The sequence below is a fragment of the Crinia signifera genome, chromosome 4 (genome assembly GCF_055691185.1).
Source record: "Crinia signifera chromosome 4, ASM5569118v1, whole genome shotgun sequence".
NCBI lineage: Eukaryota > Metazoa > Chordata > Amphibia > Anura > Myobatrachidae > Crinia > Crinia signifera.
This window is the reverse complement of record NC_139220.1, coordinates 74171564-74315742: the sequence shown is the minus strand read 5'-3', so window position 1 is coordinate 74315742 and position 144179 is coordinate 74171564.

Below are 144179 nucleotides of genomic sequence, written 5' to 3'. Positions count from 1 at the left end.
TGATTGTCTTGCTGGTTGAAGACTATCACATGATGGTCCCAGCTAAAGTAGTAAAATAGAAAACTGTTGACTGACAGTGCATAAACCAATCGGAATGGATTGTTTTGAATGAGTGTTAGTGATGGCCATTGTTGCCTTTGCCATCGATGTTGTTACCTATAGGTGGTCATCCATTGTATTTGACTGACTGGACCGTGGGCCAATCAGAACACGGGGGCGGGGCTTCACATGTTTCAGGGGGTGGAGCTATATTCCATGTCCCAGGAGATAGCACAACAAATCTTTTCGTTTTAGCTTGACATTGATGGTGGGAAACCATCTGGTTCTCCCCCAACAATGTAAAAACTATGAACATCGACCATAATATATCGATGTTTTATAAACATCGATGGTCATCCCTAATGAGAATTGCATCAACCAATCACATGGTCTAATTTCCAAACTAATTTGCATAAGGAATTTATTTGCTCTCCATAACTTATTTAGGTCCTTCCTCACCATAGTCTAATTGAAAACCTACAAAACCAGCCAAAGATGGTTGATAACAAGAATGTTCTTGACCAATTGGTTTGTTGGTTGAAGACTGTTGTATGATGGTCCCATCAAAAGTAGTAAAATAGAAAACTGTTGACTTGCCATTGATGTTGTTACATATCGGTGGTCATCCATTGTATTTGATGGACTGGCCTGTGGGCCAATCAGGATGTGGGGGCGGGGCGTCGTGGGTGGAGCTATGCTCAGTGTCCCAGGAAATAGCAAAACAAAACTAGTAGTTTGAGCTTGACATTGATGGTGTGAAACCATCTGGTTCTCCCCCATCGATGTCAAAACTATTGAACATCGACCATAACCTATAGATGTTTTATAAACATCGATGGCCGATGGCCATCCCTAATGAGTATTGCATCAACCAATCAGATGGTCTAATTTCTAAACTAATTTGCATAAGGGCTTTCTTTGCTCTCCATAACTTACTTAGGTCTTTCCTCACCCTAGTCTTATTGAAAACCTACAAAACTAGCCAAAGATAAGGGTGACAAGAACATTCACGACTGATTGTCTTGCTGGTTGAAGACTATCACATGATGGTCCCAGCTAAAGTAGTAAAATAGAAAACTGTTGACTGACAGTGCATAAACCAATCGAAATGGATTGTTTTGAATGAGTGTTAGTGATGGCCATTGTTGCCTTTGCCATCGATGTTGTTACCTATAGGCGGTCATCCATTGTATTTGACTGACTGGACCGTGGGCCAATCAGAACACGGGGGCGGGGCTTCACATGTTTCAGGGGGTGGAGCTATATTCCATGTCCCAGGAGATAGCACAACAAATCTTTTCGTTTTAGCTTGACATTGATGGTGGGAAACCATCTGGTTCTCCCCCATCGATGTAAAAACTATGAACATCGACCATAATCTATCGATGTTTTATAATCATCGATGGTCATCCCTAATGAGAATTGCATCAACCAATCACATGGTCTAATTTCCAAACTAATTTGCATAAGGAATTTATTTGCTCTCCATAACTTATTTAGGTCCTTCCTCACCATAGTCTAATTGAAAACCTACAAAACCAGCCATAGATGGTTGATAACAAGAATGTTCTTGACCAATTGGTTTGTTGGTTGAAGACTGTTGTATGATGGTCCCATCAAAAGTAGTAAAATAGAAAACTGTTGACTTGCCATTGATGTTGTTACATATCGGTGGTCATCCATTGTATTTGATGGACTGGCCTGTGGGCCAATCAGAATATGGGGGCGGGGCTTCACTGGTGTCGTGGGTGGAGCTATGCTCAGTGTCCCAGGAAATAGCAAAACAAAACTAGTAGTTTGAGCTTGACATTGATGGTGTGAAACCATCTGGTTCTCCCCCATCGATGTCAAAACTATTGAACATCGACCAAAACCTATAGATGTTTTATAAACATCGATGGCCGATGGCCATCCCTAATGAGTATTGCATCAACCAATCAGATGGTCTAATTTCTAAACTAATTTGCATAAGGGCTTTCTTTGCTCTCCATAACTTACTTAGGTCTTTCCTCACCCTAGTCTTATTGAAAACCTACAAAACTAGCCAAAGATGGTGGGTGACAAGAACATTCACGACTGATTGTCTTGCTGGTTGAAGACTATCACATGATGGTCCCAGCTAAAGTAGTAAAATAGAAAACTGTTGACTGACAGTGCATAAACCAATCGGAATGGATTGTTTTGAATGAGTGTTAGTGATGGCCATTGTTGCCTTTGCCATCGATGTTGTTACCTATAGGCGGTCATCCATTGTATTTGACTGACTGGACCGTGGGCTAATCAGAACACGGGGGCGGGGCTTTACATGTTTCAGGGGGTGGAGCTATATTCCATGTCCCAGGAGATAGCACAACAAATCTTTTCGTTTTAGCTTGACATTGATGGTGGGAAACCATCTGGTTCTCCCCAATCGAATGTAAAAACTATGAACATCGACCATAATCTATCGATGTTTTATAAACATCGATGGTCATCCCTAATGAGTATTGCATCAACCAATCACATGGTCTAATTTCCAAACTAATTTGCATAAGGAATTTATTTGCTCTCCATAACTTATTTAGGTCCTTCCTCACCATAGTCTAATTGAAAATCTACAAAACCAGTCAGAGATGGTTGATAACAAGAATGTTCTTGACCATTTGGTTTGTTGGTTGAAGACTGTTGTATGATGTTCCCATCAAAAGTAGTAAAATAGAAAACTGTTGACTTGCCATTGATGTTGTTACATATCGGTGGTCATCCATTGTATTTGATGGACTGGCCTGTGGGCCAATCAGAATATGGGGGCGGGGCTTCACTGGTGTCGTGGGTGGAGCTATGCTCAGTGTCCCAGGAAATAGCAAAACAAAACTAGTAGTTTGAGCTTGACATTGATGGTGTGAAACCATCTGGTTCTCCCCCATCGATGTCAAAACTAATGAACATCGACCGAAACCTATAGATTTTTTATAAACATCGATGGCCGATGGCCGATGGCCATCCCTAATGAGTATTGCATCAACCAATCAGATGGACTAATTTCTAAACTAATTTGCATAAGGGCTTTCTTTGCTCTCCATAACTTACTTAGGTCTTTCCTCACCCTAGTCTTATTGAAAACCTACAAAACTAGCCAAAGATGGTGGGTGACAAGAACATTAACGACTGATAGTCTTGCTGGTTGAAGAATATCATATGATGGTCCCAACTAAAGTAGTAAAATAGAAAACTGTTGACTGACAGTGCATAAACCAATCGGAATGGATTGTTTTGAATGAGTGTTAGTGATGGCCATTGTTGCCTTTGCCATCGATGTTGTTACCTATAGGTGGTCATCCATTGTATTTGACTGACTGGACCGTGGGCCAATCAGACCACGGGGGCGGGGCTTCACATGTTTCAGAGGGTGGAGCTATATTCCATGTCCCAGGAGATAGCACAACAAATCTTTTCATTTTAGCTTGACAATGATGGTCCGAAACCATCTGGTTCTCCCCCATCGATGTAAAAACTATGAACATCGACCATAATCTATCGATGTTTTATAAACATAGATGGTCATCCCTAATGAGTATTGCATCAACCAATCACATGGTCTAATTTCCAAACTAATTTGCATAAGGAATTTATTTGCTCTCCATAACTTATTTAGGTCCTTCCTCACCATAGTCTAATTGAAAACCTACAAAACCAGCCAAAGATGGTTGATAACAAGAATGTTCTTGACCAACTGGTTTGTTGGTTGAAGACTGTTGTATGATGGTCCCATCAAAAGTAGTAAAATAGAAAACTGTTGACTTGCCATTGATGTTGTTACATATCGGTGGTCATCCATTGTATTTGATGGACTGGCCTGTGGGCCAATCAGAATATGGGGCGGGGCTTCACTGGTGTCGTGGGTGGAGCTATGCTCAGTGTCCAAGGAAATAGCAAAACAAAACTAGTAGTTTGAGCTTGACATTGATGGTGTGAAACCATCTGGTTCTCCCCCATCGATGTCAAAACTATTTAACATCGACCAAAACCTATAGATGTTTTATAAACATCGATGGCCGAAGGTCATCCCTAATGAGTATTGCATCAACCAATCAGATGGTCTAATTTCTAAACTAATTTGCATAAGGGCTTTCTTTGCTCTCCATAACTTACTTAGGTCTTTCCTCACCCTAGTCTTATTGAAAACCTACAAAAATAGCCAAAGATAGTGGGTGACAAGAACATCCACGACTGATTGTCTTGCTGGTTGAAGACTATCACATGATGGTCGCAGCTAAAGTAGTAAAATAGAAAACTGTTGACTGACAGTGCATAAAGCAATCGGAATGGATTTTTTTCAATTAGTGTTAGTGATGGCCATTGTTGCCTTTGCCATCGATGTTGTTACCTATAGGTGGTCATCCATTGTATTTGACTGACTGGACCGTGGGCCAATCAGAACACGGGGTGGGGCTATATTCCATGTCCCAGGAGATAGCACAACAAATCTTTTCGTTTTAGCTTGACATTGATGGTGGGAAACCATCTGGTTCTCCCCCATCGATGTAAAAACTATGAACATCGACCATAATCTATCGATGTTTTATAAACATCGATGGCCATCCCTAATGAGAATTGCATCAACCAATCACATGGTCTAATTTCCAAACTAATTTGCATAAGGAATTTATTTGCTCTCCATAACTTATTTATGTCCTTCCACACCATAGTCTAATTGAAAACCTACAAAACCAGACAAAGATGGTTGATAACAAGAATGTTCTTGACCAATTGGTTTGTTGGTTGAAGACTGTTGTATGATGGTCCCATCAAAAGTAGTAAAATAGAAAACTGTTGACTTGCCATTGATGTTGTTACATATCGGTGGTCATCCATTGTATTTGATGGACTGGCCTGTGGGCCAATCAGAATATGGGGGCGGGGCTTCACTGGTGTCGTGGGTGGAGCTATGCTCAGTGTTCCAGGAAATAGCAAAACAAAACTAGTAGTTTGAGCTTGACATTGATGGTGTGAAACCATCTGGTTCTCCCCCATCGATGTCAAAACTATGAACATCGACCATAATCTATCGATGTTTTATAAACATAGATGGTCATCCCTAATGAGTATTGCATCAACCAATCACATGGTCTAATTTCCAAACTAATTTGCATAAGGAATTTATTTGCTCTCCATAACTTATTTAGGTCCTTCCTCACCATAGTCTAATTGAAAACCTACAAAACCAGCCAAAGATGGTTGATAACAAGAATGTTCTTGACCAACTGGTTTGTTGGTTGAAGACTGTTGTATGATGGTCCCATCAAAAGTAGTAAAATAGAAAACTGTTGACTTGCCATTGATGTTGTTACATATCGGTGGTCATCCATTGTATTTGATGGACTGGCCTGTGGGCCAATCAGAATATGGGGCGGGGCTTCACTGGTGTCGTGGGTGGAGCTATGCTCAGTGTCCAAGGAAATAGCAAAACAAAACTAGTAGTTTGAGCTTGACATTGATGGTGTGAAACCATCTGGTTCTCCCCCATCGATGTCAAAACTATTTAACATCGACCAAAACCTATAGATGTTTTATAAACATCGATGGCCGATGGCCATCCCTAATGAGTATTGCATCAACCAATCAGATGGTCTAATTTCTAAACTAATTTGCATAAGGGCTTTCTTTGCTCTCCATAACTTACTTAGGTCTTTCCTCACCCTAGTCTTATTGAAAACCTACAAAAATAGCCAAAGATGGTGGGTGACAAGAACATCCACGACTGATTGTCTTGCTGGTTGAAGACTATCACATGATGGTCGCAGCTAAAGTAGTAAAATAGAAAACTGTTGACTGACAGTGCATAAAGCAATCGGAATGGATTTTTTTCAATTAGTGTTAGTGATGGCCATTGTTGCCTTTGCCATCGATGTTGTTACCTATAGGTGGTCATCCATTGTATTTGACTGACTGGACCGTGGGCCAATCAGAACACGGGGTGGGGCTATATTCCATGTCCCAGGAGATAGCACAACAAATCTTTTCGTTTTAGCTTGACATTGATGGTGGGAAACCATCTGGTTCTCCCCCATCGATGTAAAAACTATGAACATCGACCATAATCTATCGATGTTTTATAAACATCGATGGCCATCCCTAATGAGAATTGCATCAACCAATCACATGGTCTAATTTCCAAACTAATTTGCATAAGGAATTTATTTGCTCTCCATAACTTATTTATGTCCTTCCACACCATAGTCTAATTGAAAACCTACAAAACCAGACAAAGATGGTTGATAACAAGAATGTTCTTGACCAATTGGTTTGTTGGTTGAAGACTGTTGTATGATGGTCCCATCAAAAGTAGTAAAATAGAAAACTGTTGACTTGCCATTGATGTTGTTACATATCGGTGGTCATCCATTGTATTTGATGGACTGGCCTGTGGGCCAATCAGAATATGGGGGCGGGGCTTCACTGGTGTCGTGGGTGGAGCTATGCTCAGTGTTCCAGGAAATAGCAAAACAAAACTAGTAGTTTGAGCTTGACATTGATGGTGTGAAACCATCTGGTTCTCCCCCATCGATGTCAAAACTATTGAACATCGACCATAACCTATAGATGTTTTATAAACATCGATGGCCGATGGCCATCCCTAATGAGTATTGCATCAACCAATCAGATGGTCTAATTTCTAAACTAATTTGCATAAGGGCTTTCTTTGCTCTCCATAACTTACTTAGGTCTTTCCTCACCCTAGTCTTATTGAAAACCTACAAAACTAGCCAAAGATGGTGGGTGACAAGAACATTCACGACTGATTGTCTTGCTGGTTGAAGACTATCACATGATGGTCCCAGCTAAAATAGAAAACTGTTGACTGACAGTGCATAAACCAATCGGAATGGATTGTTTTGAATGAGTGTTAGTGATGGCCATTGTTGCCTTTGCCATCGATGTTGTTACCTATAGGTGGTCATCCATTGTATTTGACTGACTGGACCGTGGGCCAATCAGAAAACGGGGGCGGGGCTTCACATGTTTCAGGGGGTGGAGCTATACTCCATGTCCCAGGAGATAGCACAACAAATCTTTTCGTTTTAGCTTGACATTGATGGTGGGAAACCATCTGGTTCTCCCCCATCGATGTAAAAACTATGAACATCGACCATAATCTATCGATGTTTTATAAACATCGATGGTCATCCCTAATGAGAATTGCATCAACCAATCACAAGGTCTAATTTCCAAACTTATTTGCATAAGTAATTTATTTGCTCTCCATAACTTATTTAGGTCCTTCCTCACCATAGTCTAATTGAAAACCTACAAAACCAGCCAAAGATGGTTGATAACAAGAATGTTCTTGACCAATTGGTTTGTTGGTTGAAGACTGTTGTATGATGGTCCCATCAAAAGTAGTAAAATAGAAAACTGTTGACTTGCCATTGATGTTGTTACATATCGGTGGTCATCCATTGTATTTGATGGACTGGCCTGTGGGCCAATCAGAATATGGGGGTGGGGCTATGCTCAGTGTCCTAAGAAATAGCAAAACAAAACTAGTAGTTTGAGCTTGACATTGATGGTGTGAAACCATCTGGTTCTCCCCCATCGATGTCAAAACTATTGAACATCGACCATAACCTATAGATGTTTTATAAACATCGATGGCCATCCCTAATGAGTATTGCATCAACCAATCAGATGGTCTAATTTCTAAACTAATTTGCATAAGGGCTTTCTTTGCTCTCCATAACTTACTTAGGTCTTTCCTCACCCTAGTCTTATTGAAAACCTACAAAACTAGCCAAAGATGGTGGGTGACAAGAACATTCACGACTGATTGTTTTGCTGGTTGAAGACTATCCCGTGATGGTCCCAGCTAAAATAGTAAAATAGAAAACTGTTGACTGACAGTGCATAAACCAATCGGAATGGATTGTTTTGAATGAGTGTTAGTGATGGCCATTGTTGCCTTTGCCATCGATGTTGTTACCTATAGGTGGTCATCCATTGTATTTGACTGACTGGACCGTGGGCCAATCAGAACACGGGGGCGGGGCTATATTCCATGTCCCAGAAGATAGCACAAAAAATCTTTTCGTTTTAGCTTGACATTGATGGTGGGAAACCATCTGGTTCTCCCCCATCGATGTAAAAACTATGAACATCGACCATAATCTATCGATGTTTTATAAACATCGATGGTCATCCCTAATGAGAATTGCATCAACCAATCACACGGTCTAATTTCCAAACTAATTTGCATAAGGAATTTATTTGCTCTCCATAATTTATTTAGGTCCTTCCTCACCATAGTCTAATTGAAAACCTACAAAACCAGCTAAAGATGGTTGATAACAAGAATGTTCTTGAACAATTGGTTTGTTGGTCGAAGACTGTTGTATGATGGTCCCATCAAAAGTAGTAAAATAGAAAACTGTTGACTTGCCATTGATATTGTTACATATCGGTGGTCATCCATTGTATTTGATGGACTGGCCTGTGGACCAATCAGAATATGGGGGCGGGGCTTCACTGGTGTCGTGGGTGGAGCTATGCTCAGTGTCCCAGGAAATAGCAAAACAAAACTAGTAGTTTGAGCTTGACATTGATGGTGTGAAACCATCTGGTTCTCCCCCATCGATGTCAAAACTATTGAACATCGACCATAACCTATAGATGTTTTATTAACATCGATGGCCGATGGCCATCCCTAATGAGTATTGCATCAACCAATCAGATGGTCTAATTTCTAAACTAATTTGCATTAGGACTTTCTTTGCTCTCCATAACTTACTTAGGTCTTTCCTCACCCTAGTCTTATTGAAAACCTACAAAATTAGCCAAAGATGGTGGGTGACAAGAACATTCACTACTGATTGTCTTGCTGGTTGAAGACTATCACATGATGGTCCCAGCTAAAGTAGTAAAATAGAAAACTGTTGACTGACAGTGTATAAATCAATCGGAATGGATTGTTTTGAATGAGTGTTAGTGATGGCTATTGTTGCCTTTGCCATCGATGTTGTTACCTATAGGTGGTCATCCATTGTATTTGACTGACTGGACCGTGGGCCAATCAGAACACGGGGGCGGGGCTATATTCCATGTCCCAGGAGATAGCACAAAAAATCTTTTCGTTTTAGCTTGACATTGATGGTGGGAAACCATCTGGTTCTCCCCCATCGATGTAAAAACTATGAACATCGACCATAATCTATCGATGTTTTATAAACATCGATGGTCATCCCTAATGAGAATTGCATCAACCAATCACACGGTCTAATTTCCAAACTAATTTGCATAAGGAATTTATTTGCTCTCTATAACTTATTTAGGTCCTTCCTCACCATAGTCTAATTGAAAACCTACAAAACCAGCCAAAGATGGTTGATAACAAGAATGTTTTTGAACAATTGGTTTGTTGGTCGAAGACTGTTGTATGATGGTCCCATCAAAAGTAGTAAAATAGAAAACTGTTGACTTGCCATTGATGTTGTTACATATCGGTGGTCATCCATTGTATTTGATGGACTGGCCTGTGGGCCAATCAGAATATGGGGGCGGGGCTTCACTGGTGTCGTGGGTGGAGCTATGCTCAGTGTCCCAGGAAATAGCAAAACAAAACTAGTAGTTTGAGCTTGACATTGATGGTGTGAAACCATCTGGTTCTCCCCCATCGATGTCAAAACTATTGAACATCGACCATAACCTATAGATGTTTTATAAACATCGATGGCCGATGGCCATCCCTAATGAGTATTGCATCAACCAATCAGATGGTCTAATTTCTAAACTAATTTGCATAAGGGCTTTCTTTGCTCTCCATAACTTACTTAGGTCTTTCCTCACCCTAGTCTTATTGAAAACCTACAAAACTAGCCAAAGATGGTGGGTGACAAGAACATTCATGACTGATTGTCTTGCTGGTTGAAGACTATCACATGATGGTCCCAGCTAAAGTAGTAAAATAGAAAACTGTTGACTGACAGTGCATAAACCAATCGGAATGGATTGTTTTGAATGAGTGTTAGTGATGGCTATTGTTGCCTTTGCCATCGATGTTGTTACCTATAGGTGGTCATCCATTATATTTGACTGACTGGACCGTGGGCCAATCAGAACACGGGGCGGGGCGGGGCTTCACATGTTTCAGGGGGTGGAGCTATATTCCATGTCCCAGGAGATAGCACAACAAATCTTTTCGTTTTAGCTTGACATTGATGGTGGGAAACCATCTGGTTCTCCCCCATCGATGTAAAAACTATGAACATCGACCATAATCTATCGATGTTTTATAAACATCGATGGCCATCCCTAATGAGAATTGCATCAACCAATCACATGGTCTAATTTCCAAACTAATTTGCATAAGGAATTTATTTGCTCTCCATAACTTATTTATGTCCTTCCTCACCATAGTCTAATTGAAAACCTACAAAACCAGCCAAAGATGGTTGATAACAAGAATGTTCTTGACCAATTGGTTTGTTGGTTGAAGACTGTTGTATGATGGTCCCATCAAAAGTAGTAAATAAGAAAACTGTTGACTTGCCATTGATGTTGTTACATATCGGTGGTCATCCATTGTATTTGATGGACTGGCCTGTGGGCCAATCACAATATGGGGCAGGGCTTCACTGGTGTCGTGGGTGGAGCTATGCTCAGTGTCCCAGGAAATAGCAAAACAAAACTAGTAGTTTGAGCTTGACATTGATGGTGTGAAACCATCTGGTTCTCCCCCATCGATGTCAAAACTATTGAACATCGACCATAACCTATAGATGTTTTATAAACATTGATGGCCGATGGCCATCCCTAATGAGTATTGCATCAACCAATCAGATGGTCTAATTTCTAAACTAATTTGCATAAGGGCTTTATTTGCTCTCCATAACTTACTTAGGTCTTTCCTCACCCTAGTCTTATTGAAAACCTACAAAACTAGCCAAAGATGGTGGGTGACAAGAACATTCATGACTGATTGTCTTGCTGGTTGAAGACTATCACATGATGGTCCCAGCTAAAGTAGTAAAATAGAAAACTGTTGACTGACAGTGCATAAACCAATCGGAATGGATTGTTTTGAATGAGTGTTAGTGATGGCCATTGTTGCCTTTGCCATTGATGTTGTTACCTATAGGTGGTCATCCATTGTATTTGACTGACTGGACCGTGGGCCAATCAGAACATGGGGGCGGGGCTTCACATGTTTCAGGGGGTGGAGCTATAGTCCATGTCCCAGGAGATAGCACAACAAATCTTTTCGTTTTAGCTTGACATTGATGGTGGGAAACCATCTGGTTCTCCCCCATCGATGTAAAAACTATGAACATCGACCATAATCTATCGATGTTTTATAAACATCGATGGCCATCCCTAATGAGAATTGCATCAACCAATCACATGGTCTAATTTCCAAACTAATTTGCATAAGGAATTTATTTGCTCTCCATAACTTATTTATGTCCTTCCTCACCATAGTCTAATTGAAAACCTACAAAACCAGACAAAGATGGTTGATAACAAGAATGTTCTTGACCAATTGGTTTGTTGGTTGAAGACTGTTGTATGATGGTCCCATCAAAAGTAGTAAAATAGAAAACTGTTGACTTGCCATTGATGTTGTTACATATCGGTGGTCATCCATTGTATTTGATGGACTGGCCTGTGGGCCAATCAGAATATGGGGGCGGGGCTTCACTGGTGTCTTGGGTGGAGCTATGCTCAGTGTTCCAGGAAATAGCAAAACAAAACTAGTAGTTTGAGCTTTACATTGATGGTGTGAAACCATCTGGTTCTCCCCCATCGATGTCAAAACTATTGAACATCGACCATAACCTATAGATGTTTTATAAACATCGATGGCCGATGGCCATCCCTAATGAGTATTGCATCAACCAATCAGATGGTCTAATTTCTAAACTAATTTGCATAAGGGCTTTATTTGCTCTCCATAACTTACTTAGGTCTTTCCTCACCCTAGTCTTATTGAAAACCTACAAAACTAGCCAAAGATGGTGGGTGACAAGAACATTCACGACTGATTGTCTTGCTGGTTGAAGACTATCACATGATGGTCCCAGCTAAAGTAGTAAAATAGAAAACTGTTGACTGACAGTGCATAAACCAATCGGAATGGATTGTTTTGAATGAGTGTTAGTGATGGCCATTGTTGCCTTTGCCATCGATGTTGTTACCTATAGGTGGTCATCCATTGTATTTGACTGACTGGACCGTGGGCCAATCAGAACATGGGGGCGGGGCTTCACATGTTTCAGGGGGTGGAGATATACTCCATGTCCCAGGAGATAGCACAACAAATCTTTTCGTTTTAGCTTGACATTGATGGTGGGAAACCATCTGGTTCTCCCCCATCGATGTAAAAACTATGAACATCGACCATAATCTATCGATGTTTTATAAACATCGATGGTCATCCCTAATGAGTATTGCATCAACCAATCACATGGTCTAATTTCCAAACTAATTTGCATAAGGAATTTATTTGCTCTCCATAACTTATTTAGGTCCTTCCTCATCATAGTCTAATTGAAAACCTACACAACTAGTCTAAGATGGTGGGTGACAAGAACATTCACGACTGATTGTCTTGCTGGTTGATATACTCCATGTCCCAGGAGATAGCACAACAAATCTTTTCGTTTTAGCTTGACATTGATGGTGGGAAACCATCTGGTTCTCCCCCATCGATGTAAAAACTATGAACATCGACCATAATCTATCGATGTTTTATAAACATCGATGGTCATCCCTAATGAGAATTGCATCAACCAATCACACGGTCTAATTTCCAAACTTATTTGCATAAGTAATTTATTTGCTCTCCATAACTTATTTAGGTCCTTCCTCACCATAGTCTAATTGAAAACCTACAAAACCAGCCAAAGATGATTGATAACAAGAATGTTCTTGACCAATTAATTTGTTGGTTGAAGACTGTTGTATGATGGTCCCATCAAAAGTAGTAAAATAGAAAACTGTTGACTTCCCATTGATGTTGTTACATATCGGTGGTCATCCATTGTATTTGATGGACTGGCCTGTGGGCCAATCAGAATATGGGGGCGGGGCTTCACTGGTGTCGTGGGTGGAGCAATGCTCAGTGTCCCAGGAAATAGCAAAACAAAACTAGTAGTTTGAGCTTGACATTGATGGTGTGAAACCATCTGGTTCTCCCCCATCGATGTCAAAACTATTGAACATCGACCATAACCTATAGATGTTTTATAAACATCGATGGCCGATGGCCATCCCTAATGAGTATTGCATCAACCAATCAGATGGTCTAATTTCTAAACTAATTTGCATAAGGGCTTTATTTGCTCTCCATAACTTACTTAGGTCTTTCCTCACCCTAGTCTTATTGAAAACCTACACAACTAGCCTAAGATGGTGGGTGACAAGAACATTCACGACTGATTGTCTTGCTGGTTGAAGACTATCACATAATGGTCCCAGCTAAAGTAGTAAAATAGAAAACTGTTGATTGACAGTGCATAAACCAATCGGAATGGATTGTTTTGAATGAGTGTTAGTGATGGCCATTGTTGCCTTTGCCATCGATGTTGTTACCTATAGGTGGTCATCCATTGTATTTGACTGACTGGACCGTGGGCCAATCAGAACACGGGGGCGGGGCTTCACATGTTTCAGGGGGTGGAGCTATATTCCATGTCCCAGGAGATAGCACAACAAATCTTTTCGTTTTAGCTTGACATTGATGGTGGGAAACCATCTGGTTCTCCCCCATCGATGTAAAAACTATGAACATCGACCATAACCTATAGATGTTTTATAAACATCGATGGTCATCCCTAATGAGTATTGCATCAACCAATCACATGGTCTAATTTCCAAACTAATTTGCATAAGGAATTTATTTGCTCTCCATAACTTATTTAGGTCCTTCCTCATCATAGTCTAATTGAAAACCTACAAAACCAGCCAAAGATGGTTAATAACAAGAATGTTCTTGACCAATTGGTTTGTTGGTTGAAGACTGTTGTATGATGGTCCCATCAAAAGTAGTAAAATAGAAAACTGTTGACTTGCCATTTATGTTGTTACATATCGGTGGTCATCTATTGTATTTGATGGACTGGCCTGTGGGCCAATCAGAATATGGGGCAGGGCTTCACTGGTGTCGTGGGTGGAGCTATGCTCAGTGTCCCAGGAAATAGCAAAACAAAACTAGTAGTTTGAGCTTGACATTGATGGTGTGAAACCATCTGGTTCTCCCCCATCGATGTCAAAACTATTGAACATCGACCATAACCTATAGATGTTTTATAAACATCGATGGCCGATGGCCATCCCTAAGAGTATTGCATCAACCAATCAGATGGTCTAATTTCTAAACTAATTTGCATAAGGGCTTTCTTTGCTCTCCATAACTTACTTAGGTCTTTCCTCACCCTAGTCTTATTGAAAACCTACAAAACTAGCCAAAGATGGTGGGTGACAAGAACATTCACGACTGATTATCTTGCTGGTTGAAGACTATCACATGATGGTCCCAGCTAAAGTAGTAAAATAGAAAACTGTTGACTGACAGTGCATAAACCAATCGGAATGGATTGTTTTGAATGAGTGTTAGTGATGGCCATTGTTGCCTTTGCCATTGATGTTGTTACCTATAGGTGGTCATCCATTGTATTTAACTGACTGGACCGTGGGCCAATCAGAACACGGGGGCGGGGCTTCACATGTTTCAGGGGGTGGAGCTATATTCCATGTCCCAGGAGATAGCACAACAAATCTTTTCGTTTTAGCTTGACATTGATGGTGGGAAACCATCTGGTTCTCCCCCATCGATGTAAAAACTATGAACATCGACCATAATCTATTGATGTTTTATAAACATCGATGGTCATCCCTAATGAGTATTGCATCAACCAATCACATGGTCTAATTTCCAAACTAATTTGCATAAGGAATTTATTTGCTCTCCATAACTTATTTAGGTCCTTCCTCATCATAGTCTAATTGAAAACCTACAAATCCAGCCAAAGATGGTTAATAACAAGAATGTTCTTGACCAATTGGTTTGTTGGTTGAAGACTGTTGTATGATGGTCCCATCAAAAGTAGTAAAATAGAAAACTGTTGACTTGCCATTGATGTTGTTACATATCGGTGGTCATCCATTGTATTTGATGGACTGGCCTGTGGGCCAATCAGAATATGGGGGCGGGGCTTCACTGGTGTCGTGGGTGGAGCAATGCTCAGTGTCCCAGGAAATAGCAAAACAAAACTAGTAGTTTGAGCTTGACATTGATGGTGTGAAACCATCTGGTTCTCCCCCATCGATGTCAAAACTATTGAACATCGACCATAACCTATAGATGTTTTATAAACATCGATGGCCGATGGCCATCCCTAATGAGTATTGCATCAACCAATCAGATGGTCTAATTTCTAAACTAATTTGCATAAGGGCTTTATTTGCTCTCCATAACTTACTTAGGTCTTTCCTCACCCTAGTCTTATTGTAAACCTTCACAACTAGCCTAAGATGGTGGGTGACAAGAACATTCACGACTGATTGTCTTGCTGGTTGAAGACTATCACATAATGGTCCCAGCTAAAGTAGTAAAATAGAAAACTGTTGACTGACAGTGCATAAACCAATCGGAATGGATTGTTTTGAATGAGTGTTAGTGATGGCCATTGTTGCCTTTGCCATCGATGTTGTTACCTATAGGTGGTCATCCATTGTATTTGACTGACTGGACCGTGGGCCAATCAGAACACGGGGGCGGGGCTTCACATGTTTCAGGGGGTGGAGCTATATTCCATGTCCCAGGAGATAGCACAACAAATCTTTTCGTTTTAGCTTGACATTGATGGTGGGAAACCATCTGGTTCTCCCCCATCGATGTAAAAACTATGAACATCGACCATAATCGATTGATGTTTTATAAACATCGATGGTCATCCCTAATGAGTATTGCATCAACCAATCACATGGTCTAATTTCCAAATTAATTTGCATAAGGAACTTATTTGCTCTCCATAACTTATTTAGGTCCTTCCTCATCATAGTCTAATTGAAAACCTACAAAACCAGCCAAAGATGGTTGATAACAAGAATGTTCTTGACCAATTGGTTTGTTGGTTGAAGACTGTTGTATGATGGTCCCATCAAAAGTAGTAAAATAGAAAACTGTTGACTTGCCATTGATGTTGTTACATATCGGTGGTCATATATTGTATTTGATGGACTGGCCTGTGGGCCAATCAGAATATGGGGCAGGGCTTCACTGGTGTTGTGGGTGGAGCTATGCTCAGTGTCCCAGGAAATAGCAAAACAAAACTAGTAGTTTGAGCTTGACATTGATGGTGTGAAACCATCTGGTTCTCCCCCATCGATGTCAAAACTATTGAACATCGACCATAACCTATAGATGTTTTATAAACATCGATGGCCGATGGCCATCCCTAAGAGTATTGCATCAACCAATCAGATGGTCTAATTTCTAAACTAATTTGCATAAGGGCTTTCTTTGCTCTCCATAACTTACTTAGGTCTTTCCTCACCCTAGTCTTATTGAAAACCTACAAAACTAGCCAAAGATGGTGGGTGACAAGAACATTCACGACTGATTGTCTTGCTGGTTGAAGACTATCACATGATGGTCCCAGCTAAAGTAGTAAAATAGAAAACTGTTGACTGACAGTGCTTAAACTAATCGGAATGGATTGTTTTGAAAGTGTGTTAGTGATGGCCATTGTTGCCTTTGCCATTGATGTTGTTACCTATAGGTGGTCATCCATTGTATTTGACTGACTGGACCGTGGGCCAATCAGAACATGGGGGCGGGGCTTCACATGTTTCAGGGGGTGGAGCTATATTCCATGTCCCAGGAGATAGCACAACAAATCTTTTCGTTTTAGCTTGACATTGATGGTGGGAAACCATCTGGTTCTCCCCCATCGATGTAAAAACTATGAACATCGACCATAATCTATCGATGTTTTATAAACATCGATGGTCATCCCTAATGAGAAATGCATCAACCAATCACATGGTCTAATTTCCAAACTAATTTGCATAAGGAATTTATTTGCTCTCCATAACTTATTTAGGTCCTTCCTCACCATAGTCTAATTGAAAACCTACAAAACCAGCCAAAGATGGTTGATAACAAGAATGTTATTGACCAATTGGTTTGTTGGATGAAGACTGTTGTATGATGGTCCCATCAAAAGTAGTAAAATAGAAAACTGTTGACTTGCCATTGATGTTGTTTCATATCGGTGGTCATCCATTGTATTTGATGGACTGTCCTGTGGGCCAATCAGAATATGGGGGCGGGGCTTCACTGGTGTCGTGGGTGGAGCTATGCTCAGTGTCCCAGGAAATAGCAAAACAAAACTAGTAGTTTGAGCTTGACATTGATGGTGTGAAACCATCTGGTTCTCCCCCATCGATGTCAAAACTATTGAACATCGACCATAACCTATAGATGTTTTATAAACATCGATGGCCGAAGGTCATCCCTAATGAGTATTGCATCAACCAATCAGATGGTCTAATTTCTAAACTAATTTGCTTAAGGGCTTTATTTGCTCTCCATAACTTACTTGGGTCTTTCCTCACCCTAGTCTAATTGAAAACCTACAAAACCAGCCAAAGATGGTTGATAACAAGAATGTTCGTGACCAATTGGTTTGTTGGTTGAAGACTTGTATGATGGTCCCATCAAAAGTAGTAAAATAGAAAACTGTTGACTTGCCATTGATGTTGTTACATATTGGTGGTCATCCATTGTATTTGATGGACTGGCCTGTGGGCCAATCAGAATATGGGGGCGGGGCTTCACTGGTGTCGTGGGTGGAGCTATGCTCAGTGTCCCAGGAAATAGCAAAACAAAACTAGTAGTTTGAGCTTGACATTGATGGTGTGAAACCATCTGGTTCTTCCCCATCGATGTCAAAACTATTGAACATCGACCATAACCTATAGATGTTTTATAAACATCGATGGCCGATGGCCATCCCTAATGAGTATTGCATCAACCAATCAGATGGTCTAATTTCTAAACTAATTAGCATAAGGGCTTTCTTTGCTCTCCATAACTTACTTAGGTCTTTCCTCACCCTAGTCTTATTGAAAACCTACAAAACTAGCCAAAGATGGTGGGTGACAAGAACATTCACGACTGATTGTCTTGCTGGTTGAAGACTATCACATGATGGTCCCAGCTAAAGTAGTAAAATAGAAAACTGTTGACTGACAGTGCATAAACCAATCGGAATGTATTGTTTTAAATGAGTGTTAGCGATGGCCACTGTTGCCTTTGCCATCGATGTTGTTGCCTATAGGTGGTCATCCATTGTATTTGACTGACTGGACCGTGGGCCAATCAGAACACGGGGCCGGGGCTTCACATGTTTCAGGGGGTGGAGCTATATTCCATGTCCCAGGAGATAGCACAACAAATCTTTTCGTTTTAGCTTGACATTGATGGTGGGAAACCATCTGGTTCTCCCCCATCGATGTAAAAACTATGAACATCGACCATAATCTATCGATGTTTTATAAACATCGATGGTCATCCCTAATGAGAATTGCATCAACCAATCACACGGTCTAATTTCCAAACTAATTTGCATAAGGAATTTATTTGCTCTCCATAACTTATTTAGGTCCTTCCTCACCATAGTCTAATTGAAAACCTACAAAACCAGCCAAAGATGGTTGATAACAAGAATGTTCTTGACCAATTGGTTTGTTGGTCGAAGACTGTTGCATGATGGTCCCATCAAAAGTAGTAAAATAGAAAACTGTTGACTTGCTATTGATGTTGTTACATATCGGTGGTCATCCATTGTATTTGATGGACTGGCCTGTGGTCCAATCAGAATATGAGGGCGGGGCTTCACTGGTGTCGTGGGTGGAGCTATGCTCAGTGTCCCAGGAAATAGCAAAACAAAACTAGTAGTTTGAGCTTGACATTGATGGTGTGAAACCATCTGGTTCTCCCCCATCGATGTCAAAACTATTGAACATCGACCATAACCTATAGATGTTTTATAAACATCGATGTCCGAAGGTCATCCCTAATGAGTATTGCATCAACCAATCAGATGGTCTAATTTCTAAACTAATTTGCTTAAGGGCTTTATTTGCTCTCCATAACTTACTTGGGTCTTTCCTCACCCTAGTCTAATTGAAAACCTACAAAACCAGCCAAAGATGGTTGATAACAAGAATGTTCGTGACCAATTGGTTTGTTGGTTGAAGACTTGTATGACGGTCCCATCAAAAGTAGTAAAATAGAAAACTGTTGACTTGCCATTGATGTTGTTACATATTGGTGGTCATCCATTGTATTTGATGGACTGGCCTGTGGGCCAATCAGAATATGGGGGCGGGGCTTCACTGGTGTCGTGGGTGGAGCTATGCTCAGTGTCCCAGGAAATAGCAAAACAAAACTAGTAGTTTGAGCTTGACATTGATGGTGTGAAACCATCTGGTTCTCCCCCATCGATGTCAAAACTATTGAACATCGACCATAACCTATAGATGTTTTATAAACATCGATGGCCGATGGCCATCCCTAATGAGTATTGCATCAACCAATCAGATGGTCTAATTTCTAAACTAATTAGCATAAGGGCTTTCTTTGCTCTCCATAACTTACTTAGGTCTTTCCTCACCCTAGTCTTATTGAAAACCTACAAAACTAGCCAAAGATGGTGGGTGACAAGAACATTCACGACGGATTGTCTTGCTGGTTGAAGACTATCACATGATGGTCCCAGCTAAAGTAGTAAAATAGAAAACTGTTGACTGACAGTGCATAAACCAATCGGAATGTATTGTTTTAAATGAGTGTTAGTGATGGCCACTGTTGCCTTTGCCATCGATGTTGTTACCTATAGGTGGTCATCCATTGTATTTGACTGACTGGACCGTGGGCCAATCAGAACACGGGGGCGGGGCTTTACATGTTTCAGGGGGTGGAGCTATATTCCATGTCCCAGGAGATAGCACAACAAATCTTTTCGTTTTAGCTTGACATTGATGGTGGGAAACCATCTGGTTCTCCCCCATCGATGTAAAAACTATGAACATCGACCATAATCTATCGATGTTTTATAAACATCGATGGTCATCCCTAATGAGAATTGCATCAACCAATCACACGGTCTAATTTCCAAACTAATTTGCATAAGGAATTTATTTGCTCTCCATAACTTATTTAGGTCCTTCCTCACCATAGTCTAATTGAAAACCTACAAAACCAGCCAAAGATGGTTGATAACAAGAATGTTCTTGACCAATTGGTTTGTTGGTCGAAGACTGTTGTATGATGGTCCCATCAAAAGTAGTAAAATAGAAAACTGTTGACTTGCTATTGATGTTGTTACATATCGGTGGTCATCCATTGTATTTGATGGACTGGCCTGTGGTCCAATCAGAATATGAGGGCGGGGCTTCACTGGTGTCGTGGGTGGAGCTATGCTCAGTGTCCCAGGAAATAGCAAAACAAAACTAGTAGTTTGAGCTTGACATTGATGGTGTGAAACCATCTGGTTCTCCCCCATCGATGTCAAAACTATTGAACATCGACCATAACCTATAGATGTTTTATAAACATCGATGTCCGAAGGTCATCCCTAATGAGTATTGCATCAACCAATCAGATGGTCTAATTTCTAAACTAATTTGCTTAAGGGCTTTATTTGCTCTCCATAACTTACTTGGGTCTTTCCTCACCCTAGTCTAATTGAAAACCTACAAAACCAGCCAAAGATGGTTGATAACAAGAATGTTCGTGACCAATTGGTTTGTTGGTTGAAGACTTGTATGACGGTCCCATCAAAAGTAGTAAAATAGAAAACTGTTGACTTGCCATTGATGTTGTTACATATTGGTGGTCATCCATTGTATTTGATGGACTGGCCTGTGGGCCAATCAGAATATGGGGGCGGGGCTTCACTGGTGTCGTGGGTGGAGCTATGCTCAGTGTCCCAGGAAATAGCAAAACAAAACTAGTAGTTTGAGCTTGACATTGATGGTGTGAAACCATCTGGTTCTCCCCCATCGATGTCAAAACTATTGAACATCGACCATAACCTATAGATGTTTTATAAACATCGATGGCCGATGGCCATCCCTAATGAGTATTGCATCAACCAATCAGATGGTCTAATTTCTAAACTAATTAGCATAAGGGCTTTCTTTGCTCTCCATAACTTACTTAGGTCTTTCCTCACCCTAGTCTTATTGAAAACCTACAAAACTAGCCAAAGATGGTGGGTGACAAGAACATTCACGACGGATTGTCTTGCTGGTTGAAGACTATCACATGATGGTCCCAGCTAAAGTAGTAAAATAGAAAACTGTTGACTGACAGTGCATAAACCAATCGGAATGTATTGTTTTAAATGAGTGTTAGTGATGGCCACTGTTGCCTTTGCCATCGATGTTGTTACCTATAGGTGGTCATCCATTGTATTTGACTGACTGGACCGTGGGCCAATCAGAACACGGGGGCGGGGCTTTACATGTTTCAGGGGGTGGAGCTATATTCCATGTCCCAGGAGATAGCACAACAAATCTTTTCGTTTTAGCTTGACATTGATGGTGGGAAACCATCTGGTTCTCCCCCATCGATGTAAAAACTATGAACATCGACCATAATCTATCGATGTTTTATAAACATCGATGGTCATCCCTAATGAGAATTGCATCAACCAATCACACGGTCTAATTTCCAAACTAATTTGCATAAGGAATTTATTTGCTCTCCATAACTTATTTATGTCCTTCCTCACCATAGTCTAATTGAAAACCTACAAAACCAGCCAAAGATGGTTGATAACAAGAATGTTCTTGAACAATTGGTTTGTTGGTCGAAGACTGTTGTATGATGGTCCCATCAAAAGTAGTAAAATAGAAAACTGTTGACTTGCCATTGATGTTGTTACATATCGGTGGTCATCCATTGTATTTGATGGACTGGCCTGTGGGCCAATCAGAATATGAGGGCGGGGCTTCACTGGTGTCGTGGGTGGAGCTATGCTCAGTGTCCCAGGAAATAGCAAAACAAAACTAGTAGTTTGAGCTTGACATTGATGGTGTGAAACCATCTGGTTCTCCCCCATCGATGTCAAAACTATTGAACATCGACCATAACCTATAGATGTTTTATAAACATCGATGGCCGATGGCCATCCCTAATGAGTATTGCATCAACCAATCAGATGGTCTAATTTCTAAACTAATTTGCATAAGGGCTTTATTTGCTCTCCATAACTTACTTAGGTCTTTCCTCACCCTAGTCTTATTGAAAACCTACACAACTAGCCAAAGATGGTGGGTGACAAGAACATTCATGACTGATTGTCTTGCTGGTTGAAGACTATCACATAATGGTCCCAGCTAAAGTAGTAAAATAGAAAACTGTTGACTGACAGTGCATAAACCAATCGGAATGGATTGTTTTGAATGAGTGTTAGTGATGGCCATTGTTGCCTTTGCCATCGATGTTGTTACCTATAGGTGGTCATCCATTGTATTTGACTGACTGGACCGTGGGCCAATCAGAACATGGGGGCGGGGCTTCACATGTTTCAGGGGGTGGAGCTATAGTCCATGTCCCAGGAGATAGCACAACAAATCTTTTCGTTTTAGCTTGACATTGATGGTGGGAAACCATCTGGTTCTCCCCCATCGATGTAAAAACTATGAACATCGACCATAATCTATCGATGTTTTATAAACATCGATGGTCATCCCTAATGAGTATTGCATCAACCAATCACATGGTCTAATTTCCAAACTAATTTGCATAAGGAATTTATTTGCTCTCCATAACTTATTTAGGTCCTTCCTCATCATAGTCTAATTGAAAACCTACACAACTAGTCTAAGATGGTGGGTGACAAGAACATTCACGACTGATTGTCTTGCTGGTTGATATACTCCATGTCCCAGGAGATAGCACAACAAATCTTTTCGTTTTAGCTTGACATTGATGGTGGGAAACCATCTGGTTCTCCCCCATCGATGTAAAAACTATGAACATCGACCATAATCTATCGATGTTTTATAAACATCGATGGTCATCCCTAATGAGTATTGCATCAACCAATCACATGGTCTAATTTCCAAACTAATTTGCATAAGGAATTTATTTGCTCTCCATAACTTATTTAGGTCCTTCCTCATCATAGTCTAATTGAAAACCTACAAAACCAGCCAAAGATGGTTAATAACAAGAATGTTCTTGACCAATTGGTTTGTTGGTTGAAGACTGTTGTATGATGGTCCCATCAAAAGTAGTAAAATAGAAAACTGTTGACTTGCCATTTATGTTGTTACATATCGGTGGTCATCTATTGTATTTGATGGACTGGCCTGTGGGCCAATCAAAATATGGGGCAGGGCTTCACTGGTGTCGTGGGTGGAGCTATGCTCAGTGTCCCAGGAAATAGCAAAACAAAACTAGTAGTTTGAGCTTGACATTGATGGTGTGAAACCATCTGGTTCTCCCCCATCGATGTCAAAACTATTGAACATCGACCATAACCTATAGATGTTTTATAAACATCGATGGCCGATGGCCATCCCTAAGAGTATTGCATCAACCAATCAGATGGTCTAATTTCTAAACTAATTTGCATAAGGGCTTTCTTTGCTCTCCATAACTTACTTAGGTCTTTCCTCACCCTAGTCTTATTGAAAACCTACAAAACTAGCCAAAGATGGTGGGTGACAAGAACATTCACGACTGATTATCTTGCTGGTTGAAGACTATCACATGATGGTCCCAGCTAAAGTAGTAAAATAGAAAACTGTTGACTGACAGTGCATAAACCAATCGGAATGGATTGTTTTGAATGAGTGTTAGTGATGGCCATTGTTGCCTTTGCCATTGATGTTGTTACCTATAGGTGGTCATCCATTGTATTTAACTGACTGGACCGTGGGCCAATCAGAACACGGGGGCGGGGCTTCACATGTTTCAGGGGGTGGAGCTATATTCCATGTCCCAGGAGATAGCACAACAAATCTTTTCGTTTTAGCTTGACATTGATGGTGGGAAACCATCTGGTTCTCCCCCATCGATGTAAAAACTATGAACATCGACCATAATCTATTGATGTTTTATAAACATCGATGGTCATCCCTAATGAGTATTGCATCAACCAATCACATGGTCTAATTTCCAAACTAATTTGCATAAGGAATTTATTTGCTCTCCATAACTTATTTAGGTCCTTCCTCATCATAGTCTAATTGAAAACCTACAAATCCAGCCAAAGATGGTTAATAACAAGAATGTTCTTGACCAATTGGTTTGTTGGTTGAAGACTGTTGTATGATGGTCCCATCAAAAGTAGTAAAATAGAAAACTGTTGACTTGCCATTGATGTTGTTACATATCGGTGGTCATCCATTGTATTTGATGGACTGGCCTGTGGGCCAATCAGAATATGGGGGCGGGGCTTCACTGGTGTCGTGGGTGGAGCAATGCTCAGTGTCCCAGGAAATAGCAAAACAAAACTAGTAGTTTGAGCTTGACATTGATGGTGTGAAACCATCTGGTTCTCCCCCATCGATGTCAAAACTATTGAACATCGACCATAACCTATAGATGTTTTATAAACATCGATGGCCGATGGCCATCCCTAATGAGTATTGCATCAACCAATCAGATGGTCTAATTTCTAAACTAATTTGCATAAGGGCTTTATTTGCTCTCCATAACTTACTTAGGTCTTTCCTCACCCTAGTCTTATTGTAAACCTTCACAACTAGCCTAAGATGGTGGGTGACAAGAACATTCACGACTGATTGTCTTGCTGGTTGAAGACTATCACATAATGGTCCCAGCTAAAGTAGTAAAATAGAAAACTGTTGACTGACAGTGCATAAACCAATCGGAATGGATTGTTTTGAAAGAGTGTTAGTGATGGCCATTGTTGCCTTTGCCATCGATGTTGTTACCTATAGGTGGTCATCCATTGTATTTGACTGACTGGACCGTGGGCCAATCAGAACACGGGGGCGGGGCTTCACATGTTTCAGGGGGTGGAGCTATATTCCATGTCCCAGGAGATAGCACAACAAATCTTTTCGTTTTAGCTTGACATTGATGGTGGGAAACCATCTGGTTCTCCCCCATCGATGTAAAAACTATGAACATCGACCATAATCGATTGATGTTTTATAAACATCGATGGTCATCCCTAATGAGTATTGCATCAACCAATCACATGGTCTAATTTCCAAATTAATTTGCATAAGGAACTTATTTGCTCTCCATAACTTATTTAGGTCCTTCCTCATCATAGTCTAATTGAAAACCTACAAAACCAGCCAAAGATGGTTGATAACAAGAATGTTCTTGACCAATTGGTTTGTTGGTTGAAGACTGTTGTATGATGGTCCCATCAAAAGTAGTAAAATAGAAAACTGTTGACTTGCCATTGATGTTGTTACATATCGGTGGTCATATATTGTATTTGATGGACTGGCCTGTGGGCCAATCAGAATATGGGGCAGGGCTTCACTGGTGTTGTGGGTGGAGCTATGCTCAGTGTCCCAGGAAATAGCAAAACAAAACTAGTAGTTTGAGCTTGACATTGATGGTGTGAAACCATCTGGTTCTCCCCCATCGATGTCAAAACTATTGAACATCGACCATAACCTATAGATGTTTTATAAACATCGATGGCCGATGGCCATCCCTAAGAGTATTGCATCAACCAATCAGATGGTCTAATTTCTAAACTAATTTGCATAAGGGCTTTCTTTGCTCTCCATAACTTACTTAGGTCTTTCCTCACCCTAGTCTTATTGAAAACCTACAAAACTAGCCAAAGATGGTGGGTGACAAGAACATTCACGACTGATTGTCTTGCTGGTTGAAGACTATCACATGATGGTCCCAGCTAAAGTAGTAAAATAGAAAACTGTTGACTGACAGTGCTTAAACTAATCGGAATGGATTGTTTTGAAAGTGTGTTAGTGATGGCCATTGTTGCCTTTGCCATTGATGTTGTTACCTATAGGTGGTCATCCATTGTATTTGACTGACTGGACCGTGGGCCAATCAGAACATGGGGGCGGGGCTTCACATGTTTCAGGGGGTGGAGCTATATTCCATGTCCCAGGAGATAGCACAACAAATCTTTTCGTTTTAGCTTGACATTGATGGTGGGAAACCATCTGGTTCTCCCCCATCGATGTAAAAACTATGAACATCGACCATAATCTATCGATGTTTTATAAACATCGATGGTCATCCCTAATGAGAAATGCATCAACCAATCACATGGTCTAATTTCCAAACTAATTTGCATAAGGAATTTATTTGCTCTCCATAACTTATTTAGGTCCTTCCTCACCATAGTCTAATTGAAAACCTACAAAACCAGCCAAAGATGGTTGATAACAAGAATGTTATTGACCAATTGGTTTGTTGGATGAAGACTGTTGTATGATGGTCCCATCAAAAGTAGTAAAATAGAAAACTGTTGACTTGCCATTGATGTTGTTTCATATCGGTGGTCATCCATTGTATTTGATGGACTGTCCTGTGGGCCAATCAGAATATGGGGGCGGGGCTTCACTGGTGTCGTGGGTGGAGCTATGCTCAGTGTCCCAGGAAATAGCAAAACAAAACTAGTAGTTTGAGCTTGACATTGATGGTGTGAAACCATCTGGTTCTCCCCCATCGATGTCAAAACTATTGAACATCGACCATAACCTATAGATGTTTTATAAACATCGATGGCCGAAGGTCATCCCTAATGAGTATTGCATCAACCAATCAGATGGTCTAATTTCTAAACTAATTTGCTTAAGGGCTTTATTTGCTCTCCATAACTTACTTGGGTCTTTCCTCACCCTAGTCTAATTGAAAACCTACAAAACCAGCCAAAGATGGTTGATAACAAGAATGTTCGTGACCAATTGGTTTGTTGGTTGAAGACTTGTATGATGGTCCCATCAAAAGTAGTAAAATAGAAAACTGTTGACTTGCCATTGATGTTGTTACATATTGGTGGTCATCCATTGTATTTGATGGACTGGCCTGTGGGCCAATCAGAATATGGGGGCGGGGCTTCACTGGTGTCGTGGGTGGAGCTATGCTCAGTGTCCCAGGAAATAGCAAAACAAAACTAGTAGTTTGAGCTTGACATTGATGGTGTGAAACCATCTGGTTCTTCCCCATCGATGTCAAAACTATTGAACATCGACCATAACCTATAGATGTTTTATAAACATCGATGGCCGATGGCCATCCCTAATGAGTATTGCATCAACCAATCAGATGGTCTAATTTCTAAACTAATTAGCATAAGGGCTTTCTTTGCTCTCCATAACTTACTTAGGTCTTTCCTCACCCTAGTCTTATTGAAAACCTACAAAACTAGCCAAAGATGGTGGGTGACAAGAACATTCATGACTGATTGTCTTGCTGGTTGAAGACTATCACATGATGGTCCCAGCTAAAGTAGTAAAATAGAAAACTGTTGACTGACAGTGCATAAACCAATCGGAATGTATTGTTTTAAATGAGTGTTAGCGATGGCCACTGTTGCCTTTGCCATCGATGTTGTTACCTATAGGTGGTCATCCATTGTATTTGACTGACTGGACCGTGGGCCAATCAGAACACGGGGCCGGGGCTTCACATGTTTCAGGGGGTGGAGCTATATTCCATGTCCCAGGAGATAGCACAACAAATCTTTTCGTTTTAGCTTGACATTGATGGTGGGAAACCATCTGGTTCTCCCCCATCGATGTAAAAACTATGAACATCGACCATAATCTATCGATGTTTTATAAACATCGATGGTCATCCCTAATGAGAATTGCATCAACCAATCACACGGTCTAATTTCCAAACTAATTTGCATAAGGAATTTATTTGCTCTCCATAACTTATTTAGGTCCTTCCTCACCATAGTCTAATTGAAAACCTACAAAACCAGCCAAAGATGGTTGATAACAAGAATGTTCTTGACCAATTGGTTTGTTGGTCGAAGACTGTTGTATGATGGTCCCATCAAAAGTAGTAAAATAGAAAACTGTTGACTTGCTATTGATGTTGTTACATATCGGTGGTCATCCATTGTATTTGATGGACTGGCCTGTGGTCCAATCAGAATATGAGGGCGGGGCTTCACTGGTGTCGTGGGTGGAGCTATGCTCAGTGTCCCAGGAAATAGCAAAACAAAACTAGTAGTTTGAGCTTGACATTGATGGTGTGAAACCATCTGGTTCTCCCCCATCGATGTCAAAACTATTGAACATCGACCATAACCTATAGATGTTTTATAAACATCGATGTCCGAAGGTCATCCCTAATGAGTATTGCATCAACCAATCAGATGGTCTAATTTCTAAACTAATTTGCTTAAGGGCTTTATTTGCTCTCCATAACTTACTTGGGTCTTTCCTCACCCTAGTCTAATTGAAAACCTACAAAACCAGCCAAAGATGGTTGATAACAAGAATGTTCGTGACCAATTGGTTTGTTGGTTGAAGACTTGTATGACGGTCCCATCAAAAGTAGTAAAATAGAAAACTGTTGACTTGCCATTGATGTTGTTACATATTGGTGGTCATCCATTGTATTTGATGGACTGGCCTGTGGGCCAATCAGAATATGGGGGCGGGGCTTCACTGGTGTCGTGGGTGGAGCTATGCTCAGTGTCCCAGGAAATAGCAAAACAAAACTAGTAGTTTGAGCTTGACATTGATGGTGTGAAACCATCTGGTTCTCCCCCATCGATGTCAAAACTATTGAACATCGACCATAACCTATAGATGTTTTATAAACATCGATGGCCGATGGCCATCCCTAATGAGTATTGCATCAACCAATCAGATGGTCTAATTTCTAAACTAATTAGCATAAGGGCTTTCTTTGCTCTCCATAACTTACTTAGGTCTTTCCTCACCCTAGTCTTATTGAAAACCTACAAAACTAGCCAAAGATGGTGGGTGACAAGAACATTCACGACGGATTGTCTTGCTGGTTGAAGACTATCACATGATGGTCCCAGCTAAAGTAGTAAAATAGAAAACTGTTGACTGACAGTGCATAAACCAATCGGAATGTATTGTTTTAAATGAGTGTTAGTGATGGCCACTGTTGCCTTTGCCATCGATGTTGTTACCTATAGGTGGTCATCCATTGTATTTGACTGACTGGACCGTGGGCCAATCAGAACACGGGGGCGGGGCTTTACATGTTTCAGGGGGTGGAGCTATATTCCATGTCCCAGGAGATAGCACAACAAATCTTTTCGTTTTAGCTTGACATTGATGGTGGGAAACCATCTGGTTCTCCCCCATCGATGTAAAAACTATGAACATCGACCATAATCTATCGATGTTTTATAAACATCGATGGTCATCCCTAATGAGAATTGCATCAACCAATCACACGGTCTAATTTCCAAACTAATTTGCATAAGGAATTTATTTGCTCTCCATAACTTATTTATGTCCTTCCTCACCATAGTCTAATTGAAAACCTACAAAACCAGCCAAAGATGGTTGATAACAAGAATGTTCTTGAACAATTGGTTTGTTGGTCGAAGACTGTTGTATGATGGTCCCATCAAAAGTAGTAAAATAGAAAACTGTTGACTTGCCATTGATGTTGTTACATATCGGTGGTCATCCATTGTATTTGATGGACTGGCCTGTGGGCCAATCAGAATATGAGGGCGGGGCTTCACTGGTGTCGTGGGTGGAGCTATGCTCAGTGTCCCAGGAAATAGCAAAACAAAACTAGTAGTTTGAGCTTGACATTGATGGTGTGAAACCATCTGGTTCTCCCCCATCGATGTCAAAACTATTGAACATCGACCATAACCTATAGATGTTTTATAAACATCGATGGCCGATGGCCATCCCTAATGAGTATTGCATCAACCAATCAGATGGTCTAATTTCTAAACTAATTTGCATAAGGGCTTTATTTGCTCTCCATAACTTACTTAGGTCTTTCCTCACCCTAGTCTTATTGAAAACCTACACAACTAGCCAAAGATGGTGGGTGACAAGAACATTCATGACTGATTGTCTTGCTGGTTGAAGACTATCACATAATGGTCCCAGCTAAAGTAGTAAAATAGAAAACTGTTGACTGACAGTGCATAAACCAATCGGAATGGATTGTTTTGAATGAGTGTTAGTGATGGCCATTGTTGCCTTTGCCATCGATGTTGTTACCTATAGGTGGTCATCCATTGTATTTGACTGACTGGACCGTGGGCCAATCAGAACACGGGGGCGGGGCTTCACATGTTTCAGGGGGTGGAGCTATATTCCATGTCCCAGGAGATAGCACAACAAATCTTTTCGTTTTAGCTTGACATTGATGGTGGGAAACCATCTGGTTCTCCCCCATCGATGTAAAAACTATGAACATCGACCATAATCTATCGATGTTTTATAAACATCGATGGTCATCCCTAATGAGAAATGCATCAACCAATCACATGGTCTAATTTCCAAACTAATTTGCATAAGGAATTTATTTGCTCTCCATAACTTATTTAGGTCCTTCCTCACCATAGTCTAATTGAAAACCTACAAAACCAGCCAAAGATGGTTGATAACAAGAATGTTCTTGACCAATTGGTTTGTTGGATGAAGACTGTTGTATGATGGTCCCATCAAAAGTAGTAAAATAGAAAACTGTTGACTTGCCATTGATGTTGTTTCTTATCGGTGGTCATCCATTGTATTTGATGGACTGTCCTGTGGGCCAATCAGAATATGGGGACGGGGCTTCACTGGTGTCGTGGGTGGAGCTATGCTCAGTGTCCCAGGAAATAGCAAAACAAAACTAGTAGTTTGAGCTTGACATTGATGGTGTGAAACCATCTGGTTCTCCCCCATCGATGTCAAAACTATTGAACATCGACCATAACCTATAGATGTTTTATAAACATCGATGGCCGAAGGTCATCCCTAATGAGTATTGCATCAACCAATCAGATGGTCTAATTTCTAAACTAATTTGCATAAGGGCTTTATTTGCTCTCCATAACTTACTTAGGTCTTTCCTCACCCTAGTCTTATTGAAAACCTACAAACTAGCCAAAGATGGTGAGTGACAAGAACATTCATGACTGATTGTCTTGCTGGTTGAAGACTATCACATGATGGTCCCAGCTAAAGTAGTAAAATAGAAAACTGTTGACTGACAGTGCATAAACCAATCGGAATGGATTGTTTTGAATGAGTGTTAGTGATGGCCATTGTTGCCTTTGCCATCGATGTTGTTACCTATAGGTGGTCATCCATTGTATTTGACTGACTGGACCGTGGGCCAATCAGAACACGGGGGCGGGGCTTCACATGTTTCAGGGGGTGGAGCTATATTCCATGTCCCAGGAGATAGCACAACAAATCTTTTCGTTTTAGCTTGACATTGATGGTGGGAAACCATCTGGTTCTCCCCCATCGATGTAAAAACTATGAACATCGACCATAATATGTCGATGTTTTATAAACATCGATGGTCATCCCTAATGAGAATTGCATCAACCAATCACATGGTCTAATTTCCAAACTAATTTGCATAAGGAATTTATTTGCTCTCCATAACTTATTTCGGTCCTTCCTCACCATAGTCTAATTGAAAACCTACAAAACCAGCCAAAGATGGTTGATAACAAGAGTGTTCTTGACCAATTGGTTTGTTGGTTGAAGACTTGTATGATGGTCCCATCAAAAGTAGTAAAATAGAAAACTGTTGACTTGCCATTGATGTTGTAACATATCGGTGGTCATCCATTGTATTTGATGGACTGGCCTGTGGGCCAATCAGAATATGGGGGCGGGGCTTCACTGGTGTCATGGGTGGAGCTATGCTCAGTGTCCCAGGAAATAGCAAAACAAAACTAGTAGTTTGAGCTTGACATTGATGGTGTGAAACCATCTGGTTCTCCCCCATTGATGTCAAAACTATTGAACATCGACCATAACCTATAGATGTTTTATAAACATCGATGGCCGATGGCCATCCCTAATGAGTATTGCATCAACCAATCAGATGGTCTAATTTCTAAACTAATTAGCATAAGGGCTTTCTTTGCTCTCCATAACTTACTTAGGTCTTTCCTCACCCTAGTCTTATTGAAAACCTACAAAACTAGCCAAAGATGGTGGGTGACAAGAACATTCACGACTGATTGTCTTGCTGGTTGAAGATTATCACATGATGGTCCCAGCTAAAGTAGTAAAATAGAAAACTGTTGACTGACAGTGCATAAACCAATCGGAATGGATTGTTTTGAATGAGTGTTACTGATGGCCATTGTTGCCTTTGCCATTGATGTTGTTACCTATAGGTGGTCATCCATTTTATTTGACTGACTGGACCGTGGTCCAATCAGAACACGGGGGCGGGGCTTCACATGTTTCAGGGGGTGGAGCTATATTCCATGTCCCAGGAGATAGCACAACAAATATTTTCGTTTTAGCTTGACATTGATGGTGGGAAACCATCTGGTTCTCCCCCATCGATGTAAAAACTATGAACATCGACCATAATCTATCGATGTTTTATAAACATCGATGGTCATCCCTAATGAGAAATGCATCAACCAATCACGTGGTCTAATTTCCAAACTAATTTGCATAAGGAATTTATTTGCTCTCCATAACTTATTTCGGTCCTTCCTCACCATAGTCTAATTGAAAACCTACAAAACCAGCCAAAGATGGTTGATAACAAGAATGTTCTTGACCAATTGGTTTGTTGGTTGAAGATTTGTATGATGGTCCCATCAAAAGTAGTATAATAGAAAACTGTTGACTTGCCATTGATGTTGTTACATATCGGTGGTCATCCATTGTATTTGATGGACTGGCCTGTGGGCCAATCAGAATATGGGGGCGGGGCTTCACTGGTGTCGTGGGTGGAGCTATGCTCAGTGTCCCAGGAAATAGCAAAACAAAACTAGTAGTTTGAGCTTGACATTGATGGTGTGAAACCATCTGGTTCTCCCCCATCGATGTCAAAACTATTGAACATCGACCATAACCTATAGATGTTTTATAAACATCGATGGCCGATGGCCATCCCTAATGAGTATTGCATCAACCAATCAGATGGTCTAATTTCTAAACTAATTTGCATAAGGGCTTTATTTGCTCTCCATAACTTACTTAGGTCTTTCCTCACCCTAGTCTTATTGAAAACCTACACAACTAGCCAAAGATGGTGGGTGACAAGAACATTCATGACCGATTGTCTTGCTGGTTGAAGACTATCACATAATGGTCCCAGCTAAAGTAGTAAAATAGAAAACTGTTGACTGACAGTGCATAAACCAATCGGAATGGATTGTTTTGAATGAGTGTTAGTGATGGCCATTGTTGCCTTTGCCATCGATGTTGTTACCTATAGGTGGTCATCCATTGTATTTGACTGACTGGACCGTGGGCCAATCAGAACACGGGGGCGGGGCTTCACATGTTTCAGGGGGTGGAGCTATATTCCATGTCCCAGGAGATAGCACAACAAATCTTTTCGTTTTAGCTTGACATTGATGGTGGGAAACCATCTGGTTCTCCCCCATCGATGTAAAAACTATGAACATCGACCATAACCTATAGATGTTTTATAAACATCGATGGTCATCCCTAATGAGTTTTGCATCAACCAATCACATGGTCTAATTTCCAAACTAATTTGCATAAGGAATTTATTTGCTCTCCATAACTTATTTAGGTCCTTCCTCATCATAGTCTAATTGAAAACCTACAAAACCAGCCAAAGATGGTTGATAACAAGAATGTTCTTGACCAATTGGTTTGTTGGTTGAAGACTGTTGTATGATGGTCCCATCAAAAGTAGTAAAATAGAAAACTGTTGACTTGCCATTGATGTTGTTACATATCAGTGGTCATCTATTGTATTTGATGGACTGGCCTGTGGGCCAATCACAATATGGGGCAGGGCTTCACTGGTGTCGTGGGTGGAGCTATGCTCAGTGTCCCAGGAAATAGCAAAACAAAACTAGTAGTTTGAGCTTGACATTGATGGTGTGAAACCATCTGGTTCTCCCCCATCGATGTCAAAACTATTGAACATCGACCATAACCTATAGATGTTTTATAAACATCGATGGCCGATGGCCATCCCTAATGAGTATTGCATCAACCAATCAGATGGTCTAATTTCTAAACTAATTTGCATAAGGGCTTTCTTTGCTCTCCATAACTTACTTAGGTCTTTCCTCACCCTAGTCTTATTGAAAACCTACAAAACTAGCCAAAGATGGTGGGTGACAAGAACATTCATGACTGATTGTCTTGCTGGTTGAAGACTATCACATGATGGTCCCAGCTAAAGTAGTAAAATAGAAAACTGTTGACTGACAGTGCATAAACCAATCGGAATGGATTGTTTTGAATGAGTGTTAGTGATGGCCATTGTTGCCTTTGCCATTGATGTTGTTACCTATAGGTGGTCATCCATTGTATTTGACTGACTGGACCGTGGGCCAATCAGAACACGGGGGCGGGGCTTCACATGTTTCAGGGGGTGGAGCTATATTCCATGTCCCAGGAGATAGCACAACAAATCTTTTCGTTTTAGCTTGACATTGATGGTGGGAAACCATCTGGTTCTCCCCCATCGATGTAAAAACTATGAACATCGACCATAATCTATCGATGTTTTATAAACATCGATGGTCATCCCTAATGAGAAATGCATCAACCAATCACATGGTCTAATTTCCAAACTAATTTGAATAAGGAATTTATTTGCTCTCCATAACTTATTTCGGTCCTTCCTCACCATAGTCTAATTGAAAACCTACAAAACCAGCCAAAGATGGTTGATAACAAGAGTGTTCTTGACCAATTGGTTTGTTGGTTGAAGACTTGTATGATGGTCCCATCAAAAGTAGTAAAATAGAAAACTGTTGACTTGCCATTGATGTTGTAACATATCGGTGGTCATCCATTGTATTTGATGGACTGGCCTGTGGGCCAATCAGAATATGGGGGCGGGGCTTCACTGGTGTCGTGGGTGGAGCTATGCTCAGTGTCCCAGGAAATAGCAAAACAAAACTAGTAGTTTGAGCTTGACATTGATGGTGTGAAACCATCTGGTTCTCCCCCATCGATGTCAAAACTATTGAACATCGACCATAACCTATAGATGTTTTATAAACATCGATGTCCGATGGCCATCCCTAATGAGTATTGCATCAACCAATCAGATGGTCTAATTTCTAAACTAATTAGCATAAGGGCTTTCTTTGCTCTCCATAACTTACTTAGGTCTTTCCTCACCCTAGTCTTATTGAAAACCTACAAAACTAGCCAAAGATGGTGGGTGACAAGAACATTCACGACTGATTGTCTTGCTAGTTGAAGACTATCACATGATGGTCCCAGCTAAAGTAGTAAAATAGAAAACTGTTGACTGACAGTGCATAAACCAATCGGAATGGATTGTTTTGAATGAGTGTTAGTGATGGCCATTGTTGCCTTTGCCATCGATGTTGTTACCTATAGGTGGTCATCCATTGTATTTGACTGACTGGACCGTGGGCCAATCAGAACACGGGGGCGGGGCTTCACATGTTTCAGGGGGTGGAGCTATATTCCATGTCCCAGGAGATAGCACAACAAATCTTTTCGTTTTAGCTTGACATTGATGGTGGGAAACCATCTGGTTCTCCCCCATCGATGTAAAAACTATGAACATCGACCATAATATGTCGGTGTTTTATAAACATCGATGGTCATCCCTAATGAGAATTGCATCAACCAATCACATGGTCTAATTTACAAACTAATTTGCATAAGGAATTTATTTGCTCTCCATAACTTATTTCGGTCCTTCCTCACCATAGTCTAATTGAAAACCTACAAAACCAGCCAAAGATGGTTGATAACAAGAGTGTTCTTGACCAATTGGTTTGTTGGTTGAAGACTTGTATGATGGTCCCATCAAAAGTAGTAAAATAGAAAACTGTTGACTTGCCATTGATGTTGTAACATATCGGTGGTCATCCATTGTATTTGATGGACTGGCCTGTGGGCCAATCAGAATATGGGGGCGGGGCTTCACTGGTGTCGTGGGTGGAGCTATGCTCAGTGTCCCAGGAAATAGCAAAACAAAACTAGTAGTTTGAGCTTGACATTGATGGTGTGAAACCATCTGGTTCTCCCCCATCGATGTCAAAACTATTGAACATCGACCATAACCTATAGATGTTTTATAAACATTGATGGCCGATGGCCATCCCTAATGAGTATTGCATCAACCAATCAGATGGTCTAATTTCTAAACTAATTAGCATAAGGGCTTTCTTTGCTCTCCATAACTTACTTAGGTCTTTCCTCACCCTAGTCTTATTGAAAACCTACAAAACTAGCCAAAGATGGTGGGTGACAAGAACATTCACAACTGATTGTCTTGCTAGTTGAAGACTATCACATGATGGTCCCAGCTAAAGTAGTAAAATAGAAAACTGTTGACTGATAGTGCATAAACCAATCGGAATGGATTGTTTTGAATGAGTGTTAGTGATGGCCATTGTTGCCTTTGCCATCGATGTTGTTACCTATAGGTGGTCATCCATTGTATTTGACTGACTGGACCGTGGGCCAATCAGAACACGGGGGCGGGGCTTCACATGTTTCAGGGGGTGGAGCTATATTCCATGTCCCAGGAGATAGCACAACAAATCTTTTCGTTTTAGCTTGACATTGATGGTGGGAAACCATCTGGTTCTCCCCCATTGATGTAAGAACTATGAACATCGACCATAATCTATCGATGTTTTATAAACATCGATGGTCATCCCTAATGAGAATTGCATCAACCATTCACATGGTCTAATTTCCAAACTAATTTGCATAAGGAATTTATTTGCTCTACATAACTTATTTAGGTCCTTCCTCACCATAGTCTAATTGAAAACCTACAAAACCAGCTAAAGATGGTTGATAACAAGAATGTTCTTGACCAATTGGTTTGTTGGATGAAGACTGTTGTATGATGGTCCCATCAAAAGTAGTAAAATAGAAAACTGTTGACTTGCCATTGATGTTGTTTCATATCGGTGGTCATCCATTGTATTTGATGGACTGTCCTGTGGGCCAATCAGAATATGGGGGCGGGGCTTCACTGGTGTCGTGGGTGGAGCTATGCTCAGTGTCCCAGGAAATAGCAAAACAAAACTAGTAGTTTGAGCTTGACATTGATGGTGTGAAACCATCTGGTTCTCCCCCATCGATGTCAAAACTATTGAACATCGACCATAACCTATAGATGTTTTATAAACATCGATGGCCGATGGCCATCCCTAATGAGTATTGCATCAACCAATCAGATGGTCTAATTTCTAAACTAATTTGCATAAGGGCTTTATTTGCTCTCCATAACTTACTTAGGTCTTTCCTCACCCTAGTCTTATTGAAAACCTACAAAACTAGCCAAAGATGGTGAGTGACAAGAACATTCATGACTGATTGTCTTGCTGGTTGAAGACTATCACATGATGGTCCCAGCTAAAGTAGTAAAATAGAAAACTGTTGACTGACAGTGCATAAACCAATCGGAATGGATTGTTTTGAATGAGTGTTAGTGATGGCCATTGTTGCCTTTGCCATCGATGTTGTTACCTATAGGTGGTCATCCATTGTATTTGACTGACTGGACCGTGGGCCAATCAGAACACGGGGGCGGGGCTTCACATGTTTCAGGGGGTGGAGCTATATTCCATGTCCCAGGAGATAGCACAACAAATCTTTTCGTTTTAGCTTGACATTGATGGTGGGAAACCATCTGGTTCTCCCCCATCGATGTAAAAACTATGAACATCGACCATAATCTATCGATGTTTTATAAACATCGATGATCATCCCTAATGAGAAATGCATCAACCAATCACATGGTCTAATTTCCAAACTAATTTGCATAAGGAATTTATTTGCTCTCCATAACTTATTTAGGTCCTTCCTCACCATAGTCTAATTGAAAACCTACAAAACCAGCCAAAGATGGTTGATAACAAGAATGTTCTTGACCATATGGTTTGTTGGTTGAAGACTGTTGTATGATGGTCCCATCAAAAGTAGTAAAATAGAAAACTGTTGACTTGCCATTGATGTTGTTACATATCGGTGGTCATCCATTGTATTTGATGGACTGGCCTGTGGGCCAATCAGAATATGGGGGTGGGGCTTCACTGGTGTCGTGGGTGGAGCTATGCTCAGTGTCCCAGGAAATAGCAAAACAAAACTAGTAGTTTGAGCTTGACATTGATGGTGTGAAACCATCTGGTTCTCCCCCATCGATGTCAAAACTATTGAACATCGACCATAACCTATAGATGTTTTATAAACATCGATGGCCGATGGCCATCCCTAATGAGTATTGCATCAACCAATCAGATGGTCCAATTTCTAAACTAATTTGCATAAAGGCTTTCATTGCTCTCCATAACTTACTTAGGTCTTTCCTCACCCTAGTCTTATTGAAAACCTACAAAACTAGCCAAGGATGGTGGGTGACAAGAACATTCATGACTGATTGTCTTGCTGGTTGAAGACTATCACATGATGGTCCCAGCTAAAGTAGTAAAATAGAAAACTGTTGACTGACAGTGCATAAACCAATCGGAATGGATTGTTTTGAATGAGTGTTAGTGATGGCCATTGTTGCCTTTGCCATTGATGTTGTTACCTATAGGTGGTCATCCATTGTATTTGACTGACTGGACCGTGGGCCAATCAGAACACGGGGGCGGGGCTTCACATGTTTCAGGGGGTGGAGCTATATTCCATGTCCCAGGAGATAGCACAACAAATCTTTTCGTTTTAGCTTGACATTGATGGTGGGAAACCATCTGGTTCTCCCCCATCGGTGTAAAAACTATGAACATCGACCATAACCTATAGATGTTTTATAAACATCGATGGTCATCCCTAATGAGTTTTGCATCAACCAATCACATGGTCTAATTTCCAAACTAATTTGCATAAGGAATTTATTTGCTCTCCATAACTTATTTAGGTCCTTCCTCATCATAGTCTAATTGAAAACCTACAAAACCAGCCAAAGATGGTTGATAACAAGAATGTTCTTGACCAATTGGTTTGTTGGTTGAAGACTGTTGTATGATGGTCCCATCAAAAGTAGTAAAATAGAAAACTGTTGACTTGCCATTGATGTTGTTACATATCGGTGGTCATCCATTGTATTTGATGGACTGGCCTGTGGGCCAATCACAATATGGGGCAGGGCTTCACTGGTGTCGTGGGTGGAGCTATGCTCAGTGTCCCAGGAAATAGCAAAACAAAACTAGTAGTTTGAGCTTGACATTGATGGTGTGAAACCATCTGGTTCTCCCCCATCGATGTCAAAACTATTGAACATCGACCATAACCTATAGATGTTTTATAAACATCGATGGCCGATGGCCATCCCTAAGAGTATTGCATCAACCAATCAGATGGTCTAATTTCTAAACTAATTTGCATAAGGGCTTTCTTTGCTCTCCATAACTTACTTAGGTCTTTCCTCACCCTAGTCTTATTGAAAACCTACAAAACTAGCCAAAGATGGTGAGTGACAAGAACATCCACGACTGTTTGTCTTGCTGGTTGAAGACTATCACATGATGGTCCCAGCTAAAGTAGTAAAATAGAAAACTGTTGACTGACAGTGCATAAACCAATCGGAATGGATTGTTTTGAATGAGTGTTAGTGATGGCCATTGTTGCCTTTGCCATCGATGTTGTTACCTATAGGTGGTCATCCATTGTATTTGACTGACTGGACCGTGGGCCAATCAGAACACGGGGGCGGGGCTTCACATGTTTCAGGGGGTGGAGCTATATTCCATGTCCCAGGAGATAGCACAACAAATCTTTTCGTTTTAGCTTGACATTGATGGTGGGAAACCATCTGGTTCTCCCCCATCGATGTAAAAACTATGAACATCGACCATAATATGTCGATGTTTTATAAACATCGATGGTCATCCCTAATGAGAATTGCATCAACCAATCACATGGTCTAATTTCCAAACTAATTTGCATAAGGAATTTATTTGCTCTCCATAACTTATTTCGGTCCTTCCTCACCATAGTCTAATTGAAAACCTACAAAACCAGCCAAAGATGGTTGATAACAAGAATGTTCTTGACCAATTGGTTTGTTGGTTGAAGACTTGTATGATGGTCCCATCAAAAGTAGTAAAATAGAAAACTGTTGACTTGCCATTGATGTTGTAACATATCGGTGGTCATCCATTGTATTTGATGGACTGGCCTGTGGGCCAATCAGAATATGGGGGCGGGGCTTCACTGGTGTCGTGGGTGGAGCTATGCTCAGTGTCCCAGGAAATAGCAAAACAAAACTAGTAGTTTGAGCTTGACATTGATGGTGTGAAACCATCTGGTTCTCCCCCATCGATGTCAAAACTATTGAACATCGACCATAACCTATAGATGTTTTATAAACATCGATGGCCGATGGCCATCCCTAATGAGTATTGCATCAACCAATCAGATGGTCTAATTTCTAAACTAATTTGCATAAGGGCTTTCTTTGCTCTCCATAACTTACTTAGGTCTTTCCTCACCCTAGTCTTATTGAAAACCTACAAAACTAGCCAAAGATGGTGGGTGACAAGAACATTAATGACTGATTGTCTTGCTGGTTGGAGACTATCACATGATGGTCCCAGCTAAAGTAGTAAAATAGAAAACTGTTGACTGACAGTGCATAAACCAATCGGAATGGATTGTTTTGAATGAGTTTTAGTGATGGCCATTGTTGCCTTTGCCATCGATGTTGTTACCTATAGGTGGTCATCCATTGTATTTGACTGACTGGACCGTGGGCCAATCAGAACACGGGGGCGGGGCTTCACATGTTTCAGGGGGTGGAGCTATATTCCATGTCCCAGGAGATAGCACAACAAATCTTTTCGTTTTAGCTTGACATTGATGGTGGGAAACCATCTGGTTCTCCCCCATCGATGTAAAAACTATGAACATCGACCATAATCTATCGATGTTTTATAAACATCGATAGTCATCCCTAATGAGAATTGCATCAACCAATCACATGGTCTAATTTCCAAACTAATTTGCATAAGGAATTTATTTGCTCTCCATAACTTATTTAGGTCGTTCCTCACCATAGTCTAATTGAAAACCTACAAAACCAGCCAAAGATGGTTGATAACAAGAATGTTCTTGACCAATTGGTTTGTTGGTTGAAGACTGTTGTATGATGGTCCCATCAAAAGTATTAAAATAGAAAACTGTTGATTTGCCATTGATGTTGTTACATATCGGTGGTCATCCATTGTATTTGATGGACTGGCCTGTGGGCCAATCAGAATATGGGGGCGGGGCTTCACTGGTGTCGTGGGTGGAGCTATGCTCAGTGTCCCAGGAAATAGCAAAACAAAACTAGTAGTTTGAGCTTGACATTGATGGTATGAAACCATCTGGTTCTCCCCCATCGATGTCAAAACTATTGAACATCGACCATAACCTATAGATGTTTTATAAACAGCGATGGCCGATGGCCATCCCTAATGAGTATTGCATCAACCAATCAGATGGTCTAATTTCTAAACTAATTTGCATAAGGGCTTTCTTTGCTCTCCATAACTTACTTAGGTCTTTCCTCACCCTAGTCTTATTGAAAACCTACAAAACTAGCCAAAGATGGTGGGTGACAAGAACATTCACGACTGATTGTCTTGCTGGTTGAAGACTATCACATGATGGTCCCAGCTTAAGTAGTAAAATAGAAAACTGTTGACTGACAGTGCATAAACCAATCGGAATGGATTGTTTTGAATGAGTGTTAGTGATGGCCATTGTTGCCTTTGCCATCGATGTTGTTACCTATAGGTGGTCATCCATTGTATTTGACTGACTGGACCGTGGGCCAATCAGAACACGGGGGCGGGGCTTCACATGTTTCAGGGGGTGGAGCTATATTCCATGTCCCAGGAGATAGCACAACAAATCTTTTCGTTTTAGCTTGACATTGATGGTGGGAAACCATCTGGTTCTCCCCCATCGATGTAAAAACTATGAACATCGACCGTAATCTATCGATGTTTTATAAACATCGATGGTCATCCCTAATGAGAATTGCATCAACCAATCACATGGTCTAATTTCCAAACTAATTTGCATAAGGAATTTATTTGCTCTCCATAACTTATTTCGGTCCTTCCTCACCATAGTCTAATTGAAAACCTACAAAACCAGCCAAAGATGGTTGATAACAAGAATGTTCTTGACCAATTGGTTTGTTGGTTGAAGACTTGTATGATGGTCCCATCAAAAGTAGTAAAATAGAAAACTGTTGACTTGCCATTGATGTTGTAACATATCGGTGGTCATCCATTGTATTTGATGGACTGGCCTGTGGGCCAATCAGAATATGGGGGCGGGGCTTCACTGGTGTCGTGGGTGGAGCTATGCTCAGTGTCCCAGGAAATAGCAAAACAAAACTAGTAGTTTGAGCTTGACATTGATGGTGTGAAACCATCTGGTTCTCCCCCATCGATGTCAAAACTATTGAACATCGACCATAACCTATAGATGTTTTATAAACATCGATGGCCGATGGCCATCCCTAATGAGTATTGCATCAACCAATCAGATGGTCTAATTTCTAAACTAATTAGCATAAGGGCTTTCTTTGCTCTCCATAACTTACTTAGGTCTTTCCTCACCCTAGTCTTATTGAAAACCTACAAAACTAGCCAAAAATGGTGGGTGACAAGAACATTCACGACTGATTGTCTTGCTGGTTGAAGACTATCACATGATGGTCCCAGCTAAAGTAGTAAAATAGAAAACTGTTGACTGACAGTGCATAAACCAATCGGAATGGATTGTTTTGAATGAGTGTTAGTGATGGCCATTGTTGCCTTTGCCATCGATGTTGTTACCTATAGGTGGTCATCCATTGTATTTGACTGACCGGACCGTGGGCCAATCAGAACACGGGGGCGGGGCTTCACATGTTTCAGGGGGTGGAGCTATATTCCATGTCCCAGGAGATAGCACAACAAATCTTTTCGTTTTAGCTTGACATTGATGGTGGGAAACCATCTGGTTCTCCCCCATCGATGTAAAAACTATGAACATCGACCATAATCTATCGATGTTTTATAAACATCGATGGCCATCCCTAATGAGAATTGCATCAACCAATCACATGGTCTAATTTCCATACTAATTTGCATAAGGAATTTATTTGCTCTCCATAACTTATTTCGGTCCTTCCTCACCATAGTCTAATTGAAAACCTACAAAACCAGCCAAAGATGGTTGATAACAAGAATGTTCTTGACCAATTGGTTTGTTGGTTGAAGACTGTTGTATGATGGTCCCATCAAAAGTAGTAAAATAGAAAACTGTTGACTTGCCATTGATGTTGTTACATATCGGTGGTCATCTATTGTATTTGATGGACTGGCCTGTGGGCCAATCAGAATATGGGGGCGGGGCTTCACTGGTGTCGTGGGTGGAGCTATGCTCAGTGTCCCAGGAAATAGCAAAACAAAACTAGTAGTTTGAGCTTGACATTGATGGTGTGAAACCATCTGGTTCTCCCCCATCGATGTCAAAACTATTGAACATCGACCATAACCTATAGATGTTTTATAAACATCGATGGCCGATGGCCATCCCTAATGAGTATTGCATCAACCAATCAGATGGTCTAATTTCTAAACTAATTTGCATAAGGGCTTTCTTTGCTCTCCATAACTTACTTAGGTCTTTCCTCACCCTAGTCTTATTGAAAACCTACAAAACTAGCCAAAGATGGTGGGTGACAAGAACATTAATGACTGATTGTCTTGCTGGTTGGAGACTATCACATGATGGTCCCAGCTAAAGTAGTAAAATAGAAAACTGTTGACTGACAGTGCATAAACCAATCGGAATGGATTGTTTTGAATGAGTGTTAGTGATGGCCATTGTTGCCTTTGCCATCGATGTTGTTACCTATAGGTGGTCATCCATTGTATTTGACTGACTGGACCGTGGGCCAATCAGAACACGGGGGCGGGGCTTCACATGTTTCAGGGGGTGGAGCTATATTCCATGTCCCAGGAGATAGCACAACAAATCTTTTCGTTTTAGCTTGACATTGATGGTGGGAAACCATCTGGTTCTCCCCCATCGATGTAAAAACTATGAACATCGACCATAATCTATCGATGTTTTATAAACATCGATAGTCATCCCTAATGAGAATTGCATCAACCAATCACATGGTCTAATTTCCAAACTAATTTGCATAAGGAATTTATTTGCTCTCCATAACTTATTTAGGTCGTTCCTCACCATAGTCTAATTGAAAACCTACAAAACCAGCCAAAGATGGTTGATAACAAGAATGTTCTTGACCAATTGGTTTGTTGGTTGAAGACTGTTGTATGATGGTCCCATCAAAAGTATTAAAATAGAAAACTGTTGATTTGCCATTGATGTTGTTACATATCGGTGGTCATCCATTGTATTTGATGGACTGGCCTGTGGGCCAATCAGAATATGGGGGCGGGGCTTCACTGGTGTCGTGGGTGGAGCTATGCTCAGTTTCCCAGGAAATAGCAAAACAAAACTAGTAGTTTGAGCTTGACATTGATGGTGTGAAACCATCTGGTTCTCCCCCATCGATGTCAAAACTATTGAACATCGACCATAACCTATAGATGTTTTATAAACAGCGATGGCCGATGGCCATCCCTAATGAGTATTGCATCAACCAATCAGATGGTCTAATTTCTAAACTAATTTGCATAAGGGCTTTCTTTGCTCTCCATAACTTACTTAGGTCTTTCCTCACCCTAGTCTTATTGAAAACCTACAAAACTAGCCAAAGATGGTGGGTGACAAAAACATTCACGACTGATTGTCTTGCTGGTTGAAGACTATCACATGATGGTCCCAGCTTAAGTAGTAAAATAGAAAACTGTTGACTGACAGTGCATAAACCAATCGGAATGGATTGTTTTGAATGAGTGTTAGTGATGGCCATTGTTGCCTTTGCCATTGATGTTGTTACCTATAGGTGGTCATCCATTGTATTTGACTGACTGGACCGTGGGCCAATCAGAACACGGGGGCGGGGCTTCACATGTTTCAGGGGGTGGAGCTATATTCCATGTCCCAGGAGATAGCACAACAAATCTTTTCGTTTTAGCTTGACATTGATGGTGGGAAACCATCTGGTTCTCCCCCATCGATGTAAAAACTATGAACATCGACCGTAATCTATCGATGTTTTATAAACATCGATGGTCATCCCTAATGAGAATTGCATCAACCAATCACATGGTCTAATTTCCAAACTAATTTGCATAAGGAATTTATTTGCTCTCCATAACTTATTTAGGTCCTTCCTCACCATAGTCTAATTGAAAACCTACAAAACCAGCCAAAGATGGTTGATACCAAGAATGTTCTTGACCAATTGGTTTGTTGGTTGAAGACTGTTGTATGATGGTCCCATCAAAAGTATTAAAATAGAAAACTGTTGACTTGCCATTGATGTTGTTACATATCGGTGGTCATCCATTGTATTTGATGGACTGGCCTGTGGGCCAATCAGAATATGGGGGCGGGGCTTCACTGGTGTCGTGGGTGGAGCTATGCTCAGTGTCCCAGGAAATAGCAAAACAAAACTAGTAGTTTGAGCTTGACATTGATGGTGTGAAACCATCTGGTTCTCCCCCATCGATGTCAAAACTATTGAACATCGACCATAACCTATAGATGTTTTATAAACATCGATGGCCATCCCTAATGAGTATTGCATCAACCAATCAGATGATCTAATTTCTAAACTAATTTGCATAAGGGCTTTCTTTGCTCTCCATAACTTACTTAGGTCTTTCCTCACCCTAGTCTTATTGAAAACCTACAAAACTAGCCAAAGATGGTGGGTGACAAGAACATTCACGACTGATTGTCTTGCTGGTTGAAGACTATCACATGATGGTCCCAGCTAAAGTAGTAAAATAGAAAACTGTTGACTGACAGTGCATAAACCAATCGGAATGGATTGTTTTGAATGAGTGTTAGTGATGGCCATTGTTGCCTTTGCCATCGATGTTGTTACCTATAGGTGGTCATCCATTGTATTTGACTGACTGGACCGTGGGCCAATCAGAACACGGGGGCGGGGCTTCACATGTTTCAGGGGGTGGAGCTATATTCCATGTCCCAGGAGATAGCACAACAAATCTTTTCGTTTTAGCTTGACATTGATGGTGGGAAACCATCTGGTTCTCCCCCATCGATGTAAAAACTATGAACATCGACCGTAATCTATCGATGTTTTATAAACATCGATGGTAATACCTAATGAGAATTGCATCAACCAATCACATCGTCTAATTTCCAAACTAATTTGCATAAGGAATTTATTTGCTCTCCATAACTTATTTAGGTCCTTCCTCACCATAGTTTAATTGAAAACCTACAAAACCAGCCAAAGATGGTTGATAACAAGAATGTTCTTGACCAATTGGTTTGTTGGTTGAAGACTGTTGTATGATGGTCCCATCAAAAGTAGTAAAATAGAAAACTGTTGACTTGCCGTTGATGTTGTTACATATCGGTGGTCATCCATTGTATTTGATGGACTGGCCTGTGGGTCAATCAGAATATGGGGGCGGGGCTTCACTGGTGTCGTGGGTGGAGCTATGCTCAGTGTCCTAGGAAATAGCAAAACAAAACTAGTAGTTTGAGCTTGACATTGATGGTGTGAAACCATCTGGTTCTCCCCCATCGATGTCAAAACTATTGAACATCGACCATAACCTATAGATGTTTTATAAACATCGATGGCCATCCCTAATGAGTATTGCATCAACCAATCAGATGATCTAATTTCTAAACTAATTTGCATAAGGGCTTTCTTTGCTCTCCATAACTTACTTAGGTCTTTCCTCACCCTAGTCTTATTGAAAACCTACAAAACTAGCCAAAGATGGTGGGTGACAAGAACATTCACGACTGATTGTCTTGCTGGTTGAAGACTATCACATGATGGTCCCAGCTAAAGTAGTAAAATAGAAAACTGTTGACTGACAGTGCATAAACCAATCGGAATGGATTGTTTTGAATGAGTGTTAGTGATGGCCATTGTTGCCTTTGCCATCGATGTTGTTACCTATAGGTGGTCATCCATTGTATTTGACTGACTGGACCGTGGGCCAATCAGAACACGGGTGCGGGGCTTCACATGTTTCAGGGGGTGGAGCTATATTCCATGTCCCAGGAGATAGCACAACAAATCTTCTCGTTTTAGCTTGACATTGATGGTGGGAAACCATCTGGTTCTCCCCCATCGATGTAAAAACTATGAACATCGACCATAATCTATCGATGTTTTATAAACATCGATGGTCATCCCTAATGAGTATTGCATCAACCAATCACATGGTCTAATTTCCAAACTAATTTGCATAAGGAATTTATTTGCTCTCCATAACTTATTTAGGTCCTTCCTCACCATAGTCTAATTGAAAACCTACGAAACCAGCCAAAGATGGTTGATAACAAGAATGTTCTTGACCAATTGGTTTGTTGGTTGAAGACTGTTGTATGATGGTCCCATCAAAAGTAGTAAAATAGAAAACTGTTGACTTGCCATTGATGTTGTTACATATCGGTGGTCATCCATTGTATTTGATGGACTGGCCTGTGGGCCAATTAGAATATGGGGGCGGGGCGTCGTGGGTGGAGCTATGCTCAGTGTCCCAGGAAATAGCAAAACAAAACTAGTAGTTTGAGCTTGACATTGATGGTGTGAAACCATCTGGTTCTCCCCCATCGATGTCAAAACTATTGAACATCGACCATAACCTATAGATGTTTTATAAACATCGATGGCCGATGGCCGATGGCCATCTCTAATGAGTATTGCATCAACCAATCAGATGGTCTAATTTCTAAACTAATTTGCATAAGGGCTTTCTTTGCTCTCCATAACTTACTTAGGTCTTTCCTCACCCTAGTCTTATTGAAAACCTACAAAACTACCCAAAGATGGTGGGTGACAAGAACATTCACGACTGATTGTCTTGCTGGTTGAAGACTATCACATGATGGTCCCAGCTAAAGTAGTAAAATAGAAAACTGTTGACTGACAGTGCATAAACCAATCGGAATGGATTGTTTTGAATGAGTGTTAGTGATGGCCATTGTTGGCTTTTTCCATCGATGTTGTTACCTATAGGTGGTCATCCATTGTATTTGACTGACTGGACCGTGGGCCAATCAGAACACGGGGGCGGGGCTTCACATGTTTCAGGGGGCGGGGCTATATTCCATGTCCCAGGAGATAGCACAACAAATCTTTTCGTTTTAGCTTGACATTGATGGTGGGAAACCATCTGGTTCTCCCCCATCGATGTAAAAACTATGAACATCGACCATAATCTATCGATGTTTTATAAACATCGATGGTCATCCCTAATGAGTATTGCATCAACCAATCACATGGTCTAATTTCCAAACTAATTTGCATAAGGAATTTATTTGCTCTCCATAACTTATTTAGGTCCTTCCTCACCATAGTTTAATTGAAAACCTACAAAACCAGCCAAAGATGGTTGATAACAAGAATGTTCTTGACCAATTGGTTTGTTGGTTGAAGACTGTTGTATGATGGTCCCATCAAAAGTAGTAAAATAGAAAACTGTTGACTTGCCGTTGATGTTGTTACATATCGGTGGTCATCCATTGTATTTGATGGACTGGCCTGTGGGTCAATCAGAATATGGGGGCGGGGCTTCACTGGTGTCGTGGGTGGAGCTATGCTCAGTGTCCTAGGAAATAGCAAAACAAAACTAGTAGTTTGAGCTTGACATTGATGGTGTGAAACCATCTGGTTCTCCCCCATCGATGTCAAAACTATTGAACATCGACCATAACCTATAGATGTTTTATAAACATCGATGGCCATCCCTAATGAGTATTGCATCAACCAATCAGATGATCTAATTTCTAAACTAATTTGCATAAGGGCTTTCTTTGCTCTCCATAACTTACTTAGGTCTTTCCTCACCCTAGTCTTATTGAAAACCTACAAAACTAGCCAAAGATGGTGGGTGACAAGAACATTCACGACTGATTGTCTTGCTGGTTGAAGACTATCACATGATGGTCCCAGCTAAAGTAGTAAAATAGAAAACTGTTGACTGACAGTGCATAAACCAATCGGAATGGATTGTTTTGAATGAGTGTTAGTGATGGCCATTGTTGCCTTTGCCATCGATGTTGTTACCTATAGGTGGTCATCCATTGTATTTGACTGACTGGACCGTGGGCCAATCAGAACACGGGGGCGGGGCTTCACATGTTTCAGGGGGTGGAGCTATATTCCATGTCCCAGGAGATAGCACAACAAATCTTCTCGTTTTAGCTTGACATTGATGGTGGGAAACCATCTGGTTCTCCCCCATCGATGTAAAAACTATGAACATCGACCATAATCTATCGATGTTTTATAAACATCGATGGTCATCCCTAATGAGTATTGCATCAACCAATCACATGGTCTAATTTCCAAACTAATTTGCATAAGGAATTTATTTGCTCTCCATAACTTATTTAGGTCCTTCCTCACCATAGTCTAATTGAAAACCTACGAAACCAGCCAAAGATGGTTGATAACAAGAATGTTCTTGACCAATTGGTTTGTTGGTTGAAGACTGTTGTATGATGGTCCCATCAAAAGTAGTAAAATAGAAAACTGTTGACTTGCCATTGATGTTGTTACATATCGGTGGTCATCCATTGTATTTGATGGACTGGCCTGTGGGCCAATTAGAATATGGGGGCGGGGCGTCGTGGGTGGAGCTATGCTCAGTGTCCCAGGAAATAGCAAAACAAAACTAGTAGTTTGAGCTTGACATTGATGGTGTGAAACCATCTGGTTCTCCCCCATCGATGTCAAAACTATTGAACATCGACCATAACCTATAGATGTTTTATAAACATCGATGGCCGATGGCCGATGGCCATCTCTAATGAGTATTGCATCAACCAATCAGATGGTCTAATTTCTAAACTAATTTGCATAAGGGCTTTCTTTGCTCTCCATAACTTACTTAGGTCTTTCCTCACCCTAGTCTTATTGAAAACCTACAAAACTAGCCAAAGATGGTGGGTGACAAGAACATTCACGACTGATTGTCTTGCTGGTTGAAGACTATCACATGATGGTCCCAGCTAAAGTAGTAAAATAGAAAACTGTTGACTGACAGTGCATAAACCAATCGGAATGGATTGTTTTGAATGAGTGTTAGTGATGGCCATTGTTGGCTTTTTCCATCGATGTTGTTACCTATAGGTGGTCATCCATTGTATTTGACTGACTGGACCGTGGGCCAATCAGAACACGGGGGCGGGGCTATATTCCATGTCCCAGGAGATAGCACAACAAATCTTTTCGTTTTAGCTTGACATTGATGGTGGGAAACCATCTGGTTCTCCCCCATCGATGTAAAAACTATGAACATCGACCATAATCTATCGATGTTTTATAAACATCGATGGTCATCCCTAATGAGTATTGCATCAACCAATCACATGGTCTAATTTCCAAACTAATTTGCATAAGGAATTTATTTGCTCTCCATAACTTATTTAGGTCCTTCCTCACCATAGTCTAATTGAAAACCTACAAAACCAGCCAAAGATGGTTGATAACAAGAATGTTCTTGACCAATTGGTTTGTTGGTTGAAGACTGTTGTATGATGGTCCCATCAAAAGTAGTAAAATAGAAAACTGTAGACTTGCCATTGATGTTGTTACATATCGGTGGTCATCCATTGTATTTGATGGACTGGCCTGTGGGCCAATCAGAATATGGGGGCGGGGCTTCACTGGTGTCGTGGGTGGAGCTATGCTCAGTGTTCCAGGAAATAGCAAAACAAAACTAGTAGTTTGAGCTTGACATTGATGGTGTGAAACCATCTGGTTCTCCCCCATCGATGTCAAAACTATTGAACATCGACCATAACCTATAGATGTTTTATAAACATCGATGGCCATCCCTAATGAGTATTGCATCAACCAATCAGATGGTCTAATTTCTAAACTAATTTGCATAAGGACTTTCTTTGCTCTCCATAACTTACTTAGGTCTTTCCTCACCCTAGTCTTATTGAAAACCTACAAAACTAGCCAAAGATGGTGGGTGACAAGAACATTCACTACTGATTGTCTTGCTGGTTGAAGACTATCACATGATGGTCCCAGCTAAAGTAGTAAAATAGAAAACTGTTGACTGACAGTGTATAAACCAATCGGAATGGATTGTTTTGAATGAGTGTTAGTGATGGCTATTGTTGCCTTTGCCATCGATGTTGTTACCTATAGGTGGTCATCCATTGTATTTGACTGACTGGACCGTGGGCCAATCAGAACACGGGGGCGGGGCTATATTCCATGTCCCAGGAGATAGCACAAAAAATCTTTTCGTTTTAGCTTGACATTGATGGTGGGAAACCATCTGGTTCTCCCCCATCGATGTAAAAACTATGAACATCGACCATAATCTATCGATGTTTTATAAACATCGATGGTCATCCCTAATGAGAATTGCATCAACCAATCACATGGTCTAATTTCCAAACTTATTTGCATAAGTAATTTATTTGCTCTCCATAACTTATTTAGGTCCTTCCTCACCATAGTCTAATTGAAAACCTACTAAACCAGCCAAAGATGGTTGATAAAAAGAATGTTCTTGACCAATTGGTTTGTTGGTTGAAGACTGTTGAATGATGGTCCCATCAAAAGTAGTAAAATAGAAAACTGTTGACTTGCCATTGATGTTTTTACATATCGGTGGTCATCCATTGTATTTGATGGACTGGCCTGTGGGCCAATCAGAATATGGGGGCAGGGCTTCACTGGTGTCGTGGGTGGAGCTATGCTCAGTGTCCCAGGAAATAGCAAAACAAAACTAGTAGTTTAAACTTGACATTGATGGTGTGAAACCATCTGGTTCTCCCCCATCGATGTCAAAACTATTGAACATCGACCATAACCTATAGATGTTTTATAAACATCGATGGCCGATGGCCATCCCTAATGAGTATTGCATCAACCAATCAGATGGTCTAATTTCTAAACTAATTTGCATAAGGGCTTTATTTGCTCTCCATAACTTACTTAGGTCTTTCCTCACCCTAGTCTTATTGAAAACCTACAAAACTAGCCAAAGATGGTGGGTGACAAGAACATTCACGACTGATTGTCTTGCTGGTTGAAGACTATCACATGATGGTCCCAGCTAAAGTAGTAAAATAGAAAACTGTTGACTGACAGTGCATAAACCAATCGGAATGGATTGTTTTGAATGAGTGTTAGTGATGGCCATTGTTGCCTTTGCCATCGATGTTGTTACCTATAGGTGGTCATCCATTGTATTTGACTGACTGGACCGTGGGCCAATCAGAACACGGGGCGGGGCTTCACATGTTTCAGGGGGTGGAGCTATATTCCATGTCCCAGGAGATAGCACAACAAATCTTTTCGTTTTAGCTTGACATTGATGGTGGGAAACCATCTGGTTCTCCCCCATCGATGTAAAAACTATGAACATCGACCATAATCTATCGATGTTTTATAAACATCGATGGTCATCCCTAATGAGAATTGCATCAACCAATCACACGGTCTAATTTCCAAACTAATTTGCATAAGGAATTTATTTGCTCTCCATAACTTATTTCGGTCCTTCCTCACCATAGTCTAATTGAAAACCTACAAAACCAGCCAAAGATGGTTGATAACAAGAATGTTCTTGACCAATTGGTTTGTTGGTCGAAGACTGTTGTATGATGGTCCCATCAAAAGTAGTAAAATAGAAAACTGTTGACTTGCTATTGATGTTGTTACATATCGGTGGTCATCCATTGTATTTGATGGACTGGCCTGTGGGCCAATCAGAATATGAGGGCGGGGCTTCACTGGTGTCGTGGGTGGAGCTATGCTCAGTGTCCCAGGAAATAGCAAAACAAAACTAGTAGTTTGAGCTTGACATTGATGGTGTGAAACCATCTGGTTCTCCCCCATCGATGTCAAAACTATTGAACATCGACCATAACCTATAGATGTTTTATAAACATCGATGTCCGAAGGTCATCCCTAATGAGTATTGCATCAACCAATCAGATGGTCTAATTTCTAAACTAATTTGCTTAAGGGCTTTATTTGCTCTCCATAACTTACTTGGGTCTTTCCTCACCCTAGTCTAATTGAAAACCTACAAAACCAGCCAAAGATGGTTGATAACAAGAATGTTCGTGACCAATTGGTTTGTTGGTTGAAGACTTGTATGACGGTCCCATCAAAAGTAGTAAAATAGAAAACTGTTGACTTGCCATTGATGTTGTTACATATTGGTGGTCATCCATTGTATTTGATGGACTGGCCTGTGGGCCAATCAGAATATGGGGGCGGGGCTTCACTGGTGTCGTGGGTGGAGCTATGCTCAGTGTCCCAGGAAATAGCAAAACAAAACTAGTAGTTTGAGCTTGACATTGATGGTGTGAAACCATCTGGTTCTCCCCCATCGATGTCAAAACTATTGAACATCGACCATAACCTATAGATGTTTTATAAACATCGATGGCCGATGGCCATCCCTAATGAGTATTGCATCAACCAATCAGATGGTCTAATTTCTAAACTAATTAGTATAAGGGCTTTCTTTGCTCTCCATAACTTACTTAGGTCTTTCCTCACCCTAGTCTTATTGAAAACCTACAAAACTAGCCAAAGATGGTGGGTGACAAGAACATTCACGACTGATTGTCTTGCTGGTTGAAGACTATCACATGATGGTCCCAGCTAAAGTAGTAAAATAGAAAACTGTTGACTGACAGTGCATAAACCAATCGGAATGTATTGTTTTGAATAAGTGTTAGTGATGGCCACTGTTGCCTTTGCCATCGATGTTGTTACCTATAGGTGGTCATCCATTGTATTTGACTGACTGGACCGTGGGCCAATCAGAACACGGGGGCGGGGCTTCACATGTTTCAGGGGGTGGAGCTATATTCCATGTCCCAGGAGATAGCACAACAAATCTTTTCGTTTTAGCTTGACATTGATGGTGGGAAACCATCTGGTTCTCCCCCATCGATGTAAAAACTATGAACATCGACCATAATCTATCGATGTTTTATAAACATCGATGACCATCCCTAATGAGAATTGCATAAACCAATCACATGGTCTAATTTCCAAACTAATTTGCATAAGGAATCTATTTGCTCTCCATAACTTATTTATGTCCTTCCTCACCATAGTCTAATTGAAAACCTACAAAACCAGCCAAAGATGGTTTATAACAAGAATGTTCTTGACCAATTGGTTTGTTGGTTGAAGACTGTTGTTTGATGGTCCCATCAAAAGTAGTAAAATAGAAAACTGTTGACTTGCCATTGATGTTGTTACATATCGGTGGTCATCCATTGTATTTGACTGACTGGACCGTGGGCCAATCAGAACACGGGGGCGGGGCTTCACATGTTTCAGGGGGTGGAGCTATATTCCATGTCCCAGGAGATAGCACAACAAATCTTTTCGTTTTAGCTTGACATTGATGGTGGGAAACCATCTGGTTCTCCCCCATCGATGTAAAAACTATGAACATCGACCATAATCTATCGATGTTTTATAAACATCGATGGTCATCCCTAATGAGAAATGCATCAACCAATCACGTGGTCTAATTTCCAAACTAATTTGCATAAGGAATTTATTTGCTCTCCATAACTTATTTCGGTCCTTCCTCACCATAGTCTAATTGAAAACCTACAAAACCAGCCAAAGATGGTTGATAACAAGAATGTTCTTGACCAATTGGTTTGTTGGTTGAAGATTTGTATGATGGTCCCATCAAAAGTAGTAAAATAGAAAACTGTTGACTTGCCATTGATGTTGTTACATATCGGTGGTCATCCATTGTATTTGATGGACTGGCCTGTGGGCCAATCAGAATATGGGGGCGGGGCTTCACTGGTGTCGTGGGTGGAGCTATGCTCAGTGTCCCAGGAAATAGCAAAACAAAACTAGTAGTTTGAGCTTGACATTGATGGTGTGAAACCATCTGGTTCTCCCCCATCGATGTCAAAACTATTGAACATCGACCATAACCTATAGATGTTTTATAAACATCGATGGCCGATGGCCATCCCTAATGAGTATTGCATCAACCAATCAGATGGTCTAATTTCTAAACTAATTTGCATAAGGGCTTTATTTGCTCTCCATAACTTACTTAGGTCTTTCCTCACCCTAGTCTTATTGAAAACCTACACAACTAGCCAAAGATGGTGGGTGACAAGAACATTCATGACTGATTGTCTTGCTGGTTGAAGACTATCACATAATGGTCCCAGCTAAAGTAGTAAAATAGAAAACTGTTGACTGACAGTGCATAAACCAATCGGAATGGATTGTTTTGAATGAGTGTTAGTGATAGCCATTGTTGCCTTTGCCATCGATGTTGTTACCTATAGGTGGTCATCCATTGTATTTGACTGACTGGACCGTGGGCCAATCAGAACACGGGGGCGGGGCTATATTCCATGTCCCAGGAGATAGCACAAAAAATCTTTTCGTTTTAACTTGACATTGATGGTGGGAAACCATCTGGTTCTCCCCCATCGATGTAAAAACTATGAACATCGACCATAACCTATAGATGTTTTATAAACATCGATGGTCATCCCTAATGAGTTTTGCATCAACCAATCACATGGTCTAATTTCCAAACTAATTTGCATAAGGAATTTATTTGCTCTCCATAACTTATTTAGGTCCTTCCTCATCATAGTCTAATTGAAAACCTACAAAACCAGCCAAAGATGGTTGATAACAAGAATGTTCTTGACCAATTGGTTTGTTGGTCGAAGACTGTTGTATGATGGTCCCATCAAAAGTAGTAAAATAGAAAACTGTTGACTTGCTATTGATGTTGTTACATATCGGTGGTCATCCATTGTATTTGATGGACTGGCCTGTGGGCCAATCAGAATATGAGGGCGGGGCTTCACTGGTGTCGTGGGTGGAGCTATGCTCAGTGTCCCAGGAAATAGCAAAACAAAACTAGTAGTTTGAGCTTGACATTGATGGTGTGAAACCATCTGGTTCTCCCCCATCGATGTCAAAACTATTGAACATCGACCATAACCTATAGATGTTTTATAAACATCGATGTCCGAAGGTCATCCCTAATGAGTATTGCATCAACCAATCAGATGGTCTAATTTCTAAACTAATTTGCTTAAGGGCTTTATTTGCTCTCCATAACTTACTTGGGTCTTTCCTCACCCTAGTCTAATTGAAAACCTACAAAACCAGCCAAAGATGGTTGATAACAAGAATGTTCGTGACTAATTGGTTTGTTGGTTGAAGACTTGTATGACGGTCCCATCAAAAGTAGTAAAATAGAAAACTGTTGACTTGCCATTGATGTTGTTACATATTGGTGGTCATCCATTGTATTTGATGGACTGGCCTGTGGGCCAATCAGAATATGGGGGCGGGGCTTCACTGGTGTCGTGGGTGGAGCTATGCTCAGTGTCCCAGGAAATAGCAAAACAAAACTAGTAGTTTGAGCTTGACATTGATGGTGTGAAACCATCTGGTTCTCCCCCATCGATGTCAAAACTATTGAACATCGACCATAACCTATAGATGTTTTATAAACATCGATGGCCGATGGCCATCCCTAATGAGTATTGCATCAACCAATCAGATGGTCTAATTTCTAAACTAATTAGCATAAGGGCTTTCTTTGCTCTCCATAACTTACTTAGGTCTTTCCTCACCCTAGTCTTATTGAAAACCTACAAAACTAGCCAAAGATGGTGGGTGACAAGAACATTCACGACTGATTGTCTTGCTGGTTGAAGACTATCACATGATGGTCCCAGCTAAAGTAGTAAAATAGAAAACTGTTGACTGACAGTGCATAAACCAATCGGAATGTATTGTTTTAAATGAGTGTTAGTGATGGCCACTGTTGCCTTTGCCATCGATGTTGTTACCTATAGGTGGTCATCCATTGTATTTGACTGACTGGACCGTGGGCCAATCAGAACACGGGGGCGGGGCTTCACATGTTTCAGGGGGTGGAGCTATATTCTATGTCCCAGGAGATAGCACAACAAATCTTTTCGTTTTAGCTTGACATTGATGGTGGGAAACCATCTGGTTCTCCCCCATCGATGTAAAAACTATGAACATCGACCATAATCTATCGATGTTTTATAAACATCGATGGTCATCCCTAATGAGAATTGCATCAACCAATCACACGGTCTAATTTCCAAACTAATTTGCATAAGGAATTTATTTGCTCTCCATAACTTATTTAGGTCCTTCCTCACCATAGTCTAATTGAAAACCTACAAAACCAGCCAAAGATGGTTGATAACAAGAATGTTCTTGACCAATTGGTTTGTTGGTCGAAGACTGTTGTATGATGGTCCCATCAAAAGTAGTAAAATAGAAAACTGTTGACTTGCTATTGATGTTGTTACATATCGGTGGTCATCCATTGTATTTGATGGACTGGCCTGTGGGCCAATCAGAATATGAGGGCGGGGCTTCACTGGTGTCGTGGGTGGAGCTATGCTCAGTGTCCCAGGAAATAGCAAAACAAAACTAGTAGTTTGAGCTTGACATTGATGGTGTGAAACCATCTGGTTCTCCCCCATCGATGTCAAAACTATTGAACATCGACCATAACCTATAGATGTTTTATAAACATCGATGTCCGAAGGTCATCCCTAATGAGTATTGCATCAACCAATCAGATGGTCTAATTTCTAAACTAATTTGCTTAAGGGCTTTATTTGCTCTCCATAACTTACTTGGGTCTTTCCTCACCCTAGTCTAATTGAAAACCTACAAAACCAGCCAAAGATGGTTGATAACAAGAATGTTCGTGACCAATTGGTTTGTTGGTTGAAGACTTGTATGACGGTCCCATCAAAAGTAGTAAAATAGAAAACTGTTGACTTGCCATTGATGTTGTTACATATTGGTGGTCATCCATTGTATTTGATGGACTGGCCTGTGGGCCAATCAGAATATGGGGGCGGGGCTTCACTGGTGTCGTGGGTGGAGCTATGCTCAGTGTCCCAGGAAATAGCAAAACAAAACTAGTAGTTTGAGCTTGACATTGATGGTGTGAAACCATCTGGTTCTCCCCCATCGATGTCAAAACTATTGAACATCGACCATAACCTATAGATGTTTTATAAACATCGATGGCCGATGGCCATCCCTAATGAGTATTGCATCAACCAATCAGATGGTCTAATTTCTAAACTAATTAGTATAAGGGCTTTCTTTGCTCTCCATAACTTACTTAGGTCTTTCCTCACCCTAGTCTTATTGAAAACCTACAAAACTAGCCAAAGATGGTGGGTGACAAGAACATTCACGACTGATTGTCTTGCTGGTTGAAGACTATCACATGATGGTCCCAGCTAAAGTAGTAAAATAGAAAACTGTTGACTGACAGTGCATAAACCAATCGGAATGTATTGTTTTGAATGAGTGTTAGTGATGGCCACTGTTGCCTTTGCCATCGATGTTGTTACCTATAGGTGGTCATCCATTGTATTTGACTGACTGGACCGTGGGCCAATCAGAACACGGGGGCGGGGCTTCACATGTTTCAGGGGGTGGAGCTATATTCCATGTCCCAGGAGATAGCACAACAAATCTTTTCGTTTTAGCTTGACATTGATGGTGGGAAACCATCTGGTTCTCCCCCATCGATGTAAAAACTATGAACATCGACCATAACCTATAGATGTTTTATAAACATCGATGGTCATCCCTAATGAGTTTTGCATCAACCAATCACATGGTCTAATTTCCAAACTAATTTGCATAAGGAATTTATTTGCTCTCCATAACTTATTTAGGTCCTTCCTCATCATAGTCTAATTGAAAACCTACAAAACCAGCCAAAGATGGTTGATAACAAGAATGTTCTTGACCAATTGGTTTGTTGGTTGAAGACTGTTGTATGATGGTCCCATCAAAAGTAGTAAAATAGAAAACTGTTGACTTGCCATTGATGTTGTTACATATCGGTGGTCATCTATTGTATTTGATGGACTGGCCTGTGGGCCAATCACAATATGGGGCAGGGCTTCACTGGTGTCGTGGGTGGAGCTATGCTCAGTGTCCCAGGAAATAGCAAAACAAAACTAGTAGTTTGAGCTTGACATTGATGGTGTGAAACCATCTGGTTCTCCCCCATCGATGTCAAAACTATTGAACATCGACCATAACCTATAGATGTTTTATAAACATCGATGGCCGATGGCCATCCCTAAGAGTATTGCATCAACCAATCAGATGGTCTAATTTCTAAACTAATTTGCATAAGGGCTTTCTTTGCTCTCCATAACTTACTTAGGTCTTTCCTCACCCTAGTCTTATTGAAAACCTACAAAACTAGCCAAAGATGGTGGGTGACAAGAACATTCACGACTGATTGTCTTGCTGGTTGAAGACTATCACATGATGGTCCCAGCTAAAGTAGTAAAATAGAAAACTGTTGACTGACAGTGCATAAACCAATCGGAATGGATTGTTTTGAATATGTGTTAGTGATGGCCATTGTTGCCTTTGCCATCGATGTTGTTACCTATAGGTGGTCATCCATTGTATTTGACTGACTGGACCGTGGGCCAATCAGAACACGGGGGTGGGGCTATATTCCATTTCCCAGGAGATAGCACAACAAATCTTTTCGTTTTAGCTTGACATTGATGGTGGGAAACCATCTGGTTCTCCCCCATCGATGTCAAAACTATTGAACATCGACCATATCCTATAGATGTTTTATAAACATCGATGGCCGATGGCCATCCCTAATGAGTATTGCATCAACCAATCAGATGGTCTAATTTCTAAACTAATTAGCATAAGGGCTTTCTTTGCTCTCCATAACTTACTTAGGTCTTTCCTCACCCTAGTCTTATTGAAAACCTACAAAACTAGCCAAAGATGGTGGGTGACAAGAACATTCACGACTGATTGTCTTGCTGGTTGAAGACTATCACATGATGGTCCCAGCTAAAGTAGTAAAATAGAAAACTGTTGACTGACAGTGCATAAACCAATCGGAATGGATTGTTTTGAATGAGTGTTAGTGCCCAGCTAAAGTAGTAAAATAGAAAACTGTTGACTGACAGTGCATAAACCAATCGGAATGGATTGTTTTGAATGAGTGTTAGTGATGGCCATTTTTGCCTTTGCCATCGATGTTGTTACCTATAGGTGGTCATCCATTGTATTTGACTGACTGGACCGTGGGCCAATCAGAACACGGGGGCGGGGCTTCACATGTTTCAGGGGGTGGAGCTATATTCCATGTCCCAGGAGATAGCACAACAAATCTTTTCGTTTTAGCTTGACATTGATGGTGGGAAACCATCTGGTTCTCCCCCATCAATGTAAAAACTATGAACATCGACCATAATCTATCGATGTTTTATAAACATCGATGGCCATCCCTAATGAGAATTGCATCAACCAATCACATGGTCTAATTTCCAAACTAATTTGCATAAGGAATTTATTTGCTCTAAATAACTTATTTCGGTCCTTCCTCACCATAGTCTAATTGAAAACCTACAAAACCAGCCAAAGATGGTTGATAACAAGAATGTTCTTGACCAATTGGTTTGTTGGTTGAAGACTGTTGTATGATGGTCCCATCAAAAGTAGTAAAATCGAAAACTGTTGACTTGCCATTGATGTTGTTACATATCGGTGGTCATCCATTGTATTTGATGGACTGGCCTGTGGGCCAATCAGAATATGGGGGCGGGGCTTCACTGGTGTCGTGGGTGGAGCTATGCTCAGTGTCCCAGGAAATAGCAAAACAAAACTAGTAGTTTGAGCTTGACATTGATGGTGTGAAACCATCTGGTTCTCCCCCATCGATGTCAAAACTATTGAACATAGACCATAACCTATAGATGTTTTATAAACATCGATGGCCGATGGCCATCCCTAATGAGTATTGCATCAACCAATCAGATGGTCTAATTTCTAAACTAATTTGCATAAGGGCTTTCTTTGCTCTCCATAACTTACTTAGGTCTTTCCTCACCCTAGTCTTATTGAAAACCTACAAAACTAGCCAAAGATGGTGGGTGACAAGAACATTCACGACTGATTGTCTTGCTGGTTGAAGACTATCACATGATGGTCCCAGCTAAAGTAGTAAAATAGAAAACTGTTCACTGACAGTGCATAAACCAATCGGAATGGATTGTTTTGAATGAGTGTTAGTGATGGCCATTGTTGCCTTTGCCATCGATGTTGTTACCTATAGGTGGTCATCCATTGTATTTGACTGACCGGACCGTGGGCCAATCAGAACACGGGGGCGGGGCTTCACATGTTTCAGGGGGTGGAGCTATATTCCATGTCCCAGGAGTTAGCACAACAAATCTTTTCGTTTTAGCTTGACATTGATGGTGGGAAACCATCTGGTTCTCCCCCATCGATGTAAAAACTATGAACATCGACCATAATCTATCGATGTTTTATAAACATCGATGACCATCCCTAATGAGAATTGCATCAACCAATCACATGGTCTAATTTCCAAACTAATTTGCATAAGGAATTTATTTGCTCTCCATAACTTATTTCGGTCCTTCCTCACCATAGTCTAATTGAAAACCTACAAAACCAGCTAAAGATGGTTGATAACAAGAATGTTCTTGACCAATTGGTTTGTTGGTTGAAGACTTGTATGATGGTCCCATCAAAAGTAGTAAAATAGAAAACTGTTGACTTGCCATTGATGTTGTAACATATCGGTGGTCATCCATTGTATTTGATGGACTGGCCTGTGGGCCAATCAGAATATGGGGGCGGGGCTTCACTGGTGTCGTGGGTGGAGCTATGCTCAGTGTCCCAGGAAATAGCAAAACAAAACTAGTAGTTTGAGCTTGACATTGATGGTGTGAAACCATCTGGTTCTCCCCCATCAATGTCAAAACTATTGAACATCGACCATAACCTATAGATGTTTTATAAACATCGATGGCCGATGGCCATCCCTAATGAGTATTGCATCAACCAATCAGATGGTCTAATTTCTAAACTAATTTGCATAAGGGCTTTCTTTGCTCTCCATAACTTACTTAGGTCTTTCCTCACCCTAGTCTTATTGAAAACCTACAAAACTAGCCAAAGATGGTGGGTGACAAGATCATTCACGACTGATTGTCTTGCTGGTTGAAGACTATCACATGATGGTCCCAGCTAAAGTAGTAAAATAGAAAACTGTTGACTGACAGTGCATAAACCAATCGGAATGGATTGTTTTGAATGAGTGTTAGTGATGGCCATTGTTGCCTTTGCCATCGATGTTGTTACCTATAGGTGGTCATCCATTGTATTTGACTGACTGGACCGTGGGCCAATCAGAACACGGGGGCGGGGCTTCACATGTTTCAGGGGGTGGAGCTATATTCCATGTCCCAGGAGATAGCACAACAAATCTTTTCGTTTTAGCTTGACATTGATGGTGGGAAACCATCTGGTTCTCCCCCATCGATGTAAAAACTATGAACATCAACCATAATCTATCGATGTTTTATAAACATCGATGGTCATCCCTAATGAGAATTGCATCAACCAATCACATGGTCTAATTTCCAAACTAATTTGCATAAGGAATTTATTTGCTCTCCATAACTTATTTAGGTCCTTCCTCACCATAGTCTAATTGAAAACCTACAAAACCAGCCAAAGATGGTTGATAACAAGAATGTTCTTGACCAATTGGTTTGTTGGATGAAGACTGTTGTATGATGGTCCCATCAAAAGTAGTAAAATAGAAAACTGTTGACTTGCCATTGATGTTGTTTCATATCGGTGGTCATCCATTGTATTTGATGGACTGTCCTGTGGGCCAATCAGAATATGGGGGCGGGGCTTCACTGGTGTCGTGGGTGGAGCTATGCTCAGTGTCCCAGGAAATAGCAAAACAAAACTAGTAGTTTAAACTTGACATTGATGGTGTGAAACCATCTGGTTCTCCCCCATCGATGTCAAAACTATTGAACATCGACCATAACCTATAGATGTTTTATAATCGGAATGGATTGTTTTGAATGAGTGTTAGTGATGGCCATTGTTGCCTTTGCCATCGATGTTGTTACCTATAGGTGGTCATCCATTGTATTTGACTGACTGGACCGTGGGCCAATCAGAACATGGGGGCGGGGCTTCACATGTTTCAGGGGGTGGAGCTATAGTCCATGTCCCAGGAGATAGCACAACAAATCTTTTCGTTTTAGCTTGACATTGATGGTGGGAAACCATCTGGTTCTCCCCCATCGATGTAAAAACTATGAACATCGACCATAATCTATCGATGTTTTATAAACATCGATGGCCATCCCTAATGAGAATTGCATCAACCAATCATATGGTCTAATTTCCAAACTAATTTGCATAAGGAATTTATTTGCTCTCCATAACTTATTTATGTCCTTCCTCACCATAGTCTAATTGAAAACCTACAAATCCAGACAAAGATGGTTGATAACAAGAATGTTCTTGACTAATTGGTTTGTTGGTTGAAGACTGTTGTATGATGGTCCCATCAAAAGTAGTAAAATAGAAAACTGTTGACTTGCCATTGATGTTGTTACATATCGGTGGTCATCCATTGTATTTGATGGATTGGCCTGTGGGCCAATCAGAATATGGGGGCGGGGCTTCACTGGTGTCGTGGGTGGAGCAATGCTCAGTGTCCCAGGAAATAGCAAAACAAAACTAGTAGTTTGAGCTTGACATTGATGGTGTGAAACCATCTGGTTCTCCCCCATCGATGTCAAAACTATTGAACATCGACCATAACCTATAGATGTTTTATAAACATCGATGGCCGATGGCCATCCCTAATGAGTATTGCATCAACCAATCAGATGGTCTAATTTCTAAACTAATTTGCATAAGGGCTTTATTTGCTCTCCATAACTTACTTAGGTCTTTCCTCACCCTAGTCTTATTGAAAACCTACACAACTAGCCTAAGATGGTGGGTGACAAGAACATTCACGACTGATTGTCTTGCTGGTTGAAGACTATCACATGATGGTCCCAGCTAAAGTAGTAAAATAGAAAACTGTTGACTGACAGTGCATAAACCAATCGGAATGGATTGTTTTGAATGAGTGTTAGTGATGGCCATTGTTGCCTTTGCCATTGATGTTGTTACCTATAGGTGGTCATCCATTGTATTTAACTGACTGGACCGTGGGCCAATCAGAACACGGGTGCGGGGCTTCACATGTTTCAGGGGGTGGAGCTATATTCCATGTCCCAGGAGATAGCACAACAAATCTTTTCGTTTTAGCTTGACATTGATGGTGGGAAACCATCTGGTTCTCCCCCATCGATGTAAAAACTATGAACATCGACCATAATCTATTGATGTTTTATAAACATCGATGGTCATCCCTAATGAGTATTGCATCAACCAATCACATGGTCTAATTTCCAAACTAATTTGCATAAGGAATTTATTTGCTCTCCATAACTTATTTAGGTCCTTCCTCATCATAGTCTAATTGAAAACCTACAAAACCAGCCAAAGATGGTTGATAACAAGAATGTTCTTGACCAATTGGTTTGTTGGTTGAAGACTGTTGTATGATGGTCCCATCAAAAGTAGTAAAATAGAAAACTGTTGACTTGCCATTGATGTTGTTACATATCGGTGGTCATCCATTGTATTTGATGGACTGGCCTGTGGGCCAATCAGAATATGGGGGCGGGGCTTCACTGGTGTCGTGGGTGGAGCAATGCTCAGTGTCCCAGGAAATAGCAAAACAAAACTAGTAGTTTGAGCTTGACATTGATGGTGTGAAACCATCTGGTTCTCCCCCATCGATGTCAAAACTATTGAACATCGACCATAACCTATAGATGTTTTATAAACATCGATGGCCGATGGCCATCCCTAATGAGTATTGCATCAACCAATCAGATGGTCTAATTTCTAAACTAATTTGCATAAGGGCTTTATTTGCTCTCCATAACTTACTTAGGTCTTTCCTCACCCTAGTCTTATTGAAAACCTACACAACTAGCCTAAGATGGTGGGTGACAAGAACATTCACGACTGATTGTCTTGCTGGTTGAAGACTATCACATAATGGTCCCAGCTAAAGTAGTAAAATAGAAAACTGTTGATTGACAGTGCATAAACCAATCGGAATGGATTGTTTTGAAAGAGTGTTAGTGATGGCCATTGTTGCCTTTGCCATCGATGTTGTTACCTATAGGTGGTCATCCATTGTATTTGACTGACTGGACCGTGGGCCAATCAGAACACAGGGGCGGGGCTTCACATGTTTCAGGGGGTGGAGCTATATTCCATGTCCCAGGAGATAGCACAACAAATCTTTTCGTTTTAGCTTGACATTGATGGTGGGAAACCATCTGGTTCTCCCCCATCGATGTAAAAACTATGAACATCGACCATAATCTATTGATGTTTTATAAACATCGATGGTCATCCCTAATGAGTATTGCATCAACCAATCACATGGTCTAATTTCCAAACTAATTTGCATAAGGAATTTATTTGCTCTCCATAACTTATTTAGGTCCTTCCTCTTCATAGTCTAATTGAAAACCTACAAAACCAGCCAAAGATGGTTGATAACAAGAATGTTCTTGACCAATTGGTTTGTTGGTTAAAGACTGTTGTATGATGGTCCCATCAAAAGTAGTAAAATAGAAAACTGTTGACTTGCCATTGATGTTGTTACATATCGGTGGTCATCTATTGTATTTGATGGACTGGCCTGTGGGCCAATCAGAATATGGGGCAGGGCTTCACTGGTGTCGTGGGTGGAGCTATGCTCTGTGTCCCAGGAAATAGCAAAACAAAACTAGTAGTTTGAGCTTGACATTGATGGTGTGAAACCATCTGGTTCTCCCCCATCGATGTCAAAACTATTGAACATCGACCATAACCTATAGATGTTTTATAAACATCGATGGCCGATGGCCATCCCTAAGAGTATTGCATCAACCAATCAGATGGTCTAATTTCTAAACTAATTTGCATAAGGGCTTTCTTTGCTCTCCATAACTTACTTAGGTCTTTCCTCACCCTAGTCTTATTGAAAACCTACAAAACTAGCCAAAGATGGTGGGTGACAAGAACATTCACGACTGATTGTCTTGCTGGTTGAAGACTATCACATGATGGTCCCAGCTAAAGTAGTAAAATAGAAAACTGTTGACTGACAGTGCATAAACCAATCGGAATGGATTGTTTTGAATGAGTGTTAGTGATGGCCATTGTTGCCTTTGCCATTGATGTTGTTACCTATAGGTGGTCATCCATTGTATTTGACTGACTGGACCGTGGGCCAATCAGAACATGGGGGCGGGGCTTCACATGTTTCAGGGGGTGGAGCTATATTCCATGTCCCAGGAGATAGCACAACAAATCTTTTCGTTTTAGCTTGACATTGATGGTGGGAAACCATCTGGTTCTCCCCCATCGATGTAAAAACTATGAACATCGACCATAATCTATTGATGTTTTATAAACATCGATGGTCATCCCTAATGAGAAATGCATCAACCAATCACATGGTCTAATTTCCAAACTAATTTGCATAAGGAATTTATTTGCTCTCCATAACTTATTTAGGTCCTTCCTCACCATAGTCTAATTGAAAACCTACAAAACCAGCCAAAGATGGTTGATAACAAGAATGTTATTGACCAATTGGTTTGTTGGATGAAGACTGTTGTATGATGGTCCCATCAAAAGTAGTAAAATAGAAAACTGTTGACTTGCCATTGATGTTGTTTCATATCGGTGGTCATCCATTGTATTTGATGGACTGTCCTGTGGGCAAATCAGAATATGGGGGCGGGGCTTCACTGGTGTCGTGGGTGGAGCTATGCTCAGTGTCCCAGGAAATAGCAAAAAAAAACTAGTAGTTTGAGCTTGACATTGATGGTGTGAAACCATCTGGTTCTTCCCCATCGATGTCAAAACTATTGAACATCGACCATAACCTATAGATGTTTTATAAACATCGATGGCCGAAGGTCATCCCTAATGAGTATTGCATCAACCAATCAGATGGTCTAATTTCTAAACTAATTTGCTTAAGGGCTTTATTTGCTCTCCATAACTTACTTGGGTCTTTCCTCACCCTAGTCTAATTGAAAACCTACAAAACCAGCCAAAGATGGTTGATAACAAGAATGTTTGTGACCAATTGGTTTGTTGGTTGAAGACTTGTATGATGGTCCCATCAAAAGTAGTAAAATAGAAAACTGTTGACTTGCCATTGATGTTGTTACATATTGGTGGTCATCCATTGTATTTGATGGACTGGCCTGTGGGCCAATCAGAATATGGGGGCGGGGCTTCACTGGTGTCGTGGGTGGAGCTATGCTCAGTGTCCCAGGAAATAGCAAAACAAAACTAGTAGTTTGAGCTTGACATTGATGGTGTGAAACCATCTGGTTCTCCCCCATCGATGTCAAAACTATTGAACATCGACCATAACCTATAGATGTTTTATAAACATCGATGGCCGATGGCCATCCCTAATGAGTATTGCATCAACCAATCAGATGGTCTAATTTCTAAACTAATTAGCATAAGGGCTTTCTTTGCTCTCCTTAACTTACTTAGGTCTTTTCTCACCCTAGTCTTATTAAAAACCTACAAAACTAGCCAAAGATGGTGGGTGACAAGAACATTCACGACTGATTGTCTTGGTGGTTGAATACTATCACATGATGGTCCCAGCTAAAGTAGTAAAATAGAAAACTGTTGACTGACAGTGCATAAACCAATCGGAATGTATTGTTTTAAATGAGTGTTAGTGATGGCCACTGTTGCCTTTGCCATTGATGTTGTTACCTATAGGTGGTCATCCATTGTATTTAAATGACTGGACCGTGGGCCAATCAGAACACGGGGGCGGAGCTTCACATGTTTCAGGGGGTGGAGCTATATTCTATGTCCCAGGAGATAGCACAACAAATCTTTTCGTTTTAGCTTGACATTGATGGTGGGAAACCATCTGGTTCTCCCCCATCGATGTAAAAACTATGAACATCGACCATAATCTATCGATGTTTTATAAACATCGATGGTCATCCCTAATGAGAAATGCATCAACCAATCACACGGTCTAATTTCCAAACTAATTTGCATAAGGAATTTATTTGCTCTCCATAACTTATTTAGGTCCTTCCTCACCATAGTCTAATTGAAAACCTACAAAACCAGCCAAAGATGGTTGATAACAAGAATGTTCTTGACCAATTGGTTTGTTGGTCGAAGACTGTTGTATGATGGTCCCATCAAAAGTAGTAAAATAGAAAACTGTTGACTTGCTATTGATGTTGTTACATATCGGTGGTCATCCATTGTATTTGATGGACTGGCCTGTGGGCCAATCAGAATATGAGGGCGGGGCTTCACTGGTGTCGTGGGTGGAGCTATGCTCAGTGTCCCAGGAAATAGCAAAACAAAACTAGTAGTTTGAGCTTGACATTGATGGTGTGAAACCATCTGGTTCTCCCCCATCGATGTCAAAACTATTGAACATCGACCATAACCTATAGATGTTTTATAAACATCAATGTCCGAAGGTCATCCCTAATGAGTATTGCATCAACCAATCAGATGGTCTAATTTCTAAACTAATTTGCTTAAGGGCTTTATTTGCTCTCCATAACTTACTTGGGTCTTTCCTCACCCTAGTCTAATTGAAAACCTACAAAACCAGCCAAAGATGGTTGATAACAAGAATGTTCGTGACCAATTGGTTTGTTGGTTGAAGACTTGTATGATGGTCCCATCAAAAGTAGTAAAATAGAAAACTGTTGGCTTGCCATTGATGTTGTTACATATTGGTGGTCATCCATTGTATTTGATGGACTGGCCTGTGGGCCAATCAGAATATGGGGGCGGGGCTTCACTGGTGTCGTGGGTGGAGCTATGCTCAGTGTCCCAGGAAATAGCAAAACAAAACTAGTAGTTTGAGCTTGACATTGATGGTGTGAAACCATCTGGTTCTCCCCCATCGATGTCAAAACTATTGAACATCGACCATAACCTATAGATGTTTTATAAACATCGATGGCCGATGGCCATCCCTAATGTGTATTGCATCAACCAATCAGATGGTCTAATTTCTAAACTAATTTGCATAAGGGCTTTCTTTGCTCTCCATAACTTACTTAGGTCTTTCCTCACCCTAGTCTTATTGAAAACCTACACAACTAGCCAAAGATGGTTGGTGACAAGAACATTCACGACTGATTGTCTTGCTGGTTGAAGACTATCACATGATGGTCCCAGCTAAAGTAGTAAAACAGAAAACTGTTGACTGACAGTGCATAAACCAATTGGAATGGATTGTTTTGAATAAGTGTTAGTGATGGCCATTGTTGCCTTTGCCATCGATGTTGTTACCTATAGGTGGTCATCCATTGTATTTGACTGACTGGACCGTGGGCCAATCAGAACACGGGGGTGGGGCTATATTCCATTTCCCAGGAGATAGCACAACAAATCTTTTCGTTTTAGCTTGACATTGATGGTGGGAAACCATCTGGTTCTCCCCCATCGATGTAAAAACTATGAACATCGACCATAATCTATCGATGTTTTTATAAACATCGATGGCCATCCTTAATGAGAATTGCATCAACCAATCACATGGTCTAATTTCCAAACTAATTTGCATAAGGAATTTATTTGCTCTCCATAACTTATTTAGGTCCATCCTCACCATAGTCTAATTGAAAACCTACAAAACCAGCCAAAGATGGTTGATAACAAGAATGTTCTTGACCAATTGGTTTGTTGGTTGAAGACTGTTGTATGATGGTCCCATCAAAAGTAGTAAAATAGAAAACTGTTGACTTGCCATTGATGTTGTTACATATCGGTGGTCATCCATTGTATTTGATGGACTGGCCTGTGGGCCAATCAGAATATGGGGGTGGGGCTTCACTGGTGTCGTGGGTGGAGCTATGCTCAGTGTCCCAGGAAATAGCAAAACAAAACTAGTAGTTTGAGCTTGACATTGATGGTGTGAAACCATCTGGTTCTCCCCCATCGATGTCAAAACTATTGAACATCGACCATATCCTATAGATGTTTTATAAACATCAATGGCCGATGGCCATCCCTAATGAGTATTGCATCAACCAATCAGATGGTCTAATTTCTAAACTAATTTGCATAAGGGCTTTCTTTGCTCTCCATAACTTACTTAGGTCTTTCCTCACCCTAGTCTTATTGAAAACCTACAAAACTAGCCAAAGATGGTGGGTGACAAGAACATTCACGACTGATTGTCTTGCTGGTTGAAGACTATCACATGATGGTCCCAGCTAAAGTAGTAAAATAGAAAACTGTTGACTGACAGTGCATAAACCAATCGGAATGGATTGTTTTGAATGAGTGTTAGTGCCCAGCTAAAGTAGTAAAATAGAAAACTGTTGACTGACAGTGCATAAACCAATCGGAATGGATTGTTTTGAATGAGTGTTAGTGATGGCCATTTTTGCCTTTGCCATCGATGTTGTTACCTATAGGTGGTCATCCATTGTATTTGACTGACTGGACCGTGGGCCAATCAGAACACGGGGGCGGGGCTTCACATGTTTCAGGGGGTGGAGCTATATTCCATGTCCCAGGAGATAGCACAACAAATCTTTTCGTTTTAGCTTGACATTGATGGTGGGAAACCATCTGGTTCTCCCCCATCGATGTAAAAACTATGAACATCGACCATAATCTATCGATGTTTTATAAACATCGATGGCCATCCCTAATGAGAATTGCATCAACCAATCACATGGTCTAATTTCCAAACTAATTTGCATAAGGAATTTATTTGCTCTCCATAACTTATTTCGGTCCTTCCTCACCATAGTCTAATTGAAAACCTACAAAACCAGCCAAAGATGGTTGATAACAAGAATGTTCTTGACCAATTGGTTTGTTGGTTGAAGACTGTTGTATGATGGTCCCATCAAAAGTAGTAAAATCGAAAACTGTTGACTTGCCATTGATGTTGTTACATATCGGTGGTCATCCATTGTATTTGATGGACTGGCCTGTGGGCCAATCAGAATATGGGGGCGGGGCTTCACTGGTGTCGTGGGTGGAGCTATGCTCAGTGTCCCAGGAAATAGCAAAACAAAACTAGTAGTTTGAGCTTGACATTGATGGTGTGAAACCATCTGGTTCTCCCCCATCGATGTCAAAACTATTGAACATAGACCATAACCTATAGATGTTTTATAAACATCGATGGCCGATGGCCATCCCTAATGAGTATTGCATCAACCAATCAGATGGTCTAATTTCTAAACTAATTTGCATAAGGGCTTTCTTTGCTCTCCATAACTTACTTAGGTCTTTCCTCACCCTAGTCTTATTGAAAACCTACAAAACTAGCCAAAGATGGTGGGTGACAAGAACATTCACGACTGATTGTCTTGCTGGTTGAAGACTATCACATGATGGTCCCAGCTAAAGTAGTAAAATAGAAAACTGTTGACTGACAGTGCATAAACCAATCGGAATGGATTGTTTTGAATGAGTGTTAGTGATGGCCATTGTTGCCTTTGCCATCGATGTTGTTACCTATAGGTGGTTATCCATTGTATTTGATTGACCGGACCGTGGGCCAATCAGAACACGGGGGCGGGGCTTCACATGTTTCAGGGGGTGGAGCTATATTCCATGTCCCAGGAGATAGCACAACAAATCTTTTCGTTTTAGCTTGACATTGATGGTGGGAAACCATCTGGTTCTCCCCCATCGATGTAAAAACTATGAACATCGACCATAATCTATCGATGTTTTATAAACATCGATGGCCATCCCTAATGAGAATTGCATCAACCAATCACATGGTCTAATTTCCAAACTAATTTGCATAAGGAATTTATTTGCTCTCCATAACTTATTTCGGTCCTTCCTCACCATAGTCTAATTGAAAACCTACAAAACCAGCCAAAGATGGTTGATAACAAGAATGTTCTTGACCAATTGGTTTGTTGGTTGAAGACTTGTATGATGGTCCCATCAAAAGTAGTAAAATAGAAAACTGTTGACTTGCCATTGATGTTGTAACATATCGGTGGTCATCCATTGTATTTGATTGACTGGCCTGTGGGCCAATCAGAATATGGGGGCGGGGCTTCACTGGTGTCGTGGGTGGAGCTATGCTCAGTGTCCCAGGAAATAGCAAAACAAAACTAGTAGTTTGAGCTTGACATTGATGGTGTGAAACCATCTGGTTCTCCCCCATCGATGTCAAAACTATTGAACATCGACCATAACCTATAGATGTTTTATAAACATCGATGGCCGATGGCCATCCCTAATGAGTATTGCATCAACCAATCAGATAGTCTAATTTCTAAACTAATTTGCATAAGGGCTTTCTTTGCTCTCCATAACTTACTTAGGTCTTTCCTCACCCTAGTCTTATTGAAAACCTACAAAACTAGCCAAAGATGGTGGGTGACAAGATCATTCACGACTGATTGTCTTGCTGGTTGAAGACTATCACATGATGGTCCCAGCTAAAGTAGTAAAATAGAAAACTGTTGACTGACAGTGCATAAACCAATCGGAATGGATTGTTTTGAATGAGTGTTAGTGATGGCCATTGTTGCCTTTGCCATCGATGTTGTTACCTATAGGTGGTCATCCATTGTATTTGACTGACTGGACCGTGGGCCAATCAGAACACGGGGGCGGGGCTTCACATGTTTCAGGGGGTGGAGCTATATTCCATGTCCCAGGAGATAGCACAACAAATCTTTTCGTTTTAGCTTGACATTGATGGTGGGAAACCATCTGGTTCTCCCCCATCGATGTAAAAACTATGAACATCGACCATAATCTATCGATGTTTTAATAGAAAACTGTTGACTTGCCATTGATGTTGCTACATATCGGTGGTCATCCATTGTATTTGATGGACTGGCCTGTGGGCCAATCAGAATATGGGGGCGGGGCTTCACTGGTGTCGTGGGTGGAGCTATGCTCAGTGTTCCAGGAAATAGCAAAACAAAACTAGTAGTTTGAGCTTGACATTGATGGTGTGAAACCATCTGGTTCTCCCCCATCGATGTCAAAACTATTGAACATCGACCATAACCTATAGATGTTTTATAAACATCGATGGCCATCCGTAATGAGTATTGCATCAACCAATCAGATGGTCTAATTTCTAAACTAATTTGCATAAGGACTTTCTTTGCTCTCCATAACTTACTTAGGTCTTTCCTCACCCTAGTCTTATTGAAAACCTACAAAACTAGCCAAAGATGGTGGGTGACAAGAACATTCACTACTGATTGTCTTGCTGGTTGAAGACTATCACATGATGGTCCCAGCTAAAGTAGTAAAATAGAAAACTGTTGACTGACAGTGTATAAACCAATCGGAATGGATTGTTTTGAATGAGTGTTAGTGATGGCTATTGTTGCCTTTGCCATCGATGTTGTTACCTATAGGTGGTCATCCATTGTATTTGACTGACTGGACCGTGGGCCAATCAGAACACGGGGGCGGGGCTATATTCCATGTCCCAGGAGATAGCACAAAAAATCTTTTCGTTTTAGCTTGACATTGATGGTGGGAAACCATCTGGTTCTCCCCCATCGATGTAAAAACTATGAACATCGACCATAATCTATCGATGTTTTATAAACATCGATGGTCATCCCTAATGAGAATTGCATCAACCAATCACACGGTCTAATTTCCAAACTAATTTGCATAAGGAATTTATTTGCTCTCTATAACTTATTTAGGTCCTTCCTCACCATAGTCTAATTGAAAACCTACAAAACCAGCCAAAGATGGTTGATAACAAGAATGTTCTTGAACAATTGGTTTGTTGGTCGAAGACTGTTGTATGATGGTCCCATCAAAAGTAGTAAAATAGAAAACTGTTGACTTGCCATTGATGTTGTTACATATCGGTGGTCATCCATTGTATTTGATGGACTGGCCTGTGGGCCAATCAGAATATGGGGGCGGGGCTTCACTGGTGTCGTGGGTGGAGCTATGCTCAGTGTCCCAGGAAATAGCAAAACAAAACTAGTAGTTTGAGCTTGACATTGATGGTGTGAAACCATCTGGTTCTCCCCCATCGATGTCAAAACTATTGAACATCGACCATAACCTATAGATGTTTTATAAACATCGATGGCTGATGGCCATCCCTAATGAGTATTGCATCAACCAATCAGATGGTCTAATTTCTAAACTAATTTGCATAAGGGCTTTATTTGCTCTCCATAACTTACTTAGGTCTTTCCTCACCCTAGTCTTATTGAAAACCTACAAAACTAGCCAAAGATGGTCGGTGACAAGAACATTCACGACTGATTGTCTTGCTGGTTGAAGACTATCACATGATGGTCCCAGCTAAAGTAGTAAAATAGAAAACTGTTGACTGACAGTGCATAAACCAATCGGAATGGATTGTTTTGAATGAGTGTTAGTGATGGCCATTGTTGCCTTTGCCATCGATGTTGTTACCTATAGGTGGTCATCCATTGTATTTGACTGACTGGACCGTGGGCCAATCAGAACATGGGGGCGGGGCTTCACATGTTTCAGGGGGTGGAGCTATAGTCCATGTCCCAGGAGATAGCACAACAAATCTTTTCGTTTTAGCTTGACATTGATGGTGGGAAACCATCTGGTTCTCCCCCATCGATGTAAAAACTATGAACATCGACCATAATCTATCGATGTTTTATAAACATCGATGGCCATCCCTAATGAGAATTGCATCAACCAATCATATGGTCTAATTTCCAAACTAATTTGCATAAGGAATTTATTTGCTCTCCATAACTTATTTATGTCCTTCCTCACCATAGTCTAATTGAAAACCTACAAAACCAGACAAAGATGGTTGATAACAAGAATGTTCTTGACCAATTGGTTTGTTGGTTGAAGACTGTTGTATGATGGTCCCATCAAAAGTAGTAAAATAGAAAACTGTTGACTTGCCATTGATGTTGTTACATATCGGTGGTCATCCATTGTATTTGATGGATTGGCCTGTGGGCCAATCAGAATATGGGGGCGGGGCTTCACTGGTGTCGTGGGTGGAGCAATGCTCAGTGTCCCAGGAAATAGCAAAACAAAACTAGTAGTTTGAGCTTGACATTGATGGTGTGAAACCATCTGGTTCTCCCCCATCGATGTCAAAACTATTGAACATCGACCATAACCTATAGATGTTTTATAAACATCGATGGCCGATGGCCATCCCTAATGAGTATTGCATCAACCAATCAGATGGTCTAATTTCTAAACTAATTTGCATAAGGGCTTTATTTGCTCTCCATAACTTACTTAGGTCTTTCCTCACCCTTGTCTTATTGAAAACCTACACAACTAGCCTAAGATGGTGGGTGACAAGAACATTCACGACTGATTGTCTTGCTGGTTGAAGACTATCACATAATGGTCCCAGCTAAAGTAGTAAAATAGAAAACTGTTGATTGACAGTGCATAAACCAATCGGAATGGATTGTTTTGAATGAGTGTTAGTGATGGCCATTGTTGCCTTTGCCATCGATGTTGTTACCTATAGGTGGTCATCCATTGTATTTGACTGACTGGACCGTGGGCCAATCAGAACACGGAGGCGGGTCTTCACATGTTTCAGGGGGTGGAGCTATATTCCATGTCCCAGGAGATAGCACAACAAATCTTTTCGTTTTAGCTTGACATTGATGGTGGGAAACCATATGGTTCTCCCCCATCGATGTAAAAACTATGAACATCGACCATAACCTATAGATGTTTTATAAACATCGATGGTCATCCCTAATGAGTATTGCATCAACCAATCACATGGTCTAATTTCCAAACTAATTTGCATAAGGAATTTATTTGCTCTCCATAACTTATTTAGGTCCTTCCTCATCATAGTCTAATTGAAAACCTACAAAACCAGCCAAAGATGGTTGATAACAAGAATGTTCTTGACCAATTGGTTTGTTGGTTGAAGACTGTTGTATGATGGTCCCATCAAAAGTAGTAAAATAGAAAACTGTTGACTTGCCATTGATGTTGTTACATATCGGTGGTCATCTATTGTATTTGATGGACTGGCCTGTGGGCCAATCAGAATATGGGGCAGGGCTTCACTGGTGTCGTGGGTGGAGCTATGCTCAGTGTCCCAGGAAATAGCAAAACAAAACTAGTAGTTTGAGCTTGACATTGATGGTGTGAAACCATCTGGTTCTCCCCCATCGATGTCAAAACTATTGAACATCGACCATAACCTATATATGTTTTATAAACATCGATGGCCGATGGCCATCCCTAAGAGTATTGCATCAACCAATCAGATGGTCTAATTTCTAAACTAATTTGCATAAGGGCTTTCTTTGCTCTCCATAACTTACTTAGGTCTTTCCTCACCCTAGTCTTATTGAAAACCTACAAAACTAGCCAAAGATGGTGGGTGACAAGAACATTCACGACTGAGTGTCTTGCTGGTTGAAGACTATCACATGATGGTCCCAGCTAAAGTAGTAAAATAGAAAACTGTTGACTGACAGTGCATAAACCAATCGGAATGGATTGTTTTGAATGAGTGTTAGTGATGGCCATTGTTGCCTTTGCCATTGATGTTGTTACCTATAGGTGGTCATCCATTGTATTTGACTGACTGGACCGTGGGCCAATCAGAACATGGGGGCGGGGCTTCACATGTTTCAGGGGGTGGAGCTATATTCCATGTCCCAGGAGATAGCACAACAAATCTTTTCGTTTTAGCTTGACATTGATGGTGGGAAACCATCTGGTTCTCCCCCATCGATGTAAAAACTATGAACATCGACCATAATCTATCGATGTTTTATAAACATCGATGGCCATCCCTAATGAGAATTGCATCAACCAATCATATGGTCTAATTTCCAAACTAATTTGCATAAGGAATTTATTTGCTCTCCATAACTTATTTATGTCCTTCCTCACCATAGTCTAATTGAAAACCTACAAAACCAGACAAAGATGGTTGATAACAAGAATGTTCTTGACCAATTGGTTTGTTGGTTGAAGACTGTTGTATGATGGTCCCATCAAAAGTAGTAAAATAGAAAACTGTTGACTTGCCATTGATGTTGTTACATATCGGTGGTCATCCATTGTATTTGATGGATTGGCCTGTGGGCCAATCAGAATATGGGGGCGGGGCTTCACTGGTGTCGTGGGTGGAGCAATGCTCAGTGTCCCAGGAAATAGCAAAACAAAACTAGTAGTTTGAGACCAAAGATGGTGGGTGACAAGAACATTCACTACTGATTGTCTTGCTGGTTGAAGACTATCACATGATGGTCCCAGCTAAAGTAGTAAAATAGAAAACTGTTGACTGACAGTGTATAAACCAATCGGAATGGATTGTTTTGAATGAGTGTTAGTGATGGCTATTGTTGCCTTTGCCATCGATGTTGTTACCTATAGGTGGTCATCCATTGTATTTGACTGACTGGACCGTGGGCCAATCAGAACACGGGGGCGGGGCTATATTCCATGTCCCAGGAGATAGCACAAAAAATCTTTTCGTTTTAGCTTGACATTGATGGTGGGAAACCATCTGGTTCTCCCCCATCGATGTAAAAACTATGAACATCGACCATAATCTATCGATGTTTTATAAACATCGATGGTCATCCCTAATGAGAATTGCATCAACCAATCACACGGTCTAATTTCCAAACTAATTTGCATAAGGAATTTATTTGCTCTCTATAACTTATTTAGGTCCTTCCTCACCATAGTCTAATTGAAAACCTACAAAACCAGCCAAAGATGGTTGATAACAAGAATGTTCTTGAACAATTGGTTTGTTGGTCGAAGACTGTTGTATGATGGTCCCATCAAAAGTAGTAAAATAGAAAACTGTTGACTTGCCATTGATGTTGTTACATATCGGTGGTCATCCATTGTATTTGATGGACTGGCCTGTGGGCCAATCAGAATATGGGGGCGGGGCTTCACTGGTGTCGTGGGTGGAGCTATGCTCAGTGTCCCAGGAAATAGCAAAACAAAACTAGTAGTTTGAGCTTGACATTGATGGTGTGAAACCATCTGGTTCTCCCCCATCGATGTCAAAACTATTGAACATCGACCATAACCTATAGATGTTTTATAAACATCGATGGCTGATGGCCATCCCTAATGAGTATTGCATCAACCAATCAGATGGTCTAATTTCTAAACTAATTTGCATAAGGGCTTTATTTGCTCTCCATAACTTACTTACGTCTTTCCTCACCCTAGTCTTATTGAAAACCTACAAAACTAGCCAAAGATGGTGGGTGACAAGAACATTCACGACTGATTGTCTTGCTGGTTGAAGACTATCACATGATGGTCCCAGCTAAAGTAGTAAAATAGAAAACTGTTGACTGACAGTGCATAAACCAATCGGAATGGATTGTTTTGAATGAGTGTTAGTGATGGCCATTGTTGCCTTTGCCATCGATGTTGTTACCTATAGGTGGTCATCCATTGTATTTGACTGACTGGACCGTGGGCCAATCTGAACATGGGGGCGGGGCTTCACATGTTTCAGGGGGTGGAGCTATAGTCCATGTCCCAGGAGATAGCACAACAAATCTTTTCGTTTTAGCTTGACATTGATGGTGGGAAACCATCTGGTTCTCCCCCATCGATGTAAAAACTATGAACATCGACCATAATCTATCGATGTTTTATAAACATCGATGGCCATCCCTAATGAGAATTGCATCAACCAATCATATGGTCTAATTTCCAAACTAATTTGCATAAGGAATTTATTTGCTCTCCATAACTTATTTATGTCCTTCCTCACCATAGTCTAATTGAAAACCTACAAAACCAGACAAAGATGGTTGATAACAAGAATGTTCTTGACCAATTGGTTTGTTGGTTGAAGACTGTTGTATGATGGTCCCATCAAAAGTAGTAAAATAGAAAACTGTTGACTTGCCATTGATGTTGTTACATATCGGTGGTCATCCATTGTATTTGATGGATTGGCCTGTGGGCCAATCAGAATATGGGGGTGGGGCTTCACTGGTGTCGTGGGTGGAGCAATGCTCAGTGTCCCAGGAAATAGCAAAACAAAACTAGTAGTTTGAGCTTGACATTGATGGTGTGAAACCATCTGGTTCTCCCCCATCGATGTCAAAACTATTGAACATCGACCATAACCTATAGATGTTTTATAAACATCGATGGCCGATGGCCATCCCTAATGAGTATTGCATCAACCAATCAGATGGTCTAATTTCTAAACTAATTTGCATAAGGGCTTTATTTGCTCTCCATAACTTACTTAGGTCTTTCCTCACCCTTGTCTTATTGAAAACCTACACAACTAGCCTAAGATGGTGGGTGACAAGAACATTCACGACTGATTGTCTTGCTGGTTGAAGACTATCACATAATGGTCCCAGCTAAAGTAGTAAAATAGAAAACTGTTGATTGACAGTGCATAAACCAATCGGAATGGATTGTTTTGAATGAGTGTTAGTGATGGCCATTGTTGCCTTTGCCATCGATGTTGTTACCTATAGGTGGTCATCCATTGTATTTGACTGACTGGACCGTGGGCCAATCAGAACACGGAGGCGGGTCTTCACATGTTTCAGGGGGTGGAGCTATATTCCATGTCCCAGGAGATAGCACAACAAATCTTTTCGTTTTAGCTTGACATTGATGGTGGGAAACCATCTGGTTCTCCCCCATCGATGTAAAAACTATGAACATCGACCATAACCTATAGATGTTTTATAAACATCGATGGTCATCCCTAATGAGTATTGCATCAACCAATCACATGGTCTAATTTCCAAACTAATTTGCATAAGGAATTTATTTGCTCTCCATAACTTATTTAGGTCCTTCCTCATCATAGTCTAATTGAAAACCTACAAAACCAGCCAAAGATGGTTGATAACAAGAATGTTCTTGACCAATTGGTTTGTTGGTTGAAGACTGTTGTATGATGGTCCCATCAAAAGTAGTAAAATAGAAAACTGTTGACTTGCCATTGATGTTGTTACATATCGGTGGTCATCTATTGTATTTGATGGACTGGCCTGTGGGCCAATCAGAATATGGGGCAGGGCTTCACTGGTGTCGTGGGTGGAGCTATGCTCAGTGTCCCAGGAAATAGCAAAACAAAACTAGTAGTTTGAGCTTGACATTGATGGTGTGAAACCATCTGGTTCTCCCCCATCGATGTCAAAACTATTGAACATCGACCATAACCTATATATGTTTTATAAACATCGATGGCCGATGGCCATCCCTAAGAGTATTGCATCAACCAATCAGATGGTCTAATTTCTAAACTAATTTGCATAAGGGCTTTCTTTGCTCTCCATAACTTACTTAGGTCTTTCCTCACCCTAGTCTTATTAAAAAACCTACAAAACTAGCCAAAGATGGTGGGTGACAAGAACATTCACGACTGAGTGTCTTGCTGGTTAAAGACTATCACATGATGGTCCCAGCTAAAGTAGTAAAATAGAAAACTGTTGACTGACAGTGCATAAACCAATCGGAATGGATTGTTTTGAATGAGTGTTAGTGATGGCCATTGTTGCCTTTGCCATTGATGTTGTTACCTATAGGTGGTCATCCATTGTATTTGACTGACTGGACCGTGGGCCAATCAGAACATGGGGGCGGGGCTTCACATGTTTCAGGGGGTGGAGCTATATTCCATGTCCCAGGAGATAGCACAACAAATCTTTTCGTTTTAGCTTGACATTGATGGTGGGAAACCATCTGGTTCTCCCCCATCGATGTAAAAACTATGAACATCGACCATAATCTATCGATGTTTTATAAACATCGATGGCCATCCCTAATGAGAATTGCATCAACCAATCATATGGTCTAATTTCCAAACTAATTTGCATAAGGAATTTATTTGCTCTCCATAACTTATTTATGTCCTTCCTCACCATAGTCTAATTGAAAACCTACAAAACCAGACAAAGATGGTTGATAACAAGAATGTTCTTGACCAATTGGTTTGTTGGTTGAAGACTGTTGTATGATGGTCCCATCAAAAGTAGTAAAATAGAAAACTGTTGACTTGCCATTGATGTTGTTACATATCGGTGGTCATCCATTGTATTTGATGGATTGGCCTGTGGGCCAATCAGAATATGGGGGCGGGGCTTCACTGGTGTCGTGGGTGGAGCAATGCTCAGTGTCCCAGGAAATAGCAAAACAAAACTAGTAGTTTGAGACCAAAGATGGTGGGTGACAAGAACATTCACTACTGATTGTCTTGCTGGTTGAAGACTATCACATGATGGTCCCAGCTAAAGTAGTAAAATAGAAAACTGTTGACTGACAGTGTATAAACCAATCGGAATGGATTGTTTTGAATGAGTGTTAGTGATGGCTATTGTTGCCTTTGCCATCGATGTTGTTACCTATAGGTGGTCATCCATTGTATTTGACTGACTGGACCGTGGGCCAATCAGAACACGGGGGCGGGGCTATATTCCATGTCCCAGGAGATAGCACAAAAAATCTTTTCGTTTTAGCTTGACATTGATGGTGGGAAACCATCTGGTTCTCCCCCATCGATGTAAAAACTATGAACATCGACCATAATCTATCGATGTTTTATAAACATCGATGGTCATCCCTAATGAGAATTGCATCAACCAATCACACGGTCTAATTTCCAAACTAATTTGCATAAGGAATTTATTTGCTCTCTATAACTTATTTAGGTCCTTCCTCACCATAGTCTAATTGAAAACCTACAAAACCAGCCAAAGATGGTTGATAACAAGAATGTTCTTGAACAATTGGTTTGTTGGTCGAAGACTGTTGTATGATGGTCCCATCAAAAGTAGTAAAATAGAAAACTGTTGACTTGCCATTGATGTTGTTACATATCGGTGGTCATCCATTGTATTTGATGGACTGGCCTGTGGGCCAATCAGAATATGGGGGCGGGGCTTCACTGGTGTCGTGGGTGGAGCTATGCTCAGTGTCCCAGGAAATAGCAAAACAAAACTAGTAGTTTGAGCTTGACATTGATGGTGTGAAACCATCTGGTTCTCCCCCATCGATGTCAAAACTATTGAACATCGACCATAACCTATAGATGTTTTATAAACATCGATGGCTGATGGCCATCCCTAATGAGTATTGCATCAACCAATCAGATGGTCTAATTTCTAAACTAATTTGCATAAGGGCTTTATTTGCTCTCCATAACTTACTTAGGTCTTTCCTCACCCTAGTCTTATTGAAAACCTACAAAACTAGCCAAAGATGGTGGGTGACAAGAACATTCACGACTGATTGTCTTGCTGGTTGAAGACTATCACATGATGGTCCCAGCTAAAGTAGTAAAATAGAAAACTGTTGACTGACAGTGCATAAACCAATCGGAATGGATTGTTTTGAAAGAGTGTTAGTGATGGCCATTGTTGCCTTTGCCATCGATGTTGTTACCTATAGGTGGTCATCCATTGTATTTGACTGACTGGACCGTGGGCCAATCTGAACATGGGGGCGGGGCTTCACATGTTTCAGGGGGTGGAGCTATAGTCCATGTCCCAGGAGATAGCACAACAAATCTTTTCGTTTTAGCTTGACATTGATGGTGGGAAACCATCTGGTTCTCCCCCATCGATGTAAAAACTATGAACATCGACCATAATCTATCGATGTTTTATAAACATCGATGGCCATCCCTAATGAGAATTGCATCAACCAATCATATGGTCTAATTTCCAAACTAATTTGCATAAGGAATTTATTTGCTCTCCATAACTTATTTATGTCCTTCCTCACCATAGTCTAATTGAAAACCTACAAAACCAGACAAAGATGGTTGATAACAAGAATGTTCTTGACCAATTGGTTTGTTGGTTGAAGACTGTTGTATGATGGTCCCATCAAAAGTAGTAAAATAGAAAACTGTTGACTTGCCATTGATGTTGTTACATATCGGTGGTCATCCATTGTATTTGATGGATTGGCCTGTGGGCCAATCAGAATATGGGGGTGGGGCTTCACTGGTGTCGTGGGTGGAGCAATGCTCAGTGTCCCAGGAAATAGCAAAACAAAACTAGTAGTTTGAGCTTGACATTGATGGTGTGAAACCATCTGGTTCTCCCCCATCGATGTCAAAACTATTGAACATCGACCATAACCTATAGATGTTTTATAAACATCGATGGCCGATGGCCATCCCTAATGAGTATTGCATCAACCAATCAGATGGTCTAATTTCTAAACTAATTTGCATAAGGGCTTTATTTGCTCTCCATAACTTACTTAGGTCTTTCCTCACCCTTGTCTTATTGAAAACCTACACAACTAGCCTAAGATGGTGGGTGACAAGAACATTCACGACTGATTGTCTTGCTGGTTGAAGACTATCACATAATGGTCCCAGCTAAAGTAGTAAAATAGAAAACTGTTGATTGACAGTGCATAAACCAATCGGAATGGATTGTTTTGAATGAGTGTTAGTGATGGCCATTGTTGCCTTTGCCATCGATGTTGTTACCTATAGGTGGTCATCCATTGTATTTGACTGACTGGACCGTGGGCCAATCAGAACACGGGGGCAGGTCTTCACATGTTTCAGGGGGTGGAGCTATATTCCATGTCCCAGGAGATAGCACAACAAATCTTTTCGTTTTAGCTTGACATTGATGGTGGGAAACCATCTGGTTCTCCCCCATCGATGTAAAAACTATGAACATCGACCATAACCTATAGATGTTTTATAAACATCGATGGTCATCCCTAATGAGTATTGCATCAACCAATCACATGGTCTAATTTCCAAACTAATTTGCATAAGGAATTTATTTGCTCTCCATAACTTATTTAGGTCCTTCCTCATCATAGTCTAATTGAAAACCTACAAAACCAGCCAAAGATGGTTGATAACAAGAATGTTCTTGACCAATTGGTTTGTTGGTTGAAGACTGTTGTATGATGGTCCCATCAAAAGTAGTAAAATAGAAAACTGTTTACTTGCCATTGATGTTGTTACATATCGGTGGTCATCTATTGTATTTGATTGACTGGCCTGTGGGCCAATCAGAATATGGGGCAGGGCTTCACTGGTGTCGTGGGTGGAGCTATGCTCAGTGTCCCAGGAAATAGCAAAACAAAACTAGTAGTTTGAGCTTGACATTGATGGTGTGAAACCATCTGGTTCTCCCCATCGATGTCAAAACTATTGAACATCGACCATAACCTATAGATGTTTTATAAACATCGATGGCCGATGGCCATCCCTAATGAGTATTGCATCAACCAATCAGATGGTCTAATTTCTAAACTAATTTGCATAAGGGCTTTATTTGCTCTCCATAACTTACTTAGGTCTTTCCTCACCCTAGTCTTATTGAAAACCTACACAACTAGCCTTAGATGGTGGGTGACAAGAACATTCACGACTGATTGTCTTGCTGGTTGAAGACTATCACATGATGGTCCCAGCTAAAGTAGTAAAATAGAAAACTGTTGACTGACAGTGCATAAACCAATCGGAATGGATTGTTTTGAATGAGTGTTAGTGATGGCCATTGTTGCCTTTGCCATCGATGTTGTTACCTATAGGTGGTCATCCATTGTATTTGACTGACTGGACCGTGGGCCAATCAGAACATGGGGGCGGGGCTTCACATGTTTCAGGGGGTGGAGCTATAGTCCATGTCCCAGGAGATAGCACAACAAATCTTTTCGTTTTAGCTTGACATTGATGGTGGGAAACCATCTGGTTCTCCCCCATCGATGTAAAAACTATGAACATCGACCATAATCTATCGATGTTTTATAAACATCGATGGCCATCCCTAATGAGAATTGCATCAACCAATCATATGGTCTAATTTCCAAACTAATTTGCATAAGGAATTTATTTGCTCTCCATAACTTATTTATGTCCTTCCTCACCATAGTCTAATTGAAAACCTACAAAACCAGACAAAGATGGTTGATAACAAGAATGTTCTTGACCAATTGGTTTGTTGGTTGAAGACTGTTGTATGATGGTCCCATCAAAAGTAGTAAAATAGAAAACTGTTGACTTGCCATTGATGTTGTTACATATCGGTGGTCATCCATTGTATTTGATGGATTGGCCTGTGGGCCAATCAGAATATGGGGGCGGGGCTTCACTGGTGTCGTGGGTGGAGCAATGCTCAGTGTCCCAGGAAATAGCAAAACAAAACTAGTAGTTTGAGCTTGACATTGATGGTGTGAAACCATCTGGTTCTCCCCCATCGATGTCAAAACTATTGAACATCGACCATAACCTATAGATGTTTTATAAACATCGATGGCCGATGGCCATCCCTAATGAGTATTGCATCAACCAATCAGATGGTCTAATTTCTAAACTAATTTGCATAAGGGCTTTATTTGCTCTCCATAACTTACTTAGGTCTTTCCTCACCCTTGTCTTATTGAAAACCTACACAACTAGCCTAAGATGGTGGGTGACAAGAACATTCACGACTGATTGTCCTGCTGGTTGAAGACTATCACATAATGGTCCCAGCTAAAGTAGTAAAATAGAAAACTGTTGATTGACAGTGCATAAACCAATCGGAATGGATTGTTTTGAATGAGTGTTAGTGATGGCCATTGTTGCCTTTGCCATCGATGTTGTTACCTATAGGTGGTCATCCATTGTATTTGACTGACTGGACCGTGGGCCAATCAGAACACGGGGGCGGGTCTTCACATGTTTCAGGGGGTGGAGCTATATTCCATGTCCCAGGAGATAGCACAACAAATCTTTTCGTTTTAGCTTGACATTGATGGTGGGAAACCATCTGGTTCTCCCCCATCGATGTAAAAACTATGAACATCGACCATAACCTATAGATGTTTTATAAACATCGATGGTCATCCCTAATGAGTATTGCATCAACCAATCACATGGTCTAATTTCCAAACTAATTTGCATAAGGAATTTATTTGCTCTCCATAACTTATTTAGGTCCTTCCTCATCATAGTCTAATTGAAAACCTACAAAACCAGCCAAAGATGGTTGATAACAAGAATGTTCTTGACCAATTGGTTTGTTGGTCGAAGACTGTTGTATGATGGTCCCATCAAAAGTAGTAAAATAGAAAACTGTTGACTTGCTATTGATGTTGTTACATATCGGTGGTCATCCATTGTATTTGATGGACTGGCCTGTGGGCCAATCAGAATATGAGGGCGGGGCTTCACTGGTGTCGTGGGTGGAGCTATGCTCAGTGTCCCAGGAAATAGCAAAACAAAACTAGTAGTTTGAGCTTGACATTGATGGTGTGAAACCATCTGGTTCTCCCCCATCGATGTCAAAACTATTGAACATCGACCATAACCTATAGATGTTTTATAAACATCGATGTCCGAAGGTCATCCCTAATGAGTATTGCATCAACCAATCAGATGGTCTAATTTCTAAACTAATTTGCTTAAGGGCTTTATTTGCTCTCCATAACTTACTTGGGTCTTTCCTCACCCTAGTCTAATTGAAAACCTACAAAACCAGCCAAAGATGGTTGATAACAAGAATGTTCGTGACCAATCGGTTTGTTGGTTGAAGACTTGTATGACGGTCCCATCAAAAGTAGTAAAATAGAAAACTGTTGACTTGCCATTGATGTTGTTACATATTGGTGGTCATCCATTGTATTTGATGGACTGGCCTGTGGGCCAATCAGAATATGGGGGCGGGGCTTCACTGGTGTCGTGGGTGGAGCTATGCTCAGTGTCCCAGGAAATAGCAAAACAAAACTAGTAGTTTGAGCTTGACATTGATGGTGTGAAAACATCTGGTTCTCCCCCATCGATGTCAAAACTATTGAACATCGACCATAAGCTATAGATGTTTTATAAACATCGATGGCCGATGGCCATCCCTAATGAGTATTGCATCAACCAATCAGATGGTCTAATTTCTAAACTAATTAGCATAAGGGCTTTCTTTGCTCTCCATAACTTACTTAGGTCTTTCCTCACCCTAGTCTTATTGAAAACCTACAAAACTAGCCATAGATGGTGGGTGACAAGAACATTCACGACTGATTGTCTTGCTGGTTGAAGACTATCACATGATGGTCCCAGCTAAAGTAGTAAAATAGAAAACTGTTGACTGACAGTGCATAAACCAATCGGAATGTATTGTTTTGAATGAGTGTTAGTGATGGCCACTGTTGCCTTTGCCATCGATGTTGTTACCTATAGGTGGTCATCCATTGTATTTGACTGACTGGACCGTGGGCCAATCAGAACACGGGGGCGGGGCTTCACATGTTTCAGGGGGTGGAGCTATATTCCATGTCCCAGGAGATAGCACAACAAATCTTTTCGTTTTAGCTTGACATTGATGGTGGGAAACCATCTGGTTCTCCCCCATCGATGTAAAAACTATGAACATCGACCATAATCTATCGATGTTTTATAAACATCGATGACCATCCCTAATGAGAATTACATCAACCAATCACATGGTCTAATTTCCAAACTAATTTGCATAAGGAATCTATTTGCTCTCCATAACTTATTTATGTCCTTCCTCACCATAGTCTAATTGAAAACCTACAAAACCAGCCAAAGATGGTTGATAACAAGAATGTTCTTGAACAATTGGTTTGTTGGTCGAAGACTGTTGTATGATGGTCCCATCAAAAGTAGTAAAATAGAAAACTGTTGACTTGCCATTGATGTTGTTACATATCGGTGGTCATCCATTGTATTTGACTGACTGGACCGTGGGCCAATCAGAACACGGGGGCGGGGCTTCACATGTTTCAGGGGGTGGAGCTATATTCCATGTCCCAGGAGATAGCACAAAAAATCTTTTCGTTTTAGCTTGACATTGATGGTGGGAAACCCCCCATCGATGTAAAAACTATGAACATCGACCATAATCTATCGATGTTTTATAAACATCGATGGTCATCCCTAATGAGAATGGCATCAACCAATCACACGGTCTAATTTCCAAACTAATTTGCATAAGGAATTTATTTGCTCTCCATAACTTATTTAGGTCCTTCCTCACCATAGTCTAATTGAAAACCTACAAAACCAGCCAAAGATGGTTGATAACAAGAATGTTCTTGACCAATTGGTTTGATGGTCGAAGACTGTTGTATGATGGTCCCATCAAAAGTAGTAAAATAGAAAACTGTTGACTTGCCATTGATGTTGTTACATATCGGTGGTCATCCATTGTATTTGATGGACTGGCCTGTGGGCCAATCAGAATATGAGGTCGGGGCTTCACTGGTGTCGTGGGTGGAGCTATGCTCAGTGTCCCAGGAAATAGCAAAACAAAACTAGTAGTTTGAGCTTGACATTGATGGTGTGAAACCATCTGGTTCTCCCCCATTGATGTCAAAACTATTGAACATCGACCATAACCTATAGATGTTTTATAAACATCGATGGCCATCCCTAATGAGTATTGCATCAACCAATCAGATGGTCTAATTTCTAAACTAATTTGCATAAGGGCTTTCTTTGCTCTCCATAACTTACTTAGGTCTTTCCTCACCCTAGTCTTATTGAAAACCTACAAAACTAGCCAAAGATGGTGGGTGACAAGAACATTCACGACTGATTGTCTTGCTGGTTGAAGACTATCACATGATGGTCCCAGCTAAAGTAGTAAAATAGAAAACTGTTGACTGACAGTGCATAAACCAATCGGAATGGATTGTTTTAAATGAGTGTTAGTGATGGCCATTGTTGCCTCTGCCATCGATGTTGTTACCTATAGGTGGTCATCCATTGTATTTGACTGACTGGACCGTGGGCCAATCAGAACACGGGGGCGGGGCTTCACATGTTTCAGGGGGTGGAGCTATATTCCATGTCCCAGGAGATAGCACAACAAATCTTTTCGTTTTAACTTGACATTGATGGTGGGAAACCATCTGGTTCTCCCCCATCGATGTAAAAACTATGAACATCGACCATAACCTATAGATGTTTTATAAACATCGATGGTCATCCCTAATGAGTTTTGCATCAACCAATCACATGGTCTAATTTCCAAACTAATTTGCATAAGGAATTTATTTGCTCTCCATAACTTATTTAGGTCCTTCCTCATCATAGTCTAATTGAAAACCTACAAAACCAGCCAAAGATGGTTGATAACAAGAATGTTCTTGACCAATTGGTTTGTTGGTTGAAGACTGTTGTATGATGGTCCCATCAAAAGTAGTAAAATAGAAAACTGTTGACTTGCCATTGATGTTGTTACATATCGGTGGTCATCTATTGTATTTGATGGACTGGCCTGTGGGCCAATCACAATATGGGGCAGGGCTTCACTGGTGTCGTGGGTGGAGCTATGCTCAGTGTCCCAGGAAATAGCAAAACAAAACTAGTAGTTTGAGCTTGACATTGATGGTGTGAAACCATCTGGTTCTCCCCCATCGATGTCAAAACTATTGAACATCGACCATAACCTATAGATGTTTTATAAACATCGATGGCCGATGGCCATCCCTAAGAGTATTGCATCAACCAATCAGATGGTCTAATTTCTAAACTAATTTGCATAAGGGCTTTCTTTGCTCTCCATAACTTACTTAGGTCTTTCCTCACCCTAGTCTTATTGAAAACCTACAAAACTAGCCAAAGATGGTGAGTGACAAGAACATTCACGACTGATTGTCTTGCTGGTTGAAGACTATCACATGATGGTCCCAGCTAAAGTAGTAAAATAGAAAACTGTTGACTGACAGTGTATAAACCAATCGGAATGGATTGTTTTGAATGAGTGTTAGTGATGGCCATTGTTGCCTTTGCCATCGATGTTGTTACCTATAGGTGGTCATCCATTGTATTTGACTGACTGGACCGTGGGCCAATCAGAACACAGGGGCGGGGCTTCACATGTTTCAGGGGGTGGAGCTATATTCCATGTCCCAGGAGATAGCACAACAAATCTTTTCGTTTTAGCTTGACATTGATGGTGGGAAACCATCTGGTTCTCCCCCATCGATGTAAAAACTATGAACATCGACCATAATATATCGATGTTTTATAAACATCGATGGTCATCCCTAATGAGAAATGCATCAACCAATCACGTGGTCTAATTTCCTAACTAATTTGCATAAGGAATTTATTTGCTCTCCATAACTTATTTCAGTCCTTCCTCACCATAGTCTAATTGAAAACCTACAAAACCAGCCAAAGATGGTTGATAACAAGAATGTTCTTGACCAATTGGTTTGTTGGTTGAAGATTTGTATGATGGTCCCATCAAAAGTAGTAAAATAGAAAACTGTTGACTTGCCATTGATGTTGTTACATATCGGTGGTCATCCATTGTATTTGATGGACTGGCCTGTGGGCCAATCAGAATATGGGGGCGGGGCTTCACTGGTGTCGTGGGTGGAGCTATGCTCAGTGTCCCAGGAAATAGCAAAACAAAACTAGTAGTTTGAGCTTGACATTGATGGTGTGAAACCATCTGGTTCTCCCCCATCGATGTCAAAACTATTGAACATCGACCATAACCTATAGATGTTTTATAAACATCGATGGCCGATGGCCATCCCTAATGAGTATTGCATCAACCAATCAGATGGTCTAATTTCTAAACTAATTTGCATAAGGGCTTTATTTGCTCTGCATAACTTACTTAGGTCTTTCCTCACCCTAGTCTTATTGAAAACCTACACAACTAGCCAAAGATGGTGGGTGACAAGAACATTCATGACTGATTGTCTTGCTGGTTGAAGACTATCACATAATGGTCCCAGCTAAAGTAGTAAAATAGAAAACTGTTGACTGACAGTGCATAAACCAATCGGAATGGATTGTTTTGAATGAGTGTTAGTGATGGCCATTGTTGCCTCTGCCATCGATGTTGTTACCTATAGGTGGTCATCCATTGTATTTGACTGACTGGACCGTGGGCCAATCAGAACACGGGGGTGGGGCTATATTCTATTTCCCAGGAGATAGCACAACAAATCTTTTCGTTTTAGCTTGACATTGATGGTGGGAAACCATCTGGTTCTCCCCCATCGATGTAAAAACTATGAACATCGACCATAATCTATCGATGTTTTATAAACATCGATGGCCATCCCTAATGAGAATTGCATCAACCAATCACATGGTCTAATTTCCAAACTAATTTGCATAAGGAATTTATTTGCTCTCCATAACTTATTTCGGTCCTTCCTCACCATAGTCTAATTGAAAACCTACAAAACCAGCCAAAGATGGTTGATAACAAGAATGTTCTTGACCAATTGGTTTGTTGGTTGAAGACTGTTGTATGATGGTCCCATCAAAAGTAGTAAAATCGAAAACTGTTGACTTGCCATTGATGTTGTTACATATCGGTGGTCATCCATTGTATTTGATGGACTGGCCTGTGGGCCAATCAGAATATGGGGGCGGGGCTTCACTGGTGTCGTGGGTGGAGCTATGCTCAGTGTCCCAGGAAATAGCAAAACAAAACTAGTAGTTTGAGCTTGACATTGATGGTGTGAAACCATCTGGTTCTCCCCCATCGATGTCAAAACTATTGAACATAGACCATAACCTATAGATGTTTTATAAACATCGATGGCCGATGGCCATCCCTAATGAGTATTGCATCAACCAATCAGATGGTCTAATTTCTAAACTAATTTGCATAAGGGCTTTCTTTGCTCTCCATAACTTACTTAGGTCTTTCCTCACCCTAGTCTTATTGAAAACCTACAAAACTAGCCAAAGATGGTGGGTGACAAGAACATTCACGACTGATTGTCTTGCTGGTTGAAGACTATCACATGATGGTCCCAGCTAAAGTAGTAAAATAGAAAACTGTTGACTGACAGTGCATAAACCAATCGGAATGGATTGTTTTGAATGAGTGTTAGTGATGGCCATTGTTGCCTTTGCCATCGATGTTGTTACCTATAGGTGGTCATCCATTGTATTTGACTGACCGGACCGTGGGCCAATCAGAACACGGGGGCGGGGCTTCACATGTTTCAGGGGGTGGAGCTATATTCCATGTCCCAGGAGATAGCACAACAAATCTTTTCGTTTTAGCTTGACATTGATGGTGGGAAACCATCTGGTTCTCCCCCATCGATGTAAAAACTATGAACATCGACCATAATCTATCGATGTTTTATAAACATCGATGGCCATCCCTAATGAGAATTGCATCAACCAATCACATGGTCTAATTTCCAAACTAATTTGCATAAGGAATTTATTTGCTCTCCATAACTTATTTCGGTCCTTCCTCACCATAGTCTAATTGAAAACCTACAAAACCAGCCAAAGATGGTTGATAACAAGAATGTTCTTGACCAATTGGTTTGTTGGTTGAAGACTTGTATGATGGTCCCATCAAAAGTAGTAAAATAGAAAACTGTTGACTTGCCATTGATGGTGTAACATATCGGTGGTCATCCATTGTATTTGATGGACTGGCCTGTGGGCCAATCAGAATATGGGGGCGGGGCTTCACTGGTGTCGTGGGTGGAGCTATGCTCAGTGTCCCAGGAAATAGCAAAACAAAACTAGTAGTTTGAGCTTGACATTGATGGTGTGAAACCATCTGGTTCTCCCCCATCGATGTCAAAACTATTGAACATCGACCATAACCTATAGATGTTTTATAAACATCGATGGCCGATGGCCATCCCTAATGAGTATTGCATCAACCAATCAGATGGTCTAATTTCTAAACTAATTTGCATAAGGGCTTTCTTTGCTCTCCATAACTTACTTAGGTCTTTCCTCACCCTAGTCTTATTGAAAACCTACAAAACTAGCCAAAGATGGTGGGTGACAAGATCATTCACGACTGATTGTCTTGCTGGTTGAAGACTATCACATGATGGTCCCAGCTAAAGTAGTAAAATAGAAAACTGTTGACTGACAGTGCATAAACCAATCGGAATGGATTGTTTTGAATGAGTGTTAGTGATGGCCATTGTTGTCTTTGCCATCGATGTTGTTACCTATAGGTGGTCATCCATTGTATTTGACTGACTGGACCGTGGGCCAATCAGAACACGGGGGCGGGGCTTCACATGTTTCAGGGGGTGGAGCTATATTCCATGTCCCAGGAGATAGCACAACAAATCTTTTCGTTTTAGCTTGACATTGATGGTGGGAAACCATCTGGTTCTCCCCCATCGATGTAAAAACTATGAACATCGACCATAATCTATCGATGTTTTATAAACATCGATGGCCATCCCTAATGAGAATTGCATCAACCAATCACATGGTCTAATTTCCAAACTAATTTGCATAAGGAATTTATTTGCTCTCCATAACTTATTTCGGTCCTTCCTCACCATAGTCTAATTGAAAACCTACAAAACCAGCCAAAGATGGTTGATAACAAGAATGTTCTTGACCAATTGGTTTGTTGGTTGAAGACTTGTATGATGGTCCCATCAAAAGTAGTAAAATAGAAAACTGTTGACTTGCCATTGATGGTGTAACATATCGGTGGTCATCCATTGTATTTGATGGACTGGCCTGTGGGCCAATCAGAATATGGGGGCGGGGCTTCACTGGTGTCGTGGGTGGAGCTATGCTCAGTGTCCCAGGAAATAGCAAAACAAAACTAGTAGTTTAAGCTTGACATTGATGGTGTGAAACCATCTGGTTCTCCCCCATCGATGTCAAAACTATTGAACATCGACCATAACCTATAGATGTTTTATAAACATCGATGGCCGATGGCCATCCCTAATGAGTATTGCATCAACCAATCAGATGGTCTAATTTCTAAACTAATTTGCATAAGGGCTTTCTTTGCTCTCCATAACTTACTTAGGTCTTTCCTCACCCTAGTCTTATTGAAAACCTACAAAACTAGCCAAAGATGGTGGGTGACAAGATCATTCACGACTGATTGTCTTGCTGGTTGAAGACTATCACATGATGGTCCCAGCTAAAGTAGTAAAATAGAAAACTGTTGACTGACAGTGCATAAACCAATCGGAATGGATTGTTTTGAATGAGTGTTAGTGATGGCCATTGTTGCCTTTGCCATCGATGTTGTTACCTATAGGTGGTCATCCATTGTATTTGACTGACTGGACCGTGGGCCAATCAGAACACGGGGGCGGGGCTTCACATGTTTCAGGGGGTGGAGCTATATTCCATGTCCCAGGAGATAGCACAACAAATCTTTTCGTTTTAGCTTGACATTGATGGTGGGAAACCATCTGGTTCTCCCCCATCGATGTAAAAACTATGAACATCAACCATAATCTATCGATGTTTTATAAACATCGATGGTCATCCCTAATGAGAATTGCATCAACCAATCACATGGTCTAATTTCCAAACTAATTTGCATAAGGAATTTATTTGCTCTCCATAACCTATTTAGGTCCTTCCTCACCATAGTCTAATTGAAAACCTACAAAACCAGCCAAAGATGGTTGATAACAAGAATGTTCTTGACCAATTGGTTTGTTGGATGAAGACTGTTGTATGATGGTCCCATCAAAAGTAGTAAAATAGAAAACTGTTGACTTGCCATTGATGTTGTTTCATATCTGTGGTCATCCATTGTATTTGATGGACTGTCCTGTGGGCCAATCAGAATATGGGGGCGGGACTTCACTGGTGTCGTGGGTGGAGCTATGCTCAGTGTCCCAGGAAATAGCAAAACAAAACTAGTAGTTTGAGCTTGACATTGATGGTGTGAAACCATCTGGTTCTCCCCCATCGATGTCAAAACTATTGAACATCGACCATAACCTATAGATGTTTTATAAACATCGATGGCCGATGGCCATCCCTAATGAGTATTGCATCAACCAATCAGATGGTCTAATTTCTAAACTAATTTGCATAAGGGCTTTCTTTGCTCTCCATAACTTACTTAGGTCTTTCCTCACCCTAGTCTTATTGAAAACCTACAAAACTAGCCAAAGATGGTGGGTGACAAGATCATTCACGACTGATTGTCTTGCTGGTTGAAGACTATCACATGATGGTCCCAGCTAAAGTAGTAAAATAGAAAACTGTTGACTGACAGTGCATAAACCAATCGGAATGGATTGTTTTGAATGAGTGTTAGTGATGGCCATTGTTGCCTTTGCCATCGATGTTGTTACCTATAGGTGGTCATCCATTGTATTTGACTGACTGGACCGTGGGCCAATCAGAACACGGGGGCGGGGCTTCACATGTTTCAGGGGGTGGAGCTATATTCCATGTCCCAGGAGATAGCACAACAAATCTTTTCGTTTTAGCTTGACATTGATGGTGGGAAACCATCTGGTTCTCCCCCATCGATGTAAAAACTATGAACATCAACCATAATCTATCGATGTTTTATAAACATCGATGGTCATCCCTAATGAGAATTGCATCAACCAATCACATGGTCTAATTTCCAAACTAATTTGCATAAGGAATTTATTTGCTCTCCATAACTTATTTAGGTCCTTCCTCACCATAGTCTAATTGAAAACCTACAAAACCAGCCAAAGATGGTTGATAACAAGAATGTTCTTGACCAATTGGTTTGTTGGATGAAGACTGTTGTATGATGGTCCCATCAAAAGTAGTAAAATAGAAAACTGTTGACTTGCCATTGATGTTGTTTCATATCTGTGGTCATCCATTGTATTTGATGGACTGTCCTGTAAGCCAATCAGAATATGGGGGCGGGACTTCACTGGTGTCGTGGGTGGAGCTATGCTCAGTGTCCCAGGAAATAGCAAAACAAAACTAGTAGTTTGAGCTTGACATTGATGGTGTGAAACCATCTGGTTCTCCCTCATCGATGTCAAAACTATTGAACATCGACCATAACCTATAGATGTTTTATAAACATCGATGGCCGAAGGTCATCCCTAATGAGTATTGCATCAACCAATCAGATGGTCTAATTTCTAAACTAATTTGCATAAGGGCTTTATTTGCTCTCCATAACTTACTTAGGTCTTTCCTCACCCTAGTCTTATTGAAAACCTACAAAACTAGCCAAAGATGGTGAGTGACAAGAACATTCACGACTGATTGTCTTGCTGGTTGAAGACTATCACATGATGGTCCCAGCTAAAGTAGTAAAATAGAAAACTGTTGACTGACAGTGTATAAACCAATCGGAATGGATTGTTTTGAATGAGTGTTAGTGATGGCCATTGTTGCCTTTGCCATCGATGTTGTTACCTATAGGTGGTCATCCATTGTATTTGACTGACTGGACCGTGGGCCAATCAGAACACGGGGGCGGGGCTTCACATGTTTCAGGGGGTGGAGCTATATTCCATGTCCCAGGAGATAGCACAACAAATCTTTTCGTTTTAGCTTGACATTGATGGTGGGAAACCATCTGGTTCTCCCCCATCGATGTAAAAACTATGAACATCGACCATAATCTATCGATGTTTTATAAACATCGATGGTCATCCCTAATGAGAAATGCATCAACCAATCACGTGGTCTAATTTCCAAACTAATTTGCATAAGGAATTTATTTGCTCTCCATAACTTATTTCGGTCCTTCCTCACCATAGTCTAATTGAAAACCTACAAAACCAGCCAAAGATGGTTGATAACAAGAATGTTCTTGACCAATTGGTTTGTTGGTTGAAGATTTGTATGATGGTCCCATCAAAAGTAGTAAAATAGAAAACTGTTGACTTGCCATTGATGTTGTTACATATCGGTGGTCATCCATTGTATTTGATGGACTGGCCTGTGGGCCAATCAGAATATGGGGGCGGGGCTTCACTGGTGTCGTGGGTGGAGCTATGCTCAGTGTCCCAGGAAATAGCAAAACAAAACTTGTAGTTTGAGCTTGACATTGATGGTGTGAAACCATCTGGTTCTCCCCCATTGATGTCAAAACTATTGAACATCGACCATAACCTATAGATGTTTTATAAACATCGATGGCCGATGGCCATCCCTAATGAGTATTGCATCAACCAATCAGATGGTCTAATTTCTAAACTAATTTGCATAAGGGCTTTCTTTGCTCTCCATAACTTACTTAGGTCTTTCCTCACCCTAGTCTTATTGAAAACCTACAAAACTAGCCAAAGATGGTGGGTGACAAGAACATTCACGACTGATTGTCTTGCTGGTTGAAGACTATCACATGATGGTCCCAGCTAAAGTAGTAAAATAGAAAACTGTTGACTGACAGTGCATAAACCAATCGGAATGGATTGTTTTGAATGAGTGTTAGTGATGGCCATTGTTGCCTTTGCCATCGATGTTGTTACCTATAGGTGGTCATCCATTGTATTTGACTGACTGGACCGTGGGCCAATCAGAACACGGGGGCGGGGCTTCACATGTTTCAGGGGGTGGAGCTATATTCCATGTCCCAGGAGATAGCACAACAAATCTTTTCGTTTTAGCTTGACATTGATGGTGGGAAACCATCTGGTTCTCCCCCATCGATGTAAAAACTATGAACATCAACCATAATCTATCGATGTTTTATAAACATCGATGGTCATCCCTAATGAGAATTGCATCAACCAATCACATGGTCTAATTTCCAAACTAATTTGCATAAGGAATTTATTTGCTCTCCATAACTTATTTAGGTCCTTCCTCACCATAGTCTAATTGAAAACCTACAAAACCAGCCAAAGATGGTTGATAACAAGAATGTTCTTGACCAATTGGTTTGTTGGATGAAGACTGTTGTATGATGGTCCCATCAAAAGTAGTAAAATCGAAAACTGTTGACTTGCCATTGATGTTGTTTCATATCGGTGGTCATCCATTGTATTTGATGGACTGTCCTGTGGGCCAATCAGAATATGGGGGCGGGGCTTCACTGGTGTCGTGGGTGGAGCTATGCTCAGTGTCCCAGGAAATAGCAAAACAAAACTAGTAGTTTGAGCTTGACATTGATGGTGTGAAACCATCTGGTTCTCCCCCATCGATGTCAAAACTATTGAACATCGACCATAACCTATAGATGTTTTATAAACATCGATGGCCGAAGGTCATCCCTAATGAGTATTGCATCAACCAATCAGATGGTCTAATTTCTAAACTAATTTGCATAAGGGCTTTATTTGCTCTCCATAACTTACTTAGGTCTTTCCTCACCCTAGTCTTATTTAAAACCTACAAAACTAGCCAAAGATGGTGAGTGACAAGAACATTCACGACTGATTGTCTTGCTGGTTGAAGACTATCACATGATGGTCCCAGCTAAAGTAGTAAAATAGAAAACTGTTGACTGACAGTGTATAAACCAATCGGAATGGATTGTTTTGAATGAGTGTTAGTGATGGCCATTGTTGCCTTTGCCATCGATGTTGTTACCTATAGGTGGTCATCCATTGTATTTGACTGACTGGACCGTGGGCCAATCAGAACACGGGGGCGGGGCTTCACATGTTTCAGGGGGTGGAGCTATATTCCATGTCCCAGGAGATAGCACAACAAATCTTTTCGTTTTAGCTTGACATTGATGGTGGGAAACCATCTGGTTCTCCCCCATCGATGTAAAAACTATGAACATCGACCATAATCTATCGATGTTTTATAAACATCGATGGTCATCCCTAATGAGAAATGCATCAACCAATCACGTGGTCTAATTTCCAAACTAATTTGCATAAGGAATTTATTTGCTCTCCATAACTTATTTCGGTCCTTCCTCACCATAGTCTAATTGAAAACCTACAAAACCAGCCAAAGATGGTTGATAACAAGAATGTTCTTGACCAATTGGTTTGTTGGTTGAAGATTTGTATGATGGTCCCATCAAAAGTAGTAAAATAGAAAACTGTTGACTTGCCATTGATGTTGTTACATATCGGTGGTCATCCATTGTATTTGATGGACTGGCCTGTGGGCCAATCAGAATATGGGGGCGGGGCTTCACTGGTGTCGTGGGTGGAGCTATGCTCAGTGTCCCAGGAAATAGCAAAACAAAACTTGTAGTTTGAGCTTGACATTGATGGTGTGAAACCATCTGGTTCTCCCCCATTGATGTCAAAACTATTGAACATCGACCATAACCTATAGATGTTTTATAAACATCGATGGCCGATGGCCATCCCTAATGAGTATTGCATCAACCAATCAGATGGTCTAATTTCTAAACTAATTTGCATAAGGGCTTTCTTTGCTCTCCATAACTTACTTAGGTCTTTCCTCACCCTAGTCTTATTGAAAACCTACAAAACTAGCCAAAGATGGTGGGTGACAAGAACATTCACGACTGATTGTCTTGCTGGTTGAAGACTATCACATGATGGTCCCAGCTAAAGTAGTAAAATAGAAAACTGTTGACTGACAGTGCATAAACCAATCGGAATGGATTGTTTTGAATGAGTGTTAGTGATGGCCATTGTTGCCTTTGCCATCGATGTTGTTACCTATAGGTGGTCATCCATTGTATTTGACTGACTGGACCGTGGGCCAATCAGAACACGGGGGCGGGGCTTCACATGTTTCAGGGGGTGGAGCTATATTCCATGTCCCAGGAGATAGCACAACAAATCTTTTCGTTTTAGCTTGACATTGATGGTGGGAAACCATCTGGTTCTCCCCCATCGATGTAAAAACTATGAACATCAACCATAATCTATCGATGTTTTATAAACATCGATGGTCATCCCTAATGAGAATTGCATCAACCAATCACATGGTCTAATTTCCAAACTAATTTGCATAAGGAATTTATTTGCTCTCCATAACTTATTTAGGTCCTTCCTCACCATAGTCTAATTGAAAACCTACAAAACCAGCCAAAGATGGTTGATAACAAGAATGTTCTTGACCAATTGGTTTGTTGGATGAAGACTGTTGTATGATGGTCCCATCAAAAGTAGTAAAATCGAAAACTGTTGACTTGCCATTGATGTTGTTTCATATCGGTGGTCATCCATTGTATTTGATGGACTGTCCTGTGGGCCAATCAGAATATGGGGGCGGGGCTTCACTGGTGTCGTGGGTGGAGCTATGCTCAGTGTCCCAGGAAATAGCAAAACAAAACTAGTAGTTTGAGCTTGACATTGATGGTGTGAAACCATCTGGTTCTCCCCCATCGATGTCAAAACTATTGAACATCGACCATAACCTATAGATGTTTTATAAACATCGATGGCCGAAGGTCATCCCTAATGAGTATTGCATCAACCAATCAGATGGTCTAATTTCTAAACTAATTTGCATAAGGGCTTTATTTGCTCTCCATAACTTACTTAGGTCTTTCCTCACCCTAGTCTTATTGAAAACCTACAAAACTAGCCAAAGATGGTGAGTGACAAGAACATTCACGACTGATTGTCTTGCTGGTTGAAGACTATCACATGATGGTCCCAGCTAAAGTAGTAAAATAGAAAACTGTTGACTGACAGTGTATAAACCAATCGGAATGGATTGTTTTGAATGAGTGTTAGTGATGGCCATTGTTGCCTTTGCCATCGATGTTGTTACCTATAGGTGGTCATCCATTGTATTTGACTGACTGGACCGTGGGCCAATCAGAACACGGGGGCGGGGCTTCACATGTTTCAGGGGGTGGAGCTATATTCCATGTCCCAGGAGATAGCACAACAAATCTTTTCGTTTTAGCTTGACATTGATGGTGGGAAACCATCTGGTTCTCCCCCATCGATGTAAAAACTATGAACATCGACCATAATCTATCGATGTTTTATAAACATCGATGGTCATCACTAATGAGTTTTGCATCAACCAATCACGTGGTCTAATTTCCAAACTAATTTGCATAAGGAATTTATTTGCTCTCCATAACTTATTTCGGTCCTTCCTCACCATAGTCTAATTGAAAACCTACAAAACCAGCCAAAGATGGTTGATAACAAGAATGTTCTTGACCAATTGGTTTGTTGGTTGAAGATTTGTATGATGGTCCCATCAAAAGTAGTAAAATAGAAAACTGTTGACTTGCCATTGATGTTGTTACATATCGGTGGTCATCCATTGTATTTGATGGACTGGCCTGTGGGCCAATCAGAATATGGGGGCGGGGCTTCACTGGTGTCGTGGGTGGAGCTATGCTCAGTGTCCCAGGAAATAGCAAAACAAAACTAGTAGTTTGAGCTTGACATTGATGGTGTGAAACCATCTGGTTCTCCCCCATCGATGTCAAAACTATTGAACATCGACCATAACCTATAGATGTTTTATAAACATCGATGGCCGATGGCCATCCCTAATGAGTATTGCATCAACCAATCAGATGGTCTAATTTCTAAACTAATTTGCATAAGGGCTTTATTTGCTCTCCATAACTTACTTAGGTCTTTCCTCACCCTAGTCTTATTGAAAACCTACACAACTAGCCAAAGATGGTGGGTGACAAGAACATTCATGACTGATTGTCTTGCTGGTTGAAGACTATCACATAATGGTCCCAGCTAAAGTAGTAAAATAGAAAACTGTTGACTGACAGTGCATAAACCAATCGGAATGGATTGTTTTGAATGAGTGTTAGTGATGGCCATTGTTGCCTTTGCCATCGATGTTGTTACCTATAGGTGGTCATCCATTGTATTTGACTGACTGGACCGTGGGCCAATCAGAACACGGGGGCGGGGCTTCACATGTTTCAGGGGGTGGAGCTATATTCCATGTCCCAGGAGATAGCACAACAAATCTTTTCGTTTTAGCTTGACATTGATGGTGGGAAACCATCTGGTACTCCCCCATCGATGTAAAAACTATGAACATCGACCATAATCTATCGATGTTTTATAAACATCGATGGCCATCCCTAATGAGAATTGCATCAACCAATCACATGGTCTAATTTCCAAACTAATTTGCATAAGGAATTTATTTGCTCTCCATAACTTATTTAGGTCCATCCTCACCATAGTCTAATTGAAAACCTACAAAACCAGCCAAAGATGGTTGATAACAAGAATGTTCTTGACCAATTGGTTTGTTGGTTGAAGACTGTTGTATGATGGTCCCATCAAAAGTAGTAAAATAGAAAACTGTTGACTTGCCATTGATGTTGTTACATATCGGTGGTCATCCATTGTATTTGATGGACTGGCCTGTGGGCCAATCAGAATATGGGGGTGGGGCTTCACTGGTGTCGTGGGTGGAGCTATGCTCAGTGTCCCAGGAAATAGCAAAACAAAACTAGTAGTTTGAGCTTGACATTGATGGTGTGAAACCATCTGGTTCTCCCCCATCGATGTCAAAACTATTGAACATCGACCATATCCTATAGATGTTTTATAAACATCGATGGCCGATGGCCATCCCTAATGAGTATTGCATCAACCAATCAGATGGTCTAATTTCTAAACTAATTTGCATAAGGGCTTTCTTTGCTCTCCATAACTTACTTAGGTCTTTCCTCACCCTAGTCTTATTGAAAACCTACAAAACTAGCCAAAGATGGTGGGTGACAAGAACATTCACGACTGATTGTCTTGCTGGTTGAAGACTATCACATGATGGTCCCAGCTAAAGTAGTAAAATAGAAAACTGTTGACTGACAGTGCATAAACCAATCGGAATGGATTGTTTTGAATGAGTGTTAGTGCCCAGCTAAAGTAGTAAAATAGAAAACTGTTGACTGACAGTGCATAAACCAATCGGAATGGATTGTTTTGAATGAGTGTTAGTGATGGCCATTTTTGCCTTTGCCATCGATGTTGTTACCTATAGGTGGTCATCCATTGTATTTGACTGACTGGACCGTGGGCCAATCAGAACACGGGGGCGGGGCTTCACATGTTTCAGGGGGTGGAGCTATATTCCATGTCCCAGGAGATAGCACAACAAATCTTTTCGTTTTAGCTTGACATTGATGGTGGGAAACCATCTGGTTCTCCCCCATCGATGTAAAAACTATGAACATCGACCATAATCTATCGATGTTTTATAAACATCGATGGCCATCCCTAATGAGAATTGCATCAACCAATCACATGGTCTAATTTCCAAACTAATTTGCATAAGGAATTTATTTGCTCTCCATAACTTATTTCGGTCCTTCCTCACCATAGTCTAATTGAAAACCTACAAAACCAGCCAAAGATGGTTGATAACAAGAATGTTCTTGACCAATTGGTTTGTTGGTTGAAGACTGTTGTATGATGGTCCCATCAAAAGTAGTAAAATCGAAAACTGTTGACTTGCCATTGATGTTGTTACATATCGGTGGTCATCCATTGTATTTGATGGACTGGCCTGTGGGCCAATCAGAATATGGGGGCGGGGCTTCACTGGTGTCGTGGGTGGAGCTATGCTCAGTGTCCCAGGAAATAGCAAAACAAAACTAGTAGTTTGAGCTTGACATTGATGGTGTGAAACCATCTGGTTCTCCCCCATCGATGTCAAAACTATTGAACATAGACCATAACCTATAGATGTTTTATAAACATCGATGGCCGATGGCCATCCCTAATGAGTATTGCATCAACCAATCAGATGGTCTAATTTCTAAACTAATTTGCATAAGGGCTTTCTTTGCTCTCCATAACTTACTTAGGTCTTTCCTCACCCTAGTCTTATTGAAAACCTACAAAACTAGCCAAAGATGGTGGGTGACAAGATCATTCACGACTGATTGTCTTGCTGGTTGAAGACTATCACATGATGGTCCCAGCTAAAGTAGTAAAATAGAAAACTGTTGATTGACAGTGCATAAACCAATCGGAATGGATTGTTTTGAATGAGTGTTAGTGATGGCCATTGTTGCCTTTGCCATCGATGTTGTTACCTATAGGTGGTCATCCATTGTATTTGACTGACTGGACCGTGGGCCAATCAGAACACGGGGGCGGGGCTTCACATGTTTCAGGGGGTGGAGCTATATTCCATGTCCCAGGAGATAGCACAACAAATCTTTTCGTTTTAGCTTGACATTGATGGTGGGAAACCATCTGGTTCTCCCCCATCGATGTGAAAACTATGAACATCAACCATAATCTATCGATGTTTTATAAACATCGATGGTCATCCCTAATGAGAATTGCATCAACCAATCACATGGTCTAATTTCCAAACTAATTTGCATAAGGAATTTATTTGCTCTCCATAACTTATTTAGGTCCTTCCTCACCATAGTCTAATTGAAAACCTACAAAACCAGCCAAAGATGGTTGATAACAAGAATGTTCTTGACCAATTGGTTTGTTGGATGAAGACTGTTGTATGATGGTCCCATCAAAAGTAGTAAAATAGAAAACTGTTGACTTGCCATTGATGTTGTTTCATATCGGTGGTCATCCATTGTATTTGATGGACTGTCCTGTGGGCCAATCAGAATATGGGGGCGGGGCTTCACTGGTGTCGTGGGTGGAGCTATGCTCAGTGTCCCAGGAAATAGCAAAACAAAACTAGTAGTTTGAGCTTGACATTGATGGTGTGAAACCATCTGGTTCTCCCCCATCGATGTCAAAACTATTGAACATCGACCATAACCTATAGATGTTTTATAAACATCGATGGCCGAAGGTCATCCCTAATGAGTATTGCATCAACCAATCAGATGGTCTAATTTCTAAACTAATTTGCATAAGGGCTTTATTTGCTCTCCATAACTTACTTAGGTCTTTCCTCACCCTAGTCTTATTGAAAACCTACAAAACTAGCCAAAGATGGTGAGTGACAAGAACATTCACGACTGATTGTCTTGCTGGTTGAAGACTATCACATGATGGTCCCAGCTAAAGTAGTAAAATAGAAAACTGTTGACTGACAGTGTATAAACCAATCGGAATGGATTGTTTTGAATGAGTGTTAGTGATGGCCATTGTTGCCTTTGCCATCGATGTTGTTACCTATAGGTGGTCATCCATTGTATTTGACTGACTGGACCGTGGGCCAATCAGAACACGGGGGCGGGGCTTCACATGTTTCAGGGGGTGGAGCTATATTCCATGTCCCAGGAGATAGCACAACAAATCTTTTCGTTTTAGCTTGACATTGATGGTGGGAAACCATCTGGTTCTCCCCCATCGATGTAAAAACTATGAACATCGACCATAATCTATCGATGTTTTATAAACATCGATGGCCATCCCTAATGAGAATTGCATCAACCAATCACATGGTCTAATTTCCAAACTAATTTGCATAAGGAATTTATTTGCTCTCCATAACTTATTTAGGTCCATCCTCACCTTAGTCTAATTGAAAACCTACAAAACCAGCCAAAGATGGTTGATAACAAGAATGTTCTTGACCAATTGGTTTGTTGGTTGAAGACTGTTGTATGATGGTCCCATCAAAAGTAGTAAAATAGAAAACTGTTGACTTGCCATTGATGTTGTTACATATCGGTGGTCATCCATTGTATTTGATGGACTGGCCTGTGGGCCAATCAGAATATGGGGGTGGGGCTTCACTGGTGTCGTGGGTGGAGCTATGCTCAGTGTCCCAGGAAATAGCAAAACAAAACTAGTAGTTTGAGCTTGACATTGATGGTGTGAAACCATCTGGTTCTCCCCCATCGATGTCAAAACTATTGAACATCGACCATATCCTATAGATGTTTTATAAACATCGATGGCCGATGGCCGATGGCCATCCCTAATGAGTATTGCATCAACCAATCAGATGGTCTAATTTCTAAACTAATTTGCATAAGGGCTTTCTTTGCTCTCCATAACTTACTTAGGTCTTTCCTCACCCTAGTCTTATTGAAAACCTACAAAACTAGCCAAAGATGGTGGGTGACAAGAACATTCACGACTGATTGTCTTGCTGGTTGAAGACTATCACATGATGGTCCCAGCTAAAGTAGTAAAATAGAAAACTGTTGACTGACAGTGCATAAACCAATCGGAATGGATTGTTTTGAATGAGTGTTAGTGCCCAGCTAAAGTAGTAAAATAGAAAACTGTTGACTGACAGTGCATAAACCAATCGGAATGGATTGTTTTGAATGAGTGTTAGTGATGGCCATTGTTGCCTTTGCCATCGATGTTGTTACCTATAGGTGGTCATCCATTGTATTTGACTGACTGGACCGTGGGCCAATCAGAACACGGGGGCGTGGCTTCACATGTTTCAGGGGGTGGAGCTATATTCCATGTCCCAGGAGATAGCACAACAAATCTTTTCGTTTTAGCTTGACATTGATGGTGGGAAACCATCTGGTTCTCCCCCATCGATGTAAAAACTATGAACATCAACCATAATCTATCGATGTTTTATAAACATCGATGGTCATCCCTAATGAGAATTGCATCAACCAATCACATGGTCTAATTTCCAAACTAATTTGCATAAGGAATTTATTTGCTCTCCATAACTTATTTAGGTCCTTCCTCACCATAGTCTAATTGAAAACCTACAAAACCAGCCAAAGATGGTTGATAACAAGAATGTTCTTGACCAATTGGTTTGTTGGATGAAGACTGTTGTATGATGGTCCCATCAAAAGTAGTAAAATAGAAAACTGTTGACTTGCCATTGATGTTGTTTCATATCGGTGGTCATCCATTGTATTTGATGGACTGTCCTGTGGGCCAATCAGAATATGGGGGCGGGGCTTCACTGGTGTCGTGGGTGGAGCTATGCTCAGTGTCCCAGGAAATAGCAAAACAAAACTAGTAGTTTGAGCTTGACATTGATGGTGTGAAACCATCTAGTTCTCCCCCATCGATGTCAAAACTATTGAACATCGACCATAACCTATAGATGTTTTATAAACATCGATGGCCGAAGGTCATCCCTAATGAGTATTGCATCAACCAATCAGATGGTCTAATTTCTAAACTAATTTGCATAAGGGCTTTATTTGCTCTCCATAACTTACTTAGGTCTTTCCTCACCCTAGTCTTATTGAAAACCTACAAAACTAGCCAAAGATGGTGAGTGACAAGAACATTCACGACTGATTGTCTTGCTGGTTGAAGACTATCACATGATGGTCCCAGCTAAAGTAGTAAAATAGAAAACTGTTGACTGACAGTGTATAAACCAATCGGAATGGATTGTTTTGAATGAGTGTTAGTGATGGCCATTGTTGCCTTTGCCATCGATGTTGTTACCTATAGGTGGTCATCCATTGTATTTGACTGACTGGACCGTGGGCCAATCAGAACACGGGGGCGGGGCTTCACATGTTTCAGGGGGTGGAGCTATATTCCATGTCCCAGGAGATAGCACAACAAATCTTTTCGTTTTAGCTTGACATTGATGGTGGGAAACCATCTGGTTCTCCCCCATCGATGTAAAAACTATGAACATCGACCATAATCTATCGATGTTTTATAAACATCGATGGCCATCCCTAATGAGAATTGCATCAACCAATCACATGGTCTAATTTCCAAACTAATTTGCATAAGGAATTTATTTGCTCTCCATAACTTATTTAGGTCCATCCTCACCTTAGTCTAATTGAAAACCTACAAAACCAGCCAAAGATGGTTGATAACAAGAATGTTCTTGACCAATTGGTTTGTTGGTTGAAGACTGTTGTATGATGGTCCCATCAAAAGTAGTAAAATAGAAAACTGTTGACTTGCCATTGATGTTGTTACATATCGGTGGTCATCCATTGTATTTGATGGACTGGCCTGTGGGCCAATCAGAATATGGGGGTGGGGCTTCACTGGTGTCGTGGGTGGAGCTATGCTCAGTGTCCCAGGAAATAGCAAAACAAAACTAGTAGTTTGAGCTTGACATTGATGGTGTGAAACCATCTGGTTCTCCCCCATCGATGTCAAAACTATTGAACATCGACCATATCCTATAGATGTTTTATAAACATCGATGGCCGATGGCCGATGGCCATCCCTAATGAGTATTGCATCAACCAATCAGATGGTCTAATTTCTAAACTAATTTGCATAAGGGCTTTCTTTGCTCTCCATAACTTACTTAGGTCTTTCCTCACCCTAGTCTTATTGAAAACCTACAAAACTAGCCAAAGATGGTGGGTGACAAGAACATTCACGACTGATTGTCTTGCTGGTTGAAGACTATCACATGATGGTCCCAGCTAAAGTAGTAAAATAGAAAACTGTTGACTGACAGTGCATAAACCAATCGGAATGGATTGTTTTGAATGAGTGTTAGTGCCCAGCTAAAGTAGTAAAATAGAAAACTGTTGACTGACAGTGCATAAACCAATCGGAATGGATTGTTTTGAATGAGTGTTAGTGATGGCCATTTTTGCCTTTGCCATCGATGTTGTTACCTATAGGTGGTCATCCATTGTATTTGACTGACTGGACCGTGGGCCAATCAGAACACGGGGGCGGGGCTTCACATGTTTCAGGGGGTGGAGCTATATTCCATGTCCCAGGAGATAGCACAACAAATCTTTTCGTTTTAGCTTGACATTGATGGTGGGAAACCATCTGGTTCTCCCCCATCGATGTAAAAACTATGAACATCGACCATAATCTATCGATGTTTTATAAACATCGATGGCCATCCCTAATGAGAATTGCATCAACCAATCACATGGTCTAATTTCCAAACTAATTTGCATAAGGAATTTATTTGCTCTCCATAACTTATTTCGGTCCTTCCTCACCATAGTCTAATTGAAAACCTACAAAACCAGCCAAAGATGGTTGATAACAAGAATGTTCTTGACCAATTGGTTTGTTGGTTGAAGACTGTTGTATGATGGTCCCATCAAAAGTAGTAAAATCGAAAACTGTTGACTTGCCATTGATGTTGTTACATATCGGTGGTCATCCATTGTATTTGATGGACTGGCCTGTGGGCCAATCAGAATATGGGGGCGGGGCTTCACTGGTGCCGTGGGTGGAGCTATGCTCAGTGTCCCAGGAAATAGCAAAACAAAACTAGTAGTTTGAGCTTGACATTGATGGTGTGAAACCATCTGGTTCTCCCCCATCGATGTCAAAACTATTGAACATAGACCATAACCTATAGATGTTTTATAAACATCGATGGCCGATGGCCATCCCTAATGAGTATTGCATCAACCAATCAGATGGTCTAATTTCTAAACTAATTTGCATAAGGGCTTTCTTTGCTCTCCATAACTTACTTAGGTCTTTCCTCACCCTAGTCTTATTGAAAACCTGCAAAACTAGCCAAAGATGGTGGGTGACAAGATCATTCACGACTGATTGTCTTGCTGGTTGAAGACTATCACATGATGGTCCCAGCTAAAGTAGTAAAATAGAAAACTGTTGACTGACAGTGCATAAACCAATCGGAATGGATTGTTTTGAATGAGTGTTAGTGATGGCCATTGTTGCCTTTGCCATCGATGTTGTTACCTATAGGTGGTCATCCATTGTATTTGACTGACTGGACCGTGGGCCAATCAGAACACGGGGGCGGGGCTTCACATGTTTCAGGGGGTGGAGCTATATTCCATGTCCCAGGAGATAGCACAACAAATCTTTTCGTTTTAGCTTGACATTGATGGTGGGAAACCATCTGGTTCTCCCCCATCGATGTAAAAACTATGAACATCAACCATAATCTATCGATGTTTTATAAACATCGATGGTCATCCCTAATGAGAATTGCATCAACCAATCACATGGTCTAATTTCCAAACTAATTTGCATAAGGAATTTATTTGCTCTCCATAACTTATTTAGGTCCTTCCTCACCATAGTCTAATTGAAAACCTACAAAACCAGCCAAAGATGGTTGATAACAAGAATGTTCTTGACCAATTGGTTTGTTGGATGAAGACTGTTGTATGATGGTCCCATCAAAAGTAGTAAAATAGAAAACTGTTGACTTGCCATTGATGTTGTTTCATATCGGTGGTCATCCATTGTATTTGATGGACTGTCCTGTGGGCCAATCAGAATATGGGGGCGGGGCTTCACTGGTGTCGTGGGTGGAGCTATGCTCAGTGTCCCAGGAAATAGCAAAACAAAACTAGTAGTTTGAGCTTGACATTGATGGTGTGAAACCATCTAGTTCTCCCCCATCGATGTCAAAACTATTGAACATCGACCATAACCTATAGATGTTTTATAAACATCGATGGCCGAAGGTCATCCCTAATGAGTATTGCATCAACCAATCAGATGGTCTAATTTCTAAACTAATTTGCATAAGGGCTTTATTTGCTCTCCATAACTTACTTAGGTCTTTCCTCACCCTAGTCTTATTGAAAACCTACAAAACTAGCCAAAGATGGTGAGTGACAAGAACATTCACGACTGATTGTCTTGCTGGTTGAAGACTATCACATGATGGTCCCAGCTAAAGTAGTAAAATAGAAAACTGTTGACTGACAGTGTATAAACCAATCGGAATGGATTGTTTTGAATGAGTGTTAGTGATGGCCATTGTTGCCTTTGCCATCGATGTTGTTACCTATAGGTGGTCATCCATTGTATTTGACTGACTGGACCATGGGCCAATCAGAACACGGGGGCGGGGCTTCACATGTTTTAGGGGGTGGAGCTATATTCCATGTCCCAGGAGATAGCACAACAAATCTTTTCGTTTTAGCTTGACATTGATGGTGGGAAACCATCTGGTTCTCCCCCATCGATGTAAAAACTATGAACATCGACCATAATCTATCGATGTTTTATAAACATCGATGGTCATCCCTAATGAGAAATGCATCAACCAATCACGTGGTCTAATTTCCAAACTAATTTGCATAAGGAATTTATTTGCTCTCCATAACTTATTTCGGTCCTTCCTCACCATAGTCTAATTGAAAACCTACAAAACCAGCCAAAGATGGTTGATAACAAGAATGTTCTTGACCAATTGGTTTGTTGGTTGAAGATTTGTATGATGGTCCCATCAAAAGTAGTAAAATAGAAAACTGTTGACTTGCCATTGATGTTGTTACATATCGGTGGTCATCCATTGTATTTGATGGACTGGCCTGTGGGCCAATCAGAATATGGGGGCGGGGCTTCACTGGTGTCGTGGGTGGAGCTATGCTCAGTGTCCCAGGAAATAGCAAAACAAAACTAGTAGTTTGAGCTTGACATTGATGGTGTGAAACCATCTGGTTCTCCCCCATCGATGTCAAAACTATTGAACATCGACCATAACCTATAGATGTTTTATAAACATCGATGGCCGATGGCCATCCCTAATGAGTATTGCATCAACCAATCAGATGGTCTAATTTCTAAACTAATTTGCATAAGGGCTTTATTTGCTCTCCATAACTTACTTAGGTCTTTCCTCACCCTAGTCTTATTGAAAACCTACACAACTAGCCAAAGATGGTGGGTGACAAGAACATTCATGACTGATTGTCTTGCTGGTTGAAGACTATCACATAATGGTCCCAGCTAAAGTAGTAAAATAGAAAACTGTTGACTGACAGTGCATAAACCAATCGGAATGGATTGTTTTGAATGAGTGTTAGTGATGGCCATTGTTGCCTTTGCCATCGATGTTGTTACCTATAGGTGGTCATCCATTGTATTTGACTGACTGGACCGTGGGCCAATCAGAACACGGGGGCGGGGCTTCACATGTTTCAGGGGGTGGAGCTATATTCCATGTCCCAGGAGATAGCACAACAAATCTTTTCGTTTTAGCTTGACATTGATGGTGGGAAACCATCTGGTTCTCCCCCATCGATGTAAAAACTATGAACATCGACCATAATCTATCGATGTTTTATAAACATCGATGGCCATCCCTAATGAGAATTGCATCAACCAATCACATGGTCTAATTTCCAAACTAATTTGCATAAGGAATTTATTTGCTCTCCATAACTTATTTAGGTCCATCCTCACCATAGTCTAATTGAAAACCTACAAAACCAGCCAAAGATGGTTGATAACAAGAATGTTCTTGACCAATTGGTTTGTTGGTTGAAGACTGTTGTATGATGGTCCCATCAAAAGTAGTAAAATCGAAAACTGTTGACTTGCCATTGATGTTGTTACATATCGGTGGTCATCCATTGTATTTGATGGACTGGCCTGTGGGCCAATCAGAATATGGGGGCGGGGCTTCACTGGTGTCGTGGGTGGAGCTATGCTCAGTGTCCCAGGAAATAGCAAAACAAAACTAGTAGTTTGAGCTTGACATTGATGGTGTGAAACCATCTGGTTCTCCCCCATCGATGTCAAAACTATTGAACATAGACCATAACCTATAGATGTTTTATAAACATCGATGGCCGATGGCCATCCCTAATGAGTATTGCATCAACCAATCAGATGGTCTAATTTCTAAACTAATTTGCATAAGGGCTTTCTTTGCTCTCCATAACTTACTTAGGTCTTTCCTCACCCTAGTCTTATTGAAAACCTGCAAAACTAGCCAAAGATGGTGGGTGACAAGATCATTCACGACTGATTGTCTTGCTGGTTGAAGACTATCACATGATGGTCCCAGCTAAAGTAGTAAAATAGAAAACTGTTGACTGACAGTGCATAAACCAATCGGAATGGATTGTTTTGAATGAGTGTTAGTGATGGCCATTGTTGCCTTTGCCATCGATGTTGTTACCTATAGGTGGTCATCCATTGTATTTGACTGACTGGACCGTGGGCCAATCAGAACACGGGGGCGGGGCTTCACATGTTTCAGGGGGTGGAGCTATATTCCATGTCCCAGGAGATAGCACAACAAATCTTTTCGTTTTAGCTTGACATTGATGGTGGGAAACCATCTGGTTCTCCCCCATCGATGTAAAAACTATGAACATCAACCATAATCTATCGATGTTTTATAAACATCGATGGTCATCCCTAATGAGAATTGCATCAACCAATCACATGGTCTAATTTCCAAACTAATTTGCATAAGGAATTTATTTGCTCTCCATAACTTATTTAGGTCCTTCCTCACCATAGTCTAATTGAAAACCTACAAAACCAGCCAAAGATGGTTGATAACAAGAATGTTCTTGACCAATTGGTTTGTTGGATGAAGACTGTTGTATGATGGTCCCATCAAAAGTAGTAAAATAGAAAACTGTTGACTTGCCATTGATGTTGTTTCATATCGGTGGTCATCCATTGTATTTGATGGACTGTCCTGTGGGCCAATCAGAATATGGGGGCGGGGCTTCACTGGTGTCGTGGGTGGAGCTATGCTCAGTGTCCCAGGAAATAGCAAAACAAAACTAGTAGTTTGAGCTTGACATTGATGGTGTGAAACCATCTAGTTCTCCCCCATCGATGTCAAAACTATTGAACATCGACCATAACCTATAGATGTTTTATAAACATCGATGGCCGAAGGTCATCCCTAATGAGTATTGCATCAACCAATCAGATGGTCTAATTTCTAAACTAATTTGCATAAGGGCTTTATTTGCTCTCCATAACTTACTTAGGTCTTTCCTCACCCTAGTCTTATTGAAAACCTACAAAACTAGCCAAAGATGGTGAGTGACAAGAACATTCACGACTGATTGTCTTGCTGGTTGAAGACTATCACATGATGGTCCCAGCTAAAGTAGTAAAATAGAAAACTGTTGACTGACAGTGTATAAACCAATCGGAATGGATTGTTTTGAATGAGTGTTAGTGATGGCCATTGTTGCCTTTGCCATCGATGTTGTTACCTATAGGTGGTCATCCATTGTATTTGACTGACTGGACCGTGGGCCAATCAGAACACGGGGGCGGGGCTTCACATGTTTTAGGGGGTGGAGCTATATTCCATGTCCCAGGAGATAGCACAACAAATCTTTTCGTTTTAGCTTGACATTGATGGTGGGAAACCATCTGGTTCTCCCCCATCGATGTAAAAACTATGAACATCGACCATAATCTATCGATGTTTTATAAACATCGATGGCCATCCCTAATGAGAATTGCATCAACCAATCACATGGTCTAATTTCCAAACTAATTTGCATAAGGAATTTATTTGCTCTCCATAACTTATTTCGGTCCTTCCTCACCATAGTCTAATTGAAAACCTACAAAACCAGCCAAAGATGGTTGATAACAAGAATGTTCTTGACCAATTGGTTTGTTGGTTGAAGACTGTTGTATGATGGTCCCATCAAAAGTAGTAAAATCGAAAACTGTTGACTTGCCATTGATGTTGTTACATATCGGTGGTCATCCATTGTATTTGATGGACTGGCCTGTGGGCCAATCAGAATATGGGGGCGGGGCTTCACTGGTGTCGTGGGTGGAGCTATGCTCAGTGTCCCAGGAAATAGCAAAACAAAACTAGTAGTTTGAGCTTGACATTGATGGTGTGAAACCATCTGGTTCTCCCCCATCGATGTCAAAACTATTGAACATAGACCATAACCTATAGATGTTTTATAAACATCGATGGCCGATGGCCATCCCTAATGAGTATTGCATCAACCAATCAGATGGTCTAATTTCTAAACTAATTTGCATAAGGGCTTTCTTTGCTCTCCATAACTTACTTAGGTCTTTCCTCACCCTAGTCTTATTGAAAACCTACAAAACTAGCCAAAGATGGTGGGTGACAAGATCATTCACGACTGATTGTCTTGCTGGTTGAAGACTATCACATGATGGTCCCAGCTAAAGTAGTAAAATAGAAAACTGTTGACTGACAGTGCATAAACCAATCGGAATGGATTGTTTTGAATGAGTGTTAGTGATGGCCATTGTTGCCTTTGCCATCGATGTTGTTACCTATAGGTGGTCATCCATTGTATTTGACTGACTGGACCGTGGGCCAATCAGAACACGGGGGCGGGGCTTCACATGTTTCAGGGGGTGGAGCTATATTCCATGTCCCAGGAGATAGCACAACAAATCTTTTCGTTTTAGCTTGACATTGATGGTGGGAAACCATCTGGTTCTCCCCCATCGATGTAAAAACTATGAACATCAACCATAATCTATCGATGTTTTATAAACATCGATGGTCATCCCTAATGAGAATTGCATCAACCAATCACATGGTCTAATTTCCAAACTAATTTGCATAAGGAATTTATTTGCTCTCCATAACTTATTTAGGTCCTTCCTCACCATAGTCTAATTGAAAACCTACAAAACCAGCCAAAGATGGTTGATAACAAGAATGTTCTTGACCAATTGGTTTGTTGGATGAAGACTGTTGTATGATGGTCCCATCAAAAGTAGTAAAATAGAAAACTGTTGACTTGCCATTGATGTTGTTTCATATCGGTGGTCATCCATTGTATTTGATGGACTGTCCTGTGGGCCAATCAGAATATGGGGGCGGGGCTTCACTGGTGTCGTGGGTGGAGCTATGCTCAGTGTCCCAGGAAATAGCAAAACAAAACAAGTAGTTTGAGCTTGACATTGATGGTGTGAAACCATCTGGTTCTCCCTCATCGATGTCAAAACTATTGAACATCGACCATAACCTATAGATGTTTTATAAACATCGATGGCCGAAGGTCATCCCTAATGAGTATTGCATCAACCAATCAGATGGTCTAATTTCTAAACTAATTTGCATAAGGGCTTTATTTGCTCTCCATAACTTACTTAGGTCTTTCCTCACCCTAGTCTTATTGAAAACCTACAAAACTAGCCAAAGATGGTGAGTGACAAGAACATTCACGACTGATTGTCTTGCTGGATGAAGACTATCACATGATGGTCCCAGCTAAAGTAGTAAAATAGAAAACTGTTGACTGACAGTGTATAAACCAATCGGAATGGATTGTTTTGAATGAGTGTTAGTGATGGCCATTGTTGCCTTTGCCATCGATGTTGTTACCTATAGGTGGTCATCCATTGTATTTGACTGACTGGACCGTGGGCCAATCAGAACACGGGGGCGGGGCTTCACATGTTTCAGGGGGTGGAGCTATATTCCATGTCCCAGGAGATAGCACAACAAATCTTTTCGTTTTAGCTTGACATTGATGGTGGGAAACCATCTGGTTCTCCCCCATCGATGTAAAAACTATGAACATCGACCATAATCTATCGATGTTTTATAAACATCGATGGTCATCCCTAATGAGAAATGCATCAACCAATCACGTGGTCTAATTTCCAAACTAATTTGCATAAGGAATTTATTTGCTCTCCATAACTTATTTCGGTCCTTCCTCACCATAGTCTAATTGAAAACCTACAAAACCAGCCAAAGATGGTTGATAACAAGAATGTTCTTGACCAATTGGTTTGTTGGTTGAAGATTTGTATGATGGTCCCATCAAAAGTAGTAAAATAGAAAACTGTTGACTTGCCATTGATGTTGTTACATATCGGTGGTCATCCATTGTATTTGATGGACTGGCCTGTGGGCCAATCAGAATATGGGGGCGGGGCTTCACTGGTGTCGTGGGTGGAGCTATGCTCAGTGTCCCAGGAAATAGCAAAACAAAACTAGTAGTTTGAGCTTGACATTGATGGTGTGAAACCATCTGGTTCTCCCCCATTGATGTCAAAACTATTGAACATCGACCATAACCTATAGATGTTTTATAAACATCGATGGCCGATGGCCATCCCTAATGAGTATTGCATCAACCAATCAGATGGTCTAATTTCTAAACTAATTTGCATAAGGGCTTTCTTTGCTCTCCATAACTTACTTAGGTCTTTCCTCACCCTAGTCTTATTGAAAACCTACAAAACTAGCCAAAGATGGTGGGTGACAAGAACATTCATGACTGATTGTCTTGCTGGTTGAAGACTATCACATGATGGTCCCAGCTAAAGTAGTAAAATAGAAAACTGTTGACTGACAGTGCATAAACCAATCGGAATGGATTGTTTTGAATGAGTGTTAGTGATGGCCATTGTTGCCTTTGCCATCGATGTTGTTACCTATAGGTGGTCATCCATTGTATTTGACTGACTGGACCGTGGGCCAATCAGAACACGGGGGCGGGGCTTCACATGTTTCAGGGGGTGGAGCTATATTCCATGTCCCAGGAGATAGCACAACAAATCTTTTCGTTTTAGCTTGACATTGATGGTGGGAAACCATCTGGTTCTCCCCCATCGATGTAAAAACTATGAACATCAACCATAATCTATCGATGTTTTATAAACATCGATGGTCATCCCTAATGAGAATTGCATCAACCAATCACATGGTCTAATTTCCAAACTAATTTGCATAAGGAATTTATTTGCTCTCCATAACTTATTTAGGTCCTTCCTCACCATAGTCTAATTGAAAACCTACAAAACCAGCCAAAGATGGTTGATAACAAGAATGTTCTTGACCAATTGGTTTGTTGGATGAAGACTGTTGTATGATGGTCCCATCAAAAGTAGTAAAATAGAAAACTGTTGACTTGCCATTGATGTTGTTTCATATCGGTGGTCATCCATTGTATTTGATGGACTGGCCTGTGGGCCAATCAGAATATGGGGGTGGGGCTTCACTGGTGTCGTGGGTGGAGCTATGCTCAGTGTCCCAGGAAATAGCAAAACAAAACTAGTAGTTTGAGCTTGACATTGATGGTGTGAAACCATCTGGTTCTCCCCCATCGATGTCAAAACTATTGAACATCGACCATAACCTATAGATGTTTTATAAACATCGATGGCCGAAGGTCATCCCTAATGAGTATTGCATCAACCAATCAGATGGTCTAATTTCTAAACTAATTTGCATAAGGGCTTTATTTGCTCTCCATAACTTACTTAGGTCTTTCCTCACCCTAGTCTTATTGAAAACCTACAAAACTAGCCAAAGATGGTGAGTGACAAGAACATTCACGACTGATTGTCTTGCTGGTTGAAGACTATCACATGATGGTCCCAGCTAAAGTAGTAAAATAGAAAACTGTTGACTGACAGTGTATAAACCAATCGGAATGGATTGTTTTGAATGAGTGTTAGTGATGGCCATTGTTGCCTTTGCCATCGATGTTGTTACCTATAGGTGGTCATCCATTGTATTTGACTGACTGGACCGTGGGCCAATCAGAACACGGGGGCGGGGCTTCACATGTTTCAGGGGGTGGAGCTATATTCCATGTCCCAGGAGATAGCACAACAAATCTTTTCGTTTTAGCTTGACATTGATGGTGGGAAACCATCTGGTTCTCCCCCATCGATGTAAAAACTATGAACATCGACCATAATCTATCGATGTTTTATAAACATCGATGGTCATCCCTAATGAGAAATGCATCAACCAATCACGTGGTCTAATTTCCAAACTAATTTGCATAAGGAATTTATTTGCTCTCCATAACTTATTTCGGTCCTTCCTCACCATAGTCTAATTGAAAACCTACAAAACCAGCCAAAGATGGTTGATAACAAGAATGTTCTTGACCAATTGGTTTGTTGGTTGAAGATTTGTATGATGGTCCCATCAAAAGTAGTAAAATAGAAAACTGTTGACTTGCCATTGATGTTGTTACATATCGGTGGTCATCCATTGTATTTGATGGACTGGCCTGTGGGCCAATCAGAATATGGGGGCGGGGCTTCACTGGTGTCGTGGGTGGAGCTATGCTCAGTGTCCCAGGAAATAGCAAAACAAAACTAGTAGTTTGAGCTTGACATTGATGGTGTGAAACCATCTGGTTCTCCCCCATCGATGTCAAAACTATTGAACATCGACCATAACCTATAGATGTTTTATAAACATCGATGGCCGATGGCCATCCCTAAGAGTATTGCATCAACCAATCAGATGGTCTAATTTCTAAACTAATTTGCATAAGGGCTTTCTTTGCTCTCCATAACTTACTTAGGTCTTTCCTCACCCTAGTCTTATTGAAAACCTACAAAACTAGCCAAAGATGGTGGGTGACAAGAACATTCACGACTGATTGTCTTGCTGGTTGAAGACTAACACATGATGGTCCCAGCTAAAGTAGTAAAATAGAAAACTGTTGACTGACAGTGCATAAACCAATCGGAATGGATTGTTTTGAATGAGTGTTAGTGATGGCCATTGTTGCCTTTGCCATCGATGTTGTTACCTATAGGTGGTCATCCATTGTATTTGACTGACTGGACCGTGGGCCAATCAGAACACGGGGGCGGGGCTTCACATGTTTCAGGGGGTGGAGCTATATTCCATGTCCCAGGAGATAGCACAACAAATCTTTTCGTTTTAGCTTGACATTGATGGTGGGAAACCATCTGGTTCTCCCCCATCGATGTAAAAACTATGAACATCGACCATAATCTATCGATGTTTTATAAACATCGATGGTCATCCCTAATGAGAATTGCATCAACCAATCACATGGTCTAATTTCCAAACTAATTTGCATAAGGAATTTATTTGCTCTCCATAACTTATTTAGGTCCTTCCTCACCATAGTCTAATTGAAAACCTACAAAACCAGCCAAAGATGGTTGATAACAAGAATGTTCTTGACCAATTGGTTTGTTGGATGAAGACTGTTGTATGATGGTCCCATCAAAAGTAGTAAAATAGAAAACTGTTGACTTGCCATTGATGTTGTTACATATCGGTGGTCATCCATTGTATTTGATGGACTGGCCTGTGGGCCAATCAGAATATGGGGGCGGGGCTTCACTGGTGTCGTGGGTGGAGCTATGCTCAGTGTCCCAGGAAATAGCAAAACAAAACTAGTAGTTTGAGCTTGACATTGATGGTGTGAAACCATCTGGTTCTCCCCCATCGATGTCAAAACTATTGAACATCGACCATAACCTATAGATGTTTTATAAACATCGATGGCCATCCCTAAGAGTATTGCATCAACCAATCAGATGGTCTAATTTCTAAACTAATTTGCATAAGGGCTTTCTTTGCTCTCCATAACTTACTTAGGTCTTTCCTCACCCTAGTCTTATTGAAAACCTACAAAACTAGCCAAAGATGGTGGGTGACAAGAACATTCACGACTGATTGTCTTGCTGGTTGAAGACTATCACATGATGGTCCCAGCTAAAGTAGTAAAATAGAAAACTGTTGACTGACAGTGCAGAAACCAATCGGAATGGATTGTTTTGAATGAGTGTTAGTGATGGCCATTGTTGCCTTTGCCATTGATGTTGTTACCTATAGGTGGTCATCCATTGTATTTGACTGACTGGACCGTGGGCCAATCAGAACACGGGGGCGGGGCTTCACATGTTTCAGGGGGTGGAGCTATATTCCATGTCCCAGGAGATAGCACAACAAATCTTTTCGTTTTAGCTTGACATTGATGGTGGGAAACCATCTGGTTCTCCCCCATCGATGTAAAAACTATGAACATCGACCATAATCTATCGATGTTTTATAAACATCGATGGTCATCCCTAATGAGAAATGCATCAACCAATCACGTGGTCTAATTTCCAAACTAATTTGCATAAGGAATTTATTTGCTCTCCATAACTTATTTCGGTCCTTCCTCACCATAGTCTAATTGAAAACCTACAAAACCAGCCAAAGATGGTTGATAACAAGAATGTTCTTGACCAATTGGTTTGTTGGTTGAAGATTTGTATGATGGTCCCATCAAAAGTAGTAAAATAGAAAACTGTTGACTTGCCATTGATGTTGTTACATATCGGTGGTCATCCATTGTATTTGATGGACTGGCCTGTGGGCAAATCAGAATATGGGGGCGAGGCTTCACTGGTGTCGTGGGTGGAGCTATGCTCAGTGTCCCAGGAAATAGCAAAACAAAACTAGTAGTTTGAGCTTGACATTGATGGTGTGCAACCATCTGGTTCTCCCCCATTGATGTCAAAACTATTGAACATCGACCATAACCTATAGATGTTTTATAAACATCGATGGCCGAAGGTCATCCCTAATGAGTATTGCATCAACCAATCAGATGGTCTAATTTCTAAACTAATTTGCATAAGGGCTTTATTTGCTCTCCATAACTTACTTAGGTCTTTCCTCACCCTAGTCTTATTGAAAACCTACAAAACTAGCCAAAGATAGTGAGTGACAAGAACATTCACGACTGATTGTCTTGCTGGTTGAAGACTATCACATGATGGTCCCAGCAAAAGTAGTAAAATAGAAAACTGTTGACTGACAGTGTATAAACCAATCGGAATGGATTGTTTTGAATGAGTGTTAGTGATGGCCATTGTTGCCTTTGCCATCGATGTTGTTACCTATAGGTGGTCATCCATTGTATTTGACTGACTGGACCGTGGGCCAATCAGAACACGGGGGCGGGGCTTCACATGTTTCAGGGGGTGGAGCTATATTCCATGTCCCAGGAGATAGCACAACAAATCTTTTCGTTTTAGCTTGACATTGATGGTGGGAAACCATCTGGTTCTCCCCCATCGATGTAAAAACTATGAACATCGACCATAATCTATCGATGTTTTATAAACATCGATGGTCATCCCTAATGAGAATTGCATCAACCAATCACGTGGTCTAATTTCCAAACTAATTTGCATAAGGAATTTATTTGCTCTCCATAACTTATTTCGGTCCTTCCTCACCATAGTCTAATTGAAAACCTACAAAACCAGCCAAAGATGGTTGATAACAAGAATGTTCTTGACCAATTGGTTTGTTGGTTGAAGATTTGTATGATGGTCCCATCAAAAGTAGTAAAATAGAAAACTGTTGACTTGCCATTGATGTTGTTACATATCGGTGGTCATCCATTGTATTTGATGGACTGGCCTGTGGGCCAATCAGAATATGGGGGCGGGGCTTCACTGGTGTCGTGGGTGGAGCTATGCTCAGTGTCCCAGGAAATAGCAAAACAAAACTGGTAGTTTGAGCTTGACATTGATGGTGTGAAACCATCTGGTTCTCCCCCATCGATGTCAAAACTATTGAACATCGACCATAACCTATAGATGTTTTATAAACATCGATGGCCGATGGCCATCCCTAATGAGTATTGCATCAACCAATCAGATGGTCTAATTTCTAAACTAATTTGCATAAGGGCTTTATTTGCTCTCCATAACTTACTTAGGTCTTTCCTCACCCTAGTCTTATTGAAAACCTACACAAATAGCCAAAGATGGTGGGTGACAAGAACATTCACGACTGATTGTCTTGCTGGTTGAAGACTATCACATGATGGTCCCAGCTAAAGTAGTAAAATAGAAAACTTTTGACTGACAGTGCAGAAACCAATCGGAATGGATTGTTTTGAATGAGTGTTAGTGATGGCCATTGTTGCCTTTGCCATTGATGTTGTTACCTATAGGTGGTCATCCATTGTATTTGACTGACTGGACCGTGGGCCAATCAGAACACGGGGGCGGGGCTTCACATGTTTCAGGGGGTGGAGCTATATTCCATGTCCCAGGAGATAGCACAACAAATCTTTTCGTTTTAGCTTGACATTGATGGTGGGAAACCATCTGGTTCTCCCCCATCGATGTAAAAACTATGAACATCGACCGTAATCTATCGATGTTTTATAAACATCGATGGTCATCCCTAATGAGAAATGCATCAACCAATCACATGGTCTAATTTCCAAACTAATTTGCATAAGGAATTTATTTGCTCTCCATAACTTATTTAGGTCCTTCCTCACCATAGTCTAATTGAAAACCTACAAAACCAGCCAAAGATGGTTGATAACAAGAATGTTCTTGACCAATTGGTTTGTTGGATGAAGACTGTTGTATGATGGTCCCATCAAAAGTAGTACAATAGAAAACTGTTGACTTGCCATTGATGTTGTTTCATATCGGTGGTCATCCATTGTATTTGATGGACTGTCCTGTGGGCCAATCAGAATATGGGGGCGGGGCTTCACTGGTGTCGTGGGTGGAGCTATGCTCAGTGTCCCAGGAAATATCAAAACAAAACTAGTAGTTTGAGCTTGACATTGATGGTGTGAAACCATCTGGTTCTCCCCCATCGATGTCAAAACTATTGAACATCGACCATAACCTATAGATGTTTTATAAACATCGATGGCCGAAGGTCATCCCTAATGAGTATTGCATCAACCAATCAGATGGTCTAATTTCTAAACTAATTTGCATAAGGGCTTTATTTGCTCTCCATAACTTACTTAGGTCTTTCCTCACCCTAGTCTTATTGAAAACCTACAAAACTAGCCAAAGATGGTGAGTGACAAGAACATTCACGACTGATTGTCTTGCTGGTTGAAGACTATCACATGATGGTCCCAGCTAAAGTAGTAAAATAGAAAACTGTTGACTGATAGTGCATAAACCAATCGGAATGGATTGTTTTGAATGAGTGTTAGTGATGGCCATTGTTGCCTTTGCCATCGATGTTGTTACCTATAGGTGGTCATCCATTGTATTTGACTGACTGGACCGTGGGCCAATCAGAACACGGGGTCGGGGCTTCACATGTTTCAGGGGGTGGAGCTATATTCCATGTCCCAGGAGATAGCACAACAAATCTTTTCGTTTTAGTTTGACATTGATGGTGGGAAACCATCTGGTTCTCCCCCATCGATGTAAAAACTATGAACATCGACCATAATATGTCGATGTTTTATAAACATCGATGGTCATCCCTAATGAGAATTGCATCAACCAATCACATGGTCTAATTTCCAAACTAATTTGCATAAGGAATTTATTTGCTCTCCATAACTTATTTCGGTCCTTCCTCACCATAGTCTAATTGAAAACCTACAAAACCAGCCAAAGATGGTTGATAACAAGAATGTTCTTGACCAATTGGTTTGTTGGTTGAAGACTTGTATGATGGTCCCATCAAAAGTAGTAAAATAGAAAACTGTTGACTTGCCATTGATGTTGTAACATATCGGTGGTCATCCATTGTATTTGATGGACTGGCCTGTGGGCCAATCAGAATATGGGGGCGGGGCTTCACTGGTGTCGTGGGTGGAGCTATGCTCAGTGTCCCAGGAAATAGCAAAACAAAACTAGTAGTTTGAGCTTGACATTGATGGTGTGAAACCATCTGGTTCTCCCCCATCGATGTCAAAACTATTGAACATCGACCATAACCTATAGATGTTTTATAAACATCGATGGCCGATGGCCATCCCTAATGAGTATTGCATCAACCAATCAGATGGTCTAATTTCTAAACTAATTAGCATAAGGGCTTTCTTTGCTCTCCATAACTTACTTAGGTCTTTCCTCACCCTAGTCTTATTGAAAACCTACAAAACTAGCCAAAGATGGTGGGTGACAAGAACATTCACGACTGATTGTCTTGCTGGTTGAAGACTATCACATGATGGTCCCAGCTAAAGTAGTAAAATAGAAAACTGTTGACTGACAGTGCATAAACCAATCGGAATGGATTGTTTTGAATGAGTGTTAGTGATGGCCATTGTTGCCTTTGCCATCGATGTTGTTACCTATAGGTGGTCATCCATTGTATTTGACTGACTGGACCGTGGGCCAATCAGAACACGGGGGCGGGGCTTCACATGTTTCAGGGGGTGGAGCTATATTCCATGTCCCAGGAGATAGCACAACAAATCTTTTCGTTTTAGCTTGACATTGATGGTGGGAAACCATCTGGTTCTCCTTCATTGATGTAAGAACTATGAACATCGACCATAATCTATCGATGTTTTATAAACATCGATGGTCATCCCTAATGAGAATTGCATCAACCATTTACATGGTCTAATTTCCAAACTAATTTGCATAAGGAATTTATTTGCTCTACATAACTTATTTAGGTCCTTCCTCACCATAGTCTAATTGAAAACCTACAAAACCAGCCAAAGATGGTTGATAACAAGAATGTTCTTGACCAATTGGTTTGTTGGATGAAGACTGTTGTATGATGGTCCCATCAAAAGTAGTAAAATAGAAAACTGTTGACTTGCCATTGATGTTGTTTCATATCGGTGGTCATCCATTGTATTTGATGGACTGTCCTGTGGGCCAATCAGAATATGGGGGCGGGGCTTCACTGGTGTCGTGGGTGGAGCTATGCTCAGTGTCCCAGGAAATAGCAAAACAAAACTAGTAGTTTGAGCTTGACATTGATGGTGTGAAACCATCTGGTTCTCCCCCATCGATGTCAAAACTATTGAACATCGACCATAACCTATAGATGTTTTATAAACATCGATGGCCGATGGCCGATGGCCATCCCTAATGAGTATTGCATCAACCAATCAGATGGTCTAATTTCTAAACTAATTTGCATAAGGGCTTTATTTGCTCTCCATAACTTACTTAGGTCTTTCCTCACCCTGGTCTTATTGAAAACCTACAAAACTAGCCAAAGATGGTGGGTGACAAGAACATTCATGACTGATTGTCTTGCTGGTTGAAGACTATCACATGATGGTCCCAGCTAAAGTAGAAAAATAGAAAACTGTTGATTGACAGTGCATAAACCAATCGGAATGGATTGTTTTGAATGAGTGTTAGTGATGGCCATTGTTGCCTTTGCCATCGATGTTGTTACCTATAGGTGGTCATCCATTGTATTTGACTGACTGGACCGTGGGCCAATCAGAACACGGGGGCGGGGCTTCACATGTTTCAGGGGGTGGAGCTATATTCCATGTCCCAGGAGATAGCACAACAAATCTTTTCGTTTTAGCTTGAAATTGATGGTGGGAAACCATCTGGTTCTCCCCCATCGATGTAAAAACTATGAACATCGACCATAATCTATCGATGTTTTATAAACATCGATGGTCATCCCAAATGAGAATTGCATCAACCAATCACATGGTCTAATTTCCAAACTAATTTGCATAAGGAATTTATTTGCTCTCCATAACTTATTTAGGTCCTTCCTCACCATAGTCTAATTGAAAACCTACAAAGCCAGCCAAAGATGGTTGATAACAAGAATGTTCTTGACCAATTGGTTTGTTGGTTGAAGACTGTTGTATGATGGTCCCATCAAAAGTAGTAAAATAGAAAACTGTTGACTTGCCATTGATGTTGTTACATATCGGTAGTCATCCATTGTATTTGATAAACTGGCCTGTGGGCCAATCAGAATATGGGGGCGGGGCTTCACTGGTGTCGTGGGTGGAGCTATGCTCAGTGTCCCAGGAAATAGCAAAACAAAACTAGTAGTTTGAGCTTGACATTGATGGTGTGAAACCATCTGGTTCTCCCCCATCGATGTCAAAACTATTGAACATCGACCATAACCTATAGATGTTTTATAAACATCGATGGCCGATGGCCATCCCTAATGAGTATTGCATCAACCAATCAGATGGTCTAATTTCTAAACTAATTTGCATAAGGGCTTTCTTTGCTCTCCATAACTTACTTAGGTCTTTCCTCACCCTAGTCTTATTGAAAACCTACAAAACTAGCCAAAGATGGTGAGTGACAAGAACATTCACGACTGATTGTCTTGCTGGTTGAAGACTATCACATGATGGTCCCAGCTAAAGTAGTAAAATAGAAAACTGTTGACTGACAGTGCATAAACCAATCGGAATGGATTGTTTTGAATGAGTGTTAGTGATGGCCATTGTTGCCTTTGCCATCGATGTTGTTACCTATAGGTGGTCATCCATTGTATTTGACTGACTGGACCGTGGGCCAATCAGAACACGGGGGCGGGGCTTCACATGTTTCAGGGGGTGGAGCTATATTCCATGTCCCAGGAGATAGCACAACAAATCTTTTCGTTTTAGCTTGACATTGATGGTGGGAAACCATCTGGTTCTCCCCCATCGATGTAAAAACTATGAACATCGACCATAATCTATCGATGTTTTATAAACATCGATGGACATCCCTAATGAGAATTGCATCAACCAATCACATGGTCTAATTTCCAAACTAATTTGCATAAGGAATTTATTTGCTCTCCATAACTTATTTAGGTCCATCCTCACCATAGTCTAATTGAAAACCTACAAAACCAGCCAAAGATGGTTGATAACCAGAATGTTCTTGACCAATTGGTTTGTTGGTTGAAGACTGTTGTATGATGGTCCCATCAAAAGTAGTAAAATAGAAAACTGTTGACTTGCCATTGATGTTGTTACATATCGGTGGTCATCCATTGTATTTGATGGACTGGCCTGTGGGCCAATCAGAATATGGGGGTGGGGCTTCACTGGTGTCGTGGGTGGAGCTATGCTCAGTGTCCCAGGAAATAGCAAAACAAAACTAGTAGTTTGAGCTTGACATTGATGGTGTGAAACCATCTGGTTCTCACCCATCGATGTCAAAACTATTGAACATCGACCATATCCTATAGATGTTTTATAAACATCGATGGCCGATGGCCATCCCTAATGAGTATTGCATCAACCAATCAGACGGTCTAATTTCTAAACTAATTTGCATAAGGGCTTTCTTTGCTCTCCATAACTTACTTAGGTCTTTCCTCACCCTAGTCTTATTGAAAACCTACAAAACTAGCCAAAGATGGTGGGTGACAAGAACATTCACGACTGATTGTCTTGCTGGTTGAAGACTATCACATGATGGTCCCAGCTAAAGTAGTAAAATAGAAAACTGTTGACTGACAGTGCATAAACCAATCGGAATGGATTGTTTTGAATGAGTGTTAGTGCCCAGCTAAAGTAGTAAAATAGAAAACTGTTGACTGACAGTGCATAAACCAATCGGAATGGATTGTTTTGAATGAGTGTTAGTGATGGCCATTTTTGCCTTTGCCATCGATGTTGTTACCTATAGGTGGTCATCCATTGTATTTGACTGACTGGACCGTGGGCCAATCAGAACACGGGGGCGGGGCTTCACATGTTTCAGGGGGTGGAGCTATATTCCATGTCCCAGGAGATAGCACAACAAATCTTTTCGTTTTAGCTTGACATTGATGGTGGGAAACCATCTGGTTCTCCCCCATCGATGTAAAAACTATGAACATCGACCATAATCTATCGATGTTTTATAAACATCGATGGTCATCCCTAATGAGAATTGCATCAACCAATCACATGGTCTAATTTCCAAACTAATTTGCATAAGGAATTTATTTGCTCTCCATAACTTATTTCGGTCCTTCCTCACCATAGTCTAATTGAAAACCTACAAAACCAGCCAAAGATGGTTGATAACAAGAATGTTCTTGACCAATTGGTTTGTTGGTTGAAGACTGTTGTATGATGGTCCCATCAAAAGTAGTAAAATCGAAAACTGTTGACTGACAGTGCATAAACCAATCGGAATGGATTGTTTTGAATGAGTGTTAGTGATGGCCATTGTTGCCTTTGCCATCGATGTTGTTACCTATAGGTGGTCATCCATTGTATTTGACTGACCGGACCGTGGGCCAATCAGAACACGGGGGCGGGGCTTCACATGTTTCAGGGGGTGGAGCTATATTCCATGTCCCAGGAGATAGCACAACAAATATTTTCGTTTTAGCTTGACATTGATGGTGGGAAACCATCTGGTTCTCCCCCATCGATGTAAAAACTATGAACATCGACCATAATATATCGATGTTTTATAAACATCGATGGCCATCCCTAATGAGAATTGCATCAACCAATCACATGGTCTAATTTCCAAACTAATTTGCATAAGGAATTTATTTGCTCTCCATAACTTATTTCGGTCCTTCCTCACCATAGTCTAATTGAAAACCTACAAAGCCAGCCAAAGATGGTTGATAACAAGAATGTTCTTGACCAATTGGTTTGTTGGTTGAAGACTGTTGTATGATGGTCCCATCAAAAGTAGTAAAATAGAAAACTGTTGACTTGCCATTGATGTTGTTACATATCGGTAGTCATCCATTGTATTTGATGGACTGGCCTGTGGGCCAATCAGACTATGGGGGCGGGGCTTCACTGGTGTCGTGGGTGGAGCTATGCTCAGTGTCCCAGGAAATAGCAAAACAAAACTAGTAGTTTGAGCTTGACATTGATGGTGTGAAACCATCTGGTTCTCCCCCATCGATGTCAAAACTATTGAACATAGACCATAACCTATAGATGTTTTATAAACATTGATGGCCGATGGCCATCCCTAATGAGTATTGCATCAACCAATCAGATGGTCTAATTTCTAAACTAATTTGCATAAGGGCTTTCTTTGCTCTCCATAACTTACTTAGGTCTTTCCTCACCCTAGTCTTATTGAAAACCTACAAAACTAGCCAAAGATGGTGGGTGACAAGATCATTCACGACTGATTGTCTTGCTGGTTGAAGACTATCACATGATGGTCCCAGCTAAAGTAGTAAAATAGAAAACTGTTGACTGACAGTGCATAAACCAATCGGAATGGATTGTTTTGAATGAGTGTTAGTGCCCAGCTAAAGTAGTAAAATAGAAAACTGTTGACTGACAGTGCATAAACCAATCGGAATGGATTGTTTTGAATGAGTGTTAGTGATGGCCATTTTTGCCTTTGCCATCGATGTTGTTACCTATAGGTGGTCATCCATTGTATTTGACTGACTGGACCGTGGGCCAATCAGAACACGGGGGCGGGGCTTCACATGTTTCAGGGGGTGGAGCTATATTCCATGTCCCAGGAGATAGCACAACAAATCTTTTCGTTTTAGCTTGACATTGATGGTGGGAAACCATCTGGTTCTCCCCCATCGATGTAAAAACTATGAACATCGACCATAATCTATCGATGTTTTATAAACATCGATGGTCATCCCTAATGAGAATTGCATCAACCAATCACATGGTCTAATTTCCAAACTAATTTGCATAAGGAATTTATTTGCTCTCCATAACTTATTTCGGTCCTTCCTCACCATAGTCTAATTGAAAACCTACAAAACCAGCCAAAGATGGTTGATAACAAGAATGTTCTTGACCAATTGGTTTGTTGGTTGAAGACTGTTGTATGATGGTCCCATCAAAAGTAGTAAAATCGAAAACTGTTGACTGACAGTGCATAAACCAATCGGAATGGATTGTTTTGAATGAGTGTTAGTGATGGCCATTGTTGCCTTTGCCATCGATGTTGTTACCTATAGGTGGTCATCCATTGTATTTGACTGACCGGACCGTGGGCCAATCAGAACACGGGGGCGGGGCTTCACATGTTTCAGGGGGTGGAGCTATATTCCATGTCCCAGGAGATAGCACAACAAATATTTTCGTTTTAGCTTGACATTGATGGTGGGAAACCATCTGGTTCTCCCCCATCGATGTAAAAACTATGAACATCGACCATAATATATCGATGTTTTATAAACATCGATGGCCATCCCTAATGAGAATTGCATCAACCAATCACATGGTCTAATTTCCAAACTAATTTGCATAAGGAATTTATTTGCTCTCCATAACTTATTTCGGTCCTTCCTCACCATAGTCTAATTGAAAACCTACAAAGCCAGCCAAAGATGGTTGATAACAAGAATGTTCTTGACCAATTGGTTTGTTGGTTGAAGACTGTTGTATGATGGTCCCATCAAAAGTAGTAAAATAGAAAACTGTTGACTTGCCATTGATGTTGTTACATATCGGTAGTCATCCATTGTATTTGATGGACTGGCCTGTGGGCCAATCAGACTATGGGGGCGGGGCTTCACTGGTGTCGTGGGTGGAGCTATGCTCAGTGTCCCAGGAAATAGCAAAACAAAACTAGTAGTTTGAGCTTGACATTGATGGTGTGAAACCATCTGGTTCTCCCCCATCGATGTCAAAACTATTGAACATAGACCATAACCTATAGATGTTTTATAAACATTGATGGCCGATGGCCATCCCTAATGAGTATTGCATCAACCAATCAGATGGTCTAATTTCTAAACTAATTTGCATAAGGGCTTTCTTTGCTCTCCATAACTTACTTAGGTCTTTCCTCACCCTAGTCTTATTGAAAACCTACAAAACTAGCCAAAGATGGTGGGTGACAAGATCATTCACGACTGATTGTCTTGCTGGTTGAAGACTATCACATGATGGTCCCAGCTAAAGCAGTAAAATAGAAAACTGTTGACTGACAGTGCATAAACCATTTGGAATGGATTGTTTTGAATGAGTGTTAGTGATGGCCATTGTTGCCTTTGCCATCGATGTTGTTACCTATAGGTGGTCATCCATTGTATTTGACTGACTGGACCGTGGGCCAATCAGAACACGGGGGCGGGGCTTCACATGTTTCAGGGGGTGGAGCTATATTCCATGTCCCAGGAGATAGCACAACAAATCTTTTCGTTTTAGCTTGACATTGATGGTGGGAAACCATCTGGTTCTCCCCCATCGATGTAAAAACTATGAACATCGACCATAATCTATCGATGTTTTATAAACATCGATGGTCATCCCTAATGAGAATTGCATCAACCATTCACATGGTCTAATTTCCAAACTAATTTGCATAAGGAATTTATTTGCTCTACATAACTTATTTAGGTCCTTCCTCACCATAGTCTAATTGAAAACCTACAAAGCCAGCCAAAGATGGTTGATAACAAGAATGTTCTTGACCAATTGGTTTGTTGGTTGAAGACTGTTGTATGATGGTCCCATCAAAAGTAGTAAAATAGAAAACTGTTGACTTGCCATTCATGTTGTTACATATCGGTAGTCATCCATTGTATTTGATGGACTGGCCTGTGGGCCAATCAGAATATGGGGGCGGGGCTTCACTGGTGTCGTGGGTGGAGCTATGCTCAGTGTCCCAGGAAATAGCAAAACAAAACTAGTAGTTTGAGCTTGACATTGATGGTGTGAAACCATCTGGTTCTCCCCCATCGATGTCAAAACTATTGAACATAGACCATAACCTATAGATGTTTTATAAACATCGATGGCCGATGGCCATCCCTAATGAGTATTGCATCAACCAATCAGATGGTCTAATTTCTAAACTAATTTGCATAAGGGCTTTCTTTGCTCTCCATAACTTACTTAGGTCTTTCCTCACCCTAGTCTTATTGAAAACCTACAAAACTAGCCAAAGATGGTGGGTGACAAGAACATTCACGACTGATTGTCTTGCTGGTTGAAGACTATCACATGATGGTCCCAGCTAAAGTAGTAAAATAGAAAACTGTTGACTGACAGTGCATAAACCAATCGGAATGGATTGTTTTGAATGAGTGTTAGTGATGGCCATTGTTGCCTTTGCTATCGATGTTGTTACCTATAGGTGGTCATCCATTGTATTTGACTGACTGGACCGTGGGCCAATCAGAACACGGGGGCGGGGCTTCACATGTTTCAGGGGGTGGAGCTATATTCCATGTCCCAGGAGATAGCACAACAAATCTTTTCGTTTTAGCTTGACATTGATGGTGGGAAACCATCTGGTTCTCCCCCATCGATGTAAAAACTATGAACATCGACCATAATATATCGATGTTTTATAAACATCGATGGCCATCCCTAATGAGAATTGCATCAACCAATCACATGGTCTAATTTCCAAACTAATTTGCATAAGGAATTTATTTGCTCTCCATAACTTATTTCGGTCCTTCCTCACCATAGTCTAATTGAAAACCTACAAAACCAGCCAAAGATGGTTGATAACAAGAATGTTCTTGACCAATTGGTTTGTTGGTTGAAGACTGTTGTATGATGGTCCCATCAAAAGTAGTAAAATAGAAAACTGTTGACTTGCCATTGATGTTGTTACATATCGGTGGTCATCCATTGTATTTGATGGACTGGCCTGTGGGCCAATCAGAATATGGGGGCGGGGCTTCACTGGTGTCGTGGGTGGAGCTATGCTCAGTGTCCCAGGAAATAGCAAAACAAAACTAGTAGTTTGAGCTTGACATTGATGGTGTGAAACCATCTGGTTCTCCCCCATCGATGTCAAAACTATTGAACATAGACCATAACCTATAGATGTTTTATAAACATCGATGGCCGATGGCCATCCCTAATGAGTATTGCATCAACCAATCAGATGGTCTAATTTCTAAACTAATTTGCATAAGGGCTTTCTTTGCTCTCCATAACTTACTTAGGTCTTTCCTCACCCTAGTCTTATTGAAAACCTACAAAACTAGCCAAAGATGGTGGGTGACAAGAACATTCACGACTGATTGTCTTGCTGGTTGAAGACTATCACATGATGGTCCCAGCTAAAGTAGTAAAATAGAAAACTGTTGACTGACAGTGCATAAACCAATCGGAATGGATTGTTTTGAATGAGTGTTAGTGATGGCCATTGTTGCCTTTGCCATCGATGTTGTTACCTATAGGTGGTCATCCATTGTATTTGACTGACCGGACCGTGGGCCAATCAGAACACGGGGGCGGGGCTTCACATGTTTCAGGGGGTGGAGCTATATTCCATGTCCCAGGAGATAGCACAACAAATCTTTTCGTTTTAGCTTGACATTGATGGTGGGAAACCATCTGGTTCTCCCCCATCGATGTAAAAACTATGAACATCGACCATAATCTATCGATGTTTTATAAACATCGATGGCCATCCCTAATGAGAATTGCATCAACCAATCACATGGTCTAATTTCCAAACTAATTTGCATAAGGAATTTATTTGCTCTCCATAACTTATTTCGGTCCTTCCTCACCATAGTCTAATTGAAAACCTACAAAACCAGCCAAAGATGGTTGATAACAAGAATGTTCTTGACCAATTGGTTTGTTGGTTGAAGACTTGTATGATGGTCCCATCAAAAGTAGTAAAATAGAAAACTGTTGACTTGCCATTGATGTTGTAACATATCGGTGGTCATCCATTGTATTTGATGGACTGGCCTGTGGGCCAATCAGAATATGGGGGCGGGGCTTCACTGGTGTCGTGGGTGGAGCTATGCTCAGTGTCCCAGGAAATAGCAAAACAAAACTAGTAGTTTGAGCTTGACATTGATGGTGTGAAACCATCTGGTTCTCCCCCATCGATGTCAAAACTATTGAACATCGACCATAACCTATAGATGTTTTATAAACATCGATGGCCGATGGCCATCCCTAATGAGTATTGCATCAACCAATCAGATGGTCTAATTTCTAAACTAATTTGCATAAGGGCTTTCTTTGCTCTCCATAACTTACTTAGGTCTTTCCTCACCCTAGTCTTATTGAAAACCTACAAAACTAGCCAAAGATGGTGGGTGACAAGAACATTCACGACTGATTGTCTTGCTGGTTGAAGACTATCACATGATGGTCCCAGCTAAAGTAGTAAAATAGAAAACTGTTGACTGACAGTGCATAAACCAATCGGAATGGATTGTTTTGAATGAGTGTTAGTGATGGCCATTGTTGCCTTTGCTATCGATGTTGTTACCTATAGGTGGTCATCCATTGTATTTGACTGACTGGACCGTGGGCCAATCAGAACACGGGGGCGGGGCTTCACATGTTTCAGGGGGTGGAGCTATATTCCATGTCCCAGGAGATAGCACAACAAATCTTTTCGTTTTAGCTTGACATTGATGGTGGGAAACCATCTGGTTCTCCCCCATCGATGTAAAAACTATGAACATCGACCATAATATATCGATGTTTTATAAACATCGATGGCCATCCCTAATGAGAATTGCATCAACCAATCACATGGTCTAATTTCCAAACTAATTTGCATAAGGAATTTATTTGCTCTCCATAACTTATTTCGGTCCTTCCTCACCATAGTCTAATTGAAAACCTACAAAACCAGCCAAAGATGGTTGATAAGAAGAATGTTCTTGACCAATTGGTTTGTTGGTTGAAGACTGTTGTATGATGGTCCCATCAAAAGTAGTAAAATAGAAAACTGTTGACTTGCCATTGATGTTGTTACATATCGGTGGTCATCCATTGTATTTGATGGACTGGCCTGTGGGCCAATCAGAATATGGGGGCGGGGCTTCACTGGTGTCGTGGGTGGAGCTATGCTCAGTGTCCCAGGAAATAGCAAAACAAAACTAGTAGTTTGAGCTTGACATTGATGGTGTGAAACCATCTGGTTCTCCCCCATTGATGTCAAAACTATTGAACATTGACCATAACCTATAGATGTTTTATAAACATCAATGGCCGATGGCCATCCCTAATGAGTATTGCATCAACCAATCAGATGGTCTAATTTCTAAACTAATTTGCATAAGGGCTTTCTTTGCTCTCCATAACTTACTTAGGTCTTTCCTCACCCTAGTCTTATTGAAAACCTACAAAACTAGCCAAAGATGGTGGGTGACAAGAACATTCACGACTGATTGTCTTGCTGGTTGAAGACTATCACATGATGGTCCCAGCTAAAGTAGTAAAATAGAAAACTGTTGACTGACAGTGCATAAACCAATCGGAATGGATTGTTTTGAATGAGTGTTAGTGATGGCCATTGTTGCCTTTGCCATCGATGTTGTTACATATCGGTGGTCATCCATTGTATTTGATGGACTGGCCTGTGGGCCAATCAGAATATGGGGGTGGGGCTTCACTGGTGTCGTGGGTGGAGCTATGCTCAGTGTCCCAGGAAATAGCAAAACAAAACTAGTAGTTTGAGCTTGACATTGATGGTGTGAAACCATCTGGTTCTCCCCCATCGATGTCAAAACTATTGAACATCGACCATATCCTATAGATGTTTTATAAACATCGATGGCCGATGGCCGATGGCCGATGGCCGATGGCCATCCCTAATGAGTATTGCATCAACCAATCAGATGGTCTAATTTCTAAACTAATTTGCATAAGGGCTTTCTTTGCTCTCCATAACTTACTTAGGTCTTTCCTCACCCTAGTCTTATTGAAAACCTACAAAACTAGCCAAAGATGGTGGGTGACAAGAACATTCACGACTGATTGTCTTTCTGGTTGAAGACTATCACATGATGGTCCCAGCTAAAGTAGTAAAATAGAAAACTGTTGACTGACAGTGCATAAACCAATCGGAATGGATTGTTTTGAATGAGTGTTAGTGATGGCCATTTTTGCCTTTGCCATCGATGTTGTTACCTATAGGTGGTCATCCATTGTATTTGACTGACTGGACCGTGGGCCAATCAGAACACGGGGGTGGGGCTTCACATGTTTCAGGGGGTGGAGCTATATTCCATGTCCCAGGAGATAGCACAAAAAATCTTTTCGTTTTAGCTTGACATTGATGGTGGGAAACCATCTGGTTCTCCCCCATCGATGTAAAAACTATGAACATCGACCATAATCTATCGATGTTTTATAAACATCGATGGCCATCCCTAATGAGAATTGCATCAACCAATCACATGGTCTAATTTCCAAACTAATTTGCATAAGGAATTTATTTGCTCTCCATAACTTATTTCGGTCCTTCCTCACCATAGTCTAATTGAAAACCTACAAAACCAGCCAAAGATGGTTGATAACAAGAATGTTCTTGACCAATTGGTTTGTTGGTTGAAGACTGTTGTATGATGGTCCCATCAAAAGTAGTAAAATAGAAAACTGTTGACTTGCCATTGATGTTGTTACATATCGGTGGTCATCCATTGTATTTGATGGACTGGCCTGTGGGCCAATCAGAATATGGGGGCGGGGATTCACTGGTGTCGTGGGTGGAGCTATGCTCAGTGTCCCAGGAAATAGCAAAACAAAACTAGTAGTTTGAGCTTGACATTGATGGTGTGAAACCATCTGGTTCTCCCCCATTGATGTCAAAACTATTGAACATTGACCATAACCTATAGATGTTTTATAAACATCAATGGCCGATGGCCATCCCTAATGAGTATTGCATCAACCAATCAGATGGTCTAATTTCTAAACTAATTTGCATAAGGGCTTTCTTTGCTCTCCATAACTTACTTAGGTCTTTCCTCACCCTAGTCTTATTGAAAACCTACAAAACTAGCCAAAGATGGTGAGTGACAAGAACATTCACGACTGATTGTCTTGCTGGTTGAAGACTATCACATGATGGTCCCAGCTAAAGTAGTAAAATAGAAAACTGTTGACTGACAGTGCATAAACCAATCGGAATGGATTGTTTTGAATGAGTGTTAGTGATGGCCATTGTTGCCTTTGCCATCGATGTTGTTACATATCGGTGGTCATCCATTGTATTTGATGGACTGGCCTGTGGGCCAATCAGAATATGGGGGTGGGGCTTCACTGGTGTCGTGGGTGGAGCTATGCTCAGTGTCCCAGGAAATAGCAAAACAAAACTAGTAGTTTGAGCTTGACATTGATGGTGTGAAACCATCTGGTTCTCCCCCATCGATGTCAAAACTATTGAACATCGACCATATCCTATAGATGTTTTATAAACATCGATGGCCGATGGCCATCCCTAATGAGTATTGCATCAACCAATCAGATGGTCTAATTTCTAAACTAATTTGCATAAGGGCTTTCTTTGCTCTCCATAACTTACTTAGGTCTTTCCTCACCCTAGTCTTATTGAAAACCTACAAAACTAGCCAAAGATGGTGGGTGACAAGAACATTTACGACTGATTGTCTTTCTGGTTGAAGACTATCACATGATGGTCCCAGCTAAAGTAGTAAAATAGAAAACTGTTGACTGACAGTGCATAAACCAATCGGAATGGATTGTTTTGAATGAGTGTTAGTGATGGCCATTTTTGCCTTTGCCATCGATGTTGTTACCTATAGGTGGTCATCCATTGTATTTGACTGACTGGACCGTGGGCCAATCAGAACACGGGGGTGGGGCTTCACATGTTTCAGGGGGTGGAGCTATATTCCATGTCCCAGGAGATAGCACAAAAAATCTTTTCGTTTTAGCTTGACATTGATGGTGGGAAACCATCTGGTTCTCCCCCATCGATGTAAAAACTATGAACATCGACCATAATCTATCGATGTTTTATAAACATCGATGGCCATCCCTAATGAGAATTGCATCAACCAATCACATGGTCTAATTTCCAAACTAATTTGCATAAGGAATTTATTTGCTCTCCATAACTTATTTCGGTCCTTCCTCACCATAGTCTAATTGAAAACCTACAAAACCAGCCAAAGATGGTTGATAACAAGAATGTTCTTGACCAATTGGTTTGTTGGTTGAAGACTGTTGTATGATGGTCCCATCAAAAGTAGTAAAATCGAAAACTGTTGACTTGCCATTGATGTTGTTACATATCGGTGGTCATCCATTGTATTTGATGGACTGGCCTGTGGGCCAATCAGAATATGGGGGCGTGGCTTCACTGGTGTCGTGGGTGGAGCTATGCTCAGTGTCCCAGGAAATAGCAAAACAAAACTAGTAGTTTGAGCTTGACATTGATGGTGTGAAACCATCTGGTTCTCCCCCATCGATGTCAAAACTATTGAACATCGACCATAACCTACATCGATGGCCGATGGCCATCCCTAATGAGTATTGCATCAACCAATCAGATGGTCTAATTTCTAAACTAATTTGCATAAGGGCTTTCTTTGCTCTCCATAACTTACTTAGGTCTTTCCTCACCCTAGTCTTATTGAAAACCTACAAAACTAGCCAAAGATGGTGGGTGACAAGAACATTCACGACTGATTGTCTTGCTGGTTGAAGACTATCACATGATGGTCCCAGCTAAAGTAGTAAAATAGAAAACTGTTGACTGACAGTGCATAAACCAATCGGAATGGATTGTTTTGAATGAGTGTTAGTGATGGCCATTTTTGCCTTTGCCATCGATGTTGTTACCTATAGGTGGTCATCCATTGTATTTGACTGACTGGACCGTGGGCCAATCAGAACACGGGGGTGGGGCTTCACATGTTTCAGGGGGTGGAGCTATATTCCATGTCCCAGGAGATAGCACAAAAAATCTTTTCGTTTTAGCTTGACATTGATGGTGGGAAACCATCTGGTTCTCCCCCATCGATGTAAAAACTATGAACATCGACCATAATCTATCGATGTTTTATAAACATCGATGGCCATCCCTAATGAGAATTGCATCAACCAATCACATGGTCTAATTTCCAAACTAATTTGCATAAGGAATTTATTTGCTCTCCATAACTTATTTCGGTCCTTCCTCACCATAGTCTAATTGAAAACCTACAAAACCAGCCAAAGATGGTTGATAACAAGAATGTTCTTGACCAATTGGTTTGTTGGTTGAAGACTGTTGTATGATGGTCCCATCAAAAGTAGTAAAATCGAAAACTGTTGACTTGCCATTGATGTTGTTACATATCGGTGGTCATCCATTGTATTTGATGGACTGGCCTGTGGGCCAATCAGAATATGGGGGCGGGGCTTCACTGGTGTCGTGGGTGGAGCTATGCTCAGTGTCCCAGGAAATAGCAAAACAAAACTAGTAGTTTGAGCTTGACATTGATGGTGTGAAACCATCTGGTTCTCCCCCATCGATGTCAAAACTATTGAACATAGACCATAACCTATAGATGTTTTATAAACATCGATGGCCGATGGCCATCCCTAATGAGTATTGCATCAACCAATCAGATGTTCTAATTTCTAAACTAATTTGCATATGGGCTTTCTTTGCTCTCCATAACTTACTTAGGTCTTTCCTCACCCTAGTCTTATTGAAAACCTACAAAACTAGCCAAAGATGGTGGGTGACAAGAACATTCACGACTGATTGTCTTGCTGGTTGAAGACTATCACATGATGGTCCCAGCTAAAGTAGTAAAATAGAAAACTGTTGACTGACAGTGCATAAACCAATCGGAATGGATTGTTTTGAATGAGTGTTAGTGATGGCCATTGTTGCCTTTGCCATCGATGTTGTTACCTATAGGTGGTCATCCATTGTATTTGACTGACCGGACCGTGGGCCAATCAGAACACGGGGGCGGGGCTTCACATGTTTCAGGGGGTGGAGCTATATTCCATGTCCCAGGAGATAGCACAACAAATCTTTTCGTTTTAGCTTGACATTGATGGTGGGAAACCATCTGGTTCTCCCCCATCGATGTAAAAACTATGAACATCGACCATAATCTATCGATGTTTTATAAACATCGATGGCCATCCCTAATGAGAATTGCATCAACCAATCACATGGTCTAATTTCCAAACTAATTTGCATAAGGAATTTATTTGCTCTCCATAACTTATTTCGGTCCTTCCTCACCATAGTCTAATTGAAAACCTACAAAACCAGCCAAAGATGGTTGATAACAAGAATGTTCTTGACCAATTGGTTTGTTGGTTGAAGACTGTTGTATGATGGTCCCATCAAAAGTAGTAAAATAGAAAACTGTTGACTTGCCATTGATGTTGTTACATATCGGTGGCCATCTATTGTATTTGATGGACTGGCCTGTGGGCCAATCAGAATATGGGGGCGGGGCTTCACTGGTGTCGTGGGTGGAGCTATGCTCAGTGTCCCAGGAAATAGCAAAACAAAACTAGTAGTTTGAGCTTGACATTGATGGTGTGAAACCATCTGGTTCTCCCCCATCGATGTCAAAACTATTGAACATCGACCATAACCTACATCGATGGCCGATGGCCATCCCTAATGAGTATTGCATCAACCAATCAGATGGTCTAATTTCTAAACTAATTTGCATAAGGGCTTTCTTTGCTCTCCATAACTTACTTAGGTCTTTCCTCACCCTAGTCTTATTGAAAACCTACAAAACTAGCCAAAGATGGTGGGTGACAAGAACATTCACGACTGATTGTCTTGCTGGTTGAAGACTATCACATGATGGTCCCAGCTAAAGTAGTAAAATAGAAAACTGTTGACTGACAGTGCATAAACCAATCGGAATGGATTGTTTTGAATGAGTGTTAGTGATGGCCATTGTTGCCTTTGCCATCGATGTTGTTACCTATAGGTGGTCATCTATTGTATTTGACTGACTGGACCGTGGGCCAATCAGAACACGGGGGCGGGGCTTCACATGTTTCAGGGGGTGGAGCTATATTCCATGTCCCAGGAGATAGCACAACAAATCTTTTCGTTTTAGCTTGACATTGATGGTGGGAAACCATCTGGTTCTCCCCCATCGATGTAAAAACTATGAACATCAACCATAATCTATCGATGTTTTATAAACATCGATGGTCATCCCTAATAAGAATTGCATCAACCAATCACATGGTCTAATTTCCAAACTAATTTGCATAAGGAATTTATTTGCTCTCCATAACTTATTTAGGTCCTTCCTCACCATAGTCTAATTGAAAACCTACAAAACCAGCCAAAGATGGTTGATAACAAGAATGTTCTTGACCAATTGATTTGTTGGTTGATGACTGTTGTATGATGGTCCCATCAAAAGTAGTAAAATAGAAAACTGTTGACTTGCCATTGATGTTGTTACATATCGGTGGTCATCCATTGTATTTGATGGACTGGCCTGTGGGCCAATCAGAATATGGGGGCGGGGCTTCACTGGTGTCGTGGGTGGAGCTATGCTCAGTGTCCCAGGAAATAGCAAAACAAAACTAGTAGTTTGAGCTTGACATTGATGGTGTAAAACCATCTGGTTCTCCCCCATCGATGTCAAAACTATTGAACATCGACCATAACCTATAGATGTTTTATAAACATCGATGGCCGATGGCCATCCCTAATGAGTATTGCATCAACCAATCAGATGGTCTAATTTCTAAACTAATTTGCATAAGGGCTTTCTTTGCTCTCCATAACTTACTTAGGTCTTTCCTCACCCTAGTCTTATTGAAAACCTACAAAACTAGCCAATGATGGTGGGTGACAAGAACATTCACGACTGATTGTCTTGCTGGTTGAAGACTATCACATGATGGTCCCAGCTAAAGTAGTAAAATAGAAAACGGTTGACTGACAGTGCATAAACCAATCGGAATGGATTGTTTTGAATGAGTGTTAGTGATGGCCATTTTTGCCTTTGCCATCGATGTTGTTACCTATAGGTGGTCATCCATTGTATTTGACTGACTGGACCGTGGGCCAATCAGAACACGGGGGTGGGGCTATATTCCATTTCCCAGGAGATAGCACAACAAATCTTTTCGTTTTAGCTTGACATTGATGGTGGGAAACCATCTGGTTCTCCCCCATCGATGTAAAAACTATGAACATCGACCATAATCTATCGATGTTTTATAAACATCGATGGCCATCCCTAATGAGAATTGCATCAACCAATCACATGGTCTAATTTCTAAACTAATTTGCATAAGGAATTTATTTGCTCTCCATAACTTATTTAGGTCCATCCTCACCATAGTCTAATTGAAAACCTACAAAACCAGCCAAAGATGGTTGATAACAAGAATGTTCTTGACCAATTGGTTTGTTGGTTGAAGACTGTTGTATGATGGTCCCATCAAAAGTAGTAAAATAGAAAACTGTTGACTTGCTATTGATGTTGTTACATATCGGTGGTCATCCATTGTATTCGATGGACTGGCCTGTGGGCCAATCAGAATATGGGGGCGGGGCTTCACTGGTGTCGTGGGTGGAGCTATGCTCAGTGTCCCAGGAAATAGCAAAACAAAACTAGTAGTTTGAGCTTGACATTGATGGTGTGAAACCATCTGGTTCTCCCCCATCGATGTCAAAACTATTGAACATCGACCATATCCTATAGATGTTTTATAAACATCGATGGCCGATGGCCGATGGCCATCCCTAATGAGTATTGCATCTACCAATCAGATGGTCTAATTTCTAAACTAATTTGCATAAGGGCTTTCTTTGCTCTCCATAACTTACTTAGGTCTTTCCTCACCCTAGTCTTATTGAAAACCTACAAAACTAGCCAAAGATGGTGGGTGACAAGAACATTCACGACTGATTGTCTTGCTGGTTGAAGACTATCACATGATAGTCCCAGCTAAAGTAGTAAAATAGAAAACTGTTGACTGACAGTGCATAAACCAATCGGAATGGATTGTTTTGAATGAGTGTTAGTGCCCAGCTAAAGTAGTAAAATAGAAAACTGTTGACTGACAGTGCATAAACCAATCGGAATGGATTGTTTTGAATGAGTGTTAGTGATGGCCATTTTTGCCTTTGCCATCGATGTTGTTACCTATAGGTGGTCATCCATTGTATTTGACTGACTGGACCGTGGGCCAATCAGAACACGGGGGTGGGGCTTCACATGTTTCAGGGGGTGGAGCTATATTCCATGTCCCAGGAGATAGCACAAAAAATCTTTTCGTTTTAGCTTGACGTTGATGGTGGGAAACCATCTGGTTCTCCCCCATCGATGTAAAAACTATGAACATCGACCATAATCTATCGATGTTTTATAAACATCGATGGCTATCCCTAATGAGAATTGCATCAACCAATCACATGGTCTAATTTCCAAACTAATTTGCATAAGGAATTTATTTGCTCTCCATAACTTATTTCGGTCCTTCCTCACCATAGTCTAATTGAAAACCTACAAAACCAGCCAAAGATGGTTGATAACAAGAATGTTCTTGACCAATTGGTTTGTTGGTTGAAGACTGTTGTATGATGGTCCCATCAAAAGTAGTAAAATCGAAAACTGTTGACTTGCCATTGATGTTGTTACATATCGGTGGTCATCCATTGTATTTGATGGACTGGCCTGTGGGCCAATCAGAATATGGGGGCGGGGCTTCACTGGTGTCGTGGGTGGAGCTATGCTCAGTGTCCCAGGAAATAGCAAAACAAAACTAGTAGTTTGAGCTTGACATTGATGGTGTGAAACCATCTGGTTCTCCCCCATCGATGTCAAAACTATTGAACATAGACCATAACCTATAGATGTTTTATAAACATCGATGGCCGATGGCCATCCCTAATGAGTATTGCATCAACCAATAAGATGGTCTAATTTCTAAACTAATTTGCATAAGGGCTTTCTTTGCTCTCCATAACTTACTTAGGTCTTTCCTCACCCTAGTCTTATTGAAAACCTACAAAACTAGCCAAAGATGGTGGGTGACAAGAACATTCACGACTGATTGTCTTGCTGGTTGAAGACTATCACATGATGGTCCCAGCTAAAGTAGTAAAATAGAAAACTGTTGACTGACAGTGCATAAACCAATCGGAATGGATTGTTTTGAATGAGTGTTAGTGATGGCCATTGTTGCCTTTGCCATCGATGTTGTTACCTATAGGTGGTCATCCATTGTATTTGACTGACCGGACCGTGGGCCAATCAGAACACGGGGGCGGGGCTTCACATGTTTCAGGGGGTGGAGCTATATTCCATGTCCCAGGAGATAGCACAACAAATCTTTTCGTTTTAGCTTGACATTGATGGTGGGAAACCATCTGGTTCTCCCCCATCGATGTAAAAACTATGAACATCGACCATAATCTATCGATGTTTTATAAACATCGATGGCCATCCCTAATGAGAATTGCATCAACCAATCACATGGTCTAATTTCCAAACTAATTTGCATAAGGAATTTATTTGCACTCCATAACTTATTTCGGTCCTTCCTCACCATAGTCTAATTGAAAACCTACAAAACCAGCCAAAGATGGTTGATAACAAGAATGTTCTTGACCCATTGGTTTGTTG